The sequence below is a fragment of the Tursiops truncatus genome, chromosome 18, assembly GCF_011762595.2.
Source record: "Tursiops truncatus isolate mTurTru1 chromosome 18, mTurTru1.mat.Y, whole genome shotgun sequence".
Taxonomy (NCBI): domain Eukaryota; kingdom Metazoa; phylum Chordata; class Mammalia; order Artiodactyla; family Delphinidae; genus Tursiops; species Tursiops truncatus.
This window is the reverse complement of record NC_047051.1, coordinates 54026056-54170234: the sequence shown is the minus strand read 5'-3', so window position 1 is coordinate 54170234 and position 144179 is coordinate 54026056. Positions and strand designations below refer to the sequence as shown.

Genomic DNA, 144179 nt, shown 5'->3' with positions numbered 1-144179 from the left:
AGTTAATTCAATTTTAAAAGAATATACTTTCTTCTCTTTCAGATTGTTAAAAAATATTCCAATGCTATATGTGGTCTAACATTCTTTGTGTTTATTTGCCATTAATATTTCTTCTTTAGTAACATTTATTCATTTTTTGTTCTGTTTTTATGGATATTTTCAATTGGGTTTTAAAAATATTTTATTATTGATTATTTTAGACTATTTTTACATATCCTGGATAAAAATACTTTATCAGGTATGTAATTTGAAAATATTTTCTCCCAATCTGTGGATTGTCTTTATACTGTCTTAACAATGTCTTTCAAAGAGCAGCAGGTCTTAATTTGGTGAAGTCCAATTTACCAGTTTTCCTTTTATGGTTCATCCTTTTTTGGTTTTGTGTATAACAAATCCCAGTTTAACTCAATGTCACAAATATTGTCTCCTATGCTTTCCTTTAGAAGTTTTATAGTTTAAGAGTTTTACAGTAAGGCCTCTGCTCTAGTTGAATTAATATTTATGTATGTTGCAAGGGATAGATAGAGATACTTTTTTGGCATATGGATATTCAATTTTCTGGTGGCATTTGTAGAAAAGATTATTTATTTCTCCATTGAAGTACTTTTGTACTTTCTCAAAACTCAATTTAACATATACGCATAGGTCTATCAGTAGGCTTTCCTTGCTATTCCACTGACCTATCTCTCTATTTATATTCCAATACCATATCATCTTGATTACTGCAGCTTTAAAATTGGTCTTGATATCACAGTCTGTCCACTAACAAGAATCTTTTTCAATTTGTTTTGGCTGCTCTATAGTCTACGAATTTTATATGAATTTAAAATCAGCTTGCTAACACCTACCAAAAAAAAGCACTGGAATTTTTACTGAATTGGCCTTAAAAGTATAGATTAATCTGGGGAGAATTGATATATTAACACATTGACTCTTTTGATCATGAACACAGTATATCTCTTTCTTTTAATGTTTCTCAGCAATGTTTTATAATTTTTAGAGTAAAATTTTTGCATATCTATTGTCAGATTTATCCTTGAATATTTCATATTTTTGATATTATTGTAAGTGGTTTTTTAAAATCCCAATTCTGATATTTCACTGACAGTTTATAGTAACAAAATTGAGTTTTGTATATTGAATTTACAAACTTGCTGTAAACTTGCTGAACTCACTTTTTGGTTACTTTAACTTTTTTGAATATTCCATAGGATTTTCTACAAAAACAACAATCTCATCTGAATATAAAGACTTTAAATTCTTCCTTTACCTTTGAATACCTTGATTTATTTTTCTTCACTTCTTGTACTACTATATAGAACCTCCAGTAAAATGACAAGTAAAAATAATGAGAAGATATCCTTCCTATTTTCCTGATATTAGAGGGAAATAATGCAGTCTTTCATCTTTAGGTATAATGGCACTGGAAGATTTTTCATAGGTGATCACTGTAAGTTTGAAGAGGATTCCTTCTATCCCTACTTTGCTGAGGATTTTTATAATAAACAGACATTAACAAGTGTTTGTGAGTATGCATAAAATGGGAACCTTCAAACATTGCTGCTGAGAAGTAGAATAGTGCAGTTATTTAAAAAGAATACCGTGACAATTTCTTAATCAGTTAAAATATATATTTCTGTAATGAACCAGAGATTCCACTCCTACTTTTCTATCCAGGTAAAATAAAACGTATGTCCACACAAATATCTGTGCAATAATGTTCATAGCATCATTATTCCTAAGAGCTAAAAGTGAAATGGCCTGAAGGTTCATGAACAAAACATGGTGATAAACAAAATGTGGCACATCTATACAGTGGGATCTTATTTGGCAATAGGAGGGAATGAAGGACTGATGCATGTGAACATGGATGAACCTCAAACACATTTTGCTCAGTGAAAGAAGCAAGGTACACAAAAAAAGTATATATTATAAAATCCCATTTATATAAAATATTTTAAAAAGCCAATTCTATAATAACAGAAAGTTTTTTCCTATGATGAGAGGTTGGAATGGAGAGTGATAAATTGGTACAAATTTTCTTTTTAGGGTTATGGAAATCTTCTAAAATTAGATTGTGTGATGGTTGTACAATGCTGTAAATATACTAAAATTCATTGTGTTATAAACTTAAAAGAGGTAAATGATATGGTATGTGAATAATATCTCAATAAAAACATTAAAAATGTACTGAGCTACTTTACATCAGGCAATTTGCAGATGTAGAATATACACAGGCAAAAAAATATTAGCATTTATTCTATGGGTTTACAATATAGTGTATAGTGGCAGATATACATAAAGCAATATATTTAAATGCCAAAGTGACATAAGTTTATTTATGATCAAATCATTTATAAAAAAGAAAAGAGTGGTTGTTTCGGTATTTGGTGATAGATTTTATATGAATCATGTTTGAAAATGTCTCTATTTTTAATTGTATGTGTTTAATTTAATCTTACTTTTTTTCTAGGTATACAGGGAAGAAAATTAGAAGGTGAAGTTTGTGTAGTTGTATCAGATATTTTTAAATAGATAATTCATAAAGAAATAAATAGTACAAGTTGCTTGTCCATATTGCTTAATTTTAGTAGTGGGTGAGAACTGAGGATAGTTCAGACTCATGACCTAATAAAGTTTTTCAAATAGCACATCAGTTCATCCAGATGCATTAAAGGAGAAACTCATAAACAATACCTTGTGAGTGAATTTCTTATTAAGCGTGTGATAGACTTTCTTGGCTTAAAATGTGACTTAATTTGTGTTCTGCAGTAAATAATGACTGAAAACAAATTCAGCATGCTAATTGTTTTGTGTTAGTACTTAGACTCTCCTAAACTCAAAGTACAAACGTATGTAAATTAGGCAAATTATTCTTCCAAACTAATTGCCCAGCAATACTTAACTAAGCCTTCACATAAAGTATCGTGTGTTCATCTGTAACACAAAATATTTATATTACATAAGCATACTCTCCAAATTATTCATCAATTAATCTATTTATTCATTTATTACTCATTTGTTCATTCATTCATTCATTTGCTTAATTCATTTAGTTGATGTAACTAGTGTTTATTCTAAACACTTGCATTGCCATAACATTCAGAATATTCACCTTAAAAATATGAGCCACCAAATCTTATATATTTTTTATTTTATATATGTGTTATATATAATATTATATATATAGGTTTTATACTATATATGTCTCTCTCTACATACATACTATACTATTTAACTATATATATATATATGTAGAGAGAGAGACAAATATAGAGACAGAGACAGAGAGTGAGATGGAGAGAAAGGCAGAGAGAGAGACAGAGGAGAAAATTTTCTCACAGTGCATACAGAATAGGTTTTTTTTTTTTTTTAACATATCGTATCATTAATTCTGCTCATAAAGCTCCAAAGACTCCCATTGCAGCAGAGTAAAATCCAAAGTACTAGTTATGTGACAGGAGATCTACCACTCTCCACTCTCCCCTTTGTTCACTTCTCTTTAGACTTGGTGACCTACTTTTAGTGCACACTTAATACCTTTCAACACGATACCCAGACGTCCATAGTCATGGCCTTTGCACTTGTTGATTTCTGACAGAAACTCCACCACAGATATCTATGTGGCCCACTACCGAACTTCCTGAGGATTCTTCACTAACTGTATTAAAAAAACAGACCCAATTTATCTCTCCTTGCCTCTTAACAGGTTCTGTTTTCTTTTCCTTCTTCTTTTTTTTTTTTTTGTACCTCAGTATGTAATAGGACCAGTTCACACTGGTAGGTGGTATGCAGCAGAAGTTTTAATGCTGAATTATTACCGAAGCCTGATAACTGACTAATAAAGAAATCAGGCTTTCAGCCTTTGGGTTGGGAAACACTGAGTCAAAGAAGCAAATGCAGGTGTCTCAGTGTCATATGTCACATGAATAGTGAAATGTTATGACTATTCTGTTAAGACAATTTTCTGGCTATACTCAACTATTTTCTGGAGGAACTATTTTCTTGGAAATTTTTTGTTGTTGTTAGATACCTACCTCTGATAAGCACAATGGTTTGCATGTTTTTCCACAAAGAGTGATTATCAATTAAAAGGGAATTGCCCATTCTTTGGATATGCACTATCTGAAAATTACCCTGCTCAGTTTATTCAGACTGGTTAAAACCTACATGTTTGAAGAGGGATTTTTCTGCTTGTCTGCATATGCATGAATGCTATACGTTATTATAAAAGAATAAAAATGAAAAGGAAGGAAAAAGAGTTAAGATACATATCATTAACTTTCCAATATTATTTAAGTAGTTTTTTGTTTTTTTTTTCCTAGAGTGCTGGTAGGCCTGTGAATTAGACTGAGAACCCAGTCTGTAGAGCTTATTCATATAGCTTCACAGCAGTCTGAATTTTGATTATATTGGTTTGATGTACTTATCTGGATTTACAGGTACAAGGTATTTGATTGATTAAAACACATAGTCTTCCTTGAGCTGCTAAAAGATAGTTAAAAGGCTATCTGATTTTTAATGGATATTTTCTATTAGGATTTTACTTCTTTAAAAGGACTTCATAGTGTCTATAGTGGAATGAGGGCAATTATTATAGAGTTTTTCAAGTAAATTGGAGTGCTTTCTCCAATTTACTTATCTTTAAGACTGCTATCAGAATTCTCATGGACTTCTAAACCAGAGTTTCCACTATGTCTGATAATTTATTATACTCTAGAATAAGCTTCTTCAAAAAATATAAAAAGCCACCTGGTATGATTGTATATATTATTTCAAGACTCCTGCTGTATTTATCCAGTAAGTATGTGTTTTTCCAATTCTAAAGATACTTTTAAAGCCCTATGGCTAAACACTAATACAATCCCCACTCCTATATATAAGGTTGGGGGTAAACAAAAGTAGGAAGTTGTAATAGGCTCTCCTTTCTGGCATGATTTTGCCGGCATTGCATATTTAAGAGCAGTGTAGTAACTTTATTAGTAGTATATTGTAAACAGCTACCAAAACAATTCTGGAAGGTAGAATTTGGAAGGATATTATTCCCAAACAAAATGTCCTTTCCACTTGCACTGAAACGTTTCACTGTTTTTGTATTCCAATATTCTTTCAGGGCTGCCTTTCTTGGCACACACAAAATGGAGCTTCAGCTCTAGAATTAACTGACTCACTTCTCTAAGGGCACTGTGCTTGTTCAGTGAGACTACCTTATCCCACATCAAAATGTTTGCAAAGGCTAAAAGTCATTAAGAAACTAAAATTCATAATTAATTTTATTTACACATTTGACCATATGAAAGATTTTGGTAGGTGAGGCAAACAAGGTAAGTTTTTAGGTATTCTTGGAGAATTGTAATAATAAATTGATTAAATCTGGAGTAAAGAATTTAACTTTGCTGCTTTCATCAACATGAGACTTTGGGTATTAAACTGACTTTATTCATCAGAATTTATTGATTTATTTCCATTGATACTATTGTTTTTTCATTTGTTAATAAGGGGAACTCTGACTTATGAAAAATAAGTGACAGTGGAATGTAAACTGAAATCTGCTTCAGGATGATCTAAACAATCTAAATGACCTGTACACCTAGTGTCTCCTCTTTGCTTTAGTTAGATTTTTTTTTTTTCATTTGACTTTAGAGTCCAGGATCGAAACATAACATTAGGTTTAACATGTGATGGGTTAAAATGGCTACAAATTATTTGACACTTTTGCCACCAACTGGCAAGATATTTTGTTCCTGTTTTGTTTTAAATAAACTTTCACTTTATAATAGATTTATGTTAACAGAAAAGTTGCAGATGATACAGAGAGTTCCTACTGTGTTACAGCACCCAGTTTCTCCTATTGCTAAAATCTACATTGGTGGGCTTCCCTGGTGACGCAGTGGTCGAGAATCCGCCTGCCGATGCAGGGGACACGGGTTCGTGCCCTGGTCTGGGAAGATCCCACATGCCACGGAGCGGCTGGGCCCGTGAGCCATGGCCGCTGAGCCTACGCATCCGGAGCCTGTGCTCCGCAACGACAGGAGAGGCCACAACAGTGAGAGGCCCGCATACCGCAAAAACAAACAAAAATCTACATTGGTGTGTTACATTTGTCACATTTTATGAACCAAGATTGATACAGTAGTATTAACCAAAGCCCATACTTATTCAAATATATGAAGATTTTACTTTATCCCTTTTTCATTCCAGGATATCAACCATAGCACCACATTGTATTTAGTAGTCTTGCCTCCTTAGGCTCCTCTTGGTGTTCACAATTTCTCAGATTTTTTTGATGATTTTGACAGTTTGAAATGTACTGATCAAGTATTTTATAAAGTGTCCCTCAGTTAGGATTTATCTAATATTTGTAGAGGTTAAGTGTCATGGTCATTACATCATATCAAGGGAATACATTACCAACATGTCACCACTGTCGGTGCTAATTCTTAATCACCTGGCTGAGGTACTATTAATACTTATTTTGTTGCTTAAATTATTCTAGCTTTGGCCATTGGAATGGCTTTCATTTGGCTCCTGTGTCCCTTGTAGATTTCTTTGAGTATTGCCTCTTCTTTAATTTTTAATTTAATTTTTGGCACCACAAGAAGTGCCAGGTTCATCTTATGTATTTCCAGCCCTAGTCCTAGAATCAGCCATTTCTCCAAGGAGCCCTGATTTCCTTTATTGGGGATGAAGAAATATATGTGTGTATACTACCCTGTATATGCACATACATCTATAAATATTTTTCTATGTAGCCATCTGTATCTATATTAAGCAAAACATGAGTTCATACTGATTCACCAACGCTAATCCATTACCATACAGATAAGTTTAGCCTCCTCCGCTTACTTATCTTTAACTCATCCTAGTCCAGCAGTGAGAATCCTGGCTAAACTATGCACTATTCATTTACTTAGTTGTTCAATTCAAGAATTCACATATAATTGTTCCAGAATTGTTAACTCATATTCATGTGGGAGACAACTTTATCAACTATACTCTAATTGTTATGTACAATTCCTTTTGTCTTTAGTCGTATAGACTCCACTCATTTCCAAATTACCACACAAATGAGTACATGATAAAGAGACATATTATTATGATTTAAAATATTACTACTACAAAAAGATGTAACAAGCCTAAATTGTATATACTTAATAAGAGCATTCCCCCTCACCCTCCCAAAAAATGAAGATTTGACAGAACTAAATCCTGAGGCAGAAAAATCCACAATCAGAATTTAACAGACCTCTCTCAAAAATTGATAAAACAAGCAAACAATGAAATCAGTAATAACACAGAAATTTAAATAACATAGTTAAGTGTTGATGTATTTGAGATATGTGGAACATCATATCCAACCTCTGTAAAATATAATCTTTTCAAGTGCATGTTCAAGTTAACATGTTCCTTTATAAACTATGTAGCAACCAATAAGAAAACATTGAAATCATTTGTATATGTTCTCTTAATAGATGGAATCAAACTAAAATGAGACATTAGAAAGCTAAGTGGAAAATCTCCAAATGTCTGGAAACTGAGCTACACAAATCCATACAGTCCATGGGTTAAAGAAGAAATCAAACATAACTGAGAAAACATTTTCAGTGGAATAATTATGAAAATCAACATATTTAATTTTGTGGGATATATATAAAGCATGGCTAGGAGATTACTGTTTAGTAGCAAAGAATGGGAACCAATTGAAGCATTATTTATTCACAAAATAGATACATAAATTGTGACATTCATACAATGGGATACTCCAGCAGTAAAAATGAATGAAAAATGTGCATACACAATATCACGAATAAATGTCACAGACATAATATTGAGCGGAAAAGCCAGTTACACCATAACACTAATGCTATTATATTCCATTTATATTATATACAAAACGTGAAAAAATAATCTTTGATCGTAGAAGTCAGAATAGTGGTTATCCTTAGGGATATACTGCCTGGATGGTAGAATCAGAGAGCTTTCTAGGATGCTGAGAATGCTTTATATCTTGACAGGGGCGGTGCTCACAAGGTGGACATATGTAAAAATTCATACATACATATGTAAAAAGTCAACAAGCTGTACACTTAAGACTTATTTATTTTACAATATGTAAATTCTACCTTAATAAAAAATAAAGCAAACTACTCTGTCATACAATATTCCATCTGTCCACCTGACAAAATCCAATGCTCATAACACACTCTTTTTGTGAGACTAAGGAAACAATAAGTCTGATATATTACTGCTGAGTGTACATTGGCACAAACTTCCTGGAGGGGAAATTGGCAGTATATATCAAAATTACATGTGTATATGTAGTTTCTCCCAGTGATTTTATGTCTGGGGATTTATCTTATGGGTATTCTTACAGATGTGAAATGATATATGAACTAGTTTATTAATTTTAGCTTTGTTTGAAACAGCAAAATATTGTCAGCAACCCAAATAACCAGCTATGGAGAACTGGTAAAATGAATCATGGTATATCCACAAATGTAATAATGTGCACTAAGGAAGAAAAACAATGAGGAAACATTATGGAAGAATCTGAATTTTCTCCAAGGTAAACTGTTAGTCTAAAAACTATGAACGAAACAGAGTGTCAAGTGTTCTACCATTTACATTGAAAATCAGTGAAGATAAGGATTTATTTCTATATTTGCCTTCATGAACAGTAACACGGCAAGGACACAGAAGAATTTATATCAATGAAAGGGGGCATTCAATTTCATAGGTAATTTTTTGGCCATGTGCCTATATTCCTTTTCAAATGTATTTTAAATGAAAACACAGGAAACTGTCCAGGACATAGGTACTAGTTTTAAATACAGAGAAAAATATGTTGAAATTTACATACTATAGTATATCATTGCCACTGCACTATAGTATATGGTGGCAACAGTGTAGCAAAGGGAGACATCTCTGCTTACCATGGGTGCAATCAGAATCTTCTCCTTTTCAGTCTCTGAAACAGCTTCAGAATTCCTTTCATCATAAGAATAATAATTTACACCAAATAATATAAAAATACTTAACATTACTGATGTATTTAAAAGAGACGGGTTCTGGGTTCTGAAGACTGGGTGTGGTATGTATCAGTTTGCTATCTTGTCTGTTATTCTTAATGTTAGATTTTCTGAGTTACTGTATTCCTCCCAATCTTTAGATCAGGGAAGCTGCATCCATTGAGCAGTTTGTGCCCTGCCCTGGTGGGTAGCAGGGGCAGAAACCAACGCATGTTCTGCTCTCCAAGCTTTGTACCTCAGGTTTGGGGTTGGGGAAGAAAAGGAAATGCCAAGTTCTTCACACAAAGCCGCCATCTGTGAATCAAGACTTACTTACATAAGGCTGTTTCTGCATAATTCAGCAGAGTGAATATTATAACAGAAATACAAAATGCCAGATAACGATTACAAAATAGAATTACTTCTATATTTCTTTTTAAATTATTTTTAATTTACATAATTTACAAAAGTACACAAATCTTGAGTGTACTGGCAGATAGGCACATTCTATGTAATCAACATCCAAACAAGATATTGACAATTTTCATCATCCCAAAATATCTTTCATGTGCTTTACAAGTCAAGTTCTACTATGTGAGTAACCATATTCCAATTTTTATCATATCACTTAATTTATCACCCCTTTTCTTGAGAGAAGGCTATTGTTTGAGGGTTCTATCTGTAATCATTGCAGAGAGGCAGGTAGAGATAATAAAAAGCAAAGAGAAAAAGGCTTCTGGTTTCGGCAAAGACATAAGAAAGAAAAGAAAAGAAAAAAGTTCCCATCCTTACAAAAAAAATTAGACAAGTATCAGATGACTTTTTTGTGAAATCCATCAGAATGATTTCATAGGACAGTCCCCCCAAAATTTGGAGAGAGACAGATACTGGCAGGCATACATTCGACCTAAGAATTTGCTCCCCTGGACAGAAGACTGTCAGACTTCATATAAATTGGTAAGTTTATTAAATTAGAAATTATGAGAAATTGCTGGAGGCTGAGAGTAGGCTAGAGTGATAGTGAGAAGCTCCTGGGAGATGCAGTAATAAAGGGACTGCCAGCCTCTCACAGTGGCAGGGCAAGTGATGGTTATAAAAACAGGCCCTTACTGGAAATGTACAAAGTTTGAGCAACTCAAGTCTGCTGAGTTAATTCACTTCTGCATATATGCTTACCAAACTCAGCTATCTTGCTACTATGTATTGATCAAAAAGATTTAAAAATTTATTTCCACACAAAAACCTGCATGTGAATGCTTATAGGAGCTTTATTCCTAATCATCAAAAACTGGAAGCAACCAAGGTACCCTTATATAGATGACCTTGAATGGATAATAAAACTAGGACTTGTATTTCATAAAATGAAATACTATCCGTTGATAATGGAGCAAGCTACATGGTTCATACAAAAACATGGATGAAACTTAAGTGCATTTTGTTAAGTGAAGCACACCAGACTCAAAACGCTACATAGTGAATAATTCTATTTGCATGATATTATAGAAGTCAATATTGTATGGTCAGAAAACACATCCATGGAAGGAGGGGTCTGAACGTGAAGAGTTGTTGACTACAAAGAGGCCATCCAGGGTTTTTCTTAGAGTGATGAAGTATAGTAACTAGATGATGGATAACTGACTTCATTTATTTTCCAAAACCCGTACAGAGTGAACTTTTCTGAACGCAGTGGAAAAAAAAAATCAACCAGAATATTGGACACTCCAGAAAAGAATGAAAACAGTGACAAAATAATCAAACATAACAAATTAATAACACAACCTACTCTACAGTGTGGGGAAAAAAATCGAGCTGATCTAATGCTTTGAACAGAATGTTTATGTCTCCCCCAAATTCTTATGTTGAGGCCCTAATCTTCAATGTGATGATATTTGAAGCCGCGGCCCTTAGGAGATAATACGTTTAGCTGAATACTTTACCACAGAATCTATTTTGAGTACTCCTTTAAGATCTTTCACATGTTTGCAAATCTGAGTTTTTTCTCAACATAGAAATCATATAACATCTCCCCTTCTAGCTTTTAAGTGATACTAAGATGTATGATAAATTTAATAATTTAAATTTTCTAAATCAATTTTTAATTTTTATAAAGTATAAGATACAGTCCAGAAACTTCAAGAGATAGCTAAACTATATTCAAGAAACAGAAGTATACAGGAAAGTATATTGTCCAAATAATTAATAAAATTTTGGTAAAACATTCATTTGCCTATATTATTTTGAATTACTGTTACAAAACTAATAATCTTTTAAATCCATTTAAAGATTGCTGCTGGAATTTCTTATTCTTAATAAAAATCCTTCTCATCAATGATTTCCCTAGAGCTTTATGTTTTTTAAACTTTACCAGTCCATTACAAAAAGAGTAACAGGAAATTGTGGAAGAATAGCTATTTACTGACAAGTAAATAAATTGCAAAAGATTGAAAAATAATTCTAAGCTGTTAATGGAGTTCTAGTATAAGGAGTGCATAGAAAGATAGATATGAAGAGCTTTATAGCCTATAAATATTCAATATTCATTTATCCTTATGACTCCTATTAATCCATCAGTGTCACCACTCCTAACAGCATATTCAATGACACTTCCTAACCTGTACACATAAAAATTTTGGAACGTTTCATTTAATCTAATTCCAGAGAAATTTCCAAAATATTATGACTAACAACTTTTGCAATAAGGTAGTAACGTAAGTTCTCATAATAAATGCAATTTTTGTTTTGTTTTGTTTTGTTTTGTTTTGCGGTACGCGGGCCTCTCACTGTTGTGGCCTCTCCTGTTGCGGAGCACAGGCTCCAGACGTGCAGGCCCAGCGGCCATGGCTCACGGGCCCAGCCACTCTGCGGCATGTGGGATCTTCCCGGACCGGGGTAACGAACCCATGTCCTCTGCATCGGCAGGCAGACTCTCAACCACTGTGCCACCAGGGAAGCCCAATAAATGCAATTTTAATGCAATCTTTTGTAGATTCATTTCCCCCCTGGAAGAAGGGAATGGGTATAATGATTTCTGTGAGTAACAATATCCAAGGATATATAATATCTAAGGGAAATACTATTATTTCCTGCACATTTTTAACATTAAAATAGATTTATCTCCTCATATACATGCTAGTACATGCACACACACAATACAGGCTATATCATGCATTCTTTTTAATACACATTTGTTGAGACTCTCTTACTAGCACTAGTGGAGAATTTCTTCTGGCAATAGATGGTACAAAAATGACAAAATGAATAAAATTCCTCCCCTCATGCACTTACATTTTAGTGAACAAAGAAGTAAAAACATAAAACATGTAAGTATAAGTGCTAATGAGGAAAGTAAAGCAGGAAATGAAGTTAAGTAATACATTAAAGTCAATGGGAGTTTATTTTTTTCCTAGAGCTCTTCTAGGAAAAGAAAGGGACAAATTTCATCCCATGGTTTAGATAAAAAGTTGTAGTGATTGATTTTATTTTACCTTGCTTAGGTCACTTGCTTAAACCTTGGACGAATGTAGATTTGCCATGTGCCCAGGAAACTAAGGAAAACTGAGTATTGTTAAGCACTATGCCTACCTCAAGTGGATGTGTTTTGTTTTTTCATTTTATAATTTTCATTAATAAAAGGTATTATAATTATTTTGTCATCTCTAATATTTCTGTTTATTTATTTAATTTCACTGAAAAATATTTTGTAATGTCTTTTAATCATTTTCTTCTTTTTTGGTTTTAAAAAAGATTTCTAGTTGTTCTCTTTCATCATCACATTTAATAATTGAAACATTCAAATTCAGAGACAAGCATATGGCTTCCTTAAAGTACAGTTTTATTTTTTCCTAAATTGATTATTTTTTAATTACAGAGTAACTTTTTGATTACTAGAAAAATTGATTGAATTAGTGATCTCCATTCATCACCTCTTTTTATCCTTTGCCACCTTAGCTTCACTCATCTTCTTTATGCTGGAATATTTATAACTTGTCCTCCACACTTGTTTCTTTAATCTGTAATTATCTTCTCCCAATATATTAGTTTCTGGGGGCCAGTGTAACAAAGTACCACAAACTGGATGGTTTAATCACAACAGAAATGTATTGTCTCACAGTTCTGGATGTTAAAAGTCCAAAATCACAGTGTCAGCAAGTCCAGGCTCTCCCTGAAACCTGTAGAGAAGCATCCTTCCTTGCCTTTTCCTAGCCTCTGGTAGTTTGTCAGCAATGCTTGGAGTTCCTTGGCTTGGAGCTGCAGCACTTCAATATCTGCCTTTGTTGTCACAAGGCATGACATTCTTATTTCCTGTGTCTCTGCTTTCTCTTCTCAAAAGGATACCAGTCATATTAGATTAAGGCCCGTCCTAATGACTTCATCTTCATTTGGTCACATCTGCAAAGACCTTATTTCTAAATAAGGTCACATTCACAGGTACCAGGGAGTTAGAGTTTCTACATATCTTTGTGGGGGACATAATTCAACCCATAACACCCAAGTATGGCACTACTTCCTCTTTTATATCCTTTAGTCTCAACCCAAATTTTACTTCATCACACTGGTCATTCCTAATAAAATTATAATCCTCTACATTCTATGCCTTCAGTCTTGTTTATTTTTTCTAGGGTATTTATTCTTAACTACAAAATATTTGTTTCTTATTCTGCTTATTATACTATTTTCTAAATCTTCTCACTGAATAATGTGTCTCGTGGTAAACATGTTGTCACTTTTATTGACTGTCCTGTCCCCAGCAACCAGAGCAGTGCCTGGAAAACAATAGGTGCTCAAGAAATATTTATGGAATTACGGAATGAATGAAACGAGATTAAGAGGAACTTGGTTGCTGATTTACTCAAATGCCTCATTGTGGTTTCAACTTTATCTTCATAATAAAGCTATATGAATCGAGGCTTTGATGAGCAATACTTGCTTAAAAGAATGAAAAACAATACAATTTTAGTAATTTAACTATGTTTAATATTAAAACTATTTTAGTTGTTCTCTCTGACTAGGAGAAAAGTTTAGCCATTGTTTTTCTCCAGAGTTCTTTTGTAGATGAAATAGCTCAGCATTCCAACTATTGGTTATTCTCATGGGTTTCTTTTACATAATACCAACTTTTTAATTTTTTATCCTTTCTTAACTTCAATTTATTCTTTTGAATTTTTATTTCATTTTTGACAGATTGGCTTCTTCTCTTTGGGCCACTGGGTACAATTCTATTTTAATCATGTTCCCTTTTTGCAGAGTGCCCAGGTGTGGTGATGAAAAACAAACTTGTTAGAAAATGTAGAACAAACACACTTAGCATGCACTGCATTTTATTTGCTATAGCTAAATGGCTTTCTTTCTAAAATGAAATTAAAATGTTGGACTAAATTAAAATATGTAGAAATCTGCTTTTGATGTTGTTAATTAAATATCAAGTAAGACATTTGCAGTGCATTTACATAACTATTGGTTAGGCATAATTGTAAATTGTGGACATTAAGGGAAATTATTTCTTAGTAGTGTAATAGGTGAGTAAATATAAGTTAGACTCACATGGTTTTTACATGTTATTTATAACTTTTGTAAATATTTAACTTCTTGAAAATGAGTGGCTTTCTACTACTCAGTTTTTTTTTCTGCTATACACTATTTTTCAATGTACAGTCTTATATCAATACTTTCCTCAAAGTAGGTGCCAACTAAAAATTAGCAATTGCCATCTGCCTCTATAAGGATTAAGTCTCTAGCCACTGTAACTGCTAACCTTCAACACACCCTGAAAGGAGTTCAGGGTGGAGAATAGGAATGAGCCACTCTGCTCTGGGAAAAACTGGCCGAACATGACTTCAGGTGGTTACATATTTTCAGGAGAAGATTTTATGAGCCCAAATTCTTGCATCTTTTTATATCTAGAAAAGCACTAAAATCATTAATGGTGACATCTGCTCCTCATGACAAGCAGAAAGCCTCTGCTAGTCTTGACTGCACATACCCCCCTTCACTAAAATCATATTTTGTTCTGATCTCTCCCCCTACCTCTGTGGAGCTAGTACCTCAGTGCTATCAGAGATGCTGTCTCCCAGGCTACAAATAAAACTTTACTCACAGCTTTCATGTTGTGAATTTTTTTTTTTTTTTTTTAGTCAACATAGGGATTAATCAAGTTCATGGCAGATTTTCAAACAAATTGTCCTTGTTCATCATAATCTCATACGAATCCTAAAATATGTTTCATTGTGAAAGTGATTTTATAATTTATTAGGAAATGTGCATTTTTTAATTCTTACATTGTGCAGAATTGACTTCACTAATTGTTAATCACTATATGCAAAATAAGATTTCATGAAAAATAGGAGATGTGAAAGTTCTCGTGTGTGTGTATATATATATATATATATATGTATATATACATATATATATTTTTAAAGCAACTATTTTATTCTATCTCTCAATTTGAGAGACAACATTAAATGAAAGTGTGCAAAACGATGCTGGCATATGGCAATAGTGTTTATAACTCACACTTCTGAGGTCATCTAGAAGTCAGCAAAACAGCTTTGCTGACCTTGGCTGGTTAAGTTTACACAGAGGGATTTGGCCAGCTGTCTGCTGATTTAGGATGGCCTTAGCTGGGACTATTGAAGCAAGTTATTGCTAGCCCACATATCTCATCTGCTAGCAGGCTAACCTAGGAATGTTCTTATGACACTGGCAGAGCTACAAAGAGCAAGTTCAATTGGACATGTGCTTCTATAAGCCTTTATTTGTATCACATTGCTAAAAACCCCTCGGCAAAGCAAGTCACATGCTCAAAGCAATTATTAGAGTGGGAGGAGACTTCAAAGCCATATGGCAAGGGGACTGATGAAGAATTGGGGTCACTTTTGCAATCTTCTGGAACACATATGTCCCACATAACTTAATTACTGCTGCTGGCTGATAAGCAGTATTGACAAGGTCATGGATTTTTGGTAAAACCAAGTTTCCTAGATGATATATAAGCAAGAGTTTTTCTTTTCTTTTTACTGTTTCTTTTGTTTGTCTGTTTTGTGTTTTTTTCTTTCCTGATGAAGGGGAAAGTATTTGTAGATATCTCAAAATATCATTTACACTCATTAGTATTTTAAAAGTATAATAATTATTAGGCCAGCTACAAGATCTTGTTATTTAATACATTAATAAGGATGAATTTATAATAAAATATAACAAGTTTATTTGACAAATTTATAACAATAATGCAACTTAATTTGTTTCCTTTGTAATCTTATGCATTTTATATATTTTAAAATATTACTGAGAATGAATCAACAGTTTGAAAAGTGGATTTATAGACCAAGGAAAGTTAAGAAACTCTACGCTGTATAGAGTTGGAATGCAATATAATGGTGATTCTACCTTCATTTCCTTCTTGTCAAATGTAGAAAAGCACTTAATAATTTTGTGTGCTATCAAGATACTTTATATCTAACTGATATAATTGAATCCTAATTATGTAAATGTTTCTCTTCTTACCTTAATAATTGAATATTGGCACTTCTTTGGTGGCACAGTGTTTAAGAATCCGCCTGCCAATAAAGGGGACATGGGTTCGATCCCTGGTCTGGGAAGATCCCACATACTGCAGAGCAACTAAGCCCATGTATCACAACTACTGAGTCTGTGCTCTAGAGCCCGCGAGCCACAAATTCTGAGCCCGCATGCCACACCTAAGCCGCGCACCTAGAGCCCATGCTCCGTGACAAGAGAAGCCACTGCAATGAGAAGCCCAAGCATCACAATGAAGAGTAGCCCCTGCTCGTCGCAACTAGAGAAAGCACGCGTGCAGCAACGAAGACCCAACACAGCCAAATAAATAAATAAACTTATAGAGCCCACAAGCCACTACAACTGAGCCTGCACACCACAACTACGGAAGCCCACATGCCTAGAGCCTGTGCTCTGCAACAAGAGAAGCCACCGCAATGAGAAGCCCACGCACCACAACGAAGAGCAGCCTCTGCTCGTCGCAACTAGAGAAAGCCCTCGCGCAGCAATGAAGACCCAATGTAGCCAAAAGTAAATAAATTTATAAAAAGAAAATTGAGTAATAAGTATTAAATTTTAATATAGTAATTATACCAATGAAGCATCTTAAATGTGTCAGTCTCCATTGTTAATTCTTCCACTTACGCCACAAGCATTTCTTGAGCACCTCTACTACAGCCAAGCACTAAATTATAAGTTAGAGATTAAGTGAAAACTAAGATATAGAACCTGGTTTCTGGAATTTAACAATTTAGTAGTTGAAAATGACAGGGAAATGCATAATTAAAATATTGCTTTACACATGCTAAAACAAACATGACCTCAGATTGCTAGAAGGTGTACTCAACTAATTATGATGCAAAAGGGGAAAGGTGTAGGGTCAATCAAAATTAATACTTCTATGACTTTGTACATGTCATTTCTTCTGTCTATGATAACATTTCTTACTACCTATTGGAGTGATACTGATGCTTTTCCTCTTTGCAATCTCATATGATTTTGTTCATTATTCTATTTATCATATCATTTATTCACTACTGTTACTTCTAACACTAGACTGTGAAGAAAGTTTGTGAGGTCAAGGACTTAGTTTTTTTGTTTGTGTTCTTGATACTAACTCAATATTTGATAAATGCTAAGAGGTAATGAGAAGTCAAGGATTTGGAGCCAAACTGCAAGAATTCAAATAATAGATTTATCACTTGCTAACTGTGTCACGCTGGATAAGACTTAGTTTTTCCTTCTATAGAAATGACTTTTGTAATATTATTCATATTATACAGATATTCTAAGGACATATAAATTGATGAACATGTTACCAGTACAGAATAAATGGTAGTTAGCTATTATTATCACATAATCTAAGATCAGTAAGATTATCTTATGAATATATGTGGCACTTATTTCTAAATGGCCTAAAATAGAAAAAAAGAAGAAAACTGTGATTATAAACTTCTGTATTTCCTAGAATTAAGTAAAAATAAATATATATATAACTTAAAAGTTTAGATATTTAGAAAATAACTCAGGGTTGGAATTTCAATGACATTTCTAAAAGATATGTTACTAATATGCACTTGTTGAGTAATTGATGTTGACACTAAAATCTTTACTACAGTCTTGCAGTAGTCCATCCTAAATATGGATGTGTGAATCAATTGTGATGTGTGAATCATAATGACAGCACACAATACAGATGAATATGCTAAGATAATAAATCATTTTCCATATAATTAGTTGGTCAGTTACTTTGAGGAATCAAAATGTTAATTACATACATCTGAATTTTAGCATTTTCTTTTTCTCTATTGTTAATCAATATTACTACCAGTTACAAATTATATCACCCCAAATTGTTTTCCTTACTATATTCATTACTAATTTTTATAACACTTTTCTTTGTTTTTTTGGTTTGGTAAATAATTTGCATTATGTGTTCTGCAGATAGGCTTCATATTTAAAATTGAACATGAATTATTTAGAATTTTTGCTATTAATCACATGATCCAGAAATACATGCAGCAAATTCTGTATTATTTCAGGTTCTTAACCTGTTTTTGGTGCATCTATTTAGTAAACAATACTAAAATGAGATTATTTTATATACTTCATGTGAATATTTATCTTAGATATACAGTGTTCAGAGTTTAAATAAAAATTACAAACAGTAAAGAAGCATGTGGAATAAGTCAAAGCATTAAATATTGATATGGAAACAGTTATCTGATTTAAAATGTTAAGAGTTAACATTTTCATTGATGTTAGAAACCAACTAAATTTTTTAATCTGCTTTTTAGTACTTTCTGCAAATCCACGTATTGTTAGTTTATTAAGACATAAAACTGATTTAAGGAAGGTCAATTTATAAACATAATATTTTAGAAAAATATATAAAAGAAAGAAAAAAGTACCTTTTAAAGTTGATTTTACACATTCTGAATTAAGCCCAGACTAAGTTATTTGGTACATTACAATATGATTAATATTTGGGCAAATTAGAAGTATCAGGAAACATGTATTAACAAAAAGTTGACAATTTTACTAAGATTGTGGGTGTCTCTCCCATCTCTACTCTTCAGGCAACATTGCCTGGGAATGCAAAATTGACAATCAAAGGACAGCTATCAATTTAATTAGTTGACTAGGCTAGTTTTACTTTTTGTATCATCTTATATATATTTTGACATTTTCTGTATCAGAAATTTAACTTTAAGAAGAATTTTAGCCTGTTTGGTATACAGTGGAAACAAAAATTAAAAGTGAATTTAAGTTGAGGCTCTATTTAAAAAGCAATACTGAGAGATTGGTTCAAGATGGTGGAGTAGAAACACGTGTGCTCACACCCTCTTTCGAGAGCACTGGAATCACAAGTAACTGCTGAACAATCATCAATAGGAAGACACTGGGACTCACCAAAAAAGATAGCCTACATCCAAAGACAAAGGAGGGGAGCAAACACAATAAAATCAAATCCCATAACCACTGGGTGGGTGACTCACAAACTGGAGAACAATTATACCACAGAAGTCCACACACTGGAGTGAAGGTTCTGAACCCCACGTAAGGCTTCCGAACCTGGGGGTCCAGCAACAGGAGGAGGAATTCCCAGAGAATCATACTTTCAAGCCTACTGGGATTTGATTGCAGGACTTCAACAGGACTGGAGGAGGCAAAGACTCCACTCTTGGATGGCACACACAAGGTAGTGTGTGCATCAGGACCCAGGGGGAAGGGGCAGTGACCCCATAGGAGACTGAACCAGTCACACCTGCTAGTGTTGGAGGGTCTCCTGCAGAGGTGGGGGGTGGTTGTGGCTCACCATGGGGACAAGGACACTGGCAGCAGAAGTTCTAGGAAGTACTCCTTGGCGTAAGCCCTCCCAGAGTCTGCCATCAGCCCCACCAGAGAGCCTGTAAGCTCCAGTGCGGGGTTGCCTCAGGCCAAACAACCAACAGGGAGGGAACTCAGCCCCACCCATCAGCAAACAAGTGGATTAAAGTTTTACTGAGCTCTGCCCACCAGAGCAACACCCAGCTGTACCCACCACCAGTCCCTCCCATCAGGAAGCTTGCACAAGCCTCTTAGACAGCCTCATCCACCAGAGGGCAGACAGCAGAAACGAGAATTACAATCCTGCAGCCTGTGGAACGAAAACCACATTCACAGAAAGACAGACAAAATGAAAAGGCAGAGGACTATGTAACAGATGAAGGAACAAGATAAAACCCAGAAAAACAACTAAATGAAGTGGAGATAGGCAACCTTCCAGAAAAAGAATTCAGAATAATGATAGTGAAAATGATCCAGGACCTTGGAAAAAGAATGGAGGCAAAGATCAAGACGATGCAAGAAATATCTAACAAAGACCGAGAAGAATTAAAGACAAACAAACAGAGATGAACAATACAATAACTGAAATAAAAACTACACCAGAAGGAGTCAATAGCAGAATAACTGAGGCAGAAGAACAGATAAGTGACCTGGAAGACAGAATGGTGGAATTCACTGCCACAGAACAGAATAAAGAAAAAACAATGAAAAGAAATGAAGACAGCCTAAGAGACCTCTGTTACAACATTAAACATTATAGTGGCCCCAGAAGGAAAAGAGAAAGAGAAAGGACCCGAGAAAATATCTGAAGAGATTATAGTCAAATATTTCCCGAACATGGGAAAAGAAATAGACACCCAAGTCCTGGTGGCACAGAGAGTCCCAGGCAGGATAAACCTAAGGAGAAACACACTGAGACACACAGTAATCAAACTGACAAAAATTAAAGAGAAGAAAAATTATTATAAGCAACAAGGGAAAAATGACAACATACAAGGGAACTCCCAAAAGGTTAACAGCTGATTTCTCAGCAGAAACTCTACAGCCCAGAAGGGAGTGGCATGATACGTTTAAAGTGATGAAAGGGAAGAACCTACAACCAAGATTACTCTACCTGGCAAGGATCTCATTCAGATTCAAAGGAGAAATCAAAAGCTTTACAGATAAGAAAAAGCTAAGAGAATGCAGCACCACCAAACCAGCCTGACAACAAACACTAAAGTAACTTCTCTAAGTAGGAAACACAAGAGAAGAAAGGGACCTACAAAAACAAACCCAAAACAATTAAGAAAATGGTAATAGGAATATACATTTCAATAATTACCTTAAACCTGAATGGATTAAATGTTCCAATCAAAAGACACAGGCTTGGGCTTCCCTGGTGGCGTAGTGGTTGAGAGTCCACCTGCTGATGCAGGGCACACGGGTTCGTGTCCTGGTCCAGGAAGATCCCACATGCCGCGGAGCAGCTGGGCCCGTGAGCCATGGCCGCTGAGCCAGCGCATCCAGAGCCTGTGCTCCGCAATGGGAGAGGCCACCACAGTGAGAGGCCCACGTACCGCAAAAAAAAAAAATTCACAGGCTCACTGAATGGATACAAAAACAAGACCTATATACATACTGTCTACAGGAGACCCATTTCAGACCTTGGGACCCATACAGACTGAAAGTGAGGGGATGGAAAAGATATTCCATGCAAATGGAAATCAAAATAAATCTGGAGTAGCAATATTCACATCACATAAAATAGACTTGAAAGAATGTTACAAGAGACAAGGAAGGACACTACATAATGATCAAGGGATCAACCCAAGAACAAGATATAACAATTATAAATATATATGCACCCAACATAGGAGCACCTCAATACATAAGGCAAATGCTAACAGCTATAAAAGAGGAAATCAACAGTAACACAATAATAGTGGGAGAATTTAACACCTCACTTACACCAATGGACAGATCATCCAGACAGAAAATTAATAAGGAAACACAAGCTTTAAATGACACAATAGGAAAGATAGATTTAATTGATAGTTATAGGACATTCCAACCGAAAACAGCAGATTACACTTTCTTCTTAAGTGCACACAGAACATTCTCCAGGATAGGTCACGTCTTGGGTCACATATCAAGCCTCAGTAAATTTAAGAAAATTGAAATCATATCAAGCAATTTTTCCAACCACAACGCTATGAGATTAGAAATAAATTACAGGGAAAAAAGCATAAAATACATAAACACATGGAGGCTAAAAAATACATTACTAAATAACCAAGAGATCACTGAAGAAATCAAAGAGGAAATCAGAAAGTACCTAGAGACAAATGACAATGAAAACATGATGATCCAAAACCAATGGGATGCAGCAAAAGCAGTCCTAAGAGGGAAGTTTATAGCAATACAATCCTACCTCAAGAAACAATAAAAACCTCAAATAAACAATCTAAACTCACACCCAAAGGAACTAGAGAAAGAAGAACAAACAAATCTCAAAATTAGTAGAAGGAAAGAAATCATAAAGATCAGAGAAGAAATAAATGAAATAGAAACAAAGAAAACAAAAGCAAAGATCAATAAAATTAAAAGCTGGTTCTTTGAGAAGATAAACAAAATTGATAAACCATTAGCCAGACTCATCAAGCAAAAGAGGGAGAGGACTCAAATCAGTAAAATTAGAAATGAAAAAGGAGAAATTACAACGGACACCGCAGAAATGCAAAGCATCATAAGCGACTACTACAAGCAACTCTGTGGCAATAAATGGACAACCTGGAAGAAATGGACAAATTCTTAGAAAGGTATAACCTTCCAAGACTGTACCAGGAAGAAACAGAAAATATGAACAGATCTATCACAACTAATGAAATTGAAATTGTGATTAAAAATCTTCCAACAAACGAAAGTCCAGGACCAGATGGCTTCCCAGGTGAATTCTATCACACATTTAGAGAAGAGCTAACACCCATCCTTCTCAAACTCTTCCAAAAAAAGCTTTTGACAAAATTTAACACACATTTATGATAAAAACCCTCCAGAAAGTGGGCACAGAGGGAAACCACCTCAACAAAATAAAGGCCATGTATGACAAACCCACAGCAAACATCATTCTCAATGGTGAAAAACTGAAAGCATTTCCTCTAATATCAGGAACTAGACAAGCATGTCCACTCTCACAACCATTATTCAACATAGTTTTGGAAGTCCTAGTTACAGCAATCAGAGAAGAAAAAGAAATAAAGGGAATGCAGATTGGAAAAGAAGAAATAAAACAGTCACTGTTTGCAGATGACATGATACTATACATAGAACATCCTAAAGATGGCACCAGAAAACTACAAAAGCTAATTAATGAATTTGGTAAAGTTGCAGGATACAAAATTAATGCACAGAAATTTCTTGCATTCCTATACACTAACAATGAAAGATCAGAAGGAGAAATTAAGGAAACAATCTCATTCACCACTGGAAGAAAAAGAATAAAATACATAGGAGTAAACCTACCTAAGAAGGTAAAAGACCTGTACTCAGAAAACTATAAGACACTGATGAAAGAAATCAAAGATGACACAACCAGATGGAGAGATATACCATGTTCTTGGATTGGAAGAATCAATATTGTGAAAATGACTATACAACCCAAAGCAATCTACAGATTCAATGCAATCCCTATCAAATTACCAATGACATTTTTTACAGAACTAGAACAAGAAATCTTAAAATTTGTATGGAGACACAAAAGACCCTGAAAAGCCTAAGCAATCTTGAGGGAGAAAAATGGAGCTGGAGGAATCAGACTCCCTGACTTCAGACTATACTACAAAGCTACCATACTCAAGACAATATGGTACTGGCAGAAAAACAGAAATATAGATCAATGGAACAGTATAGAAAGCCCAGAGATAAATCCACACACATATGGTTAGCTTATCTATGACAAAGGAGGCAAGAATATACAATGTAGAAAAGACAGCCTCTTCGATAAGTGGTACTGGGAAAACTGGACAGCTACATGTAAAAGAATGAAATTAGAACACTCCCTAACACCATACACAAAAATAAACTCAAAATGGATTAAAGACCTAAATGTAAGGTCAGACACTATAAAACTCTTAGAGGAAAACATAGGAAGAATACTTTTTGATATAAATCATAGCAAGAACTTTTTTGACCCATCTCCTGGAATACTGGAAATAAAAACAAAAATAAACAAATGGGACCTAATGAAACTTTTGCACAGTAAAGAAAACTATAAACAAGATGAAAAGACAACCCTCAGAAGCGAAAAAAATATTTGCAAATGAATCAAGAGACAAAGGTTTAATCTCCAATATATATACATAGCTCATGCAGCTCAATAATAAAAAAAGAAACAACCCAATCAAAAAATGGGCAGATGACATAAATTGATATTTCTCCAAAGAAGACATACAGATGGCCAAGAGGCACATGAAAAGCTGCTCAACATCACTAATTATTAGAGAAATGCAAATCAAAACTCCAATGAGGTATCACCTCACACTGGTTAGAATGGCCATCATCAGAAAATCTACAAACAGCAAATGCTGGAGAGGGTGTGGAGAAAAGGGAACCCTCTTGCACTGTTGGTGGGAATGTAAATTGATACAGCCACTATGGAGTACAGTATGGAGGTTCCTTAAATAACTAAAAATAGAATTACCATATGACCTAGCAATCCTACTACTGGGCATATATCCAGAGAAAACCATAATTCAAAAAGACACATGCACCCCAATGTTCATTGCAGCACTATTTACAATAGGCAGGTCATAGAAGCAACCTAAATGGCCATCAACAGACAAATGGATAAAGATGTGGTACATATACACAATGAAATATTACTCAGCCATAAAAAGGAACAAAATTTGGTCATTTGTAGAGACGTGGATGGATCTAGAGACTGTCATGCAGAGTGAAGTAAGTCAGAAAGAGAAAAACAAATATCGTATATTAATGCATATATGTGGAATCTAGAAAAATGGTACAGATGAACTGGTTTGCAAGGCAGAAATAGAGACACAGATGTAGAGAACAAATGTATGCACACCAAGGTGGAAAGCGGGGTGGGGAGTGGTTTTGGGATAAACTGGGAGTTTGGGATTGACGTATATACACTAATATGTATAAAATACATAACTGATAAGAACCTGCTGTATAAAAAAATAAAATTCAAACAAACAAACAAAACAAAACAAAAAAGCAGTACTGTATATGCTTTTCTTTTCAATGAATTTTACTGTTAGGGGAAAACACCTCTAATCTATACATCTTAAGTTTATATAGTGGAAAACTTTAAAATAAAAATCACTTTTCTTGTTTCTGAATTACCCCATTTGTTTTCAGAGTGCTGTCTTTTAGAAAACAAGTCACAATCTTGTTGACAGTTTTGTATTTTCTGAGATGGCTGTAAAAGTTTATCTACTATCTCATATGTTTTTCTGAAAACTTTCCCTTCATTTTTGAAAAAGTTTAATTTTTCTCACCTTGAAACCTATGACTATGCCAGAAGTGAGCTATGAGACTTCTCAGGTTCGCTTATGAAAGTGGATGTAGCTTTGACTTTTCTTACTGGAAAGCTGCCTTACAAGACAGGGGCTGGCAGACTTGTTCCGTAAAGGGTCAGATAGTAAACATTTCAGTGTTTGTCAGATGTGGTCTCTGCTGTAACTACCCAGATCTGTTGTTGCAGCACCAAAGCATCCATAGACAATACCTAAAAGTTTCGGCTTGGCTGTGTTCCCCTTAAAATTTGTTTACATAAACAGAAGGCCATCCTGATTTGAACCATGGTTGCCAGATTTCCTAACTAATAATACAGGACACCCAGTTAAATTTGAATTTCAGTTAAACAACAAATACATTTTTCTTTAATGTGTAATTTTGTCCCAAATATTGTCCAGAACATATTTATACACAAAAGTTATTCATGTATATATGAATTTCAAATTTAACCGACTGTCCTATTTTATCTGGCAATTCTATTTGTGCTATAGTTTGCTGACCTTTGATGTTAAGTCATCTCACTCACAAAAAGTGGTTATGCTCTGAGGAAGTCCAAAACAGCAAAAAGGAGAGAATCCATGGAAAACAACTAAGATAACATGAAGAGAGTGAAATGCCCAGCCTGTACCCGTCTATTCCACCCAACCCCTCCCATTTCAGCCCATGCCACCATCTGAATAACAAGAGAGTTTCTGAGCCTGAAATCTAGATGAATCCTTGCTGAAATCCTGACATGCAAAACCATGAGAGATAATAAAATGATTAAAAGTCATTAATTTGTGACTATAAGTTGTGATTATGTCATTAATTTTTGTGTGCTTTGTGTATCCTCATGTAAATATAACAGAAACATAAACTACTATCCATTTATCTTATCATATTCTTCTTGTAATTATGTCACTAATTTTTGTGTGCTTTATTATATAGTGATATTAATTGGAATAACCCTGCTACACATTGTCTTTCTTTCTTTCTTTTTTTTTTTTTAACATTTTCAGTTTTCCTATCTGCATCTGGATTTTGATAACTCCATCTGAATCCATACCCTAGACAGGTTGATTTTAACATAAATATTTTTAATCCACATCAACCATTATATCTTAATTTTCTGGTTCATTGCTAACACAAGTAAAACAGTAGCATTATATAGAAACCTATGCACTCCACATTTAGATTTTGTTTTTCACAAAATTCAAATGTCAGTGATAGTCCTCCTTCTTCCCTCATTCATGAGAAATTTATTTGCAATAAAATCATAACATATAGTGATGTTTATTCAAACTTTAGTAATGTTGAGCTAAAAATGACTCTTACTAATGGGATAAAGGCTTTGACACCCATTTTATAATTTGCTTTCAGCTGTTGACCATTAAAAAATTCCTCTCAGAAACAGAAATAGAAGCTTTCTGTTGTCAAGAAAGAAGAGTAGTTCTCAAACTATGTTATGCAAAATTGTCACTTGGAAACTTATTAAGGATGCAGAGTTTATTATTCCTAAAGGACCTCATGGTTTGAAAATATATTTGGATTAGGAAGGTGTCTAGAATATAAATTTCTAACTTGGTCCTACTGATCAACTTTGGGAAACACTGAAGTGAAGCTAAAACACTGAGTAGTCTTAGTGTCATTTTTAAAAGTCTATCCTTATTCTTTTTGATTTATCTTTCAAATTCCTAGAATTCTTTTTTTTTTTTTTTTAATTATTGGCTTGACTTCCATGCACAGCCCCACTCCCACACACTTAAATAGGAATGCCATGAAAGCTCTTCATTAGTTTTTGAGAATGCTGTGTGGGCAGCAGGATATGCTACTATAAAGAAGAAGAATATGATAAGATAAGTGAATAGTAATTTCTGTTTATCTCATCTTTACATGACAGTACTTTATGGTCTGTAACTAGTAGAGAAAATGGAAAGAATTTACTTTGGGGATCTGATCTGCATTATTGTTATTTCTATACTTCATTATATAGTTGCAAAATAAAGTTCCTGAAAGTTGGAAGGTCTAAATTTTGTCATATCCATGCCCTTTTCTAATAATAAGTTTAACAGAATATACTGTAAATCAAATAATTGAGGGTTGGTATCAATATGGATATCTGAACAAATGTTTGTAATATTTCTACCAATAATACTAAAACAAACTAACAATTATGACATCATACAGTTAATGAATATGTGTATATCAGGTGGTAAGGTTATTTTACCACCATCACCACACCATCAAGAATGAGTAATCTCTTTTTTTCACAGAGTGGTTTTTAACTTGATGTGGTACAAGTTACTGAGTTATTAACTTTCAGAGGTAAACTTAAGCCCAGGTCCAGGTAGCATCTCCATCAGTCTACATAATCATTACAATATATTTGTCAAATATTATTAATCATAAGTGAATTTGATATGGCTTACAAATCAAATTCATTTGCACCCATGGCCATTTCTCTGTTTATCTTGATGTTTGCCTATTGTATGAATAGCCTCATTATCTAGGTCAAAAGGCTATCTAGTTCAAATTTATTCATTTTTGAATATTAAACCAATGTTACATTCCTACTTAGTCATAATTTTTCTTTTGTGTGTTGCAGATCCAATCTGGTAATAATCTATTAGAAAATTTTGTATTGCTTGTGATATTTGGAATGCTAGCTTAGGTTAAGGTTTATATTTCCATTCTGTCATATCTAATATTGGTACTAAATTATCTAATATCTAATTTGATACACTCATATTTTTTCCCAAGACCTAGTTGCCATGCAATTCATATTATGTACTGAGAATTAATGCTTCCATGCTTCAAATACCTAAATTGAAACGTATTTTGTGTATTTCTCATGGGCATCTATTGCTTTAAGGATATGAATAAATCCTTTATTTCTGGTTATATTTCTTATATTTCACTGCTGGTACTGATAAAAATAGCCTTATCAATGTTTTTTAAAAAATATAAATTGAAAAGTCACTGAGATTCTGTCCTGGGCCTTGGCACAAAGTTCTCAGATTTTGTAAATCTGCCCAATATGTGCCGTGGACTTATACCTTCTTTTACTCAATTTTCTTCTACTTATGTTGTTTCTCTAAAAACATAAAGAAGCAAAGCTGCTTAGAGACCAATCATTATATGCTGCATTAGATAGCTATGGACTGAACCAAGGTTGCTTAATTTTTAATGCCATATTTAATATTCCCTTGTAATTATTTATAGTACTTGTAGTGTTCATACTGTTTTCTTTGGTCCCTTTTTTTCTGATTCTTTTTTTTTTTTTTTCAAAACTTTTCCTGATTTTATGACATTTCTTCTCAAAACATTTGGCTTTTTATCTAATATTTTTAAAAGTTTTTTTATGGGGTACCAAGGGTTGATTTCTAAGAAACATTTTCCATCTCTTTATTAAAATAGCTATCTTTCACAGAGTTTACAAATTTATTCTTAAGTATTTCTAGCACATCCAGCAGCAGAAATAATATACAAAGCCATCATTTTATCGAGATAGGGATCAGTTTCTCACGATCCTCTCTTAAGTACATCTCATTGCCAACTGAATGATTCTGAGAAACAGAAAATCAAGATCACCAAAAGCCTGAGTCTGAGGTATCTGCAAGTAGGAAACAAACAGGACTTAGGTGACATGACTTAATACTTTACTTTTTTCAACAAGGGACTCATCGGTTTCTCTGCTTTGCCTTCTGCTCACTTTCTGCTGGGATGTCTAGTAATATTTGTTTGTGGATATCTTTCCAAGGGATTGGAATCACTTTATTTTTCTTTAATTTTTATTTTTTTAAACTTTTAATTTTATATTGGAGTATAGTTGATTAACAATGTTGTGTTAGTTTCAGGTGTACAGCAAAGTGATTCAGTTATATCAATACATATACATGTATCTATTCTTTTTCAAATTCTTTTCCCATTTAGCTTGTTACATAATCTTGAGCAGAGTTCCCTGTGCTATACAGTAGGTCCTTGTTGGTTATCCATTTTAAATATAGCAGTGTGTACATGTCAATGCCAAACTTCCTAAATATCTCTCCCCGTCCACCTTTCCTCCTGGTGACCGTAAGTTTGTTCTCTAAGTCTGTGAGTCTGTTTCTGTTTAAGTTCACTGGTATCAGTTTTTTGTTTTTTTGTTTTTAGATTCCACGTATAAGTGATATCATACAATATTTCTCTTTCTTTGTCTGACTTACTTCACTCAGTATGACAATCTCTAGGTCCATCCATGTTGCTGCAAGTGGCATTATTTCATTCTTTTTAATGGCTGAGCAATATTCGATTGTATATATGTACTACAACTTCTTTATCCATTCCTCTGTTGATGTACATTTAGGTTGCTTCCATGACTTGGCTACTGTAAACAGTGATGCAATGAACATTGGGGCACATGTATCCTCTTGGACCATGTTTTTCTCTCCATATATGCCTAGGAGTGGGATTGCAGGATCATATGGTAGCTTTATTTTTAGTTTTTAAAGGAACATCCATACTCTTCTCCATAGTGGCTGTACCAATTTACATTCCCACAAACAGTGTATGAGGGTTCCCTTCTCTCCACACTCTCCAGTATTTATTGTTTGTGGACTTTTTGATGATAGCCATTCTGACTAGTGTGAGGTGATATCTCATTGTAGTTTTGATTTCCATTTCTCTAATAATTAGCAATTTTGAACATCTTTCCATGTGCCTCTTGGCCATCTGTATGTCTTCTTTGGAGAAATGTCTATTTAGGTCTTCTGCCCATTTTTGGATTGTGTTGTTTGTTTTGATGATATTAAGCCACATGAGCTGTTTGTAAATTTTAGAGGCTAATCCCTTGTCGGTCACATCATTTGCAAATATTTTCTCCCATTCTGTGGGTTCTCTTTTCATTTTGTTTATGGTTTCCTTTGCTATGCAAAAGTTTTTGAGTTTAACTAGGTCCCATTTGTTTATTTTTGTTTTTATTTCCATTACCCTGGGAGACAGATCGAAAAAGATACTGCTGCGATTTAAGTCAGAGAGTGTTCTGCCTATGTTTTCCTCTAAGAGTTTTATAGTGTCTGGTCTCACATTTAGGTCTTTAATCCATTTTGAGTTTATTTTTGTGTATGGTGTTAAAGTATTTTCTAGTTCAATTTTTTTAACCTGTAGCTGTCCATTTTCCCCAGCACCATTTATTGAAGAGACAGTCCTCCTTCCACTGTATAGTCATGACTCTTTTGTCATAGATTAATTGGCCATAAGTGCATGGGTTTATTTCTGGGCTTTTTATTCTGTTCCATTGACCTATATTTCTATTTTTGTGCCAGTATCATACTGTTTTGATGACTATAGCTTTGTAGTATAGTCTGAAGTCAGGGAGTTGATTCCTCCAGCTCCATTTTTCTTTCTCAAGATTGCTTTGGCTATCAGGGGTCTTTTGTGTCTCCATATTAATTTTAAGATTTTTTTTGTTCTAGTTCTGTGAAAAATGCCATTAGCAATTTGGTAGGGATTGCATTGAATCTGTAGAGTGTTTTGGGTAGTACACTCATTTTGAAAATATTGATTCTTCCATCCAAGAACATGGTATATTTTTTCATCTGTTTGTGTTGTCTTTGATTTGTTTCATCAGCGTCTTATTGTTATCGGAGTACAGGTCTTTTGTTTCCTTAGGTAGGTTTATTCCTAGGTATTTTATTCTTTTTGATGTGATGGTAAATGGGATTGTTTCTTGAATTTCTCTTTCTGATCTGTCATTGTTAGTGTATAGAAATGCAAGAGATTTCTGTGCATTAATTTTGTAACCTGCAACTTTACCAAATTCACTGATGATCTCTAGTAGTTTTCTGGTAGCATCTTTAGGATTTTCTACATATAGTATCATGTCATCCGCAAACAGTGACAGTTTAACTTCTTCTTTTCCAATTTGGATTCCTTTTATTTCTTTTTCTTTTTTGATTGCCATAGCTAGGACTTCCAAAACTATGTTGAATAAAAGTTGTGACAGTGGACATCCTTGTCTTGTTCCCGATCTTAGAGGATCTGGTTTCAGCTTTTCACTGTTGAACATGATGTTAGCTATAGATTTTTTTGTATATGGCCTTTATTATGTTGAGGTATGTTCCCTCTGTGCCTACTTTCTGGAGAGATTTTTATCATAAATGTGTTTTAAATTTTGTCAAAAGATTTTTCTGCATCTATTGAGATGATCATATGGTTTTTATTTTTCAATTTGTTGATGTGGTGTATCACATTGATTGATTTGTGGATATTGAAAAATCCTTGCATCCCTGGGATAAATCCCACTTGAACATGGTGGATGATCCTTTTACTGTATTGTTGGATTTGGATTGCTAGAATTTTGTTGAGGATTTTTGCATCTATGTTCATCAGTGATACTGACCTGTAATTTTCTTGGAATCACCTTATTATCAGCTTGTTTTGGTCCATAGCGAGCTCAGCTGACACTCCAGAGAGACAAAGGGAAGTGAGGATCTTTATCAATTTGGTTGACTTGGCTTATATGCTAAATAAAATAGTCCTGGGAGCTTTGTGTAAACCTTACATTTTATTAGTCTGCAGTTGCATTAGCAGTGTTTTGATTGGTTTCTCCCAACGTTATATAATTTATTACATAAGTGATGTATAATTTGTTTTATGAAACTTGTTTATGTTATAAAGATTCTTATTACTCCATATTAGAATCTCCTAGTACCTTCCAAACATATTTAGTGCAATTTGTACACAATTCGGAGATGACCACTTTTATGCAAAAACCAGTAATATAACTTTTTCTGGTAGTAATGCTAGTTTGAAGCATAGAAAAAGTATCAATATTCACACACTAAAATTTAAAATGAGGTATCCTAAGTAATTCCTTGGCAGTCTAGTGGTTATGACTCTGTGCTCTCACTGTCAAGGGCCTGGGTTCAATCTCTGGTCAGGGAACTAGGATCCTGCATGATACAGCCAAAAAAAAAAAAAAAACATAACATAACATGACATACCATACCATACCATACCATACCATAACATAACAAAATAAATAAGGTACCCTTTACAAACTTCACTTCACACCATAGATATAGATAAATAAATACATACATAAATCCAGGTACATGCTATAAATACCATAGTATAAATACAATGTATTGTATAAATACAATGCTTTGAATATCTAGAGCATTAGGGGTTGCAAATTGTGAAGTAAATGAATGAAGACATTCTTAACTTTATCAATAGTCAGATAAATGCAAACAGGATTAAAATAAGATACAAAACCAATATTTAAAAATTGATACCCTAAAAATATCAAGTGTTAAATATCATGGTAATGGATATTATAACTTTTTTATTGTTAATGTGATTATAACTTGTTGCAGCTTCTTCAAAAAAGAAAATTGTCATATCCTTTAATGTTGAAAATTATGTTACAGTGAAAGTCTTGCATGTGTGAATGAGGAAAATTTCTAAAATATTGCTAACAATGCATACGCTTTTGAAGTATGGCATACAAAGAGAAATGTGCGCAGTTCAGAATTGTGCAGTTCAGTGGATTACAACAACATGATCACATCTTTGCAACTACAGCTGTCAAGAAATAGAAAACTAATAGCAACCCAGAAGACCCTTCCTACCTTCTCCAATCACTATCCCTTCTCTCTTCCACAAAGGCAAATCTTATCCTGATAACTAATAGTCATTTCATTTTGATTCTTTTTGATCATTAAAAGAATGGCATCACAGCACAAGTACTTTTCTGTTTGCTATATTCACTCCATATTATGTTTCTAAGAGTCACCCCATTTTTGGACATAACTCTAATTTGTTTTTATTGCTATATAGTAGATCATTGTATGAATATATCTATTTTATAAATTTTTCTTTTGATATACATTTAGATGGTAGTAGTAATTACAAATAATGCCCTTACGTACTTTTTGTGCATGTCTTATTTTGCACATTTCTACACATCTCTTACATATATAACCAGAATAGGAATTTCTGCTAAGACACATGTATGTTGATCCATAGTTGAAACTTCAAAAGTGGATATCTCCCTTTATACTCAATTAACAGAATATATAGTTAAAAATTGTTCTACATCCTTGAAAGCACCTGGTAATTAAAAGTAATAATAATTTAGTCTTTCCAGTGGGCACTGGTGGTATCTCATTACAGGTTACATTTAAATTTGAATTGATTACTTGTAATTTGGACATGTTTTTGTATTTTTTTTGCTGTTTGGATACTTCTTGTGAAATGTCCAGGTAACTTTATCATTTTTAAATTTTATGCATGTCTTTTTATACTTAATTGATATAATTAATTGGTAGCCGTGTGTTCTATATAGAAGTCCTACATAGGATATATGTATCACAAATATTTTCTCAATATTTCAGCTTTTCTAACTTTTTTAAATACTTTTTTCAATAGATCTTAATTTTAATGAAATCTAATTTATTAAGCTTTCCATTTTTGGAAAAGTGCTTTTGTATTAAATTGAAAAAATGTTTGCCTACCCCAAGATTTTCTCCTACTATCTTCTAGTGAAGTTACACTTAATTCAGTTTGACTATTAACATTGATATAAACCTAAAATTAAATAAATATTGACTATAAAACAATAGTAACAAAGTGAAGTGTACACAGAATCTCTCTGCATTATTTCTTATAATAGTATGTGAATCTACAATTATCTTAAAATAAAATGTTTAATTTAAAAATAGTGAAACAAATAGACAAATAGACTTCATCAAAAAAAAAAGAGATATTGAGAGAAATTCATAACATCACTTCTCTGACAGAAAACCTTGAAAGCCATACAACATCCATTTCCAGAATATGGATAAATGAACTGTAGTATATATTCAAAGAATTGAATTGTATACAGTAGTAAAAATAAAAGTCTGCTGTAATATGCAACAGCATGGTTAGACTTTAAGAAAAAATATTGGGTAAGTAAAAGCAACTCTGAGATTATATATTTTTTCATATTCTATATCTCTAATTCAAAAAATATATAACCAATATATTGTATAAGCGTGCATAGGTATGGGATAAGACTGTTGAGAACAAAAAGGTGAATGATAAACATTAAAAATGAGATAATGCTTACCATGGTGGGAAGATGCACTTGGCAGCTTAGAGGAGGATTATATAGGTACCTACATGTTACTGGCAATATTCTAATTATCTTAAGGCATACCTCAGCAATATTGCAAATTCAGTCAAGACCACTACAACAAAGCAAATATTGAAATAAAGCAAGTCACACAATTTTTTTTGTTTCTCAGTGCATATTAAAGTTATGTTTATACTATACTGTAGTCTATTAAATGTGCAATAGCATTATGTCTAAAATAAGAATGTACATACCTTAATTTAAAAAATGCTTTATTGCTAAAAAATGTTAGACATCATCTGAGCCTTCAGGGGACCATAGTTTTTTGCTGGTAGTGGGTCTTGCCTTGATGATGATGGTTTGCAACTGATGAGGGGGATGGTGGCTGAAGGTCAGGGTGGCTGAGGCAACTTATTAAAATAAGACAGAGATAAAGATCACTCCATCCATTCACTCACAAACCATTTCTCTGCAGCATGCAATGCTGTCTGATAGCATTTTACCCACAATAGAGCTTCTTTCAAAACTGGAGTCAACCCTCTCAAGACCTGCTGCTGTTTTATCAACTAAGTTTAGGTAAGATTCTCAATCCTTTGTTGTCATTTCTACAATCTTCTCAGCATCTTCACCAGGAGTAGATTCTATCTCAGGAAACTACTTTATTTGCTCATTCATAAGAAGCAACTCCTCATCCACTAAAATTTTACCATGAGATGGCAGCAATTCAGTCACATCTTCAGGGTCCACTTCTAATTCTAGGTCTCTTGATATTTCCACCACATCCGTAGTTACCTCCTCCACTGAAGTCTTGAACCCCTCAATGTCATCCATGAGGGTTGGAATCAACTTCTTACAAACCCTGTTAATGTTGATACTTTGACCTCTTCTTATGAATCATGAATGTTCTTAATGGCATCTAGAATGGTGAATACTTTTCAGAAGGTTTTCAGTTTACTGTGCCCAGATTCATCAGAGGAATCACTTTCTGTGGCAGCTATAGCCTTATGAGATTGGCTTAAATAATAAAACTTGAAATTACTCCTTGATCCATGGGCTACAATGGATGTTGTGTTAGCAGGCATGAAAACAACATTAATCTCCTTGAACATCTCTATCAGAGCTCTTGGGTGACCAGATGCATTGTCAATGAGCAGTAATAATTTGAAACTCATCTTTTTTTTCTGAGCTGTAGGTCTCAATGGTAGGCTTAAAATATTCAGTTAACCATGTTGTAAACAGATGTGCTGTCATCCAGGCTTTGTTATGCGATTTATAGAGCATAGGCAGAGGAGATTTAGCATAATTCTTAAGGGCCCTAGAACTTTCAGAATGGTAAATGAGCATTGTCTTCAACTTAAAGTCATCAGCTGCCTTAGCTCCTAACAAAAGAGTCAGCCTGTGCTTTGAAGCTTTGAAGCCAGGCATTGACTTCTTCTCTCTAGCTATTAAGGTCCTATATGGCATCTTCTTCCAATATAAAGCTGTTTCATCTATGTTGAAAGTCTGCTGTTGTTTAGCACAGCCACCTTCATTAATTATCTTGGCTAGATCTTTTGGATAACTTGCTGCAGCTTCTACATCAGCACTTGCTGATTTAAAGAGAGAGACCTGCAACTTTTCCTTTTACTTGAACACTTAGAGGTCATCTTAGGAGTATTAACTGGCCTAATTTCAATACTGCTGTGTCTCAGAGAATAGGGAGTCCAAGGAGAGGGAGAAAGGTGGGGAATGGCCAGTTGGTGGAGCAGTCAAAACACATATATTTATGAATTAAGGTCATCATTTTATATGGGCGAGGTTCATGGCACCTCCCCCTCAAACAATTACAATAGTAACATCAAAGATCACTGATGACACATCACCATAACAAATATAATAATAATAAAAAAGTTTGAAATTTTGGCAAAATTACTAAAATGTGACACAGAGTTACAAACTGAGCAAATGCTGTTGGAAAAATTACATTCATTGAATTACTAAACTCAGAGTTGTTACAAACCTTCAGTTTATAAAAAAACACAATATCTGTGAAGCTCAATAAAGCAGAACACAATAAAACGAGGTATACCTGTATTGAATAGTAAATTAACAGATGTTCATTATTTTGTAGTGTATGAATATTTAAATAAATTATAAATTATAAACTAATGAAAAGCTCTTATGTATACACATGTAAGTATTACTAATAACAAAGATTAAGATTAATCAATATTTTTGTTTCATATCTTTAATTTCAATTAAATTTACTGTGGATACTTTAAAATAAACAATTATTTAAACTGACGCATTTAGTAGTGCAACGTCAAGTAGTACAACATTATTTCACTCAGGTTTTAAACATTGACATTTCCTTCACTAGTCTTTGCATATTGGTTATTCTCAGGACTAAATCTTTAACCAGGGGAAAAATTATTGATCCATTAAAACAAGATTACTTTTCTGTTAAGTTAAAATAGCCTTTCAGTTTGCAGTCATTTCTAATGCTCTTATACTTTTATTCTAAGTAACTCAATGGAAATTCATACATCCACATACATATATCATTATTAGGCTTGAGAGTCAGTGTGTATTAGGTGTATACCTAAAAAAGTATATTAATTGATTTTATGGGAAGATGTATTTCTATGCTTACTTCCTGAACGTTTTATTGAGAATTTTTAAATTTCCTATTTTATTTTCTTAGAACTCTAGTTTATAGAAACTAATATACATATTATTTCAGAAATTATCTGCAAATAAGAGTGATATATCAAAGAGTGTAGTTTTTTTGTTTGTTTTTTTTTTTGCGGTACGTGGGCCTCTCACTGTTGTGGCTTCTCCTGTTGCGGAGCACAGGCTCCGGACGCGTAGGCTCAGCGGCCATGGCTCACGGGACTAGCCGCTCCACGGCTTGTGGGATCTTCCCGGACCAGGGCACGAACCTGTGTCCCCTGCATCGGCAGGCGGACTCTCAACCACTACGCCACCAGGGAAGCCCAAGAGTGTAGTTTTTGTATTTCACATATGATTAATATTTCACATATGATTACTTCTGCATTTTTGTTGTTTAAATAGATTAAATTGTTTTTCAGTGAATATTCAATTTATTTCAGTATTTTCCAAATAAAAAGGATAGTGAGAATTTTTAAATTGTCTTAATGTGTTCTTAGTTTAATCTAGAAAGAAAAAAATACTCAAAGTAGGATTTAATTAATTGGCAAATGTTTTAAGCCTTGAGACTAATGCTGACTTCAAACTCTATAATAGTTTATCAGAATGTGAGGTAAAACCTCTGTTTCAAAGATGAGAGTTTGCTAATAAAATGCAATGTTTCAGCAAAGTTCATATGCTTTGCCGGGAGAAATAGCTTAACTGGCATATATTTCTTCTACAGTATTATACATGTAAAGGAAAAAATACATATAATCATGTCAAATTATAAACCTCTATGGCTTTTCCCTAAAATAAAAGCCTTAACACTTTCCTTTACAGTCAAGAGTAATTTATAATGAAGAATATTTTTAATTTAGATTCCAAGACTTTTTATTACAAAAATACTGTGGACTTAGAAGCCCGGAAATCTTCTACTGAAAAACCCTAGAATTATAAAATGCAATAAACCCATATTTCTAATGTAGGGACTTCCTATAGACCTCAAGGACAGACAAATCTTCTGAAACAAGATGACACAGATATTATGCACAAAGAAATAATAAATCTTACTGTATTAAAACTTTTGTACGAAAAAGACATTATAAAACAAATAATGTAATAAGTCAACATGTAGGAAAAGACATTTGCTACATAAACTGAACAAAGATAATATACAAAGTAGAGAAAGACCTTTTACAAATCCATATAAAATCAACAAAAATCTCATTGTGACCAAAGGCAAAGATGTGAACAAGTAATTTACAGAGGAGGAAAATGGGTAGAAAATGCTAAAAAGATAGTTTAACTCACTACAAGCTAAGGAGTAAAAATTAAAACTGAAATGGGATACATTTTCATATTCACCAGAATGCTGTAATTTACTAAAGGAAGAACAAGGCAGAAATAGAAAGAAGGCAAGAAGGAAAAGAGGGATGAATAGAGGAAGGAAGTAAAGAAGGAAGGAAGCATTGTAGTTTGATATATTACATTTTGCGTCTATAATTTTGAAAGCAAGAAAATGTTATGAGAAGGTATAATGATTATTTCCTTTGCAGAAAAAAAATAAATAAATGGAACAAACACTAAATCTGAAGGAGATATTTAAAGCTAGTAAATGTTCATATGTTTTCACACCTGAATTTAATTTGAAAGATAGTACTGTATTAGTCACTTAGCACAATTACTGAGACGTCATTAAGGAACTCTATTTGGGGTTTTGTATTTCTACAATTGAGTTAAATCCTGCTAAGCTACTTAATATTTGCCACTTGCTTAATCATATACAGTGTCATATTAATCACTGCCTATGCTAATGGTCTAAAAGACACTTAGTAGTGGGAATGTTCTCTGGGTAAAGGGCACAGTTTTAACTGAAGCTCAAAATAGATATGCTCTAGTGTCTTTCTTAGTATCACATGCAAGTCACAGTCCTCATAATAACTTAAGGTTTCAAATCATATTAATATGTTAGTAATCTAGAAGGCCATATGTAGGTGCTTATTATGTATAATATACAGTCTATTCAAATAATTGTAATTTGAACTGTAAAAATAAAATCATCATTTGAACAACAAAAAAAATAAGGGCTCATTATTATTTGAGGGTTTATTTCCCTATATCTTATTGAATGCCAAAAGCAATGGCTAGGAATGTCATCCCCAATAATCAAAGAAGACATAGATATACAAAAGTATGCCTATATATCATTTAGAATTGAAAACGGTATAATAAATTTTGGCTATTTTCCCAGTTGAATGAACAGAAAATCTACTAATGCAAGTTTCTGAAATACATTTGCAATGTAAAACACTTGCAATGTAAAACATTAAATTAGATACTGCCATGATGATACTGATAATTATACGAGAAAATAACAAGGAAACATTCTAAAAACTTGTTTTGTGGTTCATCAATCAACCTTAAATCACAAACACAAAGTTTACAGATAGGGACTTGGAAGCACTCCCAAGCAGCACATGCCATTAATTATAAGACCTCTCCTATGATAATTGTCTGGACCCACCCCAAGACATAAGTTTTCACAAAGGTTATTTAGGGTCTATGCCACTCCCTATTCCTCCATATCCCTGTTCCTATAGATGCATTAGAGCCAAATAAAGGAATTACATTTGACTTGGAAGCATTCTAAGACCTTTTCCTTATTCTCTTAAAAAGAAAATATTGATTAGTACCTTTTTCTCAGAGAGATCATTCAAGTCAGTGCTAATGTCTATATCTCAGGCTGCTATGGCCAAAAGTAACAAAAGCAGGACTAGGTTCATTTATAAAGCAGGTATTGTCACTATCATAATCTTAAGATGCTACATGTAATATTATATGAATAATCAACTACTATGTCTTCTTTCCTGCCACTTATTTTTCTGAAATGACGAATTTCCCTTGTATGCCCACAACTTACTAAAAACTTCCACCGAGAACTTGGTAGATGAATTTCTATAATCCCTATAAGAATATGATTCACTCTAATTCCTAGTCAAGTAGAAAAGGCAATATATGAAAGGGTGAACACTGGAATCATCCTTCTACTCCTAAAACCAACTCAATTCCATTCAGTGATATATTCCTAAAAAACATTTATTTTCAAGTTTTTCTATTTAGAATAAATTCACACACACACACACGAACACCTCACACAAATATATATTATTTAGTTTTTGAGATAAAATATATTTTTCAGCTAATATTGACCACAGAGTGTCTGAAGCAGCAATAGTCTATTTACTATTTTTTTACCTTGGTTAGATAAAAGCATCACAGTGTCCATTTCTTCGGTGTATTTCTCATGGTGAATCCCAAGTATTGCATAAGCATTATCCTGGTAACCTGGAAAACAGCCATAAAATAAGCTGCAATTTATGTTCAAGATAAGAAAATATGCATTCTGGATGGTCAAGGTCATGTTTAAATAAGATATTCTTGTTTTACATTAAGTGAAAAAATTATCTCCAAAGCAGCAGTAATAATATATATTTAAAAATCCATAAATTAAAAACATGAATATTTACATTGCCAGCTCAACATTTCCACCAGGATATCTAATAAGCATCACAAAATTAATATTTCCAAGTACTAATTCTTGTTTCTTGCCCACCACTTTCACAGATTTTGCTTGTTCCCCTATACTCCATCTAATTACAAAACAATCATTCTTTCAGTTACTCAGGTCAAAGACTTCGGTAGTTACATTCTGACTCCTATCTGTCAGACACCAATTCCAATCCACTAACAAATCTGTCAACTCTTCTTTTGAATATATGATGAAAGCAAATTCTTTTCACTTTCTGTACCTATATTCTGACCCCATAATCTCTTCAACAGATAATTCAAATTATCTCATAAGTGTTCTCTCTGCATTTATACTTGCTCCCCTATAGTCCTTTCTTCATACAACAGAGACATATTTTTAAAACTGCAAGTCCCAGCAGGGAGACTTTGACTTTACCCCTCATCTCACACAGTAGAACCCAAAGAAATCACTATGGTGTATACTGTCACTTATGATATAGTCCCTGGGTATGTTTACATCATTTCTCACTCTCCACCCTCTTTATTCTGTTCAATTTTACTGGCCTCCCCATTATTAGACAAGCCTAGCACATGCCTACCTCAGGGACTATTCACTCCCTCTACAATACCCTTTTCCCCAGATATTCGCAAGGCACTCTCCTCACTCTTCTTGGATGGATCTCTATCCAAAGTTTCCAGTGTCTCTGGCGCTTCACCACCCCATATAAAATAGTGCTGCCCTTTTCACATTTTTTTATAATTGATCATTTGTATTGTTCTTTGTAAAACTTTACACTAGCAGACATTTTGACTTTATACAATCATTTGTTTCAAGTTGGTCTTTCCCTGAACACTGGAATATTTATTGGAGGGGAGCAGGAATGTTGTATTTGCTTTGCTGCTCTATTCCCATTACCTAGCACAATTCCTGGCAGATAGTAGATAGTAAATTAATATTAGTTGAATCTTGTTGTTGAATGATAGCACTTGATATTATATTGTACACAAGTTTACAATGTGTCCATTTTTATCAACAAATTGCTGGAGTACTTCTCAAGTAGTAGGGACATTTTCTAGAATGGCAATATTTAGGTCTTCTTTAATTTCAGTATTGGATTTTGTGGCTTATCTCATATAAAACTTGTATATGTTTTGTTAGATACATACTTAAGTATTTCATTTTAGGGGTGCTAATGCAAGTGGTATTGTGTTTTTAATTTCTAATTCCACTTATTCATTGCTGCTATATAGCAAAGGTGATTGACCTTTTATATTGACTTTGTAACCCATGAACTTGCTTGCTTTAATCACCTACTAGTTCCAGAAGGTGTTCTGGCTTTTTTTTTTTTTTTTTGGTCAAATCTTTCAGATTTTCTTCATAGACAATCATGTCATCCAAGTACAAAGACAGATTATTTCTTCCTTTTTAATCTGTATAACTTTTATTCCCTTCTCTTGTCTTACTGCATTAGGTAGAAATTCCAGTATGATGTTGAAATGAAGTGGTGAGATGGGACATCCTTGCCTTGTACCTGATATTAGAGGAAAAGCTTTCAGTCTCTCACTATTAAGTATGATGTTAGGTGTAGGTTTTTTGTAAATATGCTTTATCTTGAGGAAGTCCCCTTCTGTTCCTAGTTTACTGAGAGTTTTTATCATAAATGAGTATTAGATTTTGTCAAAACTTTTTCTGTATGTACTGAGATAATCATGTGATTTTCTAATTTATTTTTTAGCCTGTTGATGTAATGGATTACATTAACTGATTTCCAAATGTTGAAGCAGCCTTGCATACCTGGGCTAAATCTCACCTGGTCATGGTGTATAATTGTTTTTATACATTTTTGGATTCAATTTGCTAATTTTTTTTTTTTTCGGTATGAGGGCCTCTCACTGTTGTGGCCTCTCCCATTGCAGAGCACAGGCTCCGGACACGCGGGCTCAGCGGGCATGGCTCTCGGGCCCAGCTGCTCCGCGGCATGTGGGATCTTCCCGGACCGGGGCACGACGAACCGGCGTCCCCTGCATCGTCAGGCGGACTCTCAACCACTGCGCCATCAGGGAAGCCCCAATTTGCTAATATTTTGTAGAGGATTTTGTACATCTCTGTTCATGAGACATGCTCGTCTGTAATTTTCTTTTCTTGTAAAGTTTTTGTCTGGTTTTGGTATTAAATGCTGGCCTCAGAGAATGAGTTAGAAAGTATTTCTTCTGCTTCTATTCTTTGAAATAAATTGTAGAAAATTGGTATAATTTCTTCCTTTAATATTTGGTAGAATTTACTTATAAGCACAGCTGGGCCTGGTACTTTCCGTTTTGGAAGGTTACTAATTGTTGATCCTATTCTTTGATAGATATAGGCCAATTCAGATGGTTCCTTCTTGTGTGAGTTCTGGCAGATAGTATCTTTCAAGGCTCTTTTTATCTAGGCTATCCAATTTGTGGGCATAAAGCTGTTCATAGTATTCCTTTATTATTTTCTTAATGTCCATGGAATCTATAGTGATGTCCCCTCCTCTATTTCTGATAATTAGTAATTTGTTTCCTCTCTCTGTTTCTCTTAGCTAGTGACTCACTAATTTTATTGATCTTTTCAAAAAAACAGCTCTTAGTTTTGCTGATTTTTTTTTTGGAGGGGCCGGGCCATGCAGTTTGCAGGATCTTAGCTCCCTAACCAGGGATTGAACCCGCACTCGCGGCAGTGAAAGCACAGAGTCCTAATCACTAGACTGCCAGGGAATTCCCTGATTTCCCTGTTTTCAATTTCACAGATTTCTGTTCTACCCTTATTATTTCTTTTCTTCTATTTACTTAGGACTAAGTTTGCTCTTCATTTTCTAATTTCCTAAGGTAGAATATTAGATTCTTGATTTTAGATCTTTCTTCTTTTCTCATAAATGTATTCAATGCTATAAATTTCCAAGTACTGCATTCACAGCATCCCACAAATTTTGATAAGTTATATTTTCATTCTCATTTAGTTCAAAATATTTAAAAATATCTATTGAGGTTTCCTCTTTACCCATGTGTTACTTAGAACTGTACGGTTTAATCTCCATATGTTTTGGAATTTTCCAGTTGTCTGACTTCTAGTTTAAATCCATTATGATATAAGGGCAGATATTGTATTAGTTCTATTGTTTTAAATTTGGTAAGGTGTGTTTTATGGCCTAGAATATGCTCTGCCTTGGTGAATGTCCATGCTAGCTTGAGAAGAATATGTGTTCTGCTGTTGTTAGATAAAGTATTCTACAGATGTCAGTTATATCTAGTTGATTGCTGGTGCTGTTGAGTTCAACTACAGTTGCACCTGATATTGTTTCCAGGACCTCCTGCAAATACCAAAATCCATGGATATTCAAGTCCCTTAAAAAAAATTCAAGTCCCTTAATATTTGCATATAATCTACATACCTCCTCCTGTATACTTTAAATAATCGCTAGATTACTTATAATACCTAATACAATGTAAATCTTATGTAAATAGTTGCAAATTCAAATTTTGCTTTTTGGAACTCTCTGGAATTTTAAATCCATGGTTGATTGAATCCTTGGCTGCAGAATCTGTGAATATGGAGAGCTGATGTTGTGTCCTTACTGACTTTCTGCCTGTTGGGTCTGTTGATTTTTGATAGAGGAGCCTCGAAGTCTTCAGCTGTGATAAAGGATCCAGCTATTTCTCTTTGCAATTCTATTAGTTTTTGCCTCACATCGGTTGATGCTCCGTTACCTGTTTAAAAATTTTAACGGCCAAATGACCATATGGCATCAAATAAATGTTTCCTATCTTATTCCATACACTGAGATACCAAGAATTATTCTTCTTTATTCCATAACACAGCATCTTTCAAATTCACTCTCTCTTGGCAATGGTCAAAGGGCTTTCTACAGGCTATGCACATTTGTCAAATGAGTCCTGTGATACAAATTATCTTGTTAAAGATTTTAATAAACTGAAATATGATTAATACATATAAGTAAAAAAATCATCAGAGGGCTTCCCTGGTGGCACAGTGGTTGAGAATCTGCCTGCCAATGCAGGGGACAGGGGTTCGAGCCCTGGTCTGGGAAGATCCCACATGCCACGGAGCAACTGCGCCCGTGAGCCACAACTACTGAGCCTGCGCGTCTGGAGCCTGTGCTCCACAACAAGAGGCCACGATAGTGAGAGGGCTGCACACCACAATGAAGAGTCGCCCCCGCTCGCTGCAACTAGAGAAAGCCCTCGTGCAGAAACGAAGACCCAACACAGCCAAAAATAAATAAATAAATAAAATTAAAAAAAAAATCATCAGAGATTGTATAAATATTAAAATAGCTTTATTTTAAATTAAAGTTTCAATCACAAGGTGCTACATGGAACTATATTCAATATCTTGTAATAAACTATAACGGAAAAGGAAAAAAGTTTCATTACTAAAAATGTGGACATATCTCTTAGTAAACTTTCTTAAGACTATACTTTTAAATAATGAGTATAAAATATAAAATAACAAGTATAAAATATGTGTATATACTTATGCTTGCACTGCTATTTTTTCCTTCTTTTAATATCTTATTTACAATGCAAATAAATCCATAAAGGGTGAATACAAAAACAAAAACATTTAAATTATAATTGCAATTCAATATTATTAAAAATTTCCATTAACCACTTTTCACATAACTGTTTCCCATGTAATATGCATATTTGTAAGTGCTGCTGTTAAAGCTCTGAAATGTCTAAATTCCTGACCCCAAAATGCTTACATTCTAATGGGAAAAGGAATCTTAAACAAATAAGCAATAAATATATAATGTAACCTCAGGTGCTGATGTTTTATTTTAAAAAATACACCAAGGTAAATGAGAATGAATTTGAGAGACACGGTGCCAATTTTACCTGGAAAGGGTCAAGGAAGTATTCCAGAAGAACACTGTCATATAAAAAGACACTTCAATGAGGAAAAAAGGGGCCCATTCCATAGAATTTTCTTGAAAAGAGGATTCTAGGTACATGGAACAAAAATTCCAAGGTCCTGAGGCAAACATAATTTTGGAAATCTAAGGCATAGAAAACTGAAGTGTGTTTACACAAGGTTGATGTAGGAGGGTAGGGAGCATGTTGGAAATAAAGCCAATGAAGTAGGGAAGATATTGTAGAACCTCAATTCTCAGAGTAAAATGTTTGAACTTTTTTCCTAAGTATGCTGGGAAGTAATAGGAAGGTTTTCTAAGTAGATAGTTACACTAACTTAAAGCAAATGGAAAGAAGAGACTTAAAACTTTAATAGCTTTCATTTAGAATACTTGACACACATATATAATCAGTTTATTTTGGTTAATTTTTTTCTATCCTCATAATCTCCTTGAATTATTTTGCCCTGAAATAATTACAGGAAGGCGTTCTACTTAATTTACAAGTATCATTAGAAAAAGGTGCTGCATATAATTTTAAACATTCAATCACCTTTAAGCTTTATGCAATAAACCAAAAATTTATTACATTTAAGTAATATATTCAGCTATTATTACATTTTAATAATCTCCATAAACTGACATAGCCCATATTCATTCAACAAATATTTGTTAGCCTTCTATGTGGTTTAAGTGGGGATACATGGAAATTATGTTCCTTATGGAACTTAGTCTATCAACAAAAATGAAAACACTAAAGCTATGTAAAATAATGTTCTTTATTATTTCCACAATTTATTTAAAATACTTAAGGGTGGGAAGATTGCCAAGCTATTGGGACTGGAAATATAAATTAACTTAATAGGTATGTTTTGGGATTTCATGGTAATTTTATTAAAATTTCTATATAATGATTTTTTATTAGTAGTAACTGTAGATGAGACAATGAAAACCAAGATGGTGACATAGAAGCCTCTGTCCTTTGCTCCTTCCACAGACACACCAAATACAGAACTATACATGGAGCAATTCCTTCTGAGATAAATCCAGTTATAATCTGAGAGAATCCTATAACTTGGGCAACTGAGAAAATGGCCACCTATATCAGGTAGAAAAGGCTAAGACACATACATTCTCCATAAACCCCACCCTTGGCACAGTGCCATACAATTGGGAGGCAACCACCAGCTCTCAGTTTCTCTCTGAGGAGCCTAGTGCCCAATTTTTATGGCTGCAAGCTAATGGATGGGTGCCCAAACTGCCTAGCTCTGAAAGCCAACATGATTTGCATTCAGAAGACCCACAGGGCTACAGCAGACAAAGAAATACTTCTTAATAGATGCACAAGTACTCTATATAGCTGTGCCCCCGGGTCCCAGTGCAGAAGGATCAGGCAAAAACATCCATCTCTTAGTATTTCCTTAGAAGGGGTTTGATTACATACTTTACAAGCTGCTGCTTGAAGGTCTGAGTTCTAATTAGCGCACAACCAGGTGATGACTGTGATCTCCGGGGAGTCCCAAAGAGCTAATCAGCACTTCCCCCACCTTTTCCCTCCAGCTGACTCCAACAACAAAACCAAGTCATCAGCACTTGCCTGGAAAGAGCTTGTCCACAAATCTAGTGCCCCAAATGTTACAGTTACCATCTAATGGACAGACCCCTAAATCACCTAGCTCTAACAGCCAACAGGCTTGCACTCACTAGTTCCACAGGACTATAGGAAATAAAGCAGCAGCTTCTCATGGGTGTGTAAGCACTCACTATAGTTATGCATCCAGAGCTCACTGTAAAGGGCACAGCCAAAAATGTCCATCTCTTGGATTCTCCCTGTAAGGAATTTGATTAAATATTTTCCCACCTGGAGCCTGAGGGTCCAGCTTCTAAAACCCTGCATCTAGGTGCTGACTGCAATCCTCCCCTTTGAGACCCTGATCTGTCTTGAAACTCCCTCAATTACTGGAAGTAAATAAGAACAAAAGCTTCAGCTTGGACCCTCACAAAGGTTTGAGAGGCAATGAGGAGCTGGAGCCAGGCTGATAGATGAAGTTCATCTCCTACATGAGATCACTCTGTTAAGACTGGGAGAAGTGGTGCTGTCTTATCTAACGCACAGAAACAAACACAGAGAGTCAAAAAAAAAAAAAAAAAAGGAAGAAATAGGTGAATATGTCCAAACAAAAGAACAAGAACAAGATATATCTCCAGAAACTGATATTAATGAAATAGAGATAAGTGATTGACCTATCAATGGAGAGTTCAAAATAATGGTCAGAGAGATGCTCATTCAGGTCAGGAGAGGAATGCATGAAAAGTGAGAATTTCAACAGAAATATGAAAAAGTGCCAAATAGAAATCATAGAGCTGAAGACACAATAACTGAACTGAAAACCTCAATAAAGGGGTTCAATGGAAAACTACACAAGCAGAAGAAAGAATCAGCAAACTCGAAGACAGGGCAGTGGAATTTATTCAATCAGAGGAGCAATAATTTTTTAAATGAAAAAGAGTAAAGTTAGTTTAAGGGACTTAAGGGCCACTATTAAGCAGCCTAATGTATGAACTATAAGGGTTCCTGAAAGAGATGAGAGCATCAAAAAATCTACAAACAATAAATGCTGGCGAGGGTGTGGAGAAAAGGGAACCCTCTTGCACTGTTGGTGGGAATGTAAATTGATACAGCCACTATGGAGAACAGTATGGAGGTTCCTTAAAAAACTAAAATTAGAACTACCATATGACCTAGCAATCCCACTACTGAGCATATACCCTGAGAAAACCATAATTCAAAAAGAGTCATGTACCACAATGTTCACTGCAACACTATTTACAATAGGCACACATGGAAGCAATATAAGTGTTCATCGACAGATGAATGGATAAAGAAGATGTGGCATGTATATACAATGGAATATTACTCAGCCATAAAAAGAAACGAAATTGAGTTATTTGTAGTGAGGTGGATGACCTAGAGTGTGTTATACAGAGTGAAGTAAGTCAGAAAGAGAAAAACAAATACCGTATGCTAACCTATATATATGGAATCTAGAAAAAAAAAAAGGTTCTGAAGAACCTAGGGGCAGGACAGGAATAAAGATGCAGACATAGAGAATGGGATTGAGGACACGGGGAGGGCGAAGGGTAAGCTGGGACGAAGTGAGAGAGTGGCATGGACATATATACACTACCAAATGTAAAATAGCTCGTGGGAAGCAGCTGCATATAGCACAGGGAGATCAGCTCGGTGCTTTGTGACCACCTAGAGGGGTGGGATAGGGAGTGTGGGAAGGAGATGCAAGAGGGAGGAGATATGGGGATATATGTATACGTATAGCTGATTCACTTTGTTATAACACAGAAACTAACACACTCTTGTAAAGCAATTATACTACAATAAAGATGTTAAAAAAAAAAGAGATGAGAGACAAAGAGGAACAAAAAGCTTACTGTATATTTGAAAGTTGCTAATCTTAAAAGTTCTTATTTCAAGAAGAAAATAAAATTTTGTAACTATGTTTGATGACAGATGTTGATTAGACTTATTTGGTGGTCATTTTGTAATACATACAAATACCAAAGCATTATGTTGTACATTCAATTAAAAAAAAAGAAAAAAGAAAGCTTATTAAAAAAATAGTGGATGAAAGCTTTTTTAACCAGGAGAAAGAAAAAGACAACCAGATCCAAGAAGCCCAAAGAGTATCAAATAAGAAAAATTAACTGGGTTTAATGTGTTAGGTAGGAAATTCTAAGGATAGAATCATTTAATAAATAGTTTCTGGCAAGATATTAATAAGTGATTAACAAAGTGATCTTTGTTAACAAAAACATCAAAGAAAGCATAGGCATACACTATAGGTCATGAAAGTTTTTTTCTCACTTTTAAAGTGAACGATCAAGAGAGACAACAAGATACCTGAGACAAATATAAAAGAAAGACACTTCAGAGAAAGCACTCTGTATATTTTAACTATCAAAATCAGTGGTTTCCAGGGCACGGAGTGAGAACAGCTATTGACTACAATTGGGCACATAAGTTTTTTAGAGGTGATGAAAATGTTTTATACCATGATTTTGTTGGTGGTTACCTGATTGTACACTTTTGCCAGAACTCATCGAACTAGTCTTTTTTTTTTTTTTTTTTTTTTTTTTTGCGGTACGTGGGCCTCTCACTGTTGTGGCCTCTCCCGTTGCAGAGCACAGGCTCCGGACGCGCAGGCTTAGCAGCCATGGCTCACGGGCCAAGCTGCTCCACGGCATGTGGGATCTTCCTGGACCGGGGCACGAACCCGCGTCCCCTGCATCGGCAGGCAGACTCTCAACCACTGTGCCACCAGGGAAGCCCCGAACTAGTCATTTTAAAAGCAAAAATTGTACTGTATTTAAATTATATCTTACAAATTTGAAAAAAAAAAAAATCACAAAGGGGTTCCCTACAATTAACTTTCATTGCTTCATTCTCCAATTCTTGGCCCCAAACACTTTTGAGATTTGTCACTTCTTATGTCCCACAAGACCACATTCAATCTGCTACTATTTCTTTAGGAAGCTGATATCACCTAAATTATTTCTTTAGTTATTTTTCCAAAAGAATAACTGCAGAGTAGGAGTTTCAGCCATCCTTCACAAGAAAGCTATTATTGTGAGGATTTCATTTGTAGACATTGCAGAAAGGCAAGTCAGACTCGTCCAAAGTCTATTACAGCTATGTAAGATTATAGAAAAGAAAGTCAGTTATCAAATGAGCAAAACAATGAATTGGGTCAAAACAAACTGCTATGAGACAAATTTTATTTGGTAACTAGTAAAGAGCTTCTGAATATACTGCTGAAAGAAGAGTTCTAAAAATTTTTTAGTAAAGGAAGAAGCATTTAATTTTAATTTTATAGGCTCCAGAAATGACTATGATTATTATAATGATAACTTTTTGGATATGTCTTCATAGGAAATCAGTTTTCTTACTACACTATGATATTTTAATTAGTTTGTAATACTCTCATAAACTACCCCTTAGACTCTAACAATAACAAAAGAGAGTAGAATAACACCAGAGAGTAGAAAACAATAACAGAGAAGAGTAGAAAATGTAGTTATCTTGGAGTAATAGAAAATTGAATTTTAATTTGTCACATGATTTGGGGACAATTTAATTAAGCTCTATGAAGCTCAGTTTTCTCATGTATAACATAAAGCTAAGAACATCTCTTTTATGAGGTTGTTGGGAAGACCATTTGAAATAACATAAGAAAATCACCAACTGCTTTATCTGGCAATGAAGAGAATCTTAATAAATGGTATTTAATATAATCATTTTTATTTACATATGTGAGATAAAATTTTCTTTAATCATTTATATTTTCTCCAACAGTTGATTTATCCTTGCTTTAGCAAATTTATACAATCAATTTAGGCAGAGCCAAACAAACAAAAAATTACAATTAGTGGCTAGAGATGGAAAGTATTCATGATTAATAAACAAATCTCAGGGTCACACTGATTCTGACAAATTGCAAATAATGTGAGCACAGCTGTTGCAGAGTCAGAGTATATATGCATGTGTGCAGGATGAAACGGTGGGAGAATTGATTATCGGCTGCAAGGTGTTGCTATAGCTCTCCTACTCCCTCATCAACAAAGAATATCATATAATCTTAATATCTGACATCTTATTAATGTAATAGTTTGACTTACATTCAAAATTGTAGCTAGGTCTTTTCATAATAGCAGTCCATTTTTATAGATAAAAAGCTAAGGGTTACAAGACATTCTCCCTCTTTGTCCTATTCCCTGACCAAAAGAGAAGATCAATGTTCAGATACAAATGATTCTTATAGATGTTGTTCGTCTCTTACTGCTCAATATCCATATTAAATGTGAGACAAAATATTGTTTTCAAACTGGAGGTACAAACATTCTATACTGAAATATTTTTTTATTTGTCACTTGAATATACTTTTGTAAAGGTATCATACATACTTGGCACTTTGGGATGTGACAATCTAGTGTCTGCCCAACAGAGAGAACCAGATGTTAATGCTGAGAATCCAGATACACTATTCAAATAGGCTATGTTAGGGGGTGGGTAATATAATGATAAATAGAAAGTTGTTAGAAAAACAATTTGATATAGAATATTTTTTAAATTAGGTCATTATATGCCCCAACAAAGGAATATAGTAAATGATAGGGAATCCACATATAGTACCCAAATAATGTCAGAGAAATCTTGCATAAAAAGAAAAGCATAGAAGCAAAAACATTACTAGTGATGGAGACTGACAAAGCAAGTTGCTTTCCCAATTAGAGAAGCAGAAACAAAACAAGACAAAACAAGGCAGACAATCAAAAAGAGGGTCAGATTCAATCATTAACTTATACAAAGAATTCTACTTATCAAATCTGGGATATAATTTAGAAACTAGATCTGAAACAGAGTTAAAGAGCATATATCAGACATTGATCACAAGATCAGGGTAAGATGAGCAAAAAGGGTGGTGATGCAAAATCCAAAAACATGGGCTTAGGCACTTTAGTTTCTCTTCATAAATTTTTTAACCGTAGAACAGTTGTTCTCAGTATTCACTATGCCTAAGAAGCATCTGTGGTACTTCATAAAGATATAGATTTCCGGGCATCATCTACAGAAATTCTAATTCAGTAGGTCTGAAGTAGACCCAGAAATTTGTTTTAGATTAACATTAAAAGGTTTTCCATGCAGGTTGTCCCGGAAACTTCCTTTGAAACCATCATGTAGAAGCTGGGGTATGCCTAAACCATAAATTACTTAGTCTCAAAGTTGGGCAGAAGAATGGAGCTTAAAAAGGGAAAGAGACAGTGACAGAAACAAGAGGAAATCAAAAAGGAAAGAAACACTGCCTACAAATCATTCTCAGTTCCTGGTATTGCTGAAAGACATAACCACACACGTGACAATATTTGGTCTCATAGATTTAAGCTCTTGTATTTTTGTCACTGAATATTTTAAAGAGATTATCACATTTCAGTGTACTTCTATCTGATAATACTCTTGAAAAAAAATAATATGTTAATTTTTAGAGAAAACTTGTAGCTGATATACTCATCAACCCTGCTACTGATACATTTACATATTTATAGTCACTTTTTAAATGGAATTTGTTTTATGTGTCCATTTCCAAAACTGAAAACTTCAGCTGAACTTCCTATTAACTGGAAGGACAGACAAAATAAAAAATTCTATCTATCTACCTACCTACCTATCATTTATTGTGTAGAACTGAGTTTGAGAAAGTTAACTCTTGGTAAATCATTCATGTGATAATTATATGCCAGAGACTTTTAAAAACTGCTAACCTCATATTCTTTAATTCTTGTGTGAGTCCTATTAGATGTTTACTATTATTATCACCTTTATTGAACAGAGGAAAGAGAGGCAGAGAAGTTTCAGTACCTTGGTCAAGATCACACAGGTATTAAATGTTGATACCTGAATTTCTACCTGGACAAGAAAGTATGGGCTTTTATGCTATACAAACAATAAAAAAGGGAGTGAATTATGCTTAAAAAGCTTCATGAACATTTTGTATTTAAAAAGGAAACAAAATAGATGAATGAACATGACAAATGCTTGTTTACTATGAGTAGATGTAGTATTTAATTTTTAAGATAATGTTATAATTATTTACTTAAAAAGTCAGTGAGAGGCTTCCCTGGTGGAGCAGTGGTTGAGAGTCCACCTGCCGATGCAGGGGACATGGGTTCGTGCCCCGGTCCGGGAAGATCCCACATGCCGCGGAGCGGCTGGGCCCGTGAGCCATGGCCGCTGAGCCTGTGCGTCCGGAGCCTGTGCTCTGTAACGGGAGAGGCCACAACACTGAGAGGCCCAAGTACCGCAAAAAAAAAAAAAGTCAGTGAGAAGATGCCAGAAAAACAAGGAGAGGTATTATTTTGGAACTAAGAAAGAGGGAAAAAGGAGTATAACATTTGTATACTAGCAAAAAAGGGACATAGTTCTAAACTACATATTAACCCTACATAAATTATTTTCCTCTTCTCTCAGCATTATTACCTAAAATTATACATACACCAAATTACATAGAAGAAAAATGCCAAAGAACAAAACAATTTTGTTCAGAAAAAAGTATCATTTAAAACTATTTGTTTTATATAAAACTTACAATCAAAATAAGCTGTCCAGGGTCAATAGTATTTGCCAAGTATCCTTCATGATATGAGAAGCAAGTGCCAGTAATTTTTCATTCAGTACAATAATCAAATATAAAGGGAATTAACATTATCAATGGAAAAATATAAAATCACTATATAATCACCAATCAGGCAGCTTCCTTCTAGGCTTAGTAATCACAACCAGATGCATGATTCGCTGAGATAATTAGGAAACACAATTTAAATATTTTAGAGACCCAGCATTTTTGTTCTTGAGTCCCAAGAATTTATGGGACTCAGAGGCTCAAATAAAACAACGAGGGAGATTTGTGACTGTCCGTATCTATACTAGTGGATAGAGTAGCTGCAGGTGGTAAGCCAGATGATTACACATAAACATTGTCTAGCATTTTGAAAAAGGAAAAATGCATCAATAATTAGAAGCACTATAGGTGAGTAGCTCCGTGCCAGACTAACAGTGGGGGGTTGCTAGTACAAGGTGATTGCTGCTGGTGGTATAAAGTACTATGATAGACTGTAGAATGCATAGCAGCAAACTGAATGTTGGAAAAGATGCCAAATTTTGCATTACAGCGTTACTTTATTTCCGAAACATAACATATATCAAAATGGAAGAAAAGTCATTCACTTGTATACGACTGATGGGGGGATTATTAAAATTACATAATTTTCCTAATAAGAAGCTTGGAAACAATATAATCCTTTATGCTCATTTTCAGAGTGTGAAAAGTTCCAGTAGGATATAGTACCACATTGTAGATCAGAAGATATGGAAGCCACAGCTCTGAGATCAGAAACCATCCTTCCCAACAGCAAGGTCAATGTTTCTTTGTTTCCATGTAATGTTTCCATGTATTGTCACTGATGTTCTTATGTGAATTGTGTCCTAGATTTATTCATGTCACAAATATTTTTTGAGAAAATCATGTGTCAAACACTGCAAGGCACAACATTTCTATTTACGGCAAAAAAGTGTTCCAGGGTATTTAGTTTCTGAGGGTCCAGAGGAGTCATTTATTTCCCTCAGTGGTGACACCAGCAGCAAGAAATTGCAAATAGATGTGTTGCTTTGATATTTAGATCAAAATGTATCATAATGTCATTTACCTGAGTTACTGTTAGGAATGAAACCTGCCAGATTATCCATTACTATGCACTATGGGGTTACTCATTTTCTTGCTTCTCTGTACAAATTCTTATCAGAATCCATCTCTCAACCCTTCATACTTTCACAGACTCTCACTTTCCGTTTGGAACTGAGGTTTATATAGGAACACCCACTCTTATCATAGACATCTTCTCTTAGTGTTTCCTTCCAATTTTTGCTCTGAGGAGAAACTAGTTCTTCCTAAGAATTTTGTTCCTTCTGATGCATTCTCAAGGTAAGCGTCCTAATTTTCTACTGTGAATCATGTGCCCTACATGGAAGAAGGTTAGTTGAATTTTCCATTCCCCACTTCTGTATAGCATTCACCTCTTATGATGATAGCAAGTTGGGGGAGGGATCACAGAAATAACTACTGAAATATGAAGTTACTGAAATATACTATTTCAAAGGAATCTTTCTTAGGACTTTGAAAAACTATATTATGGAATATTATATTCCATATAATATTATTATATTATTATTTTTGACCGATGGATGCTGAAGAAACAGATACAGAAGGTTAGAAGAATGGTTAAATAGTTAGGTGGTAGAGAAACATTGAATAAACTCTTTTGTGATTTCTTGGAAAGCAGTTCATGTACCTAATGAAATCTTAGCTCTATGAAGAAGGTTAAAGACAAAATATTGGTAAAAATATGGGTTATTATGAGCTATCTGTGTCTACAATAAAGGGGCAAGGATAGAAAGCAGTTGCTGATTTACAAACAGAAAAGGAGGCAATTTGAAAAAAAAAAAAAAAACAGCCCAGTAACTTGGGGACTTACAGGATTGGAAGAGGCAACCATCTCCTCCCGAAAAGTAAAAGATAAATGTGAAAAGCCATTTGAGCAATGCTGTATGAGTATGACCCAGTGCTGGAGTGAACCATAAATGTGACCATGATTTATACTGGGACTACATCTGAATTGAATAAGGTGTCCCTAAGTAGGTATCTGCAAAGTTAATACTTTCAACTGAGTGAAATTGCTCAGGAAAAAAGAAACTTCAGAGATGGCTGTCTCACCAAAATCTGATCATCTCCACGTACCTGCAATTAAGTTGAGAGAGCAAAAGCAGAGTGAAACAACAATAAAAAAAAACAATTATCTATCTACCTATCTGCATATTTGAAAAGAGTGAACCTTAATGTGTACAAATTAAGAAAAATAATGAACAAGTGAAGGGGACCCCAACATGGAATACAGACTATAGCAAAATAATTTAACTGCATTACAAAATTCTGACATAAACATTGAAATTGATGGGCAAAAATGATACTGCACTAACTGTAGACGCTAAGACTAAACACAAAATGAAATATATATAAACACTGAACCCTAGGTGGTAAGTTCTTTCCTATGTGGATATGGGTTAACAATTCTAAAACCACTAAACATGTATATTGGAATTGAAGAAATAAGTGAATGGACGACAGATGGTAGAATCCAAATTTCTCACTATTTGAAGGGGAGGTTATAGATAAGCAAGGGGCAACAGCTGGAATGAAGCATGTCCTACTGTATAAATTTCAGAAACCTTAGCACGAGCTCATATTTAGCTCAGTATACATACAAATATATGGAGAAATAGATTAGCATATACAAATAAATTTCCTAGCTCTGTCCGCTAAAGGGCCTAAAAGTACTGACACCCTGGTAACAACAGCACATCAGTTCCCAGATCTTGGCTTCTAACGACATTTTTCAATAAAAGGAATATAGACTCCTAGGTGAAATAGCAGATTCTATGGTTAAGGTAAGGAATGTAAAAAATGGGCCTGGAGCATCTTGCAATAAAGAAGTAAAGAAATGGTAACAAAACAAATAAAAGCAAAATATATTACAATAATGGGGTATAACAATCACAAGAACTAACTGAGAGCTCTAAATCTGGAACAATTTGAGCAACAAAGAAAATTATATAGTATTAAATTATAACCTAAAGTATAAGATAAATATTCTTTAGTCCATACTGATATAAATGACTAATTGAATAAATAAATAAATAAGGAACAAATGACAAATTTCCAGCAGAAAAGAATTCTGAAAATTTTCTGAAGTTACTAACCTTCCAGGAGATGGAGCATAATTCCCCATCCCTTAAGTGTCAGATAAACAAAGTTACTTTCTTCTAAAAGAGCTTTACAATTGAGTAACCTGACAAACACTATCCCAGCCATGTAATAAAGGTCAGCACCAGCAGTGATGTTATGTTGATAGCATAGCATATACCCTTGATGTGAATTAATGAGAATGGAACTTAACCTCTGTGGTCTTCATCCCCAAACCACAGCCACTGCATAACAATAGAAAAATATCAGATCAACCCAAAGTGAATGGCATTCTAAAAAATACCTGACAAGTACTCCTGAAAATGGTCAAGGTTATCAAATGCAAGGGAGGTCTGGGATTTCCCTGGCAGTTCAGTGGTTAAGACTCTGCGCTTCCATTGCTGCGGGCATGGATTCCATCCCTTGTCAGGGAACTAAGATCCCGCAAAAAAAAAAAAAAAAAAAAAAAGTAAGGGAAGTCTGAAAAACTTTACCCCTTAAAGAATCCTAAGGAAACATGACAACTAAATATAATGTGTACCCTGGATGATATTCTGGAACAGCAAAATGACATTAGGTAGAAACTAAGGAAACACAAATAAAGGTTGAATTTTAGATAACAATTAACACATCAATACTGGTTCATTAGTTGTGGCAAATGCCCCACAGTAATAAGGAAATCTGACCACATGTATATAAGAACTCTCTACAATATTCTTCCAACTTGCCTGTAAATCTAAAACAATTTTAAAATAAAGGTTTATTACATGTTAAAAAACAAAACAAAAATAACTATGGATTTGAATGAAGACACATAGAACTTACAAGAATTCCAGGTTTACCATTCTAAAACAAATAAGTCAATGTATACAGTTTTTAAAATACTACTTTTTAACCAATCAAAACTAACATGGATAAAATTAAACACAAAGAGAAGCATGTTTGATTTGTGTGTTTTGTTATGTATCTCTTGAAAGTTTACTCATTTGCATTGGGCACATGAGAGCACCACAATAACAGGAAAGAGATCACTTAATCAATAGCACATCAATATATTTACAATTATGCCGTGGTCACTAAGTTTAGAAGGTAATGAGACATTCTCCGTTATTTCAATTATAGTTCATTTGTAAAAGCTATACCATTTAAGGAAACTTTGTTTCCCATTTAATGGTTTAATGGTGAACAAATACTAACAGAAAGCAAATCTAGAACACAGAGGCTGCCAATATAGCATTCAATGCATGAGAAGTTTTTCCCCCTTCACTGCATTTACCTTACTATTTATCTGAAATCTTCTCGGGGAAAGGTTCTCAAGTGGATTCTTAAGATACAGGCTGTCATTGTTTGCAAGATCTCAATGCTACTGCCTGTAAAATTGTATACACAAACTGGTGGGAGTAATAGCCAGATAACTGTTTATGAGAGGAGGTTAAGGAGCTGGCCACTGAGGAAATACAGAGAAGAGAAGCCATGAGCCAATCACTCTGAATGATAATTTTTAGAAAAGAAGTGACCTTTAAAATTAACTATATTAGGGATTATGTAAGGTATTCAAACAGCATATCATATCTTCTGACCCTGCAAACACACTTTGGGGGGGTCATGTAAAACTCAGAATACAGATAAAGGTAAAGGCTGTACTTTCTATTTATTCTAATTTTTATTGCATTATTCCTATATGCCCTGTATAAAAAAAGCATTTCTCTACCCACGGAGTGTTCAAAATAATGAGATTCCTGGAGAGAGGAATATCTTGTATATTTTTGCTGAGCCTACAATTCAGGCCATACTCCAGTAGCTGCTGGTTCAGCACGATTCTGCCCTTTAGGATAAGAAACTTGTGAAGCAGGCTTCACTGGGTTATATGTCTTTTGCTTGGGGAAAGAAAAAAAAGAGGACAGATTGTCCTTGGGAGTTATACTCTTGCCTATACAATAGGATGGGTTCTTAGTCACTGGATACTGAATTTGTAAAAGTCATATTGACAATAATAGTGCATATTATGTTTCAAGCTCATTTAATACGACATCTTCATGTCTTGATAAGGCATGTGTTACTATTTTTTCTATTTGCAGAAGATGAAACTGATGCACAGAGAGTTTAGAGTAATTATCCACAGTTACTCAACTATGAAGTGGCTGGGCACATATTAAAGTCCTATGAGCCTGATTTAACAGTCCGTGCTCATAAACCGTATAATCATCAACATTAAAAAAATTCTAAATATTTTGTTATGAATAGCTAGGTTGTATTCCTGGCAACTAAAAGATTTCTACTACCTCTCTGACTTCAACCAAATGAAACAAAATAATAAACCATGGCTACCAGGGATAAAAGCATTAGTACACTGAGATCAGTTTAGTGTAAAATTTTTACCATCTTCAGGACTAATGTAGCACCAAGAAGACAGGACATCTGGAGAACTTAGGTGAGCGTAGATCTGGTACAGAGACCTAACTGTCAAGTCTGATGATTCAGCCCAACATCATAAGATTCAGAATGGAACTATTTCAACGCTTTGTCATGCAAGGGTGAAACAATTTACATTAGGAGAGGGAAGCACAAAAAGTTTGATTTTAGTGTAATCATCATCAACATCATCAACATCATTTAGTGTTTGATTCCCTTCTCTGGTCCTCCAGCTTGTACACACTTGTACTTCCTTCCCTTCTTCAGAGGCACAATACTTACACGGTCTATATTTTTCCTAAACTGTATGAATATTTATATCAAGCATATGATATAAAACAAAGGCCTGAATGAAAATTTAGCTACCAACTATTGTGAGAGGAAAGATACTCAGATGTCTTTCTGTTAAAACACAAGTTGATTCCCCAGATCTGCTCAAAATAACAAATGACAAGGCTGAAATCCATGTGAAACTGAGCCCTGTGAGGCCTTCCTGGTGACAAGATCCCTCTTTGCCCCCTGTTTTTTGTTTGTAGGAAAAAGACTTTAGTCTCTTAGGTGTTCCCTGAGTTCCAAAGAGCAGACTTCAGCAGTTACTAATTAGAGACGTGATGAAATACAGAAACAAAGGAAAAGCAATTAAGCAAGATAGCTTGAACAATAAATAGTTCTGCAATAAAACAGAGTCCTAGTTCCTCCTCAAGGGATATACATAACAATCTGACTCCTATCTTTGAGCTGTTCTGTAGAAATTAAGACACCCCCCCCACCAGGTGGAGGATGGTGACTACATGTTGACCACAAGCACATAGACCCCAGATTGGTTGAAACCAGAAGGTTGATGATTAAGATTACTAAAACACCACCCTGTTAACTCACCACCAACCAATCAGAAGAAAGTCATGCACCCTGCAACCCTAACCCCTAATGCTACCTTTAAAAACCCTTCCCTAAAAGCCATCAATACGTTTGAGTCTTTTGAGCACAAGCTGCTCATTCTCTTTGCTTTGCACCCTGCAAATAAAAGCTGTACTTTCCTTCATCACAACCTGGTGTCAGTAGATTGGTTTTGCTGCACTGTAGCTGAGCAGACCTAAATTCGTTTCTGTAACCTGCACACTGTATCTCTGGTAAGAAGCATACATTGGCCGTGATGAAATGTGAGAGTCCTTACTCTTCTCTCTTCCCCATTTCATCTGGTATGTATTAGCAGATGGCAAAACTGTGAGCTGTCTTCAACTTGGAAATTGAGTTGAGTTTGGCCTAGACAGCTCAACATTCCTCTGAGCTTGACTAAACTTTACACTAGTTTTTTTACTGACTCTAGGCCCCTGACCACCTTTTCTTATATACTTTTGGAAATTTGCAATTGTAAATTCTTTCTCTGTCCCTTTGAGATGTAAATCTCCTCTCAAACTCTTGCCAGTTTTACAACCCAGGAATATCTTTCTCAAGGGACTGGGAGCCATCTCTTTACATTATAATCATTAGGAAAAATAGCGGTCCAGTCTCTAGGTCTCTATGCCAATTAGCAAACACACATGGTCTAATCGCATTGACCAACCTCACCCCTAATATCCTCTCGTACATTTGCACTAGCTGACTCCAGCACTTAAAAATTTTAGTTCCTTCTGTTTCATTGGAGTTGAGTTCAATCCCTCTCCCTTATTGCAATAGTCTTGAGTAAAGTTTTTCCTCCTGTTTAACTTGTCTGGTGCAAATTTTTTTGATAGATTTTGTTACAAATGCATAATATTCAGATAAGTGATTTATGGATAGCTTAATCTAGATACATTTCCCATATTATTACTCTTTCTTTTTTGACAAATGACTCCTCTTTAAGATCTTTAGTGGACATCCTCAAATTCTAAACTATTTAAAATCTATTTTTAATCACCATTTTAAACGTGTTTTTATTTGTTGTTGCTGTTGTTTCTCTCTTTATATATTCATCATATATCACAAAAAATTAGGAGAATATAAAAAACACACAAAACTCTGTTCTTATTTCTTTCTTTGTCAGTGTTGAGGTTGCTGAGTCACAGACTACATTCTTAAGCAGGAAGTTGTACATTCAGCTGCAAGCAAAAGTACACCTCATTCAAATTCCTCTAACCCACAGAGGCTTTTGTTAGTCATGCTGTAAGTCCAGATATACGCCTTTTTAGGGCTTTTGACTGCTCAAAGATTTTATTAACACCTCATCTTCCTGTTTTCCTTCTTAACTGCTCTGGCATGTGTTTCTGTTCTGATGGCTATGACATGACTTCTGTCAATTCAGTTATTATATCCACATTTGAAAAGTAGAAGTGCAAGGTACAGCAATAAAGGTTGAAGCGTGGAAGGACTCCTTACAGTAAGTTTCTCCCTTTAGTAAACTTTCCTGGAAGTTAAGAGCAACTTCAGTTTATAACTTATTAGTCAGAACTAGGCCAAAAGACAAGCCCTAGCTACAAGGTATTCTAAGAAGTAAGTCTATTTGTTCAATATCTATGGTAGATAAAGTTAAGAGAGAAAGACTATGAAGGACTTTGGAGTAGTCAATATACAAAGTCAGCTTTAATATTTTTGTGTTTTATCAGTGTTATGCTATATAATCTACATTAAAGTATGCATGTTTAATTTATTTATTTGTGTGTACGTTTCTCTCTCTCCTTCCCTCCCTCTCTCTCTCTCTCACTCACACACACACAATCACAATCATAAGTAAGCATCACTTTTCTATAGTGGCAATACTCTAGGAGGAGTATGTACAAAGCACTTGAAGAGGAAGAAAGGATTCATTCTTCCTAGACAAGACAGAAAGCACCTGAAAGGAAAGGTCATATTTGACTAGGCCTTGGAGGAGACATGTTCAGGAGCTGCAGAGAGAAGGGCAGATTAAAGGACACTGCAAGAAGGAGAATAGTGCATGATATGTTCTGGGAGATGTAAGTAATTTAAGCTTTCCAGAGGTGACATTTTTCACACTTTTTAATGTAACACTTTTTAGAAGTGAGTCTTTTTTTTTTTTTTTTTTTGTATTTTAATTCATCTAATGAACCCTTGGCAAGATGAGGATGCAAAGATGCAAACGGTACTGAACTTTACCCTCAAGGAATTTGTAGTTTCACTGTAAAGTTATGGCAGTAATTGTGAAACAAAACAGATATTTTGAAATTTTACTTAAGTGAACTCTGGTTTAAAAATATACAAACCTCATTGAGAAAACTATCCTAATGATAGTCTATATTTATTATTTTGTAACAAGGTAACAGAATGTTGTAATCTCCAGGTATCTTTTAAAAGAGTTGTTTGAAAAGGGATTTAGGAACATAAGATGTTAAAATTGTATGTGGTATTTTTGTATATACGGGTAAACTCAGTCTTGTTGTTGTCGTTTGTTTTATTTTCCAGATCTATTAAGATATAATTGACATACAGCACTGTGTAAGTTTAAGGTGTACAGCATAATGACTTCATTTACCTACATCATGAAATGGTTATGAATGTGCATATTTTTAATATAGATTTTGAGGTATTTTCACAAATGTATGCACTCATGTAACCATCACTCAATAAAGACATAGAACATTCCATCACCACAGAAAGCTCCCTCAGGCCCTTATGCAGCAAATCCCCCTAACTGGTTACTCCAGTCTACAGCTGATTTGACTTTTATCATTACAGATTATTTTTTCTGTTCTAGAAAGTCAAATGCATAGAATCATATAGTATGCACTCTTTTGTGTCTCACTACTTTTACTATGGTGATCTTGAGATCCCCCCCATAATGCTAGAATATTAGTAATTGGTAACTTTTTATTGCCCAACAGTATCCTTTTGAAAGAATTGTCCTAACCTGTGTACCCATGCATTCATAGGTGGATATATTGGTCATTTTCAGTACACAGTTACCATGAGTACATTTGCTATCAATACTCATACATGAGTTTGGTAAATATCTAGGACATGGAATTGCTATGTTATAGGTTAAGAACTTTTTAGTTTTATAAATAACTTCCAAGTTGTTTTCTAAACTGGTTGCACTGTTTACTCTCCCTTACATAGGGCACCAAAAGTATAGTTGTACACATCATAGTCAACTCTTGGTATTTCAGATCTTCAAACTTTAAGTATTTTAGAACATATATGATATATCTCATTGTGCTTTTTTTTTAACATCTTTATTGGAGTATAATTGCTTTACAATGTTATGTTAGTTTCTGCTGTATAACAAAGTGAATCAGCTATACATATACATATATCCCTATATCCCCTCCCTCTTGCATCTCCCTCCCACCTTCCCTATCCCACCCCTCTACGTGGTCACATAGCTGATCTCAGGAGCTAATTTCCCTGTGTGATGCAGCTGCTTCCCACTAGCTATCTATTTTACACTTGGTAATATATATAAGTCCTTGCCACTCTCTCACTTCGTCCCAGCTTACCCTTTCCCTGCCCGTGTCCTCAAGTCCATTCTCTACATCTGCATATTTGTTCCTGTCCTGCCCCTTTTTTTTTTTTCCTAGATTCCATATATATGTGTTAGCATACGGTATTTGTTTTTCTGACTTACTTCACTCTGTATGACAGACTCTAGGTCCATCCACCTCACTACAAATAACTCAATTTTGTTTCTCTTTATGGCTGATTAATATTCCATTGTATATATGTGCCACATCTTCTTTATCCATTCATCTGTTGATGGACACTTAGGGTGCTTCCATGTCCTGGCTATTGTAAATAGTGCTGCAAAGAACATTGTGGTACATGACTCTATTTGAATTATGGTTTTCTCAGCGTATATACCCAGTAGCGGGATTGCTGGGTTATATGGTAGTTCTAATTTTAGTTTTCTAAGGAACCTCCATACTGTTCTCCATAGTGGCTGTATCAATTTACATTCCCAACAACAGAGCAAGAGGGTTCCCTTTTCTCCACACCCTCGCCAGCATTTACTGTTTGTAGATTTTTTTTTTTTTTTTTTGCGGTGCGTGGGCTTCTCACTGCTGTGGCCTCTCCCGTTGCGGAGCACAGGCTCCAGACGCGCAGGCTCAGCAGCCACGGCTCATGGGCCCAGCCGCTTCGCGGCATGTGGGATCTTCCCAGACCGGGGCACGAACCCGTGTCCCCTGCATCGGCAGGCAGACCCTCAACCACTGCGCCACCAGGGAAGCCCTGTTTGTAGATTTTTTGATGATGGCCATTCTGACTGGTGTGAGGGGATACCTCATTGTGGTTTTGATATGTATTTCTCTAATGATTAGCAATGTTGAGCATCCTTTCATGTGTTTGTTGGCAGTCTGTACATCTTCTTTGGAGAAATGTCTATTTAGGTCTTCTGCCCATTTTTGGATTGGGTTGTTTGTTTTCTTGATATTAAGCTGCATGACCTGCTTGTAAATTTTGGAGATTAATCCTTTGTCAGTTGCTTTGTTTGCAAATATTTTCTCCCATTCTGAGGGTTGTCTTTTTGTCTTGTTTATAGTTTCCTTTGCTGTGCAAAAGCTTTTAAGTTTCATTAGGTCCCATTTGTTTATTTTGTTTTTATTTCCATTTCTCTAGGAGGTGGGTCAAAAAGGATCTTGCTGTGATTTATGTCATAGAGTGCTCTGCCTATGTTTCCCTCTAAGAGTTTGATAGTGTCTGGCCTTACATTTAGGTCCTTAATCCATTTTTTTTTTTTCTTTTTGCGGTACGCGGGCCTCTCACTGTTGTGGCCTCTCCCGTTGCGGAGCACAGACTCCGGACGCGCAGGCTCAGTGGCCATGGTTCACGGGCCTAGCCGCTCCGCGGCATGTGGGATCTTCCCGGACCGGGGCAAGAACCCGTGTCCCCTGCATCGGCAGGCGGACTCTCAACCACTGCGCCACCAGGGAAGCCCTAGAGTTAGTTTTAACATCATTTAAGCTGAGGTCTCTAACTTTGTTATTTTAAGTGTTTTGATTTTTCATGTAAATTTAAAAATCAGCTTGTTGATTTCAGCCCACCCCCCCAAAAAAAATTATGCTTAAGATTTTGAATGAGATTGTGTTGAATTTATATGTTAATTTAAGGATAATAAACTTCTAAACCATTGACTTTTCTGATGTATAAACATTTTGTAGCTCTCCCTTTATTTATATATCCTTTAATTTCCCTCAGCAATATAATTTTATTGTAATATTACACTGATTTTGCTAAGTATATTCTTGAGCACTTTTATGTTATTGTATTTTTTTAATTTATTTTTTCAATTGTTTATTGCTGGTGTACAAAAATATATTTTTTGTACATTGACCTTGCCTCTATTACTCGACTAAATTTTATTATTTTGCTAGTAGTTTATTATTTCCTATCTTTATGGAATTTATTTATTTATTGTTTTTATGTTTTTATCTTGTTTCATGGGCTGTGATATTGAGTATGATATTGAGTATAAGTGGTAAAAGCAGAGTTTCTTTTTTTCCAGAAATTAGGAAAAAAGCATTTAGGCTCTCACCGTTATGTGTGCCATTAGCTATTGCATTTTTGTAGATGCATTTTATCAGGTTAGAGAAAAAACTTTTTTTTTTTCTTTTGATTCTGAAGTATTTATTGTCCTGATGGCACAGGGTGTTCACTGGGCAGCTTGGCTGCAGCCCAACTCCTCCCCTCCCCCCATGTGCTTTTACACATGTGTGTAAAGGAGAACCTTTTATTGTAAAGAGATTTTCAGTCTCTCGGGGAATAGGACCGGGGTTTTCTGGGGCCTCAGTCTTGGGCACTGGCTTTCAGAGTGGCTTTGTACTTCCCTGTCATTTCCTTGGGCAATGGCACCAGGCCCGGGCAGGGCACCTGCCCCTCCATGTCACAGATACACTCCCACAGCCAATAATTTTGGGGGCCAAAATGGGCTGTGTGAGAAAGCTGTTTTTTTCTCCTGCTCCTCTTTCTCGAGGGTTTCCTAATTCTTCCCCAGAATCTTTTTGATGTGCTCCACGATCTCCTTATTGCCCTTGGTCTCCTAGTTAGCAGAGAGTTTTTATCACAGAGGGATGTGGAATTGTGCCAAATACATTCTCTCTTTTGATTAAATGTTCATATGATTTTTTTCCTTTATCTTATACATGTGATTTCTATTTTGTTTCTTTAAAGTTTTCACAAATTTTCATTCCTAAGAGGAACCCTACTTTTTCATGATGCATTATTCTTTTTGATATATATTATTGTTTGTTTTGTTGAAATTTTTTGTATTTATGTCTTTTGTAGATAATGTTCTGAATTCATCTTTATTCTTATGCACTTGTCATCCGCTGATAACAGTATGACACTGACCTTATATTATTATTTCTAACATGATCCATCCCTCGTGTTTCTGTTCTGTCCTCCTCTGAAATAATTTATTTAAGATTAGGGTCAGTGCTTTACTTTTCAAAAGACAGATTTTTTCAAATTAGATATCCATCAAATGCATATGATTGGATGACTTTTATTATTCCTTGGTCAATACCATGCTTTAATATATCTTAAGTAATTTCTTTCTAATTGATGGGTGAAAGATTAGACAACATATTTAAATATTTGCAAGATTAACACTTTTTATATATGTTTATTGCCTTCTGTGCTTCTATTTTATTCTTTTCAATCCTTTGCTTATTTTTATTGTGCCAATTATGATTTTTATAATTGTAATACAGAAACTTTGTATTCATATAGCCATATATCTTTTATCATGTGTCCTACTAATATTCTCCATAAATCTGTATGTAATATTTCACTTAATGCTATGTTTAGGAAAAAAGAAATTCCAAATTTATTTGCAGTCAAGCATGTCACTGTTACTAAAATTATTTTTGTAAAATTTAACTCCTTTTAAAAAGACTTTTAAAACATTAATATTGTAATATTTAAATATTTCATTTATTTGTGCATTATAAATTTGCACTATACACATGTATTCATGTTTATATTGAATCTATTTTCTTATGCTAAATATAAATATGTATTCACATATATTTTGATTAATTTTAGAACTAGTGAGACTATTGACAGCACTGAATATACTATAGAAATTTATAATTTTCACCTTAATTCCAAATATCTTAACTCTTTGCAAGTTTCTTATTCTTTTATATTTTTCTGAGACTTGTATTCACTGTCTCTACTCCTAAGAAAACCAAACATTCTACTACTCTTTCATCAGATTAGGGACTGGATTATTGTTATTTTAGTGTCTTATTATTTCTAGGACATGTTCAGAAGACTGAATGCTTAGTAATTATTAGCTAAGCTGCTTGATTTTTCTTAGGGATAAATTTTTATCCCATACAGAGAATCAAAATTTATTTTATTTGGTGCAGGTCTCAATGGCATTTCTGACTAATATAATAAAACTACCTATTTTATGCTGAAGCATGTTCACTTTGTAAACTTAAGCACATTTAGTGAGACTCATTTTATGACATTTAATGAAGAAGTCATTTTAAAATTTACCTTTAGAAAATTCATCTTATATAGTCTTGACCAGTCTTACTTTCACTTACCTCATATCTTCAGAAGAGCATATCATACATAAGTAGATACACACAGACACCCCTACTAAGGAGAAAATATGTTGCAATTTTAAAATAAATATTTGAAGATTATTTTTAAAACTTTGAAATTATGGTACTCATTAAGGTCTGCTTTTGTAAAAAGGCAGAAAAGAATTTTTTTTTGCAAAAGGAGTTCAGTATACTGGACATTTTATGAATTGATTAAAATATATGTGTGTGTGTGTATATTGTTTCTCATGATTTATTTATAACATTACTTGGAAATAAATTAAATTTGGGGAAGTTGCTTCAGGACAAGAATTTAGGGTTAGAGAATCTTTAATTTTTTTTTTCAAGTTGGAGACAGAATTATAAGTTACAGATGTTTATAAAATTGAAGAAAATTGTATAATGTATGACAAAACAGTGTGAGTCTGCTTCATCTTTGCCAAGGACAAGACTTTCCCCAACAAACTAATTACTAGCTCAGGCTGGTTATTTCCTCTTCCAGGGTAATTAATATTGCCTCTGTTCTGTCATGATAATCCACTGCAGCCTACAAAGGAGCTGAGCATCTCTTCTCTGATATCCCTAGGATACACTTCAAAACTCTGGAGGAAATAATTTTTATTTTATAATTTTTCTTTTGAATTAATATGTCTATATCTTTGAATAGTCTCAGCTCATCCTCTTTACAGGTAACATCTCTAAGGGGTTTGAGTGTGTGTGAACCAAACTGGAAGAGGGTATAAAAAAACTCAAATAAGAATTATTTCAAATTTAAAGTTAATTAAATCTCTGCATTGAGAATAATCAAGAACTTCTGTTTCCACTGGATGGAACATTTTATTTGCACACTCTTTCCCAATATTCTGAGATTTTTCATTAGTCACAGAGCTAACATATCTGACAACCAAGTGGCTGATATTTTTAAAGTGATATTATAAAAGTGTTAAAGGAAACTTAGAAGAATCCCAAAGTCTAAACTTTTTCACAATGAGCTGTATATCAAATAATGTTTAATTATCTCATTTCTTATTATTTTAATTACTTTTTTTCTTTGTCACTGTTCTTAGTGACTACACCCTCTAATGGAATATAGCTCTTAATAAGTAAACCTAGGGCTTCCCTGGTGGCGCAGTGGTTGAGAGTCCGCCTGCCGATGCAGGGGACATGGGTTCGTGCCCCAGTCCGGGAGGATACCACATGCCGTGGTGCAGCTGGGCCTGCGAGCCATGGCCGCTGAGACTGCGCGTCCAGAGCCTGTGCTCCGCAAAGGGAGAGGCCACAACAGTGAGAAGCCCGCGTACCGCAAAAAAAAAAAAAAAAAAAAAAAAAAAAGTAAACCTAAATCAATAGAAAAGACCAAGTACCACTGACATAAATCTACTAGTGGTGTTCCTGATATGTTTTTCTGGTTAATTAACAGACTGTAATACCAAATTTGTTCATAAGCATTCAAAAACAAAAAGGAAAAAGTTAGTGAAATTAATGAAACCTGGTCAGTAAAATGAGTAAGGTATGTTTAATAAAACCAAAAAGATATCAAAGACTAATGAGTATATCACGAATTCAAGATCTAATTTATTTACTCATATAGAGTTCAATCGATACGTTGTGATTCTTCTAAATAGATAACTAGCAAATTGTATGGCTGTATAACAACAGCTCAATATGATCCAAGCTTTAAAGATCATAAGTAATAAACATATACCGCTTAATGGTACTTTGTATCAGCTTTTAGAATTAATTCTAATTCACATATGCATATTTAGAATAGTATCATCTGTTAACAATATGTTTTAAAATATTAAAAACTACCAAATTTCAACATCAGAAGTGATACCTAGAAATCTTAAGGGCCAGATGATAGGGTGTTAGAAATGACCTGGGTCAAGGTGCACATGCCAGGTGATTGTTCAATTGTTGTCAGTATACTTGAGTACCAGTTGTGTGTATTTTTTTTAATGACTTACAAAAATTACATTCTTCCTGTCATCAACTAATATGGAACATACCTTTAAAAAAATATTTTTACAATAGATATATATTTTCCCTAAAAACTATCTGCTTAGTCATAAGAGAAGTAAAGGTCCACAAAATAAAAATTGTATTACTTTAAATTTGTGATAACTAACATCATATAACTTCACAGAATAAAAAAATACAAGAATGTTCACTTATTTTCTGAAATTAAAAAATACAAAACATATTTTCCATGACATTGTATGTTAAATGTCATAAATTTAGTTTTACACAAATTTCCTAACAAAAAATTAAAATATAGAGCTATTTCAACTTATAAAAGTACAAATAAAAACCTAACCTCAAATAAAGAAGAGTTACAATATTAAAGACAGAGTTACAATATTAAAAAGACAAAGTTACAATATTAAAACACTTTAGCTGTCACTCAAAATCAAATGCACTATACCTCAAAGACTTAGAAAATACTGTGTGACTTAGAATTTCTAAGCCAAGAGTTAACTGTTCCTGTCTCAAACTTTCATGACTCTTTATTCTAGCATTCCTTATTCTATCATTGCATATAATTTAAAAAATTATCCCTAACTTCTTCTTTCAGAATTTTGTTATCAAAGATGATATTAGAACTTAAATTTACTCTACATTAAAACTGTTGAAATACTACCACAGGTCCTGAATAATGATTATTCCATCTGCCAACTGTCATTTTTCTTTTGATCTATGTGTTGTTATATACAAACTGTGTTATAAATTTCCACACACTTGGAAATTTTCCAGGTATCTTGCTTTTATCTAGTCTCTAATTTTACTGTGGTCAGAAGAGATATACTCTATGTTCTAAATTATTTTAAATTCATGGAAACTTGTTTCATTGGTTAGAATATGTTTTATCTTGTTGTGTCTTATGTGCATTTGAATGGGCTGTGTATTCTCTTGCTGTTGAACAGAATGTTCTAAAAATGTCAATTAGGTTAAGTTGATTGATAATTTGTGCTAGTATTCTATATGCTTACTGATTTTCTTGTCTAATTGTTTTAATAAAAGCTGAGAGAAGAATGGAGAGATCTTCAACTATAATTGAGCATTTATCTATTGCTTTTTTTCAGTTATACCAGATTTTGTTTTGTGTATTTTGAGATTGCAATTGGATGCATATACATTTAGGACTGTAGTGTCTTCTTGATAAATTGATCTTTTATTACAGTGCAATGTCCCTCTTTATCCCTGCTATTATTCTTTGAGTTCTACTTTGATATTAACATAATTATTAAGGCTTTCTTTGTATTAATGTTGCATAGGATATATTTTCTCCTATTTTAACCTATCTGAATCTGTATATTTAAATTTTGTTTCTGTAGACACCATATAGTAGCTTAGGTTTCCTTTTCAATCCAGTCTGACAGTCTGTTTTTTACTTGGGTTATTTGTATCATTTATATTAACTTCAATTTTTGGTGCATTTAAGTTCAGACTCATCATCTTAGTATGTTCTCTTTAAAATATTTTCCTCTTTTCCTGCCTCCTTTTGGATTAACTTTTTAAAAAATAATTTGGTATTCCACTATATGTACATAATTGACTTCGTAGCTGTTCTTCATTGTTTGATCTTATTTTTCCTGTGGTGATGCTAGACTTTACAACATGTGTCTTTAATTTATTATAAAATACCTTCAAGTAACATTATACCATTTGCATAAATTGGAAAAATATGTGAATGCTTTTTTTTCTCCCATAAATTCACCAAAATCACAGGCAACAAAAGCAATAATAGACAAATGAACTACAAACTTTAAACTCTAAGCATCAAAGAAACAATCAACAGATTGAAAAAGTAACCTATGAAATGGAAGAAAATATTTTCAAATTATATATCTGATAAGGGGCTTTTATTCAAAATAGAGAAAAAACTCCTACAACTCAACAATGATAATAAGCGTAATAGTAATAACAATCCAATTTAAAATGGGCAAAGGACTTTGGCATGTCTCCATGCCAAACAAATGGAAAATAGGTATGTAAAAAGATGTTCAGCATCACTAACAATCAGTGAAATACAAGTCCAAAGCACAATGAGATATCATCTCATCTCTGTTATGATAATGATTATTTAGAAAACAAAAAGGATAGCAAGTATTTGTAAGGATGTGGAGAAATTGGAATCTAAGTACTTTGCTGGTAGGAATGTGGAATGGTGGATCTGCAATGGAAAAGAGTATGGAGGTTCCTCAAAAAATTAAAAATAGAACTATCATATGATCCAGCAATCCCACTTCTGCATATATATCCAAAAGAATTGAAATTAGGATCTCAGAGATATATTTGCACTCCCATGCTCATTGCAGCATCATTCACAAAAGCCAAGATATGAAAACAACTTAACATCCATCCACATATAAATGGATAACGAAAATGTGGTGTATGCATACAATGGAATATTATTGAGCCTTTAAAAAAAGGAAATCCTGCCCTATGCAACAGTGTGGATGAACCTTGAGAGTATTAGGCTAAGTCAAAGGAGCCAGTTCCTGAAAGATGAATACTGTATTTTTCCACTTATACTATCTAAAGTTCTCAAACTCACAGACACAGAAAGTAGGATGGTTGCCAGGGCCTGGTGAAAGAGGGAGTGGAAAGTTGTTCAATGATTATGGAATTTCAATTTTGCAAGATGAAAAGGTTCTAGAGATCTGCTGTACAACAATGTGAATATTGTTAACACTACTAAACTGTATACTTTAAAATTATTAAGATGGTACATTTTATATTTTTTACCACAATAAAAAATAATAATAGCAGAAACCCAGAATATATAGAATCTCTTTGTACTATCTTCTCAAAATTTCTGAGTCTAAATATACTCTAAAATAAATATTTAAGTTAAAAAATAAAAATTAAAATCTAGATTTGAAGGTAAGTGCAAAAGAAAATACAGACAACTTTTTTTTTAACAAACGTGGAAAAGCATTTTTAAAATGACTTCTTGTAAATGATTATCTAATCATTCTCTATAAGCATTTCAATAAAACCATTCATATTTTTTTTAAGAGTTAATTTGGTAGCAGACATGGAAATGGTGTCTAGAGAAGGCAGAGGGGACCTGTATTGTTCAACATAGGACAACACAGGTGCTCTGCATAGTAAATTAGTAGGATAGCAATGGAAAAGAACTGTGTGGAAGAAATAAGAGAAAAGAGTTGAGATGAGGAAGATAAAGTTAAAGGACCAAGTAGGGGTCATATTGTGAATGGTTAAGAATGGCATGCTAAGTGTTTGGACTTTATTTTGTAGTATATGGGGCACTGTTAGGGAATATTTGCAGGAGACATTGTATATAATCTCCCAAATTCATTTCACCCTCCCCCACTGTGTAGCAATAAATATGTCTGGGGAAAAAAACCACCAGCTCCAGAAGTGGGTACCAATCAGCCTTCAGCAATCATGGTCATCCCATGTCTTTTAGTCTTTTGATACATAGATGGAAAAGCCCAAGCAAATTTGATTCTGTGAACGGAAGAAGAGGTTTATCAGTGGCTTCAGGATGGAAAGCATACTTACTATTAAGATAGAACACTTTAGATGAATCAGGAATCTTGGAACCCTGGCTGGTACCGCAGCCATCTAAAACCACAAGGGGAAGAATCCAGACTAAGAAAATAGAGCCAAGAGAGCTACCGTGATGAAGTTGTGCATGAATTTCAAACTACCACTGTACTTTCAGTGCTGTGAGCCAGTGGGATTCCTTATTGCCTGATCTAATATGAATCACATTTCTATTTCTTGGAGCTCAAAACACCCTACCTAATAAATGTTTTAGAAAGGAAAAAAAAAAACAATAAATGATCATTTTTATAGCGTCAATCATCTTTTAAATATATTTTAAATTAGTAATTGAAGGTTACTATTATATTAGTATTCTATGCTGCATAACAAATTATCACAAACAGAAGTTTAAATAGCCTCAATTTATTATCTCACAGTTCTAAAGGTCGGAATTCTGGGCACAGCTTAAATGAGTTCTCTGCTTTAGAGGGCTCACAAATCCAGGTACATTCAACAACACAGATGACCTTACAAAGAAAGCAGTGCTGAGTAAAGGATGCAAAATAGTACCTATTGTACAATTCTATTAATATGAATTTCAAGAATAGTCAAAACTAATTGGTAGTGCTAGAAATTAGAACGTGACTCTTATCTAGTATGAAGATTGATGTGAAGCAGGGAGGCACGAAGGAAATTTTGCAGTGTCTGGATTTTTAAAAATTTAAATTTGATAAGGTTTTGTTAATAATTTTTGCATGTCTGTTCATGAGAAATATTGGGATGTCATTTTCTTTTCCAGTGATGACATTGTGAACTCTGGGTTTTGATGGCTGCGTCAAAGGTATGTATGAATGTTTGTGTGAGAATGTTTTCTCCTTCTCCAATGTTTGACAGATGTTACCTATAGTCATTAATAGCAAATCTGTTATCTTTAACGAAGAGCTATTTAAATTTTCCATCTGTGCGTGTGTATGGGTGTGTGTGTGTGTGTGTGTATGTGTATGTACCTTGTTTAAAGAGTAATGAGCAAGCTTTCATAACTTGTATTCATCTAATTCCAAACAGAATTTTACAAACATAATAAAATTTACAGGACTGACCCATACTTGTACTGTTCTCTCTATTTTGTTTATAGTAACCTTAGTAGATTAAAAACTGTATTCTAGATATAATACTACTACATTCTAACTTTTTAAAAAATTTATTATTTAGGAAATGCAAGAGTGAAGTAATTGAGAAAAATTTTTGGAATTTTTCCTCCATTCCCATCCAAAAGAATGTTAGGCGGTCACTAATGAATTTTATGAAATTCATGGTACTATTTACATATTTATTTTAAAGAAAAATGGAAAAATATATGACTTTGTCAAAATCATCCATTCTGTCTGGCTATGTAGTATATAGATGGTTGAACAAATACAATGTCTTATATGCAGAAATTTACAGTAAGCAAATTATTCCAAGAATCTTCTTAGCTAGATAAGATGATAAATATTAGAGTATAGTAATTTGCACAATTTTTTCAGTAATTTACCAAATGGGTGATGTAACAAAACCTACATTTTTACTATTCTATGTGTAAATGTGTATAACATCAGGGCACGTCAGTGCCTGGTTTATTTTTGACAAGGAAAGAGAGTTCTCATTTCTAACTTCAGTGATAAAGCTGGACTTCACATATTAATTAGTCAACAGTTTAGACTAACCCATTTTCTTTTAAAATATGTAACAAATATCTTTAAGAAATTTCCTTTGCATATTTGCAAATATTTGCAAATATTTGCAAATTTCCTGGCATATTTGCCTTCATCAGCAACATTATAAGACAATGCTTTATTACATAAAATGTTCTAATACTGGAAATTTTAAATGCAGTGATTTTTTTGTTAAAGGAGTTTTTGGTGCTGCCTACCCCCCTATAGCATCTCTTAATCCACATTAAAATATTCTGATTAAGAATATTCTCTATTAAGAATAGAGTGGAGTCTATATCCTCTCTCCATTTGCAATATAAGGAGACAGGGAACATTCATAGATCAGTTCCTTACTGTTAAAGAAAGGGGTTGATAAAAATACTTGTTTTATATATAAAATTGCAGTAGAATCAACTAATGAAACCTTGTGCAAAATGTAGGCTTGCCATTCACATAGAAAGTCCCTGAACTTGTGCAAAATGTTAGTTCTGGAATAAAAACAGCAAAACAGCAAAAATACATTATGAAACATGACATTTTTGTGTCTGTTGCTTTATGATCAATTTAATCCTTATAGAAACTCTTTTAATATATCCTACCAAGTATTATTATTACCTTTGTGAAAGGACCTACAGGCCTCACTTCCTTTTGCTCTTTTATTTTCATTAAAAATTAAGAATCTATCCTGAAAATAAGAATTGTTAGTTATTACTCATTGTTGGCTGAACACTCCAGCAATTTAAGAATCATAGACAATTCTAAGCAATGATTCTTTGTTATAATAAGAAATAAACATAAATAGGGAAGAATTTGTATTGTCAAAGTGGATATTACTTATTAGAACATAAACTACTCTATATGTTTGTCACAATTACGGCTTTTTGGCTTATAATCCACAAACTAAAATCGCTGAAATTGGCCTTGACAGGCCCAGCTAATTGGCTCCCAAGGAGCCGTTATGTTCTACCTGGTGAACAGTCCATGAAGTACACAGCCACTTGTCCAAACAACGCACAGAACTAATTACAAAGCAGCAGGAGATATCACATGATAATAGGCCATGCACTGTTACAAGTACATAATAATTCCATACCCAAATTGTCTATTACAGTACTCTTGCTACCTTGAAGAAATGGTATTGTGCAGGAATGATTACTTGGGGACCCTCTCTGAGTAGAAGCCATGCTATTTTTATTGTCTTAAATGACTAATTCTTCTTATTTTCCCTAGGACATTAGAAACCCTATCTAGTCACCAAAAACAAAACAAAAATTAAATAAATCAAAAAGAAATAAAGAAAAGTATCTTTCTGCTCTGCAGTCAGAAAACGAAATATGATTCAAAAGTTATTTATTTAAAAAGTATAGTGTTATTTCTCAATTTTATTCTTTGCAATTTACCATGCTACAATGTTTTATTAAATTCTTTAATTAATAACCAATTTTAGGAAATAGTTAAGTTATGGTTAATTATAAATTTAATTTAATAAATATTTATATACTAACTATACCAATACACACATAACAAAGAATATCCTTACTATCATCCTTTCAGAAAGATCAGTTTATATTGATACAAAAGTGCTCTGCTTTAGCTGAGTGAATCATTTGAAAGTAATTAGCTCAAAAAAATAAATTTTAAGCTCAATTTATTCCAGACTAAGTCTGAGAATTTTCTCTGCTTACTTAATTACCTTCTTTCAACAATTCATTTTATAATCAGGTTCAGTCTTATCCCAGAGTTGTTTGATCTTGGTTTGGGGTCATTAACTCTGATCTGTTCTTGTCTTTAAGTGAAAACATGAAAATTCTTGTAATTAGGCACCCTTCTAAGGTTTTTATTTCTTCCTTTCACTTGTTCTTCTTGAAAAATAAAATTTAGAGGGCTTCCCTGGTGGCGCAGTGGTTGAGAGTCCACCTGCCGATGCAGGGGACATGGGTTCATGCCCCGGTCCGGGAAGATCCCACATGCCACGGAGAGGCTGGGCCCGTGAGCCATGGCCACTGAGCCTGTGTGTCCGGAGCGGGAGAGGCCACAGCAGTGAGAGGCCCGCATACCGCAAAAAAATAAAATAAAATTTAATATTTTTTATTTAATCTTAATTTAAGCCACATATATTTCAAAACATAGTTTTTTAATCTTTATCCACTAAAATGGAGTATAATTCTTTAATTCTTATCTAGTTTATTAATATTAGAATTTCTCCTTAACTCAATGCCTGGAATTCTTTGGGGGAATAGAAATAAAGACAAAGTGAGAATTAATATCCATATGAAGGGTCATCTCACAGATTTTGTATATAATGAAATGAAAGATTTATGCCCCAAACGGGATTGAATAAGAACGTTCAGTCCTCTGTAGCTGTTTAGAACATTCAAAAGGAATTTGAAATCTAAGCAAGCCAGTATATATCAGTTTGTTTTATGAATCATTTTACCTTACAAATGTGATTTCTGCTAAAAATCCCTTATCTGTTAATTACTATTTATCTTAAACAATTCAGAATTTGCCCATATAAAATGAGCCTATGACATGAGGCTTGAAGTTACACCTCTCCTTGTTGGATCGACTTAAAGAAATTCATTTTTAAAAACTTGTTTCTGCGATTGTGATTTGGATTCCTAAAGTCCCCATACCCTAAGCACAGATATTTTCTATGACTTTTTCATTATCATGAATGTTCTTGAAGCAGAAATACTATTCAACTTGAGGCCATATTGTCACAGACCTTAAGCCATAATTCAAAATTATTCATTATATTAGTTAACGTGTTGAGAAAATTTCACAAGAGTCAGGGAGATATATGATTTATTGTTCAATCCTTATTTCTGTTGCTTATTTGAACAACAGTTGGAGGTTATCCAAACCCTCTCAATCTGTGTCTTTTCAACTTTACCTAAGGAAGGGATGTGCTTTGGACCTGGAAATAATTGGGTCTTACGTATTTAAACCAATAACAAGTTATTAGTCCTTCATGCAAATTTTATTTTGATAGAGGCCTTTTGTGTAATATAGCTAACTACATCTAATTGTTACATCTTAAAGATGTTTAATTTCTACCACATCTTAACAGTGAAAAGGCAATCCAAGGAATAAGAGGAAATATTTGCAGAACATATATCTGATAAGGAGCTAATACCCAAAACATATAAAAACCTCCTACAGCTCAACAACAACAACACAAAACCCCAAAACTATGATTATATAATGCACAAAGGACATGAACACATATTTCTCCAAAGAAGACATATAAATGGCCAACAAGTATATGAAAAGATGCTCAACATCATTAATTATCACAGAAATGCAAGTCAAAATCACATTGAGATATCACCTCACATAAAGACACTAAGTATTGGTGAAGATATAAAGGAGTTGGAACCCTTGTACACTGTTGATGGGAATGTGAAGTGGTACAACTGTTATGGAAATCCCCCCCCAAAATAAAAAGATTGAACTACCATATAACCCAGCAATCTCACTACTCGGCATATATTCAAAGGAACTGAAATTGGTATCTTGAAGAAATATCTGCACTTCCATGTTCATTGCAGCATTATTCACAAATAGCCAAGATATAGAAACAACTCAAATGTCCATCAAGAGATGAATGAATAAAGAAAATGTGGTATATTTATACAATGGACTATTATTAAACCTTAACAAAGAAGGAAATCTTGACATTTATGACAACATGATGAACCCTGAAGACATGCTAAGTGAAATATGCCAGTCACAAGAAGAACAAATAGTCAAATTCATCCAAATCATAAAGGCAGAGAATGGTGATTGCCAGGGGCTGGGGGGTAGGTGAAAATGGTGAGTTGTTCAAAGGGTATAAAATTTTAGTTATGCAAGGTGAATTAAGTTCTAGAAATCTGTTGTACAACATAGTTCTATGTTAACAATACTGTATTGTGTACCTAAAATTTTGTTAGAAGGCTAGATCACATTTGATGTGTTCTTACAAAACAGCAAAACAAAAACCAAAACACCCGAAAGGCACAGGAAACTTGTAGAGGTGATGGATATGTGTATAACCTTGATTGTGGTGATGGTTTCACAGGTATATGCATATATCCAAACTCGTCAAACTGCATACATAAAATATGTGCAATTTTAAAAATATCAATTATGCCTCAATAAAACTGTTTAAAAAAAGCAGCAGCAAACATGGTTTAGCTCATGAGCCAGTTGGTTATTCTTTCTTTCTTTCTTTCTTTCTTTCTATCTATCTATCTATCTACCTACCATCTATCTACCTATCTGATTTGATTAGAATTATGAACCCAAAATAAGTGATCAAAGCTTTATGGAAAGGTAAAGATATAAGGAAAATATTTCTTTATAGAAATACACCCACTAGTTTTTAGTTCTGTTTTTGATTTCTTTTACTAAAAGATTTTTTGATAATAATACTCCATGGATTTGAGATATTTTATTCTTTACATTGCTTAGTTTGAGAGTTATTAGTACAGCTTTTTTTCATTGAAAGATATAGGAAGCATTTGTATTTGATTTATAAATTTATATAAATGTGGGTTACCATTTACGCAGATACTACATAAATGATCTAATATGGATCATTTTTATTTAATGATCACAAAGTTCAGTTGTCATTCAGGAAAACTGTAAAATAATGGAGATATTTCATTCGTGAAATGCTGTAACTTTTTATCCTTAGCCAGGCTTTTTTGAAGTTATTTTACTTGTTACTAGTGTAAGATAATTCAATTTGAATACTCTAAAAAGAGCTTTCACAATTTATTTTTACCTTGTAACACTGACTATAATTATGAGTTACACAGTTATGAGTATGCAGTTCTAATCTTTAAATTACAACTGCACAAAATACACATGAGAATATTTTTAGTTTTTATTGCAAAATATTTCATGCAATAAAATAAGAAGAGGTAGTTGAAGATGTGTTTTAATGTGTGGTTAACAATATAATAATGTCATTTTTGGCTATCATAAGCAAAAAAAAAACTTAAGGGAAGAGTCAATTAGAAACCAAGTGTAGAAATTTATATCAATTGTTACCTCACAGTCCCAAAATTTCACTTCTCTACTCACATCACTAACCTCACTCCAACTGATGCACTGATAGCAGATAACTGCTATTATTAGTTATTTCAATATTTTAAATTCCTGTCCTTTATCGATAACTAAATCTACCTTTATCATTTCTCTTCAGGTACAATAGCAAATATCTGCTTCTCCGATTCAAGGTTAATACTTCCGTTCGTGCTATTGCTTTTATCCTCTCCCTAATGCATCCATAATCAGCAGCCACTCCTTCTGAACTGGTTTTTTAACTGAAATAGGTATTAATGGTTTAGTTTTTCTCATTAAGGGAAACACCTTATAAAATAATCTTTTTCTGTTTAAATGTCAATGAAAAAAATACGTATGTGTGTGCATTTCTGTTTATGCATGTTTTACATGTGTTTTATCATGTGTGTATATATATATATATATATATATATACACACACAGAAATGTATACAAATATATGTGGGTATATATGTGTGTGTATATATATAAAAGTGTATATATATATACACACATATATATGACTATATATATGTATATATATATATAGTCAAAAAGTTTGGAAACCACGTCTCTAATCAAGAGGTAGTGATTTTTATATTTCTTTTATGCTAATTTATTTGAAACTCATATGCATAAAATTATATACACAGAGAAACACATATTCAGAGATAAATAATAATCTCTCAATTTTAATACTTCCCAGAGATGTGGTATTTTGGAAAATGAAGTGATGTTAATTGATAGAGATCGATCACTTAGGAGCATACTGATTTATAAATCAATAACATCTTTCTTGGCTCTTTAATTGATATATATTTATATTCCAATCAGGATCATATTAAAAATGTCATAGTATAGGTATTTTCAGACTTTGAATATGATCTCACCATAATTGGAATTTTTTGTTAAACGGCCAGGTGCAAAACAAGATATTTTTTGTTCTCTATTATTATTGGGAGTTCATATTTTTTTGATATAAAATTTTCCCTTCTAAACTATGCAACTGATGATTCTGTAACATGAAATAAGAATATATTTTGGCTTACAATTTTTCTAAAAGTGATTTCTAGAGACATAAAAAAATCAGAGAATATATCTTTAATTATGCCAGCTTTAATTTATGTAGAGTATTTAATATGCAAAATTTAAAAGCAACAGTTTTTCATGTTTAAAAATTTAAGAATCCACTTGCCTTGTAAAATACCACAAAATAAATCTGAATGAGACTTGATGTTTACTTTTCTATTAAAATGTATTACCTGCTTTTGATTTATATCATGTTCTCTTCCTGAATATTTGGATATTTATTTGCTCTAAGGTTTATAGTATAAAATTGCCATCATGTCATCATTTTCTTAAAAGTCTTATATCTATACTTGCACTTTAAATACTTGTTATAATTATCAATTAGTATTTTATTAAATAAGATTTATTTCTGAGGTATATTTAAGGATTCCTGAAATAAAGTAATGCTTAAACTTTGAAATAATTACCATAGCAATAGTAAAATGAATGTCATTTTGTTATAAATAGTGGGGACATTAATTTTCTCTGCTTCAGCTTCACCAAATTCAAGATCATACACGTGAAGGCACAGGAAAAATTAAAAGTATATATTTCCTGCCTCATCTGGGATAGTGAGATAGTTATTCTGATTCTTGGTTAATTACTTTTCCAAATAAAGACATCTAAATGACATTTATTAATTTATTAGTAATGCATTGTTGAGGAGCCATTTCTGTACAGTGTAAACCACCTTTGTAAAGAGTTTTTAGAATTGTATAAGTCATGCCATAAATTATCATTAATGACTATAATAAAATGTGTTTGTAAGAGAGGCACGTAGAATGTGGGCAATATAGGAGAATTACATAATTATTGTTATGAAAAAAAGGATACATAGTTATGAAACAAAATTTGCAATTAAATTTTATTGTTTTGAATGTCTGCATCACAGAAAACATTTTTACAAGTAAGTTAATTTTAAGTAAATACTTCCATACATGTAACATGCATATTAAAAGTACATAGCATCATTTGTAGAATTTTTGCAAATAAAATGCATTTGTGTAAACACTGGCTAAATAAAGGAATAAAAGGGAAACAATAACCAGAAATCTACCTTCTAATTCTTTGCACTTACTTTTCTTCTCCCCAGAGATAACCACTATATGGATTTCGTGATGAATAATATTCTACTATATAATTATATGAGCATTTATTATTTTTAATTTGATGCATATGTAGATTGTTTTCACTTCTTGATGATTAATTTATCCTGCAATAAATCTTCTTTGCATGGCTGCAGAGATATGTCTGCCTATGTACCAATTTCTTTTGAATATGCACCTTCAAGTGGAATACTTAAGAGTGGGATAGGGTATGCATATGTAAAACTTTAGTAAAAACTGTCAGCATTAGTTCAAAACATTTGCAGCAACTTAGATTCCAATCAACAATATATGAGTGTTCTAGTTCATTTATATCTTTGCCAACACTTGATATTGTGTGTGTTTATATCTCTTACCTATTCTGGTGGATATGCAGTGATATATCATTATAATTTTTAATTTTTAGTGTTTTTCTGATCATTAATTAAGTTGATGAACTTTTCCCAAGAATTAATTGGTCACTTGGATATGTAATTTTGTGAAGTGACTTGTGCCTATTTTAATAATTTATTCATCTTATTTTAAATTACACTTCTAGATTATATGTGTGTGCTTGTATATACACACATGTATGTTTGTATATGTGTATATACATATATGCATGCATGTATCATTGATACAATATTTTGTTGGTTAATAAATATAACTAGCGTCTTCTCCTACTCATTTGCTTATGTTTCCATTCACTTAATAATATGCCTTGATAAACAAAAATCTTAATTTTAATATAATATAGTTTATCCTTTTTTCTTCATGTTGATCACTTTTTGTATCTTTTTAAAGAAATATTTGCCTATATCAAGGTCATGAAGTTTTTTAATTATGTTTTCTTCTAAAACCTTTACTGGTTTAGCATTTGAATTTAGTTATATTTCCCACCTCGGATTTATTTCTGAGTATAGTATGAGCTAAGGAATAAAAATTCTTCCCATAAGTTTATTTTATTGCCTCTTCGTCATTTACTGAAACTATCATACTCTTCCCTATGCACTTCATTATCACACATGTAATAAATATTCCACATGAATGAGGTTATTTTGTTCCAATGGTGATTTACCTGTTTGCCTGTTTATACCACCCTCTTGTTTCTTTTGATATATAGCATGACATATAGGAGTACAAATATTTCAACTTAATTCTTCTTTTTCAAATTTGCTTGGCTATTACTGGTTCCTTGCATTTCTGTACATACGTTAAAATCAGCCTTTCATTTTCACAAAAAATTTTGGGATTTTTATTAAGAAAAGATGGAACCTATATATTGCTTCAGGGAGAACTGACTTGAAGTAATATGAATATGACATGTTATTAGCTTTATTTATGAGTATTTGATACTTTTGATATAGTTTTTAATGCTGTCATCATGATCATTACATAAAAATAAAACTTGTGTTTGTATATTGATCTATAATCTAACCAATGTGCTAAATTGATATATTGGTCCTATAGTTTATCTGTAATCTTTTCAGATAGTCTGTATATAAAATCAAGATGTATAAAGACTTATAGCTTTATTATCTCCATTCCAATTTTTATGTATTTCATTACTTTTGCTCATTTTCTCACACTGCCTTGGATCTGTAATAAAGTGTTAGGCAGAAGTGAGCATTACACCCAGTTTCCGAACTAAAAGGGAAGTTCTTTTTATTTCACTGAAAAGTATGGTATTTGTTGTAATTTTTTGTAGACATACTTTACCAAATTAAAGGTGGGTTTTTGTATTCCTTTTTTTGGGGGGTGAGGGAAGTTTAATGTGAAATAATAGTGTGTTTTATCAAATGCTTTCAGCATCAAACACCATTTATCTATCTTCCACCCTGTTCATACAGAGAATTAAAATAATGTTTTTAATTTCTGGATGCTAAACCAACTTGCATTCCTAAAATCAACCATATATTGAGCACAATGCATTATCATTTTAATACATTGCCTAGATTCAAAATATTAATATTTGTTTAGTACTGCTGCACCGATGCTCACAAAATATTAGCCAGTGATATTCATCTGTGTTCTTAAAAGGTTTTGGCAGAAAGCAAATGATGGCCTCTTAAAACACAGCGGTAATTTTTATTTATTTTATATACTCCACGGAATAACTTATATGTTTTAAATTTTTGTATTCATTCAAAAGTAAAGACTTGTCTTTGTGTTGTTTCCTTTTTTAAGTAGGATTACAGTCAATTTTCTTTCTTTTTAAAAAAACTTTATTTACCCTATTTATTTTTATTTTTGGCTGTGTTGGGTCTTTGTTGCTGTGCACAGGCTTTTCTCTAGTTGCGGCGAGTGGGGGCTACTCTTCGTCGTGGTGCGCATGCTTCTCATTGTGGTGGCTTCTCTTGTTGCAGAGCACGGGCTCTAGGAGCACGGGCTTCAGTAGTTGCAGCACGTGGGCTCAGTAGTTGTGGTTTGCGAACTCTGGAGCGCAGGCTCAGTATGTGTGGCGCACGGGCTTAGCTGCTCTGTGGCATGTGGGATCTTCCCAGATCAGAGATCGAACCCGTGTCCCCTGTATTGGCAGGCGGATTCTTAACCACTGTGCCACCAGGGAAGCCCTCAATTTTCTTTTTAACTTTTAGTGACGTATTTATAATGATGTTCGCTTTGCTATCTTGATATTGGTAATCTGCACTCACTTCACATTTTTCTTTTTTTTTCAAATTTGTAAGGGGTTGATCAGGTTTTTGTTTTAGGCTTTCAAAATTTTACCAATTGGATTATTGATGTTTTTTACTGTCTAATTTCTTTGCCAAATTGTTACTGGATTTATTGAGAGAGGTACTGATAAAAGCTCCCTATCTGAATGTGGATTTGTCTAGTTCTCGTTTTACAGGTATCCCCTTCATTTAAAAAGTTCAGTTTACATTTCTTTGCTTTTACAAAAGACCTTTGTTAGTACCTGTTTTCATTAACCAAAAGAAATCTGAAGGGGATTTTTTGCTTTTATGAAAAAAAGGTAATTGCTTCTTTGCTTTACACCATTTTGGCTTATGAAAGTTTTTAGAGGACTGCTCTACTTTTGGATATTGGGGAAAACCTGTATTTCTCTCAGTTTTTGTTTCATATATGTTGATATCATATTATCAGGTTCATATAATTCTAAAATTGTTATATATTTTCATTGAATGACCATTTTATCATTTTGAAGTATCCCTCTTTGGCTCCGTGTTTCTGTGACATAAATTTTTCCTTTTTTTCTTATTTCAGTATTGAAAGTATCTATTTCATGTAGCATACAGTTGGATTTTGTTTTCATCTAATCTGACAGTATTTTTTAAATTACAGTATATGATCCATTCTTTTTCAAGTGTGATTAAAAATGTTTGAGCTTCATATCTACCATTTACTTTCTAGGGTTCTTTTTTTTTTTCCTTTTTATTTGTTTTGATCTTTTTCTCTGTATTTTATTTTTTGTTCTCTCAATTAAGACTTTTGTTTAAATTAATAAAGTATTTTTATTACTCCATTTCCCTTTTTGGTTAATTATACATTCTTTTTACAATTCATTAAGTAAAAATGCTAGGGATTATAAAGTTCACCCCAATGTTCATTGCAGTATTATTTACAATAGCCAAGACATGGAAGCAACCTAAATGTCCATCAACAGAGGAATGGATAAAGATGATGTGATACATATATATAATGGAATATTACTCAGCCATAAAAAGGAATGAAATTGGGTCATTTGTAGAGACATGGATGGACCTAGACACTGTTATACAGCGTGAAGTAAGAAAGAGAAAAACAAATATCATATATTAATGCATATATGTGGAATCTAGAAAAATGGTATAGATGATCTAATTTGCAAAGCAGAAATAGAGCCACAGACGTAGAGAACAAACGTATGGATACCAACGGGGAAAGGGGGGATGGGATGAATTGGGAGATTGCGATTGAAATATATACACTATTGATACTGTATATAAAATGGATGATCAGCTATACATATACATATATCAGCTCTTTTTTGGATTTCCTTCCCATTTGGGTCACCACAGAGCACTGAGCAGAGTTCCCTGTGCTATATGGTGACCCAAATGGGTAGGAAATCCAAAAAAGAGATGATATATGTATAGCTGATTCACTTTGCTGTACAGCAGAAACTAATACAACACTGTAAAGCAACTATACACCAATAAAAATTTTTAAAAAATGTATCCTAGACTTATTAAAGTCTTATTAAAAGTAACACATTTATGCTTTTCAGGAAAACACAGGAATATTCAAATCAACTTCCATTCTCCTTTCATGGTTTTTGTGTTATTTTCTCATGTATTTAAAACCCCAGAATATTACAGTAAATATTCTTTTAAAGGTACCTGAATATGTACTTTCTCCTGTAATATTACCTTCACCTTATGTTTCTGTGTTTTCATCTGGCACAGTTATTCTATCTGAAGAACTCTTTCTAATATTACTTTTAATCTATGTGTTCCAACAATATATTTGTGATGTTTACCTGGAAATGCCTGTGTTTTATTTTATTTTATTTTATTGGAGTATAGTTGATTTACAATGTTGTGTTAGTTTTAGGTGTACAGCAAAGTGATTCAGTTATACATATATATATATATATATATATATATATATATATATATATATATATATATATATATATATTCATTCTTTTTCAGATTCTTTTCCCCTGTAGGTTATTACAAAATATTGAGCAGAGTTCCCTGTGCTATAAGTAGGTCTTGTTGGTTATCTAATTTATATGTAGTGGTGTTAAGGCAAGTTTGTGTGCCCAACGCACAGTGAGGTCAAATAAACTGAAACGTTGGCGTTTGGAGCAGAGAAAGGTTTATTGCAAGACCGTGCAAGGAGACAAGGTAGCTCATGCCCCATAAAGCCTTGAGCTCCCCAAAGGGTTTTGGCAAAGCACTTTTAAAAGCCAGATGAGGGAGGGGGGTCACAGGGTCTGGGAACAGCTTGTGCCCAATTCTCTGATTGGTTGATGGTGAGGTAGCAGGGTGGTGTCACAGGGTTAACATTATCAGTCCTTAGGCTCCAGGAGGCCTGGGGCTATGTGTTCATGGTCATCAGGTAGTTAACATCTCCCATTTGTTGGAGAGGGGGAGGTTTTTTACATCTGCAAAACAATTTAGGAAGTTTGCATCAAATACTATTATCTAGATACTTCAGAGAGGAGCTAAAGCAGAGGATATGGGGAAGGCCTCCCCTCCAATGCCCCATGGGGTCCTGCTCCATTACAATAGTGTGTATGTTAATCCCAAACTCCTAATTTATCCTTCCCCTTCCAAGTTCCCCCTTTGGTAACCATAAATTTGTTTTCTAAATCTGTGAGTCTGCTTCTGTTTTGTAAGTAAGTTCATTTATATCATTTTTAATTAGATTCCACATATGAGTGACATCATATGATATTTGTCTTTCTATGTCTGACTTACTTCACTTCTTTGAAAGATGTATAAAGGAATATACAGTTTTATCTTGGGGCTCATTTTCTTTCAGCTCTTTAATAATATAATTTCATTGTCTTCTGGCTTCCATTATTTTTCTTGAAAATTAAGCAACAACCTTAGTTTTCTTCATTTGAAGAAACTCTTTTTCTCTGTTTACTTTGTTTTTTGGCTTTTGACAGTTTTACCCTGATGTGTCTTGGTATGTTCATCTTTTTATTTACTTTTCCTAGGTTTATAGTGCCTCTTGAATCTGTGGTGTGATGTTTTCTGTTTTGGGAAATTATTAGCAACTATTTCTTTAACTATTGTGTCTGTGCTAGCTTTTTCTGTAACTCAAATTATACATCTCATATATACATGCATATATGACTTTATGTTTTTTTGGATTTTCCATATTTTTTCTCTCTTTATTAAAAAAAGGGTGGGGTTGGGATTCCATGCTATTTAATTATTATCTATAGTAAATACGTGTGGTTTTACAATTATTTGTAATGTCTGATTTTGACTGACCAGTTTGTTCACTGCATTCATTAGGAAACATTATGTAGTTTTTCCTTATGCCAGTATGCAATATGATAAAGCCTAGCAGTGGATGTTTTCTGTAACTCCAGAAACTCAAGGAGGATGAAAGATTTGTTTAACATTGTACAGTCTCCACATAGTGCAGTTACTGGTTTGCATTAATGCTTGAGACAAATTTTCTAAAAGAATGAATAACTAATAAAACTTTTCTGTTAGCACCATGTTCATATTGAAGTGGCTTCATTGTGTTTTTCCATTAATGTTATGTACAAAATTGAACCAAAGAAAGATTTTTTTAACATAAAATAGTAAATAAGCAATTAAATTATTTTTTTGAATGGTATTTTAGTATTATGTTTTGGAATACACATGTATATTTTGTTTTCTCTAAAAGTAATAGATCATTAGGTAAGAATATATTCATTTTGAAGAATTCTATTTTAGCAGACAATCTCTTCCTGTATCAGTTACCCATTATACATAACAAACCATCCTAAAATGAAATGCCTTAAAAACACTTTTTTTTTTTTTAATGATCCTTATTCCTTGGGTAAAGAATTGGGGCAGGGCTCAGCAGAGAAAACTTTTCTGTGCTCTATATAGAATTGCCTTGGGCAGCTCAGCTGGGATTGTGAGATCTAATATGGCCTTAGTGACATAGCTGTCCCTACAGTAGGCATGGGTGAAATTCTGAGCTCTCTTTTATGTTTTTTTATCCTACAGGGTTCTTTTTCCTTCACGATATTTCAAACTCCAGAGTCTCATCAGCAGTATTTCTAAACATTTATATAGTGGCTAGGATTTTAAGAGGACAAAAATGGAAGTCATAAGGTCTCTTAAATTGTTGCCTTCCAAGTGGTCAAGGCTATTTCTGGTACATTCTTTTGGTAAAAACACGTCCTAAAGTCATATTCAAGATGAAGAGGAGTAGACTTCATTTGTTGATGGAAGAAGTGACAAAGTCATAGTGCAAAGCAGTTTGCAAAATATGACAGATTCTTGCAGTCATCTTTGGAAACAAACTTTGAACACTGCTTTAAAATTTACATATATTATCATGCTTCTCTGACTTAAAAAATTCACACATGCACACAGTACATATATATGTATGTATGTATATATACCCATAGGTATGTTTATATGGATATATTACATGTATATACACACACAATTTTCATTATTCTTGGCAGTTATTTTCCATAAAGTTGTTGTAACACTGAATTAGTGAATACTGAAACATTGCTTTATGATAAATACAGGGTTAGGTTCCTAGGATCCTCTGGTCAAAATATTTTCATGAAACAATCAATATACAATCTTGCTTTGTATGTGTTTCTGTTAAAAGGCAATTTATTCACTATAAACTGTTGATTAACATGAAACTCACATTTAATACCACTATAACTTATGCGTGAATGAAACTTGTATAACCAGAACTAACCAGATTTATTTTCTCTATAAGGTACATTATAGTCTTCTTATACTTAGGAACACTAGGTACTTCAGCACTACCATTGAGGACCATTTTAAACAGTGAAATCGCTAACACACACACACACACACACACACACACACACACACAGACTTGGTAACCATGCTACCATAAAAATTTTCAGATGTGTTCGGAATATTATTTAACTAGAATTAATTTGTCTATGATGGAGAATACTTATAACAGTATACTGATTCATATGATTTGTGATATTGTGTGATGTGAACTATATGTTAGATAGTTACAAAGAATTTACTAAAAAAACTAAAGCCAGTAGTCCTGATTTCAAGTTTTAGCCTTACGATTGTATCTTACTTGTGATATTTTTGCAATAAAAACCTGCACTATTATGGTCAATTCCCCTTTATAACATTCCTTCAAAGTAATTATTTGTTCTGTCCTTAAACAAGTTCAGTGTTGTGAACCTTAGTGACTGCTAAGTCTTCCTTGAATAAGCATAAGAGGAAATTTTTTGTTATGCAATTATATTTAAAACAGTGTATCTTATATCAATTTTTGATAGCTAATTATGTTGACTCACAGCTTAATATCAGTCAAAACCCCCAAATATTTCTCTTAGTATATCTATTTTTTAGTACTGGAAAACATTTAAAATTATTTTTAATTGCATATATAGTAATCATTTTATTAAACTGTTATATAACCAGAGTTTAGTCAAATAGAGCTAAAAATAATATTAAAAAAAAAGTCACTTGCCTTATGATCACAATTTTCAAATGGTGTAGGGAAAAATATTTAAACATGTAAAGCCACAAAAAACGAAAGATTTCTGATGCACCTTATCTCTGGAAGAAATCTGAGGATGAAACAAAGGTAAAACCCAGAAAACAAACAGACCTAGGATCTATGGATCAGTGGATACAATATAGAATATAAAAGGAAAAAATTCCCTGGATGTCAGCACACACTTTCAAACACTATGTGTAATCTGCTTTCTTTTGATTCATCAATTTTAGAAATTACCAATTAACTTTATATTATGATAGATGGGTATTTTTTAAAAAGATCATCATTGAATTCTGTCTGGATTTTGATGCATCATTACTGTTTTCTACCTTTTATTAGCTATTGAGCATCTCAATGCTATTGTATTCCTATTCATTTTATGGTACCAGTACTTCCCCTTGGATACTTTTTATTAGAAAGGTGCTTTGACATTTTATGAAGATATCTCAGTGCAATAAAGGATTAATATCCAAACTATATAAGGAACTCCTACAACTCAACAGCAAAAAACAACTCAGTTTAAAAATGGGCAAAGAATCTGAATAGACATTTCTCCAAAGATGAGTTACATCAACTTCAGGTAAACGTTCCCAAAGACGAACAATCAAAGCATCTTTTATTTGCATTCTGCCCTTTGTATTGCCTCCTCCCGAACAGGTTGAGTCAAGAAACTACTCATTCATGAAACTGTAGGAATTCTTTATATTCTGGGACATAGATATCTCTAAAAGTACATCAAGACTTTAACAGGTGTGTGCAGTAGGGATAATATGATGGGATATATTTTCCGAATCTCCTAATTTTCTTAAAACTGAAGTACCTAAAATGCACTTATGATGGAGGCATCATGCTGGATCTGTTGTTCCAATTCCTCTTTTACAATCACCCTCTATTAGTTTATAATAAAAGAGGATATCTTTTACCCACCCCAATCTTACCCTGTTGCATTTCCCCATGAATAAACAGAATTAAAATAGTTTTTAAATTTCTAGCATTAAAATATATTATATTAATATTTTAAATATGTCAACAGTTACATTCATGTAACCATTCATATTACAAAATTTCAGGTACCTTAGTTTTTCAAAATGTTCCAGGGACAGGTGAGGAAAATATTGGAATACTACTTCTATAGCTCCGATTATCCTACTTCAGTGAAGTAGGAAACAAAGTGGTTGTGGAGCAAGGAGGTGATAGGAAATTTTGAAGGTTTGAAAAGAGAAGTGAAACTGTAGTTGCATAAAAAGGGAATGTGAAAAAATTTAGGAGATAAAGACTGGCATCTCTGCTGGTCCTAAGTGTCTACCTGAGGTTGGTTCAGGAAATCAATAAATAGAGAACTGGCTTTATACAGATTTGGGGTTTTACTATTGAAGTGAATAGTAATAGCAATATGTAAGTTGAAAACAAATGTCACATGATGATTCTAAATATAATGATGTTAAAAAGTGACTAGATTAAATCATTCTTATGGAAGTTGTTTGTAAAATATCTATCATGATGTAAAATTAAGATACTAGTATTACTAATTAGGTTTACTTATAACGGTTAATAATATCAACTTCAAATAAAAACTACAAAATATAAAATTCCTTAAATAAATTTGTAAACACTGTATATGGTTATTTGTAAGAAAAAACTAAGAAATCATAGACTTAATTCTTCATTTCAGCTATTATATACTTTGCTGTGGATTCTATATAATTATAAGGATGAGGAAAATTTCAACAGCCAGCAGTGGGAAATGTTGAGACAAAGGGTTGTATAGGAATCCTAATAGAAACTCAAGTTGATTGAAGAGAGAAATCTGAAAGACTTGGAAGAATTTGTTTTATTTTTTAATTAATTAATTATTATTATTATTATTTTGCGGTATGTGGGCCTCTCACTGTTGTGCCCTTTCCCGTTGCGGAGCACAGGCTCTGGACGCACAGGCTCAGCAGCCATGGCTCACAGGCCCAGCCGCTCCTGGGCATGTGGGATCTTCCCGGACCAGGGCACGAACCAATGTCCCCTGCATCGGCAGGCGGAATCTCAACCACTGCACCACCAGGGAAGCCCTAATTTATTTTTTATTGGAGTATAGTTGCTTTACAATGTTGTGTTAGTTTCTGTTGTATAGCAAAGTGAATCAGCTATATGTATACATATATCCCCTCCTTTTTGGATTTCCTTCCCATTTAGGTCACCACAGAGGATTGAGTAGAGTTCCCTGTGCTACACAGCAGGTTCTCATTAGTTATCTACTTTACACATAGTAGTGTATATGTCAATCCCAATCTCCCAATTCATCCCACCCCCTTTTCCCCCCTGGTGTCCACACATTTGTTCTCTATGTCTGTGTCTCTATTTCTGCTTTGCTGATAGGTTCATCTGTACCATTTCTAGATTCCACATATATACATTAATATACAATATTTGTTTTTCTCTTTCTGACTTACTTCACTCTATATGACAGTCTCTAGGTCCACCCACATCTCTGCAAATGGCAGAATTTTGTTACTTTTTATGGCTGAGTAATATTCCAATGTTTTAAAACACATAATAAAACAGAAGAAAAGCAAATACAACCCTCCCCACAAAAGAACACAAAAATAAAACTTACTATATTACTTGACAGGATTGACTATATATAAAATTATACTGAGCACTTTTTGAACAATTGTTCATAATTGAGCAATGTTATCATAAAATATAAAACAATGAAAGAAATTTAGGCAATTTTAAACAGCCTATATAGTACAATAAGGAAAATATAAAGTACTACTTACTGAGTGATAATATTAAAAGAAATAATTTTCTTTTCAAACAAAAATGTTGACGTAACTATAGGCAGGGGAAGGGCTAAAAATATAAGAAAGCTATAATCCCCATCTTCTATAACAGGAAGTCAAATGACAATGTATAACATGGTAAGTGAAGATACAACAGTGAATGAGAACAGTTGAAACAATGAAAAGTACTGCCCCTGGAAAAGTGAGATGGTGTTTAGAGAAAAAGAGGCCAAGGAAATTCTGTTATTGATTTTTTTATAAGCTCATAGCACTATGTGACTTTAAAACTTTGTGCATTTGATTTCCATTTTCCTGATGATTAGTGATATTGAGCATCTTTTCTTGTGCCTGTTGGCCATCTGTATAACTTCTTTAGAAAAATGCCTATTCAGGTCCTCTGCCCATTTTTTAATTGGGTTTTTTTTTTGATATTGATTTGCATGGGTTCTTCATATATTTTGGATATTAACCCCTTAGACATATCATTTGGAAATATCTTCTCCCATTCAGTAAGTTGCCTTCCTGTTTTGTCGATGGTTTCCTTCACTGTGCAAAAGCTTTTAAGCTTGATTAGGTCCCGTTTGTTTATTTTTGCTTTTGTTGTCCTTGCCTTGTCTAAAAGTATATTGCTAAGACCTATGCCAAAGAGTGTACTGCTTATTTTCTATTAGGAGTTCTATGGTTTCAGGTCTTACATTTAGGACTTTAATTCACTTTGAGTTTATTTTTGTATATGGTGTGAGAAAATGATCTAATTCCATTCTTTTACTTGTAGCTGTCAAATTTTCCCAACACCACTTATTGAAGAGACTATCTTTTTCTTATTGTGTATTCTTGCCTCCTTTGTTGTAGATTAATTGACCATGTGTGCATGGGCTTACTCCTGGGCTCTCTATTTCAATCCATTGATCTACGTGTCTGTTTTTGTGCCAGTAAATAAGTCAGACAGAGAAAAACATATACTGTATTTTTTCAGTTATATGTGGAATATAAAAAATAAAACAAAAGAATGAATATAACAAAACAGAAACAGACTCACAGATACAGAGAACAAATTAGTGGTTACCAGTGGGAATAGGGGTGGGGGGATGGGTAAAATAGGTGCAGGGTACAAACTACTAGGTATAAAATAAATAAGTTACAAGGATGTAATGTACAGCACAGGGATTATAGCAAATATTTTATAATAACTTTGTATGGAATATAATCTAAAAATACTGAATCACTATGTTGTACACCTGAAACTAATATAATATTGTAAGTCAATTATACTTAAATAAGAGAAAAAAACTGCATGCATTTATTACTCAGATATAAAAAAACTTTAAAAATATAACTGAGAAAAAAATCCTTCAAAATATCAAATAAGTTGAACAGATAAAGTGAAATGAACTTCACATATAAAAGTAGTGAAAACACAAACCTATGTATATGTTCATTTACAGTGAAAATACCTGTGCCTATACAGGAAATCAATTTTGATGGCACGTCTGATGGTTCACAGTCCACATGAAAAGGCTAATAAAGAATAATGGATTCGATAACAGAAACTATCCGAATATTCGTCTCCCTGGAGTCTTTACAAACTTATAGATATAACACATACTTATCAGAGAAGATATAAAAATAAACTTTTAATTTGTCCTTTGAAAATCATTCTTATAAACATGATTTCATACACTTTCGGAATAATATAGCATTCAGTTTTAAATTGTGATGAAAGGGAATAGAATGTGTTGCACTTCCTCTCCCTCAAGCAATTGAGGCAGATTATGACTACTCTTTTGGAAGTGATTAAGAAAAGCAGAATGAGTCACAAATGCTGGAAGTCAAACAGAACTGAGATAGTAAATTATTCCAGAGCAGATGTTTAAAGGAAAAGAAACCAACATTTGAGAGGAAAGAATGGGTATTAGAGAACTGGAATAGTTGTTTCAATGACCTTTCTTGTAGTCTACTTTTCACAGACACAACTTGCCGAATCACTGACTGAAAACAGTTGCTTTGAGTGGACACATTTTAACAATCCTAACTACTGTTAATTCTAATGACTGAAAATATTTCTGCAGGCAGGTATTCTGTAACGATAATAACCACAAAATTATCATCAACAACTACTAGTACTATTTATTGACACCTACACCCAGAACTACTTCTCATAAACAAGATTGAAATATTAAAAAATGATATCCCTAATTTTGTATATTAAGAAATAGAATTAGAGATATTATATGAGTTGTCCATGATTTTACAAATCACTTGAATAATCTCTGGAGACAGAAATTTCAGTTCTCTTTTTTCCCAAGATCCAAGCTTTCCACAGCACTATGATGCTTTATATAGTTAGGATAGTTCTGGTTTTGTTTTTTGTTTGTTTATTTTGAGGCAGAATATTGTCAATAAAAATGTGTAAGTAAAAATCAAATTTTATTAATTATGAATACATGTTTGGGAGTAATGCAATGCCACCTAACTCACCTACCCATTGAAAACAAAACAAAACAACAAATTTGTGAGTATCTACTGTGGAAGGCAAAATAATGGGCTCCCCAATATATTCATGTCGTACTTCTCAATACATATGAATTTGTAAAGTTACATGACAATGGAGAGTTAAGGTTGCAGATGAATTAAGGTTGCTAATTAGCTGACCCTGAAATGGGGAGATGATCCTGGATTATCCAGCTGAGCCTAATATGATAACAAGGGTCCTTATAAGAGGAAGAGGGAGGCAAAAGAGAAAGAACCACAGAGACAGTATTGTGATGAACATTCAATGTTGCTGGCTTTGTAGATGCAGGAATGGGGCCGTGAACCAAGCAATGTGGGCAGCCTCTCAAAGCTGGAAAAGTCTAAGAGGTGGATTCTCCCCAGAGCCTCTAGAGAAAATGCAGCTCTGTCTGTGGACACCTTGGTTTTACCTTTTTAGACCCACTTTTGACCTCCAGAACTATAAGGTAATACATTTGTGTTATTTTAAGCCACTAACTTTGTCACAGTTTTTTTGTTTTGTTTTATTTTGTTTTGTTTTTACAGCAGATATAGAAAATGATTCTAACTACTGCAAAGGAGGCAAACTTTACCTCTACCCATCTTAGGTTTTCAACTGGTACTCTAGCAAAAAGATTAACAAGAGAAAAACAGTTTATTAACATGTGCAGTACACATCATGCAGAAGAAACATAGACAAAAAGGTAAATGAAAAGTGGACTCATAAGTCCGTTTTATATAGCATCTTCAACAAAGAACAATAAATTTGTAGAGAAACAACAGGACAAGGGAAAGCAGGCTTCCAAGGGTGGCTATCTCTGAGAAGGTACAAATATGGGAGGAAACTAATGGATAAGGCTTGTTTGCAGATTCCTTGGCGCCATCTCTGGGGCTAATCGGAGTCTGTCTCCAGTAGAAGGTAAATTTATACCCTGCCTTAGGCAAAAAAGCGGAGGGTAGAAAGAGTTTTTCTTGCATTTGCTGCTTCTTAATTGCATTCAGCTCAAAGTATTTTTTAATGTCAAAGAGGCATATTTTAGGGTAACATATTCTAGCTGACTTCACTAGTATATCCTGGTATCTTCTCTAGGTGTTAGTAATAGACTATTAAAACAGAAGAGGTTACTTGCCCTGTAAGAGTTGAAATTTTAGAAGTTACTAAAAGAAAACTAAAGAAACAAGCAAAGAAAACAAAACAAAAACAAAATTAAGTTGATAATATCTATGAAGGGAAAAGCACGACGTTGGGAGAAAAAGAAAAGAAAGACCTAATCAAATAGGTCTGCAGTTTTCAAAGGGCTAGAATCTGTCAGAAAACAACACAGGCACTGGTAACTATAAAAATTAGGAGTTAGATACACTCAGAACATTGTAAAAGAACATTTCCAAGATAGAACAGTAAGTTCACAAATTGTGAAGAGCATTTTCAAAAGTTCTCAGAGTATAGAATTATAGCATTTTGACAAGAAAGAGCTTACCAACTGGAAGGGTGTAAATGTTGATTTTGGAAAAGCAGTTGAATGCAGATTACACAGAAACTTGTAGGCCACCGTAGGTAGTTTAGAATTTATAAAAAGCACAGTAAAAACTATCATCCAACTTAAAAGAGGTAGTGACATTATCAAATATAAACATTTTTAAGATGATTTCCTGCTAATGGGTAATGCTGGATGGAACATGAATAAAAGCAGTGTTGGAGGAGTATGGTGTTTTGATTAGTTTAATTGTAGCAATATAGAGAGGATTAAATAAAAGTGAGATAGGGCAAGAAGAACTGCTAATAGTACTAATGGAATAAATGGGGAGGTGAAAAATGGAAAAATTATGAGTGACTATTAGGTTTCTAATTTAATTGGATAAATGCCAATGCAATTTACTAGGATGAGAGAGATTTGCTAAGAAACACTTTTGGGAAAAAAGTATGAAGTTCCATTTTAATAAATTAAGTTTAAGAGGACTAAGATAAATCTAGATAAAAATATTAAGTATATTATTCAAAGCATGGATATACACACACACATCTATAGGTATATGTATCAATATATATATACAGACATACACACATACATGAAACATGCATACATATATGCTTGATCTTTTGTATAAAATTTAATGAGTTAGTCCACTGCCTTTTATTTGGGATTTTTAAAATGTAAAATACTTTAGCAATGTTACTGATATTAATTATTAATATAATTTGTTGAGTATATTAATAATGGATTCTTAAGGTTATAGTTAATGAGCTATTGTCATGATGTTGGTGAATACAATGGATCATCTATGGGGAAAATAGATACAACTCTAAGTGAAGTCTAAGTTAACATTTATTGTTACAGGAATATAAAACAACAGTTCTTAGAACCAAACACAAAACAAAAACCAAACAACATTTTTGATATCACAGGAAAGTTTTTCTTGCTGTTTCTTAAAGAGATTATAAATATATATATATATATATATATATATAATTAGATGTTAAGACAGACAAAAAATTGAATTTAAATTAAATTATATGGTAACTGGTATGTAAATATTCATTAATATGCTTCCTTTTCAATCCAAAAAAACACTAATTGTTAAGTGCTTTGAAATCTCAAAAGCATTTGTGTCCTGTCAAGTTTTCTGCTATTGACATGTGGCATATGTGTTAATCAAATTTCATCAAGGCTAAATGAAAGATATTACGGCTTATGATGATAATTATATGTGTGGAAATACCGACCAGAAGCCAGGGACATGATCAGTGTAGATTTGTATGTAAAACCACAAGAATAGATGAGATGACTCACAAAGTGTAAAGAGAAAAGAAAGGAAAACTCAGGAATGGATCCTATGGAGCTTCATGTTAAGATACTAGGTAAAGTAGATACTAGGTGGGAGGAAAACCCCAAGAATCTAGGGGTATTTCATCTAAGATATGATCATGAGAGTCATTATCTGTCTCAGATAACAGGTTGAGTATGATGAGGACAGAAATCTATATCAAAACATAAATCCCAGATTTCATTCCCTATGATGCAAAGACTGAGGAACTTCCCATAAGTGACAATAGGAAAAGCCAGATTGTTGATTGAATGCAGGGCCTGGGCTTCCCCAGTTTAGAGCAGTAGGTGAAAGCTCTTTTGAGACTGGCTTCCAGTGCAGACAGCAATTAGGCGATTGCCTGGCCTGAAGAGAGGAAGCAGAGACACCTGTGCAAATGGAAACCAGGACTGATGAGTGACTTTTTAAATAATCATTAATTTATCAGTCTCATTTCTGAATTCCATAACAATTTTCTCTAGGAGGGAATAATTTATGGCTTAAGATAATATTCTTAACCTAGAAAAATTTCAATAGTTCTTCACTAAATATAGGCTTAAATTATATCCCTATTTAAAAATTCAGTATTCACAATTCCATCCTGGCTTTCACTGAAAACGTATTCTCCTATTATCCTTTACATGGATTTTGTAGCTATCAACTAATTACAAAATCATGTGTATTCTTAATCAAGCTTGACATCCTCATTTTCTTTGCTAACTACCTGAACACTAGTCATTTTAATAAACCTTTTAAGTTGCAGTGTAACCTTCATGCAGAAAAAATCACACTAATGATAAATGAGCTCAGTGAATTATCTCAAAGTGAACCTATCATTGTAAACAACACACAGGATCAACAAATGGAATATCACCTGCATAACACAAAAGCCTCTTTATGCCCCTTTCCCATCACTATGTCCTGCCTCTTCTCTGACAGACCCAGTATTAAATTCTAATGCATGTTTACAAGTTTTGAGCTTTATATAAATGGAATAATAGAATATTTAATATTTTGTATCTACCTTCCTTCAACCATTAAGTTGGTGAGTTTCATCTGTGTCATGTCAAGTAGCAGTGTTTTCACTTATTTTTATTGCTCTACAGTTTTTTCATCTTATGATTATACACATTCTACTTAAATTTGTACAACTGCAAATAATGCTGCTATTAATATTTGTGTACATTATGAAAGTGTATGTATACATTTAAACTAAGATACAAATATCTGAATGACCAGACATTAAAAGATTCGGGAGAAGGTATCCCTGGCTGGAAACCATAAAATCAAGAAGGTCTGAATATAAGGATAGTTGGACATAATCATAAAACAGAGCGCACACCTAATCACAATGGGGAGAGTGATAGGAAATAAAATCATAAAAGAATACAGGACCCAGATCTTGTATGTCTCGCTATTTATGACAATTGAGTTTGAATTTCAATGAGAGATGTTGAAAGATTTTTAAACCACTTTACTGAAGTATAATTGACATATAAAAATTAAAATTAATTTTAAAAAAGCTGTAGTTATATGATGTGATATGTCCAGGTGAAAGATGTTCATGATTTGTTTTGCATTGTTACAGTGGAGATGAGGATAAACTGAATTGGTTCGTGAGTTATTGTTGATAAATTAGTTGGTAGGGGAAACATCTGAAGAAGGAAAGAAGAATCAGAGACAACTCTGAAGTTCTAAATTGAGCAACGAGGCAGATGTGGCCCCTACTTTCCAAAGACTGGAGGAGGTTCAGAATTGGTGATGGGCCAAGAGGGAAATCAAAACAATTTTTTTGGATCACTTTGATATGAGGAATAATGCCAAAGGCAGAGAAACTGCTCATAAATATTAGTTTCTCTTGTCTGCCTTTGGACCTTTAAAAATAAAACTTCCTCATTCCAAACCACTTTAACTTATCTAGGAGACATCTTGTTATTTAAATCAACAGAAGACAATAGATAAGAAAGAAAGTTATATATACTACTCATCAGGGAAATAATAGTACTGTGTTAGACATTTTATAAATATACTGTTAAATTTTTAAAACAATTCTGGAGTGTAGCTAATGATGAGGGATAATGATATGTTATTGTTAAAAGAAGTTTAAGTAATTCTCCACAACATGTTTTCCCCATAAAATGTGATGTCAGGATCATATATAGTTTTTGGAATCTAAATTACTGTATATGAATTTTCCTTGTCTCTCCAAGCTTATTCTCCCAAGGACATGAGGGTACTCTTCCATAAAAATGTTCCAGTGTGATTACTCTGACAAAGAGATGTGACCATAATTGTAAACTAGCCATGGAGAAAGGGGTTTGGTGCCAAGACAATCATGGATATTGTAATAAGGGTGGAGCACAATCTTTGCAGGAAGTACACTATCTATTACATTCCATTTTATAGCAAAGAAAGGTAGAATCACAATTCAAATATTTTGATTTTTTTCCCTTAGAAATGAATCAGCTTGCCAGAATGCAAGTTAAGAGCAGATGTCTAGTCTAGGACATTTTCCAATTTCCATTAAAATAATGAGGCGTTTTACAAAAACTTTATATAGAGGTTTTTAAGTGGTCAGCAATAATGTGAAAATTTGCTTGACATGCATCCAAAGTGTAATAAAATGCTAACTATGGGACACTCCCCATTTAAGGATATGAGGTTACAGTGTCATAAAGGAGACAATTTTGGGTTGCAATTAAGATGGGATTGCACTGAATATAATTACTCTGCTTTTCTTTTTGCTTTTACTACTTCACATGAGTATAATATTATTATTGACTTAATATGTTTACATATTTTGTTTAGTTTTACATTTTTCCAATCGATCAAGTTTTCATCGTTTATTTAACTGCTCATACATTTGAATAAAATGACACTGTTACCAAATATTTCTAGCAATAATTTGAACGTAATGATTTGGAAACCTCATCTTTGTTCTTTGAAATAGCTTTTTAATGTCATTGGATTGATCTAATTTTGTATATGTGTTTAAAATATAACTTAATTATGGAGATAAAATAGATAAATTTCATGTCATAGTATTAAATAAATCAGTTTTCATCTGAATAAAGAACTAGAATTTAACAAACTTGGTTTAAACTGTAAGACTGAGAAGCATTTCCAATGTAGTGTTAATGATTAGACATTTTTATGGTTAAAAAATAGTATAGAGTTCCATTAATAGTGTAACTATGTGTGTGGTACACCTGTGTTTTTTTATGTGTGTCCATAGTTTTAGGGTTTACAGATCACTCTTACCTACTGATGGAGTAAGATTTTGATCTGTTAACTTTAGTTCTATTATTAAGCTTTTCATTCTCATTAATTCTTTTCACTCAATGCCACTCCCACCCCCAACCACTAGACTTTCTAGACTCTGTTTTTCATGGTTTAGCAAAGTAACTTGAGAATAAAAGAAGTGAGTTCTTGACCTTTAGTATTCCACAGTTAATAATTAGGAAAATTAAGAATCTGGAGGAGGATATAGAGATGGAGATAAAGATAGAGATAGATGAGATTGCATTGAATGTAATACACACACACACACACACACACACACACACACACACACAAACACACTGAGACAGTTCTTACCCCTTCTTCTTACTAAGAGATTTTAAATAAAAAAAATATCTTAATGAGACGAAGATGTCAGATAGGCTATCAGAACAGATGCTGGAATAGGCCTCAAAAGGAGGTCTGCTGTTTCTCTACCTTCAAACTGAGCTCCTGAAGGACAGGCTGGAGGCAGGACAAATAAAAGTCTAGCTGTTTAGGAAATCTGCTTAACGAGGCTATGATGGCCTCATTTTCCAAGTAAGATATGAGAAAACCTCACAAAGAATAAACGTCACAGAGAAGAAACAGTGTCCAGGCTAGTGTACAAACAGTATGAGTTGCATGCAGTGGTTATGTATAATGTATAAGCAGATGGAATGAAGGCAGACACATATAGTTGTGCAAGGAAAAAGGAGCAAAATAATCTTTCCCTTAGGCTAAGATATTATGGCACTGAGAGCCAGGAAGGAGAGGACTTAGAACAAGCAGAATGTGTCAGTGCATGCTGGAATAAAAGAAATGAGCAGACAACGTAGGAATGCAAACATCTGAGCTGATGACTGCATGAAGGACCAAGGAGGAAGAAGGGCAACTCAGTGGATATTAACTTGGATGGACAACAACCAAAAACAAGAGACCAGATGACATTTTCCCCTCACTTTGCTGTGGCATTTCAACAACAATCATGTAGGTGCACCCTCTAGAATAAAGTTAAGGGACGGAAACATACACACACACACACAAAAAAAAACAATGAAGAAAACCTTGAATATATGACTCTATGCTGAATTGTGTAAGTTTCATTTTATTCTATAACAAACCAGATAGAAGTATAGTATGTGATTAAAATTATCTCCCCCCAGCCACCCCACAAATCGGAATTAGTTATCAAGAGAATATGACCCTCTGAGTTACATTAAGTAAGTATTTAACTGAAGAATAGAGAGGTTAAGTGACTTGAAATACTAACAACCCTAGACATTAACAAATGTGATTTTTAAACTTCTTTTAACCATAAATCTAGGGCAAGGTTCAGTACTGCAATAAATTCCCTCAGTGATGGAGATAAACAATGACCAAGAATGATCAAGTACAACATGGAGAGAAATTCTCTCTCTAAGATTTCGAGATTTCAACTGCTCAAGGAAGGCTCAATGCCTGGGTTTAATTGAATTTGTTTATGCTGGCAGTGACATATATCTAGTAATTTTTATTCTTTCCCATTCTTCTGAAGTTGTCAGAAACTATGAACTGTTAGCTATGTAGTATACAGTGGAAATGAATTGCTTACTTCTATTTTAAGTATAGAAACTGAAATATTGCATTAAGGAAAGGTTACCAGATGTCTGGAATGTATATCTGTATTCTGATTTATGAACAATGACTAAGGCAATTTAAAAAGCATGGTAGATCTAGCTTCTCATGATGTTTTTCTATGTAATTGAGAATCACTTCTTTCATTCACTACAAATTTAAGGAGGAATGAGCATTAAGATCTCATATTTTTTCTGGCTTGACTATATGAACATTAATGTTTTATTTAGACTGTGTGTTTATTAAAGCATGAAGAAAAAAGACTTACAGTGTCATGAGGTGGTTTTAGTTATTTGTAGTTTGAGAAGAGATCTGGACTATAAAAGCCAAATATTAAGCAATAAAAACAAAATAAAATGTTTAAATATCTATAAGGTAATTAAATTTTGAATTCCCAAGTTACATAACTTTACTCAAGACCAGTAAGTTTTACACAAAGGCTATTTCAAAACCAAAGAGAGAACAGAGAAAAGATTTATTTCTCTTTTGGCTACCAGCATGGTCCAACCACATCCAAGGGGTTCTTGGATAGAATGTGGAGATTTCATGAATTTGAATGGGAAAAAATTGCATCTTTATTTTTATCACCCTTTCACTGAAATTTAACATTTCTTTCAATTATGAATCTTGATTGTGAACCACATTATAAGAGTAACTATGACGTTTTTAGAAACAGATGTCACAAATATTTACGTATCACATTCACTTGCATATTTCCCTAACGATTATTTATGCTCATCACTTATTTGAAATTATGGCATTTTATTAACATGATATTATATCAAGTTATTAAATGGTTAATACAGAAGCACATGAATTTCCATATAAGAAAATTTTAATAACACGTTAACAGAATTGGTTCCCTTTATAACCCCATCTAGGGGTTATAAAGAAAACATTATTCTGAAAAGAAATCCGTAAGCTTGCAACACACACGAAAAAGGTTAAAACTCTAGTTAGGCATGAGATAGGGGAGAGGAGAGAGGACGGGGAAAGGGGGAAAGGGGAAGGATGGGACGAGGGAGGAAGCTCAGGAGTGGGAGAGGAGAGGGGAAGGGCAGTGGCAACAGTATGGAAAATGGAACTATTTATTCTTGTGGTCTTACTTTCCCTTACCTTACTTAGTACTGGCAGAAAAAAATATCCATGAATAATAGAACAGCTCTGAACTTTCTGCACCTGTAAATAGATAATAGGAAAATTTCTCATTTCTGAACTTCACATGAAAGCCTTCCATGGAGCTGCACCACATGACATTTCTACATTGAGTGTGTTTCTGACATAGGAAGTGGTAACTGGAAATCTGAAATATTTATTTCAGCTCTCAAATTCTGTGCCCAAGGAGGGAATCCTAATCTACTCATCAGTATTTATGGATAGTATATTCATCCACTCTCCGCACTGGAGGCTCTGCCCTGAGAATTGTTTTGATTTGTTCTTTTCTCTTTCTTCTCTCTTCTTCCCTCCCACCCTAGGTTTTCTCTCCCACCTCCTCTTCCTCTTATTTACACTGCTTTCATGTGCTTCCTCTCTCTCTCTCTCTTTCTCCCTCTCCCTTCTTACCTCCCTTCCTCCCTCCATCCCTCCATTCATCTATCCCTGGTCCCGTCCTAGTCCCCTTCCTTCCTTCTTTCCTTTTTGTCCCGTGTATTATAGCCAATTTATTCTCAACATAATCTGAGATAACTTACTTATCCGGAAAAACATTTTTAAAAGTTAATTTTTTTTTTTTTTTTTTCGGTTCGCGGGCCTCTCACTGCTGTGGCCTCTCCCGTTGCGGAGCACAGGCTCTGGATGCGCAGGCTCAGTGGCCATGGCTCACGGGCCCAGCCGCTCCGCGGCATGTGGGATCTTCCTAGACCGGGGCACGAACCCGTGTCCCCTGCATCGGCAGGCGGACTCTCAACCACTGCGCCACCAGGGAAGCCCTAAAAGTTAGTATCTTTAAAACATCATACTTCATAAATTTTATGGTTTTCTCAAGAATATCTTTTTATCTGAAAAGAGTCATAAATAGATGTGGATATTGAAAGCAGGGCCTCCAAATGTGAAGTATTTTTCTTGAAAACCATCTCTAGAACAAATATGTTATATGCATACTACTAATGTATTCACATATAAAGGCTTCAATTGTTTATATAGATTCTTTACCCATTTTATGAGTATGGGGCTCACAGTAAAATCTAAGGTTTTTGTTCTAATTATATACATTTGAAGGAAATATGGCAGAAACCATACTTATCTCTCAAGGTAACTATCTGAAATTTTAAGCATGACCAGTATAATTATTTTTATTGTACATATGGTTCATTGATCTGCCACTGTTAAATTCTTAAATCATATGTCAGCAAGGCATTTCCATGCTTATAATAAAAAATACAATAACTATAACAGAAATGTTACCATAAAATGATTGAGGTATTTATGACATTCATGGTCCTCCTTAAAAAAAAAATCTCCAGCTCCCTAATTTTTAAATATAGGCTTTAATATATAAAGAACTTTTCACTATTATGTTGATATTTTGAATTTTTATTAAATTTTTATTAAAATTTTGTGAATTTTTCTCCTTTCTTATTATGAAGTTTGAAACATGTCCACATATTTTTCCACGTGTTAATAAAAAGTATTTGATTTCTGCCTGATTTCCCACAGCATCATTTGGGAAATAATTTCAGCCCTTTTAATCAAAATATTTAATACAGTCATTTTATTTCATAGGGACTTTCTTCCAAAAGTAAAGCTATTTTGTGAATATATTAAGTCTGAAATCATACACATTTCTATGAACGTGCATTCTTAGTCTTAATCAGCAACGCATGTGATTTCTATAAGTAGCATCCATTACATCCCTCCATTATCAAAACATGATGCTCACCAACAGCTGAAGACTCTTCTTGTATGTCTTTTTCTCTTGCTGAAAACATTGTTTCCATTCCTTCCTTCTCTCTCCCTGGTATTTACCATTTACTATGTTTCTCTTTCTGATGTAGTTATTTGCCCTGACTGATGAGTGAGCAAAATGCTTTCTTTGTGACTCTTCCTTCTCTACCAAAAAATAATTTCAAATATTGAACTTGATTATTCTGTGAATAGACTTTCTTGAATTCCGCTCAATGGATATTATGTGGATACCTATTAGGTCCCTGGTTCTGTATTTGACACGTGTGTTTTTTTAAAAACTTTTTTTTGTTATTTTTATTTTTTACTTTTTAAATTAATTTTATTGAACTATAGTTGTTTTAAAATGTTGTATTGGTTTCTGCTGTACAGCAAAGTGAATCAGTTATATATATATATATATATATATATATATATATATATATATATCCACTCTTTTTTAGATTCTTTTCCCATATAGGTCATTACAGAGTATTGAGTAGAGTTCCCTGTGCTATGCAATAGTTTCTTATTAGTTATCTATTTTATATATAGTAGTGTGTATATGTCAATCCCAATCTCCTAGTTTATCCCTCCCTCCCCGCCGCTTTCCCCTTTGGTAACTATAAGTTTGTTTTCTATATCTATGACTCTATTTCTGTTTTATAAATAAGTTCATTTGTGCCATTTTTTTTAGAGCCCACATATAAGTGATATCATGTATAATACTAAATTATCCACCAAAAGCTTGCACATATGGGGTATGTGTTTGGGGGGAAAGCAAACACATAGACACAGAAATATTACTTCATCTAAAAAATCCTTTTACTGGGCTTCCCTGGTGGCGCAGTGGTTAAGAGTCTGCCTGCCGATGCAGGGGGCACGGGTTCGTGCCCCGGTCCAGGAATATCCCACGTGCCGCGGAGCGGCTGAGCCCGAAAGCCATGGCCGCTGGGCCTGCGCGTCCGGAGGCTGTGCGCCGCAACGGAAGAGGCCACATCAGTGAGAGGCCCAAGTACCGCAAAAAAAAAAAAAAAAAAAAACTTTTACTGAGGAACATACATGAAATCCAACATAAGGATATTTCAAACCTCACTGATACCTAAGGAAAAAGACTAAACTAACCTAATGAAAATGAGGAACAAAAGTTCATTGCAAATAGTGAAAAAAAATGTATAACATTTATTGTGAACAGCAAAATTAAAAATTATTGCAAAAAACAATTGAATTCATCCTGCGTTTAACAAAATATGTTATATTTGTATATGTGTTTGATTCTTGCATCAGAGTCTGAATCAAGTGGTTATTATCTGTTTGCATTTTCTTAACATTACAGTGTAAAACCATGTTATCAAGTCTTGCATTTAATGTTTGACTTTTTCATCAGAATCATAAAGGGAAGTATTGTTTCCATAAGTAATCAAGAGATACCTCAATTGTCTAAAGAATCATTTTTATCCTTTCCTTTCTTGCATCTACCTGTCATTTTCTCCAACTTTTTTTTTTCTTTCTTTTACTGTGATTTTTAACATTTCTCCAGGATCATTATCATATACTTATTGAAATTCTACTTTTTGGTTTTAGTTGCAATTTTACTTTGCAATTGATATACGCTGTATACTTATTGCAAATTCCACAATCATCAAGAAACCGATTCACAAACAGATTGATGTTAAAAGTAAAGAACAGAAACCAGACTTGAAAAAAAGACTTCTTAGAGTGGACTAATTTAATAAGTTTTCATTTAATGATACTTGCTTGTCATGATTCATTTTGCTTCTATACACAGTAAGAACTCAAGTAAGGAATGCTTGTATAATTAGGATGCCTATAGCTAGAGAGAATAAGAAAGTAGTAGAGTGAGGCAAGAGCAGGACAGGACATTCAAGACAGACGTGGCAAAATAAGAAAAGGCACACACAGTGTAACGTGTTTGTAAAGCAAATTATGTAAATGATGTTACATAATGGTTATGTATGTAGTAGCAGAGATGAATGTGCAAGGTACTAGGTATGTACTAGAGGCAAGTCTAAAATACTAAAAAGAATGTATTTTATCACAAAGGGGTTGAAAAACTACTGGAAAGATCCCACTTGGGAATGTATTGGTCAGGTTGTGTTTAAGTTAGAGACTTTGCCAGCAACAAGATGAACTGGAGGAAAAGAGACAAGCTAGGAAGTTAAGCAATCATTAAGAAGGGTTGTTTTGTTCGTTGGCATTCCATGACACATAAAATTATCCATCAAAAGCGGTCAGGACAAAGACAAAAAGATTAATGTATTATGCAACAAAGAGGCAAAATAAGCAAAACAATTGACTATATGTCCAAGGTTTTAAAAAAGGCAAATAATAAATTTCTGACTTGGGATATTAAAAGATCACGAAGACAGAGGGTGAAAAATAAATACTGGAATTGAAGGAACAGATCTTGTACAGGCATATGTAGAATCTAAAATGCCTTTGCCAAATACAGATGAGGCTATACTTCAGGAAAATGGGCCATGAGTCTGAAGCACATTTGTGAAAACTGTCCTGGGGATTTGTGTGTTTGCTGGTCTTTGTCTGACAGGTATTATTGGAAATGAAATGAAGGAGAGCAATACTAAATGTGATTTTTAAAAGTGGGTTAAAGTGGATTTATGTATAAAACAATAAAAAGTAAATAATAAAATTGTTAGGGAACTGTTGACTGAAACCATCCAGCTTGGCCAGGTCCACTTGCTTGAGTTGTCTCACAACAGGAGGTGTGATAAGGAACATGGTGTTGCCTCCAAAAACTAACTGGAAGAATTTGGGAGGGGCCAAAAGAGAGAGGAGATGACCAACCTCCCAGAGTCTTTCTCTCTGGAATCCATCTTGGCTGAGAGACACGCATGCCACCAGGAAGGACCCTGAGTCATACAATAGGCCAAGCGAGATGACTGGCCAGAGACAACCGGGAAACTAACCCCATTACCATGAAACCTGAGACAGTGAGCCATCTGGCAGAGCAGTTCTCCTGGGTTCCCTTAGCCTACTGCTTTCCACCCAGGCACCCCTTCCCAATAAAGTGTCTTGCTTTGTCAGCTTGTGTGTCTCCTCAGACAATTCCAAGTGTTAGACAAGAGCCCACTCTCAGGCTCTGGAAGGGGTTCCCCTTCATGCAACAAAAAAATAAAATAAAAATAAAAAATAAAACTTTAGAGAAAGATAATTAGATTTTATATAGAAATTTCAGATGGAGAACTTGAAAGATGGTGATGACCCAAAAATGTTCCCTGCAAAGTATGTCAATCTAAGCTGGATGTGGGGATTGGTTAATACTTAAATGCAAGTATCAGATGAAGCAATGAAAATACATTTCTTAGGGAAATTGTACAGAAAAGAGAGATGGTAGGATTTTAGAGAGAAAAATGAAAGGGATGACAACCAAAGAATGGTGCTAAATAAGGTTCTGGTAAATGATCTAGAAGGAAGGTGTAAAAAGCAGGACTAGGACCAGTAAGATATATTTGGAAAGAATCAAAAGGAGTAAAGAATTCAATAAAAAAAGCTGTGATGAACAACATAAAACACTTTCTAGATTCTCCTGTAAGAAAAAGTTGAGAAGGTATCTAATGGAATGACAAATCATGAGAATAATTGTAACTTCATTGTGAAGATGACGGAAGAGCTCAGAATGAAGTGTGTTAAGAGGTGAGGGTAGATAATAAAATGGCACCTTCTATTTCATGGGAAGCTATAGCAGGGTGCAGAGATAGGGGGCAGTTTGTTGTTTTTCTTGTCAAAAAGGCCTGAGCATCTTTCAAGATTGGCTTAAACTGTGAAACAGCAACAGATCGAATGTATTGAAAAAGGTCTTAAATGGAATAGATATGGATTGTACTAGGAAAACCAGTGGAGGAGCTGAAAGAAGACAGAGTTCTCAGAACTATGCAGGTGCAAGTATGGTTGTGAGTGTGTGTTTATAGAATTTATTTTTAGTGCAAAAATATTGAAACTGTTGCAGGTCCTGCCCAATAACTTTAGTTTTCTTGAAGAAAGCAAGAGATGGTTACACAGGGAAGTGCTGATATCAGCAGAAGAATGGAGATGTATAAACATCATTGAAATACATGAAGGGGCAAAATGATTGAGGATTAGAGCCAATTGCTCTACACAGATAAGAAACCATTTATCTGAAGTCATCCAGCAGTACTGGAGTCCCTAATACTTATTAACTTATTGGCCATAGAACTGAAAAAAGCAGACTGTAAGATTGACTAAACTTTAAAATTTTTTAGGGATATTTTCCCCTTTTTTGTTAACCAAACATATGATATATGCCTAATTTTGGCATATACCAGTTGCAAAAAATGAATCCAGTAAAGGACTGCCCTGAGTGGTAAATCAATCCTTGGCTTCATTTTTCTTAGACTCACTTTGCCTTCAGAGCAAGTGCAGGTACTGACACCAGCAGTGAGGACCAGGAAACAGAAGTAAATCCAAGAAAATAGGTCAAATGCAGTTGCTATGCTCTCAGTGGGTACTTCTCTATCAGAAAGCATGCTTCAAATGTGCTATCTAAAAACAGTACAATTATATAGAGTACAGGAACCATCCTGAGGGTGAAAATTCCTGCTGTTTTTTCAGGAAACAGAATAGAAACACAGAAGAATCCAGAAGCAGTTTTCTGAAAATAGTGTCTTCTGAGGACTTGGCCTTTACAGTGAATATCATTTTCTGAACAGAATAGTGCAAATAACCAGGAGGCCCTCATAGTTGATTCCAGGAGTGCAAAAGGAAGATACGAGATTACAGAATCAATGTTGATAAACACAAAAGCTAAAGACAGAACCATCCAACTCATGCCCCTAACCTCTCTCTCCCTCCCTCTCTCTCTCTCCCTCCCTCTCTCTCTCTCTCACACACACACACACACACACACACACACACACACACACACACACAAGAGGTGCAGTTGGAGAGAATACCCGATTTTTCATATGAGATCATCTTCCACCTATTTGATCAGGGAAGCAGCTATCCCTCTCCATCAATCAGTAGCCTTTGAAATTTTCCTTTCTATGACCATGGGAATAGTTTTCCCAGAAGCTGTATGAGTGTTTTATTTAGAATTACTGGCAGACGCTTCTCAAGAGCGAATAACCACCTGACTCTAATATATGCACACTGTTGACAGAAATGGCAACAATCATGGAAGCCATCAACACCATACGATGACAGTTAATACAAATTACATAGTCCTAAACCTATGTGTTCCCTTCTCCACCACAACGTTCATGCCTGGCAACGCTTTTTATTTATGACACTGCTTTTAACACAGGTTTTCTATCTATCATATCCAGAACAGAACTCTACCACTATGTTCAGCTGCTAAAAATGAGTATGGTTCTACTGGTTATTTCCAGTCAGCGTCTGTTCTGATTGTTTGGTGCCTATAGCATACTGGTACTGTATGTGTTTAGTTTAAATTCCCTATTACCAGTATATGTACTTGCAAGTTCTGTATCTGACTATTTAACCAAACTTGGATCAACAATGTATATTTTTTTATTTTATTTTATCTTTATTTTATTTTTTTTCTGCGGTACGCGGGCCTCTCGCTGTTGTGGCCTCTCCCGTTGCAAAGCACAGGCTCTGGACGCGCAGGCTCAGCGGCCACGGCTCATGAGCCTAGCCACTCCGCGGCATGTGGGATCTTCCCAGACCGGGGCATGAACCCATGTCCCCTGCATCGGCAGGCAGACTTTCAACCACTGTGCACCAGGGAAGCCCAAAAAAATATATATATATATATATATATTTTTAAATTCCAGAAAGTTCCAAAAAAAGAAAACTTGAATTTGCCAAATGCTGGCAAATATTTACATAGCATTTACATTGTATTAGCTAGTATAAGTAATCTAGAGGTGATTTAAAATATATAGGAGGATGTGTGTAGGTTACATGCACATACTACACCATTTCATATAAGTGACTTGAGCATCCTCAGATTTTGGCATAAGCAGGGTATTCGGGAACCAATACCCCAACCGATATCCATGGGCAACTGTACTTAACAGTTTCCTTTCACTCAACTGACCAACTTTTCTAGAATGTACTTTAAAACTTCAATTTATGGTCAACAGATGTTCCTCTGAATATTAATCTTTGTTTTTATTAACAGACTACTATCACCTATGGTTGTTATTTTTCTTATCACTTGACTGTATTATTTTTCTTTCATGCTACCTATAACTTAGGGTATGGAGATGGCATTGGTATCACCCTTGCTTCCAAACACCATTTTCAAAATATTATTTTTCTATCACTTGGTAAAAATGCTGGTTTCTCTAAGTATTGTGTTGTATCTATTGCATTCCCATGGCCTTCATATGAGGACCATTAATTTACCTTCTGTTAACCCCTTATCATCCCTTAACAGCTTAAACTCCTGTATCACATTCCTCTACTGTATTAAAACTCCCATTAACATGTATTATTTAAACATCCATGTGAATGGTCCATCCATCACAATCTTTCCCTTCCACTTTACTTCCACAACCCATATCCAGTCTCAAACTTGAATTTTTCATCATCCAAAGTGAGTCATCTCTTAAATCACAAACTCAAAACAAACTTTTCAATTGCAACCTCTTAACTTGCTTATCCAAGTACCTTCTCTCCATTGCTCTTTTTTTAAATCAGGTTTTCCATCCTCTAACACAATCACACATTATCCATTATCAACTTCATTTATTTCTCTATTTTCTTCAGATCTCACTTTACTGATATACTCTGAATAGGGTGGGTTCTCTGAAAAAATATTACATTTTTATCATCTAAGTTTATATCAGCTCTATTTAAAGGCGACCATCTGTTTTATCCATATGCAAGAAGTAAGGTGCTTCTAAAGAAAACAAAATCACATGAATTGGAATAGAACTATGATTTAAATTGCTCATTATCAGTCTCAATCAGGCCCCTAGCTTTTTGGAAATATTACTATGGTGATAAGTCCAGGAGCATAGAGTAAAATTTTGGATGTCATCTGGTACAAGAATTTTGGTCAAAGTAAGGTCAGATGCTCTAGCGAAGGACTTGACATTCCATATTGGGAGAGTGAAGAGGCTTCATGCACCACTCCAGTGGGAGAAAATCCATAGATCTAAAAACGCTGAGGGTTCTTGCATTGCAGTAGGGAACTTTCTGAGATTGGTTTTCCTTTTCATATTTCCTCTTCATTTTGTCACTTTAATTGACTACATGTGTAATAAGTAGAAAACACTTTCCTCAAATGTCCACATCCTAATCTCTGGAACCTGAGAATACATTACCTCATCTGGCAACAGGGACTGCAGATGAAATTAAGTTATGAACACTGAGGTTGTGAAATTATTTTGCATTACCCAAAGGAGTTAAATCTAGGCAAATGGGTTATTAAATTTGTAGAACATTCTTTGGCTGAGTTCAGAGTTACAGGGAGATGTGACCACTGAAGAATGGCCAGAGGGATGCAATACCATTGAAGATGTAGGAAGAAATGTGGGTGATCTCTAGAATCTAGAAAGGCAAGGGCCCTGGATTCTCCAAAAAGGAACCCAGGTAGGTATGCCAAAACCTTAATTTTAGCCCACTAAGACACTTATCCAACTTTTATAGAACTGTAAGATAATAAATTTGCAGATTTTTAAGCTACTAAGTAGATGGTAGTTTGGTACAACAGATCTGGAAAACTATTACATATAAAAATGAATTAAGCCCCAAATACTGATTTTTAGGTCTGATTATCAATGTTATGTTGGCTCAATCATTACCACATATCTGACTATAGAATTTTTATGAAGATGCAAGTTAGCCAACCCTCATGGGATACTGATCAGATATAGTATCTAAATCACTTCCACTTCAACTTTGCAATCAAAACTTTACCATGATCCTTGAATGAAAACATACTTTCATTGCTATGGTTTTGTGAAATGTCTTAATATCTGTTAAAGAAATTTAACTACTTATACCTATTATATTGTAATTGACCTAGCTATTTCTGAATTTTTATTCTTCCAAATATATTTTAGGAAAAGTTTATAAAGTTTCTAAGTACATATACAAATGGAATTTTTATTTAATAGGATTGAATTAAAAAATTAATTGCATAAAACAGAATGAGTATACAGGCATACCTCGGACATAGTGCAGATTTGGTTCTAGACCACCGCAATAAAGCAAATGTGGAAATAAAGCAAGTCATGAATTTTTTGGTTTCCCAGTGCATATAAAAGTTATGTTTACACTACACTGTGGCCTGTTATGTATGCAATAGCATTGTGTCCAGAAAACAATGTACACACCTTAATTTAAAAATACAAAACTGACACCAAATGTCAGAGCATTAAAAATGTTTTCTGCTTTATTTCAACCTTCCAAGCCTCATGCTAATTTCTATCATAGCTGACCATATTTTGAACCTAAAGAGGAATTTTTCAAAATAGTATTCCAACTTTGGTAGACTGGCAGAATGCAAAGCCACCACAATATCTAATGTTTAAAAATTATATTGTATTGGGTTTTTCATGATAAAGTAAAATAATATTGAATTTTAAATTGATCTTGGAGATGTTCCTTTTGAACTCTAATTAATTTTAAAGACATTGATTCTGTACCTGGTTTTACAGATACTCTTCAAATAATGACAAATTATCTCTTTCTTCCTCATGCTAAAACCCTTACTATTTTTGTTTTTCTTTCCTTACAGCATTGGCCAGGACCTTTAATATTACAGTATTAGCCACAACCTTTAAGCATTGGTCAGGACCATGTTAAGTAATCATGATAGTGGTAATCTTTATCTCATTCTTAAACTTAAAAAGAATACACTTTAAAGGTCTTGAGATAGGGTACGGTACTAACCTAGATTATCTGTTAGCCCTAAATGTGATCACAAGTGCCCTTATAAAGCCAGAGGGAGCCAGAAGGAGACTCAAGTACAGAAGAGAAGAAGGTGATTAGATGTTGGAAGCTGAGATTAATGAACTATGGAAACCAAGGGTAATCATCATTTAGATCCATCACACCTGTAACCTGCCTTCAATGATCAATCGCACATTATTTTTTACAAATGCTTGCATGTCCTCCAAGTGTCACATAGCCTAAACAATAAAACATCTGCCTGAGTTGTTTTCCAGGAACTTAGAATCAGCTGTGTTGAGTTTGAGCTTGAGACAATTAAGACTGGTTAAGATCACCGACCCGGGACTTCCCTGGTGGCGCAGTGGTTAAGAACCCACCTGAGAATGCAGGGGACATGTTCGAACCCTGGTCCAGGAAGATCTCACATGCCATGGAGCAACTAAGCCCATGTGCCACAACTACTGAAGCCCAGGCGCCCTAGAGTCTTAGAGCCTGTGCTCTGCAGCAAGAGAAGCCACCGCAATAAGAAGCCCGTGCACTACCACTAGAGAAAGCCCGCGTACAGCAACGAACACCAACGCAGCCAAAAATAAATTAAAAAAAAAAAAAAAAAGACCACCAACCCTCCAATGGGGCATATGTTAGTGGCCACTCAATGACCTTTTGACATCAGAGGGCCAAAAACTCCACCCTCAGAGCATGCTAAAGCTGCCATTTTCTGAGCATGCATCCCATGAAGAAGCCTGTAGCTTAGTTTCTTCAGTGCATAACAATGATTATATCACCCTTTTTCTTGTCGCCAATTACCTTTCCCCATGCTCTCCATGCCTCAGTTTTATTGCATAAATATGGTGAGCCCCTTTTCTTTGGGGAGGCAGATTTGAGACTTGTTCTCCTGTCTCCTGTCTTGGCTGCCTTGTAAATAAAATCTTTCTCTGCTGCAAACCTTGATGTCTCAGCATTTGGCCTGCTGTGCATTAGGCAAACAAACTTGGTTCAGTAACACTATAAAGAAGGAGACAGGGACCACAAGTCAGAGAATACAGTCAGCTAAAATGGAATGAATTATTGCTCAGAGCCTCCAGAAGGAATCAACATGTTGACACTTTGATTTTAGTCCAGGGAAACTAATTTTGAACTTCTGGTCCACCAAAATGTAAGAAAATGAATTTGTGTTTTTTAAAGCTACTACGTTTGTGGTAATTTGTTACAACAGCAATCGGAAATTAATATAGGTACCACTCACTGTAAGGAAACAAAAGACCAAACAAACAAAAAATGGCCAGGCGCAGAATTGTACAAAATTGCAGGTATGTTGTGCCAAAGAGTACAGACTGAAGTCAAGTTAGAGAATCCAAATGGAACAATGAAAAATGGAAATCCAGATTTCCAGTATTTCAGACTGGTGCAAGCTACACAGAGAAAGCATTTGCAGTAGATTGAAATGGGTAAGTCAAAAATAACCCCAGAGCTGAGGGACAGAAAGCCACAGGGGCATAAAATGCCCCTGAGGTTTGTTTTCTCTTAAATCTAGTGCCTTAGTCAGATACATCTGAGAATACTTGTGAAAAGCCAAGTGGAGATCATTATCTGATTCTTCAGGTTTCAATTAAACTGAACATATTTGTATTTCAAATATATTAAACATATAATTAAATCATTATAACATAATTAAAATATTGAAAAACTAGGTAAAAAGAATACTAATCATTATAAAACAATATTAATTTTAACTATTAGAAGTGGAATATTAAACTATAGCAATGAAAAAAGGAATTGAAAAACATTAAAGCAACATGAATTTTGAGATGAAAGAATTGGAGGCGTGAAGATAGATCATTAGTCTCCAGCCTTTATCTCTACTCTCTATAGTAAATATGCATAAATTACTCTTCAGGAAAAACAAAAACCAACCAACCAAACAAAAAACGTTGCAATTAATGAGAACTCTCTCCAAGGAATGCTCTGGCTAAGCATTTGGAAACTGACACTTGGACTTCTACTAGGTCCATGAAATGTGAATGCTAATGACTATGCACATGTTTATGTGTGTATGTATGTGTGCATGTTTAACCTGAAGGCTAATTGTCCTCCTCAGCTTCTCAAAGATGAATAAATAAAGCCATTCCAATACCTAGCAGAAACTTTCTACATTTTTTTTAATAAAAAATGATTTCAGCTTATGAGATTTTAAGCTATGATTTTAAAATCAGGTTAGATGTTTAGAATCATGACACTAAATCTGTAAAAGTTTAAACTGATAATTTTCAGGAACAGAACACATAATGTACACATCTAAAATCAAATATTCACATTTGGAAACAGAATTTTTTGTAGTTAGACAATCTTCAGCTGCAGATACAAGCACTTAAATGTTCTAAAGTCTGAGGAAATTGATTATTTTAGCTATCTTACTGAGTGAAAAGTGAAACAATCATAGTCCAACTGATAAAGGAGTAGTCTAAATCAATCTTTAACATGTTCAGAATACACTTCCAAGAAATAATTTCAAACTCCAAAAAGATGAGGTAAAGAGTGGCCTTTTTGAGGTCTCAATTGAATGACCAAGGTGCTCAGTGAGGTCTCTCCTCTCTGGTTGGGTGGGCACCTCAAAGACTCCCAGCCTCTCACAACTCCTTGTCATTCACCTCTTGTCTCTGTAGGAAGAAATCTCTCCTCAGCTATGTGTAAGAATATGATTTTACCTTTTTTTTTTTTTTTAAATTGTTCTTTAGCAGATCTGATTCTTTGGCTTATAGTCTTCATGTTTATGTTTGTTTTTGATGCTTGGTGCCAGAGCATTTAAAAGTCACCTGATTTAAGAGTTTCATTTTGCAGGTGATGTCATTTGTTGCTCAGATAATTTCAGTGACTTCTATAAGGACACTAATCAAAGACCTTAGCCTAAGAGAATCTAAATCTAACTTCAGAGGGAGAGAAAGAAGAAATTACATGATACTCTCTAGAGTAGTAAATAAACTACTACAATTTACTCTAACACAACCAGGGCATTTGGATTTTTTTTTAATGAACACTATGTTCTCTTAAAATCTCAATCATTGATACTTTAATTATAATTATTTAACCCACAAGAGTAAATATAATAAAGTAAATTATAAATACTTTGCATCTCAAGCTGTCTTCAACATTTCAATGTTGTTTGCAGACAGTAAAATAATCATAGAACTCTTAAATTAAAATCTAAGTGTGAAATCTGTCACTCAGTTACACATTGTAAATAGAATTACCAAACTAAATTTTAAGAATTATAGCTAATTATCTTAATCATACTATTTTAATCCTAAGTACAGATATCATTGCTAACCAAAACCATATATTATTAATGTGTGTATGACTTACACCATCATCTCTGTATTTTATTCTAAACCTCTCCAGGGTTAAAAGACCCTGAACCTTAAGGCTATAAATACAACATTCTAGGTAAACTGGAATTGATACAAGTGATTTGAGGTTAACAGCTCGGGTTAGTGAGGCTACTTTTTTTGCCAGATAATGTTCATATCCCTGTGTTCAAGTTGTATCAATACTTAAGTCTTACGTTTGAGCTGGGAGATAAAGATGTCTAAGCCTCTCCCACACATGCACACATACTGAAAAAACTTAATCTTTATCATCTGGGCACATTTTATATTTTCCAGTGTTAGAATTTTAAGTTTCCTATTTGGCTCCAATAAGAGTTTGGTACCATTTCATTAGATTTTACATCTTTACATAATTCTGTGGCAATCCTTTTTTTTAATGATTTGATTGAGCACTATTCCCTCTTTATTTTCCATCAGTATAGATCACAACTCCTACTGGTATTAAAATGTCATCTGGATGATTTCTGGTATTTACCAGGGATTTGTCTGGATCTGAAGTTACATATCTGTGTCACTAGAATAAAATATTTTATAAAGCCACTTCCTAAATATGAATTGTTTCTTATTTTGATGAGATTTGTTATCAACCTATTTACATTTCATCTATTCTAGTTTCAAGGAGGAAAATGGATATATAGTTAGTTGAATTGTGTCTACACAACTATATGTTCATATATTCCATTATTTTGTCTTAAGAATTTCAAGGTTAACAGTTAAAGGAATGAAACTATAGGAATTAAAGAAAAAATTCTGACAAAGTTTATCCTTTCCAAAAGTTCTCAAAATAGTAATTTATATTAGCATACCAAAAAATATTGTACTCTGGAGATTTAATAACTAACAATCCTTTATCCTCTTACTAGTCACAAAGAGTAGAGAGATAGTGGGTCAGGTTAATAGAAATGTCTGCTTTGCGTTGAGAGGTGAAGGTGGGTGTTGGGCTGGAACCAAGAATTAAACTGACATAAGACAGATTAACAAGAGAAAAGCATACCAATTTAAGTTTTACATGACAGTAGAGCTCTCTTAATGAAGGCTGAAAGAAATGGCAAAAACCTAAATATTTTTAAGCAAAGGTGGAACAGACAGAGACAATTGTAGAAATGTAACTAAACTACGTGGAGCCTAAAGGAAGAGATTAATTATTTTAACAAGTTCTCTGATTTTCTCTTGAGTCTGACTCCCTGATAAAGAAAGTTTCTTTTCTCCATCTTTCTCATGGAGTTTTTAATCTCCTCTTTTCAGGAAGAAAAGAGGAGATTAGAATGTTTTTCTAGCATCTGCTATTTCTCAAGTCCCTTTAGCTCAAAATAATCCTTATGCCAAAGTGGCATATTTTTGGGTGGCGTATTCTGCCACCCTTCATAGGCTAATTGGAGAAAGTGGTTCCAAATTTGAGCATCTGAATATACACCTCCATCTTGAAGTTTGGAACAGCCCATCCTAGAAAAATATTGGTGTAAAAGACTAGATACATTTATGCAGGTTTGCTTTCTCACAGTAGTGTGGAGTAGAGGAAAAACAGAAAAGAACTCCTGTGAGTTTGCCATTTTTTCTGAGATTATTCTTTTATCATCCAACTCTCCTTTATTATATCTTATGCAATCAGTGACAACCTATTTTATGACTTCACTCTAACTTCTTCCTTAGCTTTCCCAAAGCTTCATGCTTCCGCCCCAATGGAGACTGAGGATAGAAACTTGTATGATTGTGGGTAAGTTAATTTATTTTTCTATGCCTCGATTTTTATCTGTAAAGTGAGAAAATTAGTACCTCCCACCTCATAACGTTGGAATAAAAAGTAAATGAAGTAAATTATGTAGAAATTTGAAACACTGAATGAAACAAGGTAAGTACTCAATACATTAGCATTATTACAATTATCATTTCTTACTCTATTTTAACCTTCCAATTAAAAGGATTGAACTCTCTCTATTTGTTAAATTCCATCTAAATAAAAGCAATAAACATATCATATTTTTATATTAGTAAACATGACTTTTAGATGAAAATGGGCTTCAGTAAATGCTTAAGTGCTTAAACAATTTCAGACCAAGAAAATGACTACCAATGAAACTTCATTGCAAATCTCCACCAATATCCACCTGAAACTGATTTCTATATTTTAAAGAACAGGTACCATTAGAAATAATAAAACTAATTCAACTTCTTACTTGAGATATGAGGGGAAAAAAAAATATATATATATAAACACTCACTAGGAGATATTACACTGCCCAGACTGAATAAGTATCACAAATTTTAGAGCTTACACCTGAAAACAACTTTTCTGGACGGATAGAAAGCATTAATGAGCTTTTTACTTACCATCTTAGTTTAAAACATGAAAACGTTTTCAACAATAACCTCAGTCCATGGCATATTACAAAGATTCTGGCAAGGTTATAAGCAAAGCAGAGAGGTTACTTTTTCTGTGCCAGCTGTTTAGTTAGTGGACTATATTGTCCATATGGTCATAATTATCTCAGAACTATTTTTCCAACTACCTGGCTTCATGAAAATTATATCTTAAAATAAAATTAAAACAAGAGAAATCTCTTCAAAAAGTGCAATACAAATTTGCAAATCATCTATGTTCTCCTCCCTCTACTGCCCTATGCATTTGCCCTCTCTTTGGGGTCATTTTCATACCAACTACGCCCTCTAGGATTCATTTGATATCCTGTTTCTCTCCAGATGAGACATTCTATGTTTTTGTATGGCTTCTTAGCATCTCTTCTGTGATCAAGAATTAGAAGTCTTTCTGCATGTAATAAATATGTCAGTTCTATATAAAATTGTAGTAGTTACATTGCATGTGTACCATTTTTCAAGTATGTTGCTAATCCTATTTTATATATTTTCTTATGTAATTATCACAACACAAGTGCAAAGATATATTATTTTTAACCATACGAAACTGCCATTTGCTAAATCAAAAATTATTTAATATTGGCAGTTCATGTGTTTCACTTAATATTCTTAGGACAATTTCAAAGATATGGAAGCAGATGCTTACAGCTAAATTACTCAAAGTCACTCTACTAAGCCTTTCATCCTAAATATAGATAAAAGTTCATGGTCTCTAGATCATTATGAGCAATGCCCAACTATTCCCAGTTTAATCGCATGAAATATTTTGTTACCTGGAATGTCTAAGTATTTGGTAAATTTTTATAGGGATACTCATTGAAGTATAGTCTTTGTGGTAGACAGAATAATAGTTTCCTTAAGATGTCCAAATCCTAATCTCCAGAACTTGTGAATATGTTATCTTACATAGAAAATGGGACTTTGTAGGTATTATTAAAGTAAGGGTGTTCAATGGGGAAATTACCCTGGCTTATCTGGGTGTGCCCAGTGTAATCATAAGGGTGTTTGTTAGAGGGAAGCAAGGGCACAAAAGACAGTGAAAAGGTTATTTAATAATAGACACAGAGAGAAAGAGAGATGTTGGAAGATGCTACAGTGCTGGCTTTGAAGATGGAGGATGAAGCTACAAGCCAAGGAAGGCAAGTGGCCTCTAGAAACTAGAAATGATATGGAGACTGATTCTCTGTTAGATTCTACAGGAGTAATAGCTCTGACCTCCAGAACTGCAAGAGAATACATTTGTGTTGTTTCAAACAGTTTGTGGTAATTTGTTACAGCTGCAGTAAGAAATTTATACAGTCTGCTTATTCTGAATTTATATAATGATTTATAGGCACATTGAGATATTAAATTTCATCACTTGAATTCGATAGCCCACTATATGACACTATGACACAGATTCCTATAAAAAGATATATAATAATAAATTTGAAGGTTAGACTAAGTGTTCAAGTTAATAACATAAATTACTTTTAGTTCAATTTATCCTGCTTCATAGATTTACAATTAAAGTAATCAAATAAAACTTTCAAACTAAAGCCACCATTTCTAGGCTTCAGTGCAGACCAGCTTGAATAGATATAAATAAGAGACTATTCAAGCAATAAATTTATTGGTATAGTTCTTGTCTGTGTACTTTGAAGGCTTGTACTGGAAGATGTGAAATATCTGGGTCTGATAAAGTGGCTTGTATAAATAGTGGAAATAAATTATGGCGAGAAAGAATTAATCTCCCACAGATTGACATAACCTTAGATGCAAGTGATATTTCTCTTTTATTTATATGCAAATTAGATGTTCCACTTGAATTTTAAGAATTTCTTAGTTATCTAATTGGCATTTCTTATGTTATCCGTTGATATCTGAGTAAGAAAAGAAAAACATACTTTATTTATTCATTCATTTTAATATTGATCAATTTTGCACATACAGAAATTTGCTTAGGAGCAGTTTTACTGCTTAACAAGCTTTCTCAGTTTCTTCTTCAACATCTCAACATCCTGACATTTTATCAATCTATTTAACTTAGTCTTCCATTAAATATTCTTTATATTGTCAAATGTATTCCCTCTCTACTGTATCTCTCACTTTAATGCCCTTAAAATATGGTGAAATTATGACACGTTGTACATTTTCTCATCAATTTTCATCTTTCTTTTTAGACATTTTCTGAATAAAAACATTTTTTTGGCATGCCATGCTCAAGCTGAACTTAGAAAATCACTAAAGCTCTAACAGGAAATAACAGTAGAAACAGTCTAAATATTCTTGAGAGCAAATAAATGGATTACAAATGCCATGAAGCTAAAATAAAACAGAATTCAAAACCTTGTTAGTGATAAGGTATAGGTTTCTGGGAGCAAATTTATTTGAAAATTCATATATAACTGGTTGGGGTCTGAATTCAGCATAAACTAATTGGCTTACAAAAGAAAACTAGAAGAATATCCCCATGGGAATCATGGAATTCATACTGTTGCTTTTTTTTTTTTTTTTTTGCGGTACGCGGGCCTCTCACCGTTGTGGCCTCTTCCGCTGCGGAGCACAGGCTCCAGACGCACAGGCTCAGCGGCCATGGCTCACGGGCCCCCGGACCGGGGCACGAACCCGTGTCCCCTGCATTGGCAGGTGGACTCTCAACCACTGCGCCACCAGGGAAGCCACATACTGTTGCTTTTGACTTAGCTTTGATCTATAAAAATATAAATATATATATATATATATATATATATATATATACACACACACATATATATATACACACACGCATATTTGAAACAAGATTCTCTTACTCACATCCTCTCCAGCATGTTCAGAAAAGTCAACACTCAAATAATTCCCATGAATCATATCCGTGAAGTGTTGCTTCTTCTTTACAAGCTGAAGATGCTGCTAATGATAAAAGTGTTCTTATGCCAGGTGCATCTTCATATTCATGACACATACTTTTCCTCTGGCTCACTTTATGTATAAGGATACAATGATGTGTCCATGGACTTGAAAACTCTGCATATTAATGCATTATATAACTTTTTTCTGTGAACTTCATCAGAGTTTATTTTTCCCTGGTATGATATTTTCACCAGTTGTACTCCTAAATTCTGCTTTTAATACTTATCAAGTTTCCCCAGTTTTCTATTTGTAACGTAAAGCCCCTAAAACAATTTGAGAAGCCCACTTAGTTTTTATGTTTTTCAGCACTCAGTTCTAAAACAACTTTTAAAAATGTATTTATTGTAACATAAAACACGGAAAAATAAAATCAATGGAAACATATAGCTTAATCAAGTATTATAAGGCAATTATCACTAGGTCAAGGAAAAGAAATTTGGCAGCCACTTCACAGGTTCTCCTACACAAGCCATGCCAATCACAGACCCCTCTCTCCTTCCCTAAGTAACCATTATGCGCATAGTGACTTGCTTCTAGTGGGTAGAATAGAGTAAAAGTAATTAGCATATCCCTTATAAACATTTACTCTTAATAGTTGCATTTCACAAATATAAGTTAGGTCATAATTACCTATTTAAGGTATTCTGTACTTCCTCTGTTAATTTTTCTATAATCCCTCATTGCATCTCATTGGCTGAAATCCCTCTTTGATTTGAGTTGATCTTAAGTAAAGAACAGGTATATGTTTTTACTTATTGTAAACTTCCTTAAGTTATAATAAATTAACCTAAATATTGTTTTAAGAATTTAACTGTCAGAATAAGAAAATAATATGAACATTAGTGCCTGGTATAGATTACATTTTCCTTATTGTTTTTTTAATAACTACCTAATTGTATTAAAGGCAGGGGGAAGTTTATTTGACGAGACACATAAATGTTACCATAAAAACATTATTAGTACTCTCAATATTAGGGATACATGATTCAATTTTTTATGTAAGCCTATAAAATTTTCTTTCTACCTCAGTCCTATATATGTTTTAATGTACATGAAAAACAAAATTAATCAAATATTTGAAATATAATTGAAGACTGACATTATTTAAAACAGAAGTAATGTATTCATATTTGCCTCAAGACGATGTTTTTAATTTTTTTCTATGGTTATCTTGGTATGACTCAGAATTTTGAGGTCAAATCTTAATGTAGACCTTGACCTTGATACAGCTTTGGCAGATAAGACAAGCACAGAAATCATACTTCTTATTTTAACTTCCTATATTTATCATGGAAAACAAATTATTTTGTAGACAGAAAACATGCAACATGTTATACATTTCCTTGTTTTAAAAAGGTAGAAAATATAGAGTTGTCACCTCTATCAATTTATATAAGTATTACTTATCAATGAATTTAACAATGAATAAGTATATTGTATCTTTCAAGTAATTTGATAAATGGAAAAGACAGTGTTGCCTAATAGATAATTAAATGACCTATAACTTGAGTGGTGATCAATAGAATAATCTTAATAAGAAGGAGGATTTATTTTGGTGTTATCCAGGACTTTTCCCTAAGTACCATTCAATATTCTTACAATAAATTCCTGTCTTAAAAATAGGCATGCATACTAATACAAGTAGCTGAGAAAATTAATAAATACATTATATGACAGGACTGGAATTCAAAATGTTTGTTGCCAGAAACCAACAATAATACAAATTTTAAAATGTAACTTTTACTCTATATCAGTAGACATGCCTTAAAAATAATAAAAATTAATGATAGCTGTAACAACTATAAGAAAAAGGAAGAGCAAAGATTATCACAGAAGGAGAAAAAAGAGATGGAAAAATAAAGTTTGGAGTCCTAAGAGGGAGCTGGGCTATCATGGCTGACTTTGGAGAGAATTAGTACTTAAGCGTAAATGTCTCTATGACTAAGCCTCTGATAGGCATGGTTAAAACTGACATTATGATCTCTATTTGAGTGGATGCCTTTGTAGTTCCTCATAGAGTATTTACCAAAGTTGAATCACAAACTAAATTTTTAGTTAGTATGAGGATAAACTAAAATATCTTATATGATATGTGTGTTCAGACTTGCCTGATGTGATCATAAACAGAGTAGATATACCCATAAACCCTTAGAATTAAGTGATTCCCAACATCGCTGGCTGTCAGCCTGGAGGACTTCATGACATACATCTGGATTACATGGAGAGCAGGGGAATAAAAGCCTGTAAATTTTGAGGCAAGTGGGATTTTAAAACCCACAATAAGTATAGTTGTATTTTCAGGTGGGTTCTTTCATTTAGCACTAATACTTTCATGTCAGTTACAGAAAGACTGAATTTACTTCTGGCCATATCAGCCCTAAAATATAGTAATTGTAGAGACTGTAGTTGTGTTTCCAATATCTATAATTATAGAACACTTGGTATTTAGCTGGTTGCAAGACCATATGGAATAGCTTTATATTTCTTAGTTTTCCTTAAAAGTAGATGATTTTTAACTAAATTCTGATTAATGGGATGGAGTGTGATTAGAGTGGTCAGGTAAAATGCAAGAATTCTGGATAGGTTGCCAAGGGGGTGCAGGGAGGGATGGATTGGAAGTTTGGGATTAGCAGATGCAAACTACTGTATACAGAATGGATAAACAAGGTCCTACTGTATAGCACAGGGGACTATATTCAATATCCTGTGGTAAACCATAATGGAAAAGAATATGAAAAATAATGTATATATATATATATATGTGTAACCAAATCACTTTGCTGTACAGTAGGAATTAACACAACATTGTAAATCAACTATACTTCAATAAAATCAATTAAAAAAATAATTTTGGATAAATGTTATATATATACTTAATCATGATATTTTAATATGAATGTGCTCCAATAATGCATGAGATATGTTTATACTAACATATTTGTTATCTATATAATTCAGCTGAGCATTCAGAAATTTTATTTACTTAATTTGGCAACCCGAGATTTGAGTAGAGATAATATATATAATCCCATGCTGTTTCCATCAAAGAAATGGAACGCCTATTCTCCAATCATTTTTTATCCAGTTTCCAGGAATATGGTCAGCGTAGTTCCATTTTGTAAAATGCAAATTGGTCATGACACTAAAACCAAAGCAGCAACAAGACAGAAGGAAACACGGTACTATACTGCATTTTGGTGCAGATATCTCTTACAAACCCTAACAAGGCTATTACAGGTTAAATCCAAGATATTACAATAGAAAAAATAAACTTCAATTCTGCCTAAGCCACTTTCAAATTTTGTTCTCTATTATGTACTGAAATTGTATCCTAGCTAATACATTATACGAACAGAAGTTATCCTGATCATCATTAATTAGTCCTAGATTATTTTCTTTTCCCCCTTTTCCCTTTTTCTTCTCCATTTGATATTTTTTGAGATAAATTGTACTGTTTGTCACAATTGCTAATAGAAAAATTATGATTAATTGCTTTCCTTCTATGTTCATTAATTGGCCTTAATAAATTGAAAGCAATTTAAACTGTTTTGCCCTGAAGAACCCTGTCATAATTATGTAAGTACAAAAATGACAGAATAGTAAAGATATTTCAGAAATGAATAATGAAATGGATTTTTAAGGATTAGGATACTTTTAAAAGCAACTGTATTAGAGAATTTTTAGGTTCACAGAAAAACTGAGGGCGAATGTACAGAGATTTCTCATATAGTTACTGCCCCTACATATGGATGTCCTCCCCCATTTTCTATATCCCCCACTAGAGTTACATCAATTTGTTACAATTGATGAACCTACACTGTCTCATCATCATCCCCCAAAGTCCACAGTTTTCCTTATGGCTCACATTTGGTATTGTACATTCTATGGATTTGGACAAATGTATAATGGTATATGCCCATCACTATGGTAGCATACAAAATATTTTCACAGACCTAAAAATCCTCTGTGGTCTGCCTATTCATTCCTTCCTCCTCCCTAACCCCTGGCAATCCCTAATCTTTTTACAGTCTCCATAGTTTTGCCTTTTCCAGAATGTCATATGGTTAGAATCATTCAGAATGTAGCCTTTTCAGATTGGCTTCTTTCCCTTTGCATTACACATTTAAGGTTCCTCCCTGTTTTTTCATGGCTTGATAGTTCATTTCTTTTTAGTGCAGAATAATATTCCATTATCTTTATATACCACAGTTCATTTATCTGTTCACCCACTAAAGAACACCTTGGTTGCTTACAAGCTTGGCTAATTATGAATAAAGCTTCTATAAACATCCATGCACAGGTGTTTGCATGTACAGAAGTTTAACTTCTTTGAATAAATTCCAAGGAGCGCAATCACTGACAAAGGCAGTAAAAGTATGTTTAGCTTTGTAAGAAACTGCCAAACTGTCTTCCAGAGTGACTGTACCACACCAGCCATGAATGGGAGTTCCTGTTGCTCTGCACCCTCATCAGCATTTGGTGTTGTCAGGCTTTGGGATTTTAGCCATTCTCATAGATGTGTTAGTGGTATCTGTTTGTTGTTTTAATTTGCATTTCCCTGATGACATGTGATGTTGAGTATCTTTTCATGTGCTTATTTACCATATGTTTATCTTCATTGTTTGTCTGTCAAGGTCTTTGGCCAAATTTTATTCTTGCTGTTGAGTTTTAAGAATTCTTTGCATATTTTTTACAACAATTTTTTTATTGCATATGTCTTTAGCAAATATTTTCTCTCAGTCTGTGGCTTGTCTTCTAATTCTCTTGACATTGCCTTTCACAGAGGGGAATTTTTAATTTTAATAACATCCTGATTAACCATTACTTCTTTCATGAATCATGCCTTTGATGTTGTATCTTAAAATCATCACCATACTGAAGGTCATCTAGGTCTAGGAGTTTTAAAGTATTGCATTTACATTTAGGTCTACAATCCATTTTGAGTTAATTTTTGTAAGGAGTATAAAGTCTGTGTCTAGATTATTTTTTTGTTTTGCATGTATATGTCAGTGTACCAGCAGCATTTGCTGAAGGAACTATCTTCTCTCCATTGTATTGCCTTTGGTCCTTTATCAACAATCAGTTAACTATAATTAAGTAGTTCTATTTCTGGACTATTTTGTTTATTGATCTATTTGTCTGTTCTTTCATTAATGCCACACTGTCTTGATTACTGTACCTTTGTAGTAAGTCTTAAAAGTCTTGATGTTGGGTAATGTCAGCCCTCCAAATTTGTTAGTCTCCTCCATATTGTGTTGGTTGGATTAAATTTAAGAATCAGTTTGTAAATATCTAGAAGATAATTTACTGGGATTGATTCACTGCCTTAAATCTATAGATTAAATTAGGAAGAACTGATATCTTGATAATTTGGGGACTTCCTATCCATGAACATGGAATATATCTCTACTTTTTATTATTTGATTTTGTTCATCAGAGTTTTAAAGCTTTCCTCATATATATCTTGTTCATATTTTATTAGGTTTAAATATAAGTATTTCATTTTTCAGGGTGCTAATGTAAATTATATTGTGTTTAATTTCAAATTCTACTTGTTCATTGATGGCACACAGAAAAGAGCTTGACTTTTGTATTTCAACCTTGTAACCGATTACCTTGCTATACTCCGTTATTAATTCCAGAACTTTCTTTCTTTTCTTTCAATTCTTTCAGATTTTTTTAAGTAGATAATCATGTCATCTACAGTTTGATTTCTTCTTTCCAAATCTGTATATCTTTTATTTCCTTTTCTTGTCTTACTGCATTATCTGGAACTTCCAGTCCAATGTTGAAAAGGGGTGGTTAGAAAGAACATCCTTGCTTTGTACCTCATTTTAGTGGGAAAGCTTCAAGTTTCTCACTGTTAGGTATGATGTTAGCTCTAGGTTTTTTGTAGATATCCTTTATCAAGTTGAGAAAGTTTCTCTCTATTCCTAGTTTACTGAAAAATTTTCTCATAAATAAGTGTTGGATATTGTCAAACAACTTTCTGCACCTAACAATATGATTATGTAATTTTTCTTTTTTAAATTGTTGATATGATGATTTCATTAATTAATTTTCAAATGTTGAATCAACCTTATATATCTGGGATACATCTCACATGGCTATGGTGTATAATTTTCTTTACATACACTTGTATCCAATTTGCTAATATTTTGTTGAAAAAAATTTGCATCTGTGTTCATGAGAGATGTTGGTTTATATTTTCTTTTCTTGTAATACCTTTGTCTGCTTTTGGCATTAGGGCAATACTGTCCTCATAGAATAAGTTACAAAGTATTCCCTTTGCTTCTATCTTCTGGAAGAGATAATAGAGAATTAGTATTATTTCTTCCTAAAATGGTTGGTAGAATTTGCCAATGAACCTATTTGGCCTGGTGCTGTTTTGGAAGATTATTAATTACTAGTTCAATTTTTAACAGATATAGGCCTATTCAAATTGTCTCTTTCTTCTTGTATGAGTTTTGGCAAACTGTGGACCAATTTAACAAATTGGTCCATTTCATCTAGGTTATCAGATTTGTGTTCATAGAGTTGTTCATAATACACCTTTATTATTTTTTTAATGTCCATAGGATCTGTAGTGATATTCCTTCTTTCATTCATGATATTAGTAATTTGTGTTTTCTCCTCTTTTTCTTAGTTAGCCTGGCTAGAGTCTTATTGATTTTACTGATGTTCACAGTACCAGCTTTTGGTTTTGTTAATTTTTCTCTATTGATTTCCTGTTTTTAATTTCATTGATTTATGCATTAATTTTAATTATTAATTTTTTTCTGCTTATTTTGGATTAAATTTGCCCTTCTTTTTTCTAGCTGCCTAAGGTGGAAGCTTAAAGGATTGATTTTAGATCTTCTTTCATTTTTAATATATGCTTTCAATGCTATAAATTTTCCTCTAGGTGCTGTTTTTACTGCTTCCTGCAAGTTTTGACAAGCTGTTTTCATTTTCATTTAGTTCAAAACATTTTAAAATTTGTCATGTATGGTTGGTGTTCTCTGAGCTTTCTTGATCTGTGGTTTGGTGTCTGACATTAATTTGGGAAAATTAATTGTTTCAAATATTTCTTCTGGTCCTTTCTCTCTTTCTTCTCTGGTATCCCCATTATGTATTTGTTATACATTTTGTAGTTGTCCCAAAGTTGTTGGACACTGTTTAATTTTTTTAGTCTTTGTTCTCTTTGTTTTTCCTGTTTGAGGAATCTACAGATCAGATATCTATGGATGAGGTTTTTTTTTCCCTCAGATGTATCTAATATGCTGATGAGCCCATGAAAAGCATTTTCACTTATATTAAAGTGTTGCTTATCTCCAGTATTTCTTTTTGGTTCTTTCTTAGGATTTCCATCTCTTTGCTTACATGCCCATCTGTTCTTGCATGCTATCTACCTTATCCAGTAGAGCCCTTAGCACATTAACTATAGGTGCTTCAAATTCCAGGTTTGATAATTCCAATATCTCTGTCATGTACAGTCATGCTCGCTCCGTCTCATCAAATTGTGTTTTTTGCCTTTCAGTATGCCTTGTAATTTTTCGTGATACCTGGACATGACGTACGGGGCTAAAGGGATTGTTTTATGCAGACATTTAGTACTGTGGTGGAGAGGTGTGTGGAGAAAGAAAACATTCTATAGACCTATGATTAGGTCTCAGTCTATTAGTGAGTTTATGCCTCTGGGCTGTGAACTTCACAAGTGTTTCTCAGTTTTATAATTCTCCTCTAGGTAGGACAGGATGGTTAAACTGGACTAGAGTTGGGTGTTTTACTTTAGTTAGGCTCTGATAATATCTCATCAGATTAGCTTTTGTAAACTAGTTTCCCTTGAGGGCAGGGCTTTTTAAGAAGGATAAAGTGATTAGGATAGTTTTTATGGACACTGTTATACTCCTGATATTCTAAAACCATATCTTTCAATCAGGAAGTTGTTCAATTTCAATTGTTTTGATATGGGTTTCCATGGTGCAATGAAAATGGTTTACTGAAAAACAAACAATCTAACCCATCCATTTAGAATAGCCAGAAGTTCCATGTAGCCTAATAACTTTTCAAACCTGAGAGGGACATAATAACAACCAGTAGTCTTAGAAAACAACCATTTGTGTTTGAAGAAATAAGAGACATAAGGCTGCAAAGAGAAAAAGTTTACATCATCTGAGAATCATAACATGATTTATCTAAAACCTATCCCTGTCTTATTAATTCCCACCTCTAGATTAGATCTTACATGTTTCAAAGAGACTCAAGTTAGTCCATGTCTACAGTATCCTAGTCATGCAATAGGGAGATTAGATTTGTTTCTCCATATTCTCCTGCTGTTCCTCCACTTATTTCAACCTGACCTTCCTTATTTATTTATTTAGCTAGCTAGCTAGCTAGGTTTAGCTAAGATAGAATAATATGTTCAAGTAACAGGAGCCATGCCCCAGTAGCTTTGAGTCCTTGATTTCTGGAATAATAAAAATTAAGTAAGATCATCTGACTTTTTGAATTTTAGATTTTATTGGCATATAGGATAACCTGTGCAGTAGAAGAAAAAGAATATCTGGTTCAAGTGTAAGGGAATGATACTGAATATAAGAGCAAAAATTTTCTCATTTTTCCTTCCAATTAATTCTCCTCCCAATAGAATATGCTGACTTCTAATATGCATGTAATAGAAAAGAAAGGACAGTTAAAAACCATAAAAGTTGTGACAGAATAATTTTGCTTGTTATGGCCCCTTTTATCTTCTGTGCTAGGAGGCCCTTCAGATTATTCTCTTTTGAAACTGTGATTTTTTTTTTTTATTCAACATCTATCTATATATATTGGACTATCTGGATTTAAATATGATTTTTTTTTACTTGCAATATTCCATAGATCTAGTGGCCTTAATAGAGGAGGCCGAAAAAAATTACAAAATTCTACATATCACTTGAATTAATATGTAATCTCTGGGATGTGTTAATAGGATGATTGTGATCAACAGACATAAATACATACTAGTCAGTTTTTATACTGCTGAGTGCAGATTTGGAGGAATATGAAACATTGCCTAAGTATTAAGAGACATAACCCAGAATCTAATGCCTAAGTGGTGAGAAGACCAAAATATTTTCTCACTTCCAAAATTCCAACCTAACATGATACACTAAGTAAACCAACCTTACTGTATAGACAGATTACCTTTTCTCTTTTTCAACTCAATAATCATTTAATTAAAGATCTAATAATCAGTGACTATGAGAATATTATATATAAATATACATATTATACACACAAACATGCACATATACATAATTTTCCTTACTTCCTGAAAGACAAATTTCTGGTTTACCTTATATTTTCCCTGTTTCGACTTTGAAATTAACCATTTCACCAAAGTCCCCTTGTTCCTTTTCATGAGAAATGTTTAGAAATTAAGATCTGGGAACGAAGGCTACTCATCTCTAGTGGAATATCATTGTTTTTAGGTTCTTTTAGCAGACTGTACTAGAAAAGTGGCAATTTCATACAGTCAACTAAAAGTCATAGGTTCATAGGATAGTTCTAATTCTATTCCAAAACAGCAAGATTCTTCCTTGCCTCCCCTCAGATACACAAGGGAATTCTGAAACCCAACAATATAATACAGTTTTAAAAAAAATTGCTTAATTCTATAATACACACAAATAGCTTCAGAATTCCTAAAACCCCCAAACAGTACTATATCTGGATATATCTCATAAAATCAATCTAAGATAAGTGGAGTAGAAATTCTGGGTAAAAGGAAGCTTGGGGTTATAAATAATTGCCCTTTACTCATCCTTCAGTCCATTTTTCAATCTATTTTACTGCTAATTATTTTATTTTTCTACTTCAAATTATCAAGTACTTTTTAATAGCCATAACTAATATTAAAAGTGCATAATTTGCTCTTTGAACATATTGGTCATTTATTATTTGTCTTCTATTCCATATCTACTTCTATACATGCTCCCATTTCACCCCACTTTTAGCTGTGACAGTTTTACCAATATTTACTACAAAAGGCCCTACTATTTCCCACTCCTGAGACTATTGCTTCTATTTATTTTTTAATTCTCTTTTTCTACTCCAGCACTAAATCCCACTCAACCTTCAAACTTGAATTCAATCTTTTACTTTTTTTTTTCATTTCTGAAATCTTCCTTTTTTGAAAACTTTCCCAAAATATTATGGGACACATACATAACCTTCTATAATACTTTGAGATCATATTTCAAACAAATATACAACAGGGTCCTAATGTGACCCTTTAGGAGTTGCTCTTTTGAGATAGTACTTCTAATGTGTTTTTATATTATAACCATTTTTGCACACAGAATAGATTTTAATGTTAAAGAACTGAGTCTGACTTGATCAATATGTGTAGATTGATGTGCTGTAAGAGCCTTCTATCAAAGGTTTTCAATGAACCACAGTTAAGAATACTAAAGCAATGTTTTGTAATTGTTACTTAATCAACATTACCCATTATTTTATGGAAAATGTGGTTGATCCTAAAGACATTTGGATACACTGCTGTCTGTAAGTTAAGGCCACACCAAATTTCAAAACTAGCACCCTTCAAAAGATTGCCTTTTACCACATTTTAAAATTCATTGGTAATATGAAATAATAATCTTTTACAAAGTCAGCATACTGAGTTGTATGGATTAGCAGTCAGTCCAAATGAGATCAACATTATATTGCAACTGAGAAAATCATATCTGCCTTGGTAAATACTGCTCGCTCAGCAGTTGCAAGTTAGTCACAATAAGGTATATAGGCAATCCAAGAAATAACATAGATTTTTAAAATCAATTTTAAGTCTATGAACCTTGCTGTGTGTTTGAAGTTTCTTAGTAAAATAAACACACACACACACACACACACACACACACACACGTGCATATAAACTTCTCAAAGCCCCTGTAGATTTTTCTGAGCTTTGCAAATATTTAATCTTCTCGACATACAATATACCTAGAGTATTTTCTTTAAAAACTCCCCCCTCCGTGCACTACCAGGTAGTTACAGTTTGTATTCTTAGCTTTCAAATATTTTTTAGTAACTAGAATCTCTATTCCCTTCTTACAAATATCTCAATATATGTCCCCAATCATCCTGGCATTCTGTTTTAGATGACAACTTTTGTCCTATCAACTAGTACACAGTTGTCTGACCATTTAGTGTTCTCCATAACCTAATCAGGACATTTTTTGATATTTATGCAATTTAAATATCTGTAAGCATGTTACATGTTGTGTAAAAATGCAGTCTTTCCTACTTTTCTACATTTTGTACAGAGGTGCAATTAACTAAAGAGATTTAAGTTGACTAGTTCACCTGTCATCCAAAACATTTTTAGGGAGAAATTAGGAAGACAGTAATCACTGTAAGGTCTTGCTCTGGATAAGAAAGAACTTATCAACTTTACTTCTGAAATATTAATTTCTCCCTATGCCACTTACTCTAAATATCCCAGACATAGACGGCCTTAAACACTTAAAATTTCTCTACTGCCAGTTTCTTAGATAAGGCTTTCATCATCTTTCACTAGAATCATACCGTTACTCCCTCAAAAGTGGCTTATACAATTCCCTCCACTAGGAAACATCTTCTGACCCTTTCAATTTCTCGCTTAAGTATTTTCCATAATTACTATATATTTTAACATAGATCCTCAAGTGTTCTCTGATTTACATGAGAATATATGGTTCACCCCATATATTCTGAATAATTATCTAGATAACTACTGCTGAATTATTTATGTTTATGAGATGTCAGTGTTTAGTATATTTATGATCAAATTCACACAATGTACTCAAATTTGTCTACTAATGATACATTCCAAAAAAATATAAAGAGCAATTGATATATAATTTATTTGATTGCATCAAGTAATATCTACAAGATGCCATGTATATTACTATATGAACAAAGTGTTAGCAGATATTTGAATAAATAAATGTCAAATTAGAATTGTAGTTTCACCTTGTTAGAACCTGAGTATAATTTTTCCTATAAATATTTGTGAGGTTTGTTCTGAGATATAGTTTATTTAAAGTTTGAATGTTTAGGTTCATTATTATTTTATGATTTCCTAGGTGTGTCTAGAATATGGCTCTGTTTAGGGCATATTACTCCCAACTTCTGGGGTTAGATTTTCCTGAGTATTCTATCCAATATCACATAAATTATTAAGTTTGTCTGATCTGGCTAGTGGGATATGCACTTTCTCAGCCCTATGTGAGAAACTGGGCATTGTTCTCTAATATTTTTGGATTTTTTAGTTTTCTCAAACACTAGGGTTGATCAGTATTCAGACTCTAGATATGCAGAGTTATCTCTTTATGAAGATCTCTTCTCTCAGTAATCTGTGTTGTAATCTCCAGCCACATTTTTCTCTCTGAACTCTCAGCTCTGTTTTGTCAATTCATGTGATCTCCTGGACTCTTGTCTTGCTTTCCCTTCTCTGCTTTGGCCTGGGAACTTTAAGGCAGCTAGTGAGGAAAGTATCTTGTTTCTTTTTCACTTGCCAGAAAACGTTACCCACTGTTGTCTGGTGTCTTGAAAACCATCGTGTATGTTCTTATAGATGATATAGATAGACAGAGATACAGATTATATAGATGATACAGATAAAGATATATAGTCTGTTGTTTTTTGGTTGTTTCAGATGGGAGGGTAAATCTGGTCACCTTGGACAAAGATGATAGCCTCTCACAGTAAGTTTCTTTTAAATAAGTCCATTATTCAAGTTTGAGAGACATTGATATGATTGAGAAATACTGATACCAAGTTAAATATTATATTGTTGTACAAAATAAGCTCTTCCTTCATATAAGGCCACAGAATTTGAAATTTACTCTTCCTGTGTATTTATCCAACTGATTTTCTTGAACAAATATGCAACAAAATCACTTGGCCTAATAAAAATGCAGATGCCTATGCACTGCTCTAGACCAACTGAAGCCAAATCTCTGGGTTTGGGCCACTTAAGTATCACAATTATTTTTATTTTTATACTCCTAAATTTTGAAAACCTCTGTTCTATATTATTTATGTCTTCTTCTTAGTAATCCTGTTTTTTTTAAATCATGTAGACTGTTTTTAACTGTTGCAGATTACAGCACCATCAGTTGTGAAGAAATGAATATAACATGTACTGAAGACTTAGTTTGCATCAAACACTGTGCAAGGTATAGTTCAGCCATTATTGCTTCAATAGTAATTATTATGTATAGTCTTTAATTAAAAAATCAAGAATTTACATATCTTTTTGCACAGAATCTTATAGCTCAGGTTTCAAACTCCATGTGTCTGACTCCAAAACTAATGCTTCTCCATGAAGCCTCTCCACTATGTTACTTGGCCATATTCCTTGCTTTTGTTTGCTCTTGTATTCTAAACTATTAGAAAATATCTTTGCTTTGCTCTACCAACATCTTGCCCCCTTGCACTGGGCCCATGTTCTGTTTGTTTGTTTTGTTTTGTTTTGGGGGGTGTGTGTGTGTGTGTGTGTGTGTATGTGCCATCCTTTTCTGCAGTGATGGCCCAGTCTAATCCAGCCTCAGTAGGCAGTTAATGGGAAAAAACTATTAATATTCAGTATAACATGGAAGTATGTATAACAGCAGTAAAGTTCTGTAGACAAAATATCAACTACACCATAAGCTTTTTTTTTTTTTTTTTTGCGGTACGCGGGCCTCTCACTGTTGTGGCCTCTCCCGTTGCGGAGCACAGGCTCCGGACGCGCAGGCTCAGCGGCCATGGCTCATGGGCCCAGCCGCTCCGCGGCATGTGGGATATTCCCGGACCGGGGCACGAACCCGTGTCCCCTGCATCGGCAGGCGGACCCTCAACCACTGAGCCACCAGGGAAACCCCATAAGCTATTTTAATTATTCATCGATATAAGTATTCACAGAAATAAAATAAAAATAAGAAATATGTAACACATATTGATGGCTGACCATCTATTTTCTAATGCTTTTGGAAGTATATTTCTGAGTCAATAATGTAACATTTTTTCAAGAATCTTTTTAAAAAATCAATTAGAATATAAATGGCTTAATCTTAATAAAAGAGTCAAGAAACAATTCATTTTGCTAGCATAAATAAATGACAATCCAAATAATAGCATCAGATTTTCAACTATGCATTTTAGTCAAATATTTATTTGAGAATGGAACAACTATAATCATGGATAGTCTTAAAACTTTTTCAGGAATAATAAATATATAAGTATGCATGATCAGTAAGAGATAAAACTTTTATTGAATGTCTTAAATTAAGAACATAATAAAATAAGAATAGGTCAGCTTTTTTAAAAGTTAAGTAATTACAGCTGGAAAACACTTGAAAGCTATTTCCAAACCTTATATTTTTAACTTGCTGTGTAGGCATTGTTTGTTCAATTGTTGTTTTGTTTTTATAAATAGAATAGTTAATGCATTTGACAAATGTATGAGAAATCCATTTTATGAAGGAAGAAAGTAAGTTTATCTTCTCTGGATGACATAAATCTTTAAAAACTCTGTGGGTATTTAGCCAAATGAATTCTTATTTTTAAAAAATCTTTTGAAACTTTTTAGAATAACAAAGTTACCTTTTGTATTTTAATTCATTTTATATTTTAACCATACATTATTGCTATCTAACAGAAGCATAGCTAAAAGGTAATATATGTTTAGGGAAATATATAAGTGGCTATAGTTATATACATGAATATCAGTGACTTATAGCTTTGTAATGTTATAGAGATGTTGGTAAAATAGGCAAGAACTGTGGAAATTTCTGGGGCCTTCTCCTCCCCACGAATTTATAACAAAGATATTTTGTCCACTGGCATGTGTTTTCTGAGGACTAATGAATAATTCTATGTTGAGCATTACAAAGGAAAACAAAAAGTTTAAGGCATTATTGTCTTAAGCATACATCCCAATGTATCTTTAAGGATCCCTCTAAAATGTCACATCTCTTCTTACTTTACCTGATTCCCTTTCCACACCACCACAGCTCTGCAATAATATTTACTATATTGTATTATACTTCTTTGTTTATGTCTGTCTTCTTTATGTTGTCTCCATAAAGGCAGAGTTTATATCTCTGTCTAGGCTGGTATCCCTAGCAACTAATTCACAGCCTGACTTAGAGCATGTGCTGAATAAACATTTATTTGTTGTAGGTTTATGATTAAATGATGATTAGATTTTCATTCTCAAAAGCTGAAGATTTAGTTGTAAAGGTAAGTATTACCTGTTTGAAACAATCCAAGGCATTATAGATCAAGTGTTCAATAAGTAGCATATAACATGAAGAGTTGAGTGAGAAGATAGAATGGTTTTATAACATTTACAGATAGAATTTGCAAATTATGAAAAGATATGTAATTTTTATGTAATTACATAAAACTGAACTTTTATCTTCTCCCTTCTAAGAGAATAAGATATTAAATCAGTTAAAAGTTTAGTGATTCACTAGAAAGATGAAAATAAGCCATTAAAAAAAAGGCAGGCATGTGCTTCAGTTTTCACAGCTTAGCACAGCACTGTTCTATTTTCAATGTTCCATTTATCTTTTTTTAATGTGGGATTGACTTCAATTGGCTAAAAATACTGTACCTTTTTTAGTTCAATATTTGAAGTTTTTAAAAAATTGTTCATTTCGAATATTGGGTTAAGTTCTGTCTGATTTTATGTTCTATCATTTGTAACACAGAGACAAGAATATGCTTCTTCAATAGCACAGTCTACAAAAGGCACTGCTTTGTTTATTCTAAATAGCACAGTCTACAAAACGCACTGCTTTGTTTATTCTATGTTGATGATCATAATATGAACTGATTTTTTTAAAGCAGGATTGATTTATCCAGTTATCTATATATGAAAATATCCATATGTGTTCTTAAATTGGGAATTGCCATGCCCACCATGTTCTGAAATATAAACAATGCAAGACATAAGATTTTTCAACTTGTAGCTCCTGTTCAGCACATAAATGGCTTGAATACTAAATTGGTATTAAAAAAACAACTATCTTTCTTCTCAGCCACTTTGGATTCATCTTCCCCTTGGGTTAAATACCAGTAGTATCAATCATTCTAAGGTACTAATATATTAATTCTAAGATTGATGGCTCCTTTAACTTTTGTGTCATGTGTATACACAAAAGCTTGAAATTCTTTTTGGTGAACAGCCTTATCTGGTTGATTTTAATCAAGATTTATCTGTCTTCCAACGAGCTCTGTGACTGCTTACTTTATGTGTTAGTCTAGAAAATAGTTCATTCTCTTTTTAAAATGTGGACTTACTGTATTAGTTATCTCTGACACAATTAATGTTCCTCAAAAAAGTAGCTTTACCTGCCTTTTCGACTGTTGAGAGTTTAGCCAAGTTGCTCCATGGAATTGCTACCTTGGCATCCATTGTGTTTAGCCAAGCTTCCTGTGGGTAGCTTAAACTGATACTAGCCCCACTTTTCTCTCCATTCTAAAGCCTCTATGGCAATGTGGATCCCATTAATTGTAGTGGGTAAACCAATAAAAGCTCCTAACACAGAGCTTTTCAATTGTTAAAAGAAATTTACAGATGGTAAACTTGAATAGGATACTAATGGAAAGTGGAAGAAAATATTCTGGTGGCTGCACTATTTATGTGGACAATGGAGTTAGATACCTGATGCTGAGTGAAGTTAATGCATTGGAGAAAGACAATACAAGGTCAAGGATCAATATTATCCAATTGAAGGATAAGTGTGAAAGTAAAAAACCTACTGTAGCATATACTATAAAGACAGTGATCAGTTTCCGGAGCAGAGAAATATTGGAGTATCATGCATGAGGCTTGTTTACAGGGGCAGCACAGCTTCAGAGAAGGATAAATTCTCAGCTACTACAAGACAGTTTTGGCTTAGTTGGTGTTGACTCTAGTTGGAATGACATGAATCTATGAGACTTGGAATTGAGAAATCTAGGTTGATGCATTGAAAAACTTTGAAACAAGATCTGTCTAAACCACATATTCTCACAGAAGTGACCCACTCCTGTGGGGTTAAAGACAGTAACCCCCCCTTTCCTACAAATGTCTGTGCCTTGCAAGGAAACACACACTCCCTCCAGATCTACTTCCACCTCCCTTCCTGACCAGTAAATGTGATTAAGTCACACTAAAACAAGATGGAAGAACTGCTGAACCTAGTAAAGAAGAAAAAGCTCCACACTGATGAAGCTGCAAGACTTAGCCAGCATATTCTCCGAATGTGGGAGATGATGTGTAACACTTGATCCTTTGGGTGAGTTGTGGTGGATCGTCAGGTTAGATAAGAAAGCATTTATTAATATGGGTGAATTCTCCCATGAAAGAGTTATCATCACACAGGCAAAAATCAGGAGATAGTGCTAACTCACAGTGAGAATGGCACTTGGAAGCTCTCTGAAAGAGACGACCTGTGCTAAATATAGTAGACATACTAGGACTGTTTTGGCAAATGGTGAGAGAAGGGAATACTTTGTTGAAAGGAATGCGAGAACTATATTATTAAAATGAGCACATCGGGTGCTTGGCAGAATCCCCACGTTGAATCCTTGGTCTGTGGGCTACCAGTTATTGTAATGACAAATGCCGAGTTTCTGTTCATCCTCCAAAATATTAAATTGGTCCATTAAATTGATGATATAATATTAATCTGTCTGGATAAGAAAGAAGTGTCAACTATGATGGAAGGGCCCAGTAAGACACATGACACCAGAGGGTGAAATGTGACCCCTAGGAAGATTCAAAAACTACTACAACATCAGTGGGGTTTTTAGGAGCACAGTCATTTGGGGCATGCTATTTAACTCCTTCATAGCATTGGCCAAATTATTATAATTTGAACTTTTTCCCAATAAGGAGGAAGCACATTTTTTGTGGACCTCTTTGGATTCTGGACCCATCATATTCAATACTTGGGAATAGTACTCTGATTAATTTACCAAGAGACATAAACAGAAGAGGCTGTTATCACTGACTAGGTCCCAGAATAGGAAAATTCTCTAGTAGGACTATTTTGTATTAAAAATATGCCTTCGATTAGGCCCTCATAACCTAATCATCTCCAACAGGTCCCACATCCTAATACTGTCACCTTGGGGATTAGGATTTAGCACATGAATTTTAGGGAGGCACAAATATTCAGACCATAGAAGACCAGTATCTAGGATATATAAAGAACTCTCACACCTGGACGTTAAACAAATAACAATGTAATCAGAATATGGTCAGAAGACACACAGGCATTTTACGGAAGAGTACTATATATGTTTAGCTGATATGCACATAAAAATGTTTGAAAATTATTAGCCATTAGAGAAATGCAATAAAATCACAATGAAATATCACTACACACCAGTCAGAACAGCTAAAGTAAAACAAAGTGGTATCACTAAATGCTGGTGAGAAAGCAGAGAAACTGGATCTTTCATACATTGATAATTGGAATGTAACATAGTTCATCACTCTGAAAAAGAGTTTGGCAGTTCCTTTTAAAACCAAAAGGAGAGTTACCCTCTTGAACATTTATCCCAGATAAATGAAAGCATATTTTCATGCAGAAACTTGTGACATATGAGATGTGAGTAAATGCAAACACCTTTTGGAAAGCCTGAGAGACAGCAGTATCATCCATGGATAGCCAAATAAATTTTTCAAAAAGCATGATAGAGAAAGGAACTTGATGGCAAGAATATGAAGCATTGGAGATTTAATTAAGGACAGGCAATAATATCTAATGAATAAAGGAAAGAGTTGGCATGGTTGCTTGTTGCAAATCTCTGTGATCTCATTCAATCCCCTGGCTTTCAATACCATCTAGCTACAAATGACTTTCAAATCTATATAACTAGCTGCTAACATCCTCTTAAATTCTAGAATAATTTTACAATTATCTAATGAATAACATCTCAATTTGGCTGTTCAACAAGCATCATAAAATTAATACATACAAGATAGAATGCATGGTACTTCTACTCCCAAATCTTTGTTTAGCTTCTCTCTTCTTAATCATTACATCATCATTCATTTTGATGCTCAAACTTAAACCTTGAAGTCATCTTTGATTTTTTTTTCACCTCACAGCTCACATCTCATCAGCTAGTACTGTCAGTTCTATTAAAAACTATGTCCCCAACTTAACAACTTATGATCACCTCCAACACCAAACTCAATCCTAAGGCATCAGCATCCCTGACCTGGACCAGTCTGTTTACCCTTCATTCCAGTTCTTTGTTATCACTCACATCCCTGGCACCACTTTACCCTCCCCATAGTCTATTCTCTAAAACAACTTGTGTGATGTTATGTTGTGTAGATCATATTACTCTTTTGATCAAAATCCTCCAGTGCCTTCACGCCACATTAGATTAATATATTGCAGAACTACATACACTTGCACACATACCTTTACAAAGACCCTCAAAGTAATTGCTAGAATCTTCTTTACCTACCTCTTGAGATTTCTCCTACATGCTATTAGCTACAGCCACACTGCTTATATTTCTTCCGTGAAAATGCCAAGCTTACTCCCACTCCAGAGTTTTTATACCTGCTGCCTTCTAGCATGAAATGATTTCCCTCTAGATAATCACAGACTAAGTTTTTGTTTAAATGTCACCTCCTCAGAGAATATGTTAGTGATTTCTATCAGAAACATCTGGCCTTCTCTATACATCCCTCACTACCTATTCTGATTTGTTTTTCTTTACAGCACTGACCATTATATGAAATCGTATTGCTTATTTTTCCTCTTTATCTTATTCTGTTAGCACAAAAATTTAAGTTCCTAAGTCAGGTCCACATAATCCCAGCAATAAAAACAGTGACTGACACATAGTGGGTAATTAGCAAATATATCTTGAAAGAATATATAAATGAATCATCTATTTTAATAAAAAGATTAACAATATATTTTAAAATGTGTGTATATATACTGAGTGAAGTAAGTCAGACAGAGAAGGACACTATAGTAGATATTGCTTACATATTGAATCTAAAAAAAATGGTACAAATGAACTTATTTACAAAACAGAAATAGAGTTACAGATGTAGAAAACAATCTTATGGTTACCGGGGGAAAGGGGAGAAGGGTTAAATTGAGAGGTTGGGATTGACATATACACACTACTATATATAAAATAGATAGCTAATAAGAACCTACTATAGCACAGGGAACTCTACTATAGCACAGGGAAGAATACTCTGTAATGACCTATATGGGAAAAGAATCTAAAAAAGAGTGGATATATGTATATGCATAGGTGATTCATTTTGCTGTACACCTGAAACTAACACAACATTTTAAATCAACTATACTCCAATAAATATTTTAAAAAATATGTACACATAATCACAAAGGAAACCACATACAAAAGGCCAAAATATAAATATGACAAATACTGAAATTAGAGATCCTGCCATAATACTAT

The 144179-nt window shown here is 33.7% G+C and overlaps 1 long non-coding RNA gene across 1 annotated transcript; it reads left to right on the top strand.

Annotated features, from left to right (window-relative positions):
* Window positions 1–61532: 61532 nt before the first annotated feature.
* Window positions 61533–120183, top strand: LOC117308864 (uncharacterized). Its single transcript, XR_004523123.2, has 4 exons — window positions 61533–61637; window positions 74084–74125; window positions 95960–96122; window positions 120117–120183. It is a non-coding gene; the product is annotated as an uncharacterized lncRNA (long non-coding RNA).
* Window positions 120184–144179: the final 23996 nt, after the last annotated feature.